The sequence below is a fragment of the Candoia aspera genome, chromosome 9 (genome assembly GCF_035149785.1).
Source record: "Candoia aspera isolate rCanAsp1 chromosome 9, rCanAsp1.hap2, whole genome shotgun sequence".
Taxonomy (NCBI): domain Eukaryota; kingdom Metazoa; phylum Chordata; class Lepidosauria; order Squamata; family Boidae; genus Candoia; species Candoia aspera.
In genome coordinates this window covers 25,360,038-25,502,056 of record NC_086161.1, presented here as the reverse complement: position 1 = coordinate 25,502,056, position 142,019 = coordinate 25,360,038, and the positions used below count along the sequence as shown (strand labels likewise).

The window sequence follows — 142,019 nt, the reverse complement described above, 5'->3', positions numbered from 1 at the left end:
GGGAAAGTCTCCATCTCCCTTAGTTTAGGGATAAAAAGGCCTCAGTGAAGTCTTCCAAAGAGAAAATCCACATGAAAAGCTTGTAACATTAAAAGAGCAGCATGACAAAGACGCTGTGATCCAACAGGTTGATGATGCAAAATGGCCCCGGAGAAGCATCAGCGCAGGGGCTGGCCAGGCAGGGTCTCTGCAGGGTATGGTTCAAAAAGCTTCTGTTGGTCCATCATGGCCACCATCTTGACTTTTCTGACCATGCCCTGCAGTCAGGGTGCCCTGGAGGCTGCCCAGGGACAGGCTGGGGCCAGGGGGCAACCCTGGGAATGTTAAGGCCACCTTGTTTGTGCTCTCACAAAATGGCAGCCATCCGACTCTGGAGGCAACCCCCTGCCCGTTTTCAATTCTGAGAGGATCCAGGAGGACCATGGAGACGTCCCTAGAAATAAAAATGGCACTGACGGCAGATGCTTTGCTTTGAAGGAGGTCGGCTCCCAATTTCCTATGTCTGATTAGACGACCCTAAGGGACACATCAGCAGTTGTGAGGAGATAAATGTCCCCTTGGGTATCCTATCCAAAACTGTGGAAGGGAGGGGGCGTTCAAGGGCCAACAACTTTGCACTTGGCTGGGAAGTGAACTTGAGGCAGGTGCTCTTGTTATAGGATCACAAGTCCTGGGCTGAAGTCTCGCAGGTGCCCTTTGCACCTATGGTGGTTTCTGAACAGTCTTCAAGGGCAGCCCCATGCGTTTCTCATTACAGCAGTCTGAACCAGGGGCTACAGAGTGTGGATAACTGAAGTCAGGTTATTTTTGTCCAGGAAAAAGGGCTGAACTTGTTCCATAAGATGGAATGCAATTCCCTCCACCAAGAACCCAGGCAGCTGAATCCCCCCTCAACAGGTCCTCTGTTTGACCTTCTTCTTGGTTTATTGGTCCTTAAACAGCCCACTGTCTCAGCAGATGGCAGCACCTAGCTTACCTTGAATAGTCTTGAGAGGCTAAGCAGGCCCAGCCCTGGTTTGTTCTCAGATGGGAGGCCACTGTGAAATCCACGGTGTTGGTTAGACAGTGAAGACAAACGCATTGGGCTTTGCCCAGTCCAGTGCTTCACATATACAGTGAGCAGCAGCCCCGCTGCCCGTCCCATGGCCCAACTGCTTCCCATGATTCCCTTGGGTTGGAAAGAAGTGGGGAAGAAGATTAGCACCTTGTGGGACCCGCTGCTTTTAAGGGCTGTGGGAAGAGCAGCGGCTCCCCAGCAAGACCGTTCAGAATCAGCCCTCCCACAGCAGCAGCAGCAGCAGCCCTGAAATACAGCACAGCCACCCCCAGCACAGACCACTTCCCCCCCCCACCCCGTGGTCCCCCAAAGTGGCTCAGATCCCACAGTGTCACCCTCAGCCATCCCTCAGGGTGATCAACGCAGTTCCAGAACCGTCTAGGATTCAGCCAAACCCAACTTACACTGCCTGAGAACGGTAAGAAAAAGGAGAGAAAAAATTGCTCTACAAATTTTAAAGTTGCACCATCTATTTTTTCCCTTCCGATTGGTTACCGTAGTGGCCGAACACCTGATGAGCTCGTTAGCCACGCAGCTGAGGTCCAGCAAGGGCCCTGCTGTGCGTTAGCAGCTTCAGTTCAGCAAAGCCAGTTGTGATTAATACAGGGAGGGGCCAGGGCCTCCCACATCCCAGAGCTCACCACCCAGCATTGGTGAGATGGCTCCACGACGAAATTATAAGCACTAGAATGGAAGAACCAGCCTTACAGTACGTACTCTCTGAAACATGTTTGCAGGAAGGGAATGGCACCTCCACTGGAGGTTGCAGGCAACCTGCTGCCCTCCCCCCAGTCCCTTCCATCTCTTTCCCCTTAAGATGTTGCAGGACAGAGAGACAGACAGACGCTACCTGCTGCAGCTGGTAGCCTTTCCCCATCTGTGCCTTGCCCCGATGATGAATGGCTCTGCTTTGCAATATAGGGCGAGGATGGCCAAGGAAGCCTCTGGTGGGGACTCCCAGCAGCTGCCTCTGCTCCTCCTGGCCCCTCCAGCGGAGGTCCTGGGCGAGATCCTGAGCGAGCAGTTTGGCCCCCTGCCTTTCATGGCGCCTATCACGCGGATGAAGAGGAAGCCATCTGGCTACTACTACCCCACCGAGAACCGAGAGCAGGTCCTGGGTCGGAGGCGGGCAGCTAACGCCAAAGAGCGAGAGAGGGTAAGCAGGCAACGTGCCCCCCCCCCTGCCCTGCCTCGTCTGGGCCACGGTCCCAGGAAGTGGCCCTGGATCAGGCCTCAGGAGAGTTTCCGGTCTCTGCTTGCAACTGGTTGATGGGGTGAGGATTGTCTGGCAGGCAAAAAGCATCTTCAGACTAACCACGTGTGCCAGCCCTCCCCAAGCTGGCTCCCTCCAGAGGTGTTGGGATGACAAGCTGGCTGGCTGAGGAACGCTGGGAATTGCAGTCCCTGCACATCTGGAGGCTCCATGGAGAGAAAAGGCTGAGTTTGAAATCCCAGCTCACGTCCCATGGTAAGAAAAGTACATGCCAGAAGTCCAAGGCCACCTGCAGACGTAGGAGAAGCCGTGCCTGTGATTAGTCCCTGATGCGTTCAAGAGAAGAATCTGTCTGAGGGTTAAATGAGGCTATTTATTAAGGCATGCGATTGTTTAGGTGCACTGCCAAGGTGGCTTTCCCTTACAGGCCCACAGAATATGTTGGCCTTCTGCACTCTCTCTTGCCCAGGTGGGAACGGCAGTCCTAACTGAGCGAGAAGGCACTCAGTGGGAGAGGGCCACGGCCCGATGTTCGTTATTCCTTAGCAGTGATGAAAGGGGGTGCGATGTGGTGGCTCTTCAAAAAGCACCGTAAATGCCCAGATTGTCCACCCTCTGAAAGTTCTTCAGTAAATAATTTTTCCATCATACCTATGAAAACAGGCATTAAACTCATACAAGCTGTGTACAGCTGCCAATTTTTCCCCAAGCTCCAATTCCCAGGGCCCCAGAGGAGAATGCCTGACTCAGAAGCCCTTCTGGTGGCCCAGAGCAGGCTTTCTTAAACTCTGCTCACCCAAGACCCTCTCAGGGGTCCTTGAAATCAAAATTATTTGCCAGATATTGAAGATATTTCCAAAAATTTAAAACCATGACACTCTTCTCGTTTTTTAATTCGTTAAAAGATATAGTGTTTTTTCATGAAAAATATTTATGTTAATGCCTAATGGGTTTAATATTGTTATTTTTACATGATTCAATAAATAAATATTCTCTGAATACATCAATTTTATTAGGTAAATATCAATAAATGTAACCCATACAAACAAAAGCTCTTTTGGGGTCCTCCATAATTTTTAAAAGTGGGAAGGGTCCCAAGAGCAAAAGGTTTAAGAAACACTGGCTTGGAGGATCTCCTAGCTTCTTCCAGTCCTCATGTGATGCTGTAACAGTCGTGAGGATGGGCTTTTTATCATCTCAGGGATGGCGGGAGATGCCAGAAGACACGATGAGCCACCAGCGGGGAAATGGAACCAGACCCACCTGGGGGGCTGGGTCAACCTCGCCTTTTCTGGATGGCTGGGCTTATGCCAGTTCTCCTGAGAAAGGGGCAATAAAACAGTTCTCAGCACTTTCAGAGTGAGTTCTTATCAACAGCTTCAAATGTTGACTCTGGATAGCACTCTGCGATGCGTAAATATTGGAAATGCATCAGTGGCTTATTCTTAGCCTGTAAAAGTTGTATCAGGTTTCAATAGGAGGCTGGCAGCCACTTCTTGCCAGAGATGAAGCACATGAAAGACTGCCAGGGGGTTTCATGTCCTCCTCTGGCAGCTCTTTCAGTCCTGGTCTGGATCATGATAAGCCATGGTTTGTTTAATTGTGGTTTATCTAATAAGATGCAATTGGATGGATTCACACAACCAATTTTTTACTAACTGTTGTGGTGGAGATCATGAAACACCAAACAAACTGCATTTTGGCTTAGCACCATATGCGAACCAATTCATTATCTCCAAAACCTGTTCAGCTGAAGACTGTAATAAGCCACAGTAATGCTTGTGGGAGAGACAGCATGCCGTGTAAAATAAAGAGACTCTCGTTTCTTCAGCCTGATCCAACCCTTTGTTACAAAAGTGGTGGTAGTGAAGAGCCAACATTACATATCATTAAGAATCCTGTAAAACTATGTGTGGCATGTCTGCAAGACTTTTAGCAGTCACTCTTGAATGCTCTGGACTTAATGGAGCATTTTGTAGGAATTCTCCTGCTGCAGAATAATTTCTGCTATCCCAAACAGTTGAGAGAGAGAGAGATTAAATTCAAGCCCCCTTCTAAACTACCGCTCATTATTTCATGTATCTCTTTTAACCAATTGCTGTGTGCGACTTCTCCCTCTCTCCTCATACAGGTACCTACAAGACCTGCAGTCTCTGGAAACAAGACTCTGGTGATGCTAATCACTCACTCCTTTTTTGTCTAAGCAGATCAAGAATCTGAACAGCGGTTTCTCCAAGCTCAAATCTATTGTTCCGCTGATTCCAAAAGACCGGAAGCCCAGTAAGGTGGATATGCTTAAAGCCACAGCTGAATATATTCGCCTGTTGCGCTTGATTCTGGAGGAAACCGGAGGGCTTGAGGTAGGAACGAAACTCCTGCCTTGCTGAGACAAAATGCCGTTCTATGAAGGGAATGTTTGACCCGCACTGGGTGGTTTGCAGGGACCCAACTTTGCTGGACTCCAAATGACAGGGCCACCTGGGCAGAAGGTGCTAAGTCATTTTGGAATTAGCACTGTCACTTTTTCATATAAGCATTTTTAATTTTTTAAGAAGTAGCCAGAAGAGCACTTTATGCTGATTAAAAGCTTTAAAGAAACCTGATTACACAATGGTGTCAAGCAGCAAAATCAGAGTGGACGTGTGCACAAGCAGCCGCTCGCCTTCAGGCCAATCCCCAAGAACAGAGTTATGGGCAGGTGTGCAGCCTCCGGAACACGTGACTTCCCACCCCAAGGCTGGATGCGACTCCTGCGCCATTCCAAACGTTGCCTCCAGATTCTATCAGTTAAGGCAGAAGTTATTTTAACGTAATCGTTAAATTCAGTTTTTGTTTTATGTTTTTATTGTTGCTGTGAGCCACCCAGAATTGTGCTTTAAGATGGGCAGCCATACAAATCCTTTAAATAAATACATTATATACATACCTACTTTCCCATCGTGCTACTTCCCCTTGGGGCAAGCCACTTCACGCAAAGCACAGAAAAGGAGTAAGAAATAGCAAGCAAAGAAGTCAAATGCAAGAGGTAAGAAAAGGAAATAAGGCTAAGTCTAGTGTATACCAGTACCACTCTCCATACCTGTCCGTCCTTGGAAATTGCCTTTTACTTCCACCATATCCAGCTATACATTGCCTTTTGTTCTTTTGACTTCTCACCTCTTTTTGAGGATCCATCTCATCAGTTCCATCCCACTATGATTTTATCCTTTTTGCCTTCCTCTTGACCCATTCACACTTCCTTCAGGTATTTGTTTTGCAATTCAACCCTCATTCAACCTTTGTATGGCCAAATCACCTCAACATACTTTCATGCTGGTCATTAAGCTTTTAGATCAGTCCACAGTCATTCAGCATGTACTCATTCTTCATCTTGCCTCTGCTTCTACACCTCTTACTTCTTAAGAAACCATTCTGACCCCCTTCAACTGACTCTTAGGTTTTTTCCTTACATACTCAACTCCCACTTCTGAATAACAAAAGTATGCATCTTTTTAGATAAGACATTTTTGCTTCTGAAAAATATTTATTCCCCACAGCACATCATTCTATCTTTCTACCAGCAATTATACATCTGAAATGCTCTCCATTTCCCAATGTTCTACCAAGGTACACAAATTCATCTACCTGTTCTAGTTTTTTGCAATTTATGTGTTACCTGCAAAAGTTCAATCCATTTCCCTGTACACACAAATATCTTGCTTTCTGATGCTTCTTCAGAACCCTTACTCCTTGTTGCTTTATAAGATCTAACATTCATTGCTAAACTCTTTGGATTCACAACCAACACATGACATTGCCTGCATTTGGAAATAGATACACATCCAGATCTTCAACCAGCACACTTCTACTATAATCACAAATACACTGAACAACTAAGGGGATGCCACACATACTTGTCTTAATCCCAGCTCAGCTCTGAACAATCCATTTATTCCCATAGATGCTTTACTACATCACATACTGCTTGTAACACATTCATAAATGGACCTTAATTTCATGCCTGTGCAAGTTTTCCATTATTTCAGCTTCTTCACTTTGCCCTGTCAAATGTACAGTCAAATTTCCTTCTCAAATTCATACATTTTCCAATGACCTGTCAAACAGAAAACACCTGGTGTGTAGACCTCTTGCCCTGCATAAAGTTGTGCTGCACTTCCAGATTTTGCTCGTTATGGCCTCTGCACTCTTTTGATAAATCCCTGCAGCTTCTCAGGTGCACCCCACAGTTTTCACTCCTGCTACCCATCCCTTTGGCCAGGGGAACAACACGGGCCATAAGCAAACCGCATCCATACACGAACTTTCCACCAGTTACACCATCTGCGCCTGCAGACTTACTAAATTATAAATTAGGCAAAATGAAGCGATGGAATTCACAAGCGTATCAGACAACAGAAGAAAGGAAGCATTCTTCAAACCGTTCCCTATATTAAAACAAAAATTGTCCCTGTATGTAGCACGCTTGGACAAGGGTTGAGTCTTCCTATAATCAGGCTAGAATAATTTTCTACACAGTAGATGAGGAACTTCAAGACGGTAGAACCCTCATAAATGGGCCACAGGTATCTCCCATCCCTGGCTGGGTGCCTGCAGTGATATGGTTTATTTCCTTTTGCCTTCCTTTACCTCGTGCAAAGCCATAGTGATTGGTGCGATAAACCACAATTAAGCAAGTATGGATTGGTTATGTAACTCACTAAGCCATAGTTTGACTCAGCCAAAATTGTCTGGGTTCACACAGCACACCAAGACATAGATCATGATTTAAAAATCACGTTGGCTGGTGTCGCACAGGGTGTTAAGCTAACACCAGTAAACTGCATCTCAGATTACAGGCTGCACCTGGAATTCTGCTTTCTTCCTCCACCACATTTCGGCTGAACAGCAATAGCCCGCCCCAGACATAGAAGCAGAATTTGGGGTGCACAGCTTTAGATGTCAGGAGTCATTTCTCAAAGGAAACGGCACCCACTTAATCGCTGCCATTTGTTTCTTACATGGAATGTTCAAATGGCATTTCCACACCAAGCCTGAAACGGCAGTTTTGCAGCCTCAGAATTTGTCAGCCTTTCAAGATAGACTAGACTAAGACACCAATGCCACGTAGGTCAGCATTTCTTTTATTATAAAGCAGAATCTTGCAAGTCTGAATGCTCTCACACACACACACACCCATCTTTGTGAGGGCTAGAGAGCGTCTACTCTGAGAAGTTTTCTCACGTTACTTTCTTGTCCTGGGCTCAAGCCCCTCTTCTCTGACCAGTGCCTTGGTAGCTGCTCTTCCTCCTGTCCCTGAAGGCCATACCTTCTGCCCTCTTGTGATGGCCTGCGGGAGTGACCTTGGGATACGGGAGGAAGAGCTGCAGCCTGGAGAGCCATCGTGCAAAAGGTAGCCCCCAGAAGGAGAAAGGGGGCATGGGAAGCATTTCCGAAGGGACCCTCACTGGTTTTCCAGAGAGTAAAAGGAGAGGAGGGGAGAAATACTTTCAGTCTTGCAAGATTCTCTTAATACAACCTTACAATAAAGATAGAGCTAGTAGACCAGGTTGTGCTTCCCGCATGGACTACCTCGCAGGGCTAACACCTCTACAGGACTATACCACCGCTTTCTGCCCCAGCCTTTGCAAACAGCTGCCTGTGAAATTATTCATTTTATTTCTGTTTTAGATTCCCTTCAGGCGTGCAGTGCTTCCTCCTCTCGTTTTCCCCCACCACAGCCACCCCATGAGGCTTGGTGAGCCACTGGCCCAAAGCCACCTGCGGAGCTTCCTTTGCTGAGACGAGGTGGAAAGCTGGGTCTTCCCGGTGCCCGAGGAGCTCTTCCCCAGCATCATGCCAGCCTCTCCCCTCGTGGCCCAGATGTGGCCATTCCGCCGCTGCACCAGCCGAGTGACCATCTTTCCCTTTTCCTAGGGGGAAGGTGCTGTGAACGGTCTGCCTCCGGGGCCAGAGGTGGTGGAAGAGCCCTTAGAGGAGTGCTTGTCAGGACCCGTCCCAGCACAGCGGTCCAGCTGTTACATCAAGACCGAGAACGGCCTGATGGTGTGGGCCAATCAGATGATGGACGCCCCTGTAGGCACGTGGGGGGAAGCCATTCTGCCTGCGTACTTGGGGGTCGTAGAACTTCATAAGAGTGACTAACTGGTAAGGCTCCACTGCTGTTTCATCTCTGGACAGACATGCAAAGAGGAAAATGTGCTTCCTGTCAACAGATCTGTTAAGTAGGGGAGCGTGAGGGCTGCTTAGTTCTGCTCCATTTCTTTTAATGGCGCATTTTAATCTCTGCTCTTGGAGATGGCTTGGCACACCTCATAAGCTGCCAATAGTGCCCTGGAGTTCACATAACTGGTTCTCCTGGTCGAAGCATAAAGACCCTCCAGTGTTACAAACGATGGGTGGTTCCCTCACCCTAGCTAGGTTTGCATGAAAACCCCACCATTTTTTTATGACTCTCAATAGCAGAGGAGGGAGTGATCTTCAGAGGACCTTCACCAAAAATCTCCCTGATGCAAGTATCTGATAATCAAGATAGCTTCTCTCCAGCCTGCATCCCCCTTATACTTATTTAAGATACTCAGTCCAATTAATATTTCCTTCATTCAGGTGGTACAATTACATCTCCTTTAAAAAAGAAGAAAAAAAAGCATGCCCGCACAGGCAATGCAGCCCAGGTCTAGGCTAGGACTGGACGTAGTAGGAAAACAGTGAGAGCGACTGGCTGGCAGCCATTTGACTTTGCACTGGTGCAGCTGTGGAAGGGGGGCATCTAAATCAACCTCCTGTGATAGCCATTTTCCCAGTGGGCACAGGTGGCAGGGGAGAGAGGGCAGCGATGGTATGTCGCTTTTCCTGTCATTCCCATTTACTTCTCTTCGGTTTGTGCATTAAGTCTGTACATATTGGATGGGGGGAGAAGTCAGCAGGCCTGAAACTTAAAAATACTTGTAAGCAAAGTATGAGACATAAGAAGTAAACTTGCAACCAAGCAGTATGTTTTTAAAAAATCAGTTCAAAATAAGAAGGTTATTGAGGTAAAAGTTAGATTGCCAACTCAGTACTGCTTATAGTGTATTTTTTAAAATGAAACCCTAATGATGGAAGAATGTAAGAAGGTCCCTGCGGTGGCATTTAGAGCCAGGCTAGGCTGGTCCAGCCTTCTGCAGCAGACAAGGGCTGCCTGGTGTGTTTAGGAGGCTCCCAAGTCGGGACCAGGAGGCTGCTTCTGCCATTTCCCAGCAACCAGCTGCCGGGGATAAAAGAATGACTCAGGTCAAATCAGTCTATTATCATCATTACAATTGCCAGCATAAAGGAGCAACTTATAGAACCCTGGGGTTGGAAGGGACCTTGGAGATCTTCAACCCTCTGTCCAGGGTAGGAATCTTCAGCCCATCCCTGACAAATGGCTGCCCACCATTTGCTTAAGAACCTCTCCTGATGGAGTTTCTATGGTTTAATAGCTTAATAGCTCTCAAGGTCAGGAAATTTCTCCTTGTTTGGATTTTGGATCTCCCCCTGTAACTTGTCCCACCCTCAGGAACTAGGAGAATAAGTCCACATCCTTTTCCTCAGCAGTCATCCATATCAGTGGCCCCTGAGAGCCTCCCTTTCTGCAACCAGCCACGTGCCTGCAATTCCCCCAGCTCCTGGGAACAGATTCCACGGTTTAACTACATTTGTTGTTGTTTATTCATTTAGTCGCTTCCGACTCTTCGTGACTTCATGGACCAGCCCACGCCAGAGCCTCCTGTCGGTCATCAACACTCCCAGCTCCCCCAGGGATGAGTCCGTCACCTCCAGAATATCATCCATCCATCTTGCCCTTGGTCGGCCCCTCTTCCTCTTGCCCTCCACTCTCCCTAGCATCAGCATCTTCTCCAGGGTGTCCTGTCTTCTCATTCTGTGGCCAAAGTATTTCAGTTTTGCCTTTAATATCATTCCCTCAAGTGAGCAGTCTGGCTTTATTTCCTGGAGGATGGACTGGTTGGATCTTCTGGCAGTTCAAGGCACTCTCAGAATTTTCCTCCAACACCACAGTTCAAAAGCATCGATCTTCCTTCTCTCAGCCTTCCTTATGGTCCAGCTCTCACAGCCATATGTTACTACGGGGAACACCATTGCTTTAACTATGCGGGCCTTTGTTGTCAGTGTGATGTCTCTGCTCTTAACTATTTTATCGAGATTTGTCATTGCTCTTCTCCCAAGGATTAAACGTCTTCTGATTTCCTGACTGCAGTCAGCATCTGCAGTAATCTTCGCACCTAGAAATACAAAGTCTTTCACTGCTTCTACATTTTCTCCCTCTATTTGCCAGTTATCAGTCAAGCTGGTTGCCATAATCTTGGTTTTTTTGAGGTTTAGCTGCAAGCCAGCTTTTGCACTTTCTTCTTTCACCTTCATCATAAGGCTCCTCAGTTCCTCTTCGCTTTCAGCCATCAAAGTGGTATCATCTGCATATCTGAGATTGTTAATGTTTCTTCCCGCGATTTTAACTCCAGCCTTGGATTCCTCAAGCCGAGCATGTCCCGTGATGTGTTCTGCATACAAGTTGAATAGGTAGGGTGAGAGGATACAGCCCTGCCGTACTCCTTTCCCAATCTTAAACCAGTCCATTGTTCCGTGGTCTGTTCTTACTGTTGCTACTTGGTCGTCATACAGATTCTTCAGGAGGCAGACAAGATGACTTGGTATCCCCATACCACTAAGAGCTTGCCACAATTTGTTATGGTCCACACAGTCAAAGGCTTTAGAATAGTCAATAAAACAGAAATAGATGTTTTTCTGAAACTCCCTGGCTTTTTCCATTATCCAGTGGATATTGGCAATTTGGTCCCTAGTTCCTCTGCCTTTTCTAAACCCAGCTTGTACATCTGGCAATTCTCGCTCCATAAATTGCTGAAGTCTACCTTGCAGGATCTTGAGCATTACCTTACTGGCGTGTGAAATGAGTGCCACTGTTCGATAGTTTGAACATTCTTTAGAGTTTCCCTTTTTTGGTATGGGGATATAAGTTGATTTTTTCCAGTCTGATGGCCATTCTTGTGTTTTCCAAATTTGCTGGCATATAGCATGCATTACCTTGACAGCATCATCTTGCAAGATTTTGAACAGTTCAGCTGGGATGCCGTCGTCTCCTGCTGCCTTGTTATTAGCAATGCTTCTTAAGGCCCATTCAACCTCACTCTTCAGGATGTCTGGCTCTAACTCACTGACCACACCATCAAAGCTATCCCCGATATTGTTATCCTTCCTATACAGGTCTTCTGTATATTCTTGCCACCTTTTCTTGATCTCTTCTTCTTCTGTTAGGTCCTTGCCATCTTCGTTTTTGATCATACCCATTTTGGCCTGGAATTTACCTCCGATGGTTCTAATTTTCTGGAAGAGGTCTCTTGTCCTTCCTATTCTATTGTCTTCTTCCACTTCCGTGCATTGCTTGTTTAAAAATAATTCCTTATCTCTTCTGGCTAACCTCTGGAATTTTGCATTTAATTGGGCATATCTCCCCCTATCACTGTTGCCTTTTGCTTTCCTTCTTTCTTGGGCTACTTCTAGTGTCTCAGCAGACAGCCATTTTGCCTTCTTGGTTTTCTCTTTCTTTGGGATGTGTTTTGTTGCCGTCTCCTGAACAATGTTGCGAACTTCTCTCCAGAGTTCTTCCAGGACCCTATCTACTAAGTCCAGTCCCTTAAATCTATTCTTCACCTCCACTGCATATTCCTTAGGAATATTAGTGAGCTCATATCTAGCTGATCTGTGGGTCTTCCCTAATCTCTTTAGTCTGATCCTAAATTGTGCAATAAGAAGTTCGTGATCTGAACTACAGTCAGCTCCAGGTCTTGTTTTTACCGACTGTACAGATGTCCGCCACCTTTGGCTGCAAAGGATGTAGTCAATCTGATTTCGGTGTTGTCCATCTGGTGAAGTCCATGTATAAAGCCGTCTCTTAGGTTGTTGGAAGAGAGTGTTTGTTATGCAGAGTGAGTTGTCTTGGCAAAATTCTATCAGCCTATGTCCCGCTTTGTTTTGTTCTCCCAGGCCATGCTTACCTGTAATTCCAGGAGTCATCTGACTGCCCACCTTAGCATTCCAGTCTCCTGTGATGAAAATAACATCTCTTTTAGGCGTGTTGTCCAGGAGGTGCTGCAGATCCTCATAGAACTGATCTACTTCAGCTTCTTCAGCATCTGTGGTTGGGGCGTATATTTGGATCACTGTGATATTAGATGGCTTGCCCTGAATTTGAATTGAGATCATTCTATCGTTTTTTGGGTTGTATCCAAGCACTGCTTTAGCCACTTTACTATTAATTATGAAGGCTACTCCATTTCTTCTGTGGTCCTCTTGTCCACAGTAGTAGATCTGGTGGTCATTTGATGTGAAGTGGCCCATTCCAGTCCATTTCAGTTCACTGACGCCCAGAATGTCTATCTTTAATCTTGACATCTCACCAATAACCACATCCAATTTGCCCTGGCTCATAGATCTTACATTCCAGGTTCCAATGGTGTGTTGATCCTTCGAACATCGGATTCGCCGTTCACCACCAGCACCGTCGGCCGCTAGCCGTCCTTTCGGCTTTGAGCTAGCTGCGTCATCACGTCTGGGGCTAGTTGAGCTCATCCTCTGTTCCTCCCCAGTAGCATTTTGACCATCTTCCAACCTGGGGCTCTCACCTTCCGATGGTATACCGACATACCTCTGGTTGTACTGATCCATTTAGTTTTCACGGCAAGAATACTGGGGTGGGTTGCCATTACCTTCCCCAGGGATCGCATTTAGTCTGACCTCTCTGTCATGACCTTCCCGTCTTGGGTGGCCCTTCACGGTTTAGCTCATGGCATCATTGAGGTGCTCAAGCTCCAGCACCACGACAAGGTAACGATCCTTTGCTGAAGTTTAACTACACACTGCGGGAAAAAGTGTTTCCCTCTGAATCCCCCTGCGCTCAGGTTCGGTGGATGACCCTGAGATCGCAGATTGTGGGAAAGGGAGGGAACCTTCTTTCTGTCTTTGTTGCCTGTGTCAGGCATGACTTTAAATGCCCGTCTCGTGCCTCCGCTTCTGAGCTGGAGCCCCAACAGGAGAAAGCTTTCCTTCAGGGGGGCTGTTTCAACCCCCCAGTAAGTTTGGTCGCTCCTATTTGCACCATTGCTAGCTCTGTAATACCCTTCTTCAGATGCAGCAAACTGAACCCACGTGTTAGAATAAGGGCATAGTTATGTCTCTCGGCTGCGCTAGGTCCCTCCCATCCCTTCCTAACAATGTCGAGAATTGCATTGCTTGGCGAGGGAAAAAATTCCTCCTTGCCTTGTCGATTCTTTATGGTCTTTTGGCACATTTTAATTTATCCAAGGCTTTTAAAGAACAAGTTTAAACAAATGGCTTTGACAACTTTTGTGTGATTTCTTAATCTGTGCTGCTATTGTTCTACCTTTATAGGTAAAATAAAACAATTTACCTTTACCTTTATTCCATTTTTTTGTTTGTAATTACTGTATATTGTATTTTTTGCTCTGTAGGGCAGTCAGAAAATTTTTGTGATAGCTAGCCATATCCAAAAGAGTAACCCATGTATGTAAATTTTCTTTCAGAGGCCCGTTTATGAATGGACAGAAGATCTTTTCCCCGCCACAGAGCACTTTTGAGTACCCTGCCCTATCCGCTTTATGTTACTTCCTTCATCAGCATTTCTTAGGTTTAAAAGATAATAAAAGAACTATACTAAGTATTCTTGTTTTCCATGTGTAGAATCACTGGAGAAAATTCACTGGGGGTGGAAAAGCCTTCAATTTACAGAAATACCTGTGAGTTCACTCACTCATCAAGAAGTTCATAGTCTTTAAAAATGCCCTACTTCTGCTTTCCTCTTGTGTTTACTGGCTGGTGAAGTTTTTGGGGAGGCAATGAAGTCAGAGGATTTAACCAAACATTTAGCTTCACCAACAAGTCAGGGATGGGGCAGCAAAGCTTACCCCAGTGTAATTTTCTGTCTGGGGGAAGGCGATCACGAGCAATGGGGAAAGGACTCAAGTTCTCCAAAATTCAAGACCCTGTAGTCAACAGCCCTGGGTCAATGGTGGCCTTCCCCAGTTGAGGGGGGATGTGTGACCTTCAACTCCCCATGAACTTTCCCCGTCACCTGAGATGGAGATGCTGGCTGGACCACACCTGTTGGGAAGTGGCTGTGCTCTCCTCTGCTGCTCACTGGGAAGCTTCTTCCATAACTGTGTCCTATGCTCATCTGTACAGTCGGTAAAAACAAGGCCTGGAGCTGACTGTAGTTCAGATCACGAACTTCTTCTTGCACAATTTAGGATCAGACTAAAGAGATTAGGGAAGACCCACAGATCAGCTAGATATGAGCTCACTAATATTCCTAAGGAATATGCAGTGGAGGTGAAGAATAGATTTAAGGGACTGGACTTAGTAGATAGGGTCCCGGAAGAACTCTGGACAGAAGTTGGCAGCATTGTTCAGGAGGCGGCAACAAAATACATCCCAAAGAAAGAGAAAACCAAGAAGGCAAAATGGCTGTCTGCTGAGACACTAGAAGTAGCCCAAGAAAGAAGGAAAGCAAAAGGCAACAGTGATAGGGGGAGATATGCCCAATTAAATGCAAAATTCCAGAGGTTAGCCAGAAGAGATAAGGAATTATTTTTAAACAAGCAATGCGCGGAAGTGGAAGAAGACAATAGAATAGGAAGGACAAGAGACCTCTTCCAGAAAATTAGAAACATTGGAGGTAAATTCCAGGCAAAAATGGGTATGATCAAAAACAAAGATGGCAAGGACCTAACAGAAGAAGAAGAGATCAAGAAAAGGTGGCAAGAATATACAGAAAACCTGTATAGGAAGGATAACAATATCGGGGATAGCTTTGATGGCGTGGTCAGTGAGCTAGAGCCAGACATCCTGAAGAGTGAGGTTGAATGGGCCTTAAGAAGCATTGCTAATAACAAGGCAACAGGAGACGACGGCATCCCAGCTGAACTGTTCAAAATCTTGCAAGATGATGCTGTCAAGGTAATGCATGCTATATGCCAGCAAATTTGGAAAACACAAGAATGGCCATCAGACTGGAAAAAATCAACTTATATCCCCATACCAAAAAAGGGAAACACTAAAGAATGTTCAAACTATCGAACAGTGGCACTCATTTCACATGCCAGTAAGGTAATGCTCACGATCCTGCAAGGTAGACTTCAGCAGTTCATGGAGCGAGAATTGCCAGACGTACAAGCTGGGTTTAGAAAAGGCAGAGGAACTAGAGACCAAATTGCCAATATCCGCTGGATAATGGAAAAAGCCAGGGAGTTTCAGAAAAACATCTATTTCTGTTTTATTGACTATTCTAAAGCCTTTGACTGTGTGGACCATAACAAATTGTGGCAAGTTCTTAGTGGTATGGGGATACCAAGTCATCTTGTATGCCTCCTGAAGAATCTGTATAACGACCAAGTAGCAACAGTAAGAACAGACCACGGAACAACAGACTGGTTTAAGATTGGGAAAGGAGTACGGCAGGGCTGTATACTCTCACCCTACCTATTCAACTTGTATGCAGAACACATCATGCGACAAGCTGGCCTTGAGGAATCCAAGGCTGGAGTTAAAATCTCTGGAAGAAGCATTAACAATCTCAGATATGCAGATGATACCACTTTGATGGCTGAAAGTGAAGAGGAACTGAGGAGCCTTATGATGAAGGTGAAAGAAGAAAGTGCAAAAGCTGGTTTGCAGCTAAACCTCAAAAAAACCAAGATTATGGCAACCAGCTTGATTGATAACTGGCAAATAGAGGGAGAAAATGTAGAAGCAGTGAAAGACTTTGTATTCCTAGGTGCAAAGATTACTGCAGATGCTGACTGCAGTCAGGAAATCAGAAGACGCTTAATCCTTGGGAGAAGAGCAATGACAAATCTCGATAAAATAGTTAAGAGCAGAGACATCACACTGACAACAAAGGCCCGCATAGTTAAAGCAATGGTGTTCCCCGTAGTAACATATGGCTGCGAGAGCTGGACCATAAGGAAGGCTGAGCGAAGGAAGATCGATGCTTTTGAACTGTGGTGTTGGAGGAAAATTCTGAGAGTGCCTTGGACTGCAAGAAGATCAAACCAGTCCATCCTCCAGGAAATAAAGCCAGACTGCTCACTTGAGGGAATGATATTAAAGGCAAAACTGAAATACTTTGGCCACATCATGAGAAGACAGGACACCCTGGAGAAGATGCTGATGCTAGGGAGAGTGGAAGGCAAAAGGAAGAGGGGCCGACCAAGGGCAAGATGGATGGATGATATTCTAGAGGTGACGGACTCGTCCCTGGGGGAGCTGGGGGTGTTGACGACCGACAGGAAGCTCTGGTGTGGGCTGGTCCATGAAGTCACGAAGAGTCGGAAGCGACTAAACGAATAAACAACAACAACAATGCTCATCTGTTAGGATTGAGGGAGCCTCTGGGACCTCCCAGCCCAACTTCAAAAGAAGCTTACCATGAAGAGAGTTCTCTGTCTCCCATCCAAAAAATGGTTTAGAATGATGTATTTGACTTAGGCTGAGACAAAAGACATTGATGGCAAATATGATGATAGGGCTGAAGAACATGAGTTTAGACTTAGTCCTTATTCTTGCTTCAAATGCTACTTCCATTTTTTTTCATTCATTGCCCCCCAAACCATAGAATTAGAGAGTTGGGAGGAGCCATTTAATGCAAGAATCCCACTTGATTTTTCCAGCAGAAAAAATGTCTAGAGAGAGAAGCACTAAAGTTAAGAGTTCAACTTTTATAAGAAAATATTATTGAGACTGTAAAAAGCTATCTGTAATCCAAAAAAGGGTTATGCGACCAGGGGACAGAGAGAGTCAATTATTAGGAAGAACAAGAAAGATTTTTGTTTTTATTCTAAAAGATCATTTGCCAGTCTGCAAACCAGGCAAATTTATCAAGCAGGCTGGCCACTTATGTCCACACAGCAAGGAGAGCTGGTTCTTCTGGGGTGCAGAACAACAAGAGGATGGTTCCTTGAGTGAAAATGTAACTGGACGTTCTTGGGATAGCACATGTTCTAGAAGAACAAAGGCCGACAGAGAGAGGACACAAGAGGAATGGGATTCTGCGAACTGAAAAGCCATCGGATACATGCTTCTGAATGTAAGCAATTCCCTACTGGTTCATACTGAAGATGCCCAAACAGCAAAAGATGTTTGGAACAGGGTCTGCTTGGGCAGAGCAGCGTGACTTCTCAAATACGTTTAATGCTCCAAACATATTACTAGAAATTCAAAGTTGCAAATGAATTATCACTTCATATGGGTTCCTTTCTGGAAATTTTAAACAAGTGGTAATTCAATACATAAAGTTTACCAAAATAGTTAAAATAAGATACCGAAAATAAAGCCACACAAATCTGAAGGAAAAGGTACAGACTTTGTTCAGACAAAGGCCTCTAGTGCCATCTACTGGCCATCTAAGGGGAAATAATAAAAAAGACCTTGGATGTGATTCATTTAGAGCAGTGTTTCTTAAACTGCAGTCCTAGGACCCTCGGAGTCCGTGAAATCAAAAATATTTGCCAGATAAAGAAGATATTTGCAAAAATTTAAAACAATGTCACTTGTCTTTTTATTTGTAAAAAAATAGGGTTTTTCATGAAAATATCTAATGGGTTTAATATTTTTACATGATTCAATAAATATTCTACAAATACATCAGTCTGTATTTTTAATATGGTAAATATTGATAAATATAACCCATACAAACAAAAGCTCTTTTGTGGTCTCCCTAATTTTTAAAAGTGGGAAGGGTCCCGAGAGCAAAAAGTTTAAGAAACACTGATTTAGACTAATGTGAACTTTTAAACATAATGAATTCTTATTTCCTGACATCCACTGATACTTTCAAAATGTGTTTTCACCACCAAAAGAAAAAGGTGAAGATTAGGAAAAGCTAAAAGAATATTGAAAAGTGAACAATAAATTTGGAAGGAAGCCTAAAACTCTGCTCATTGATAATGGAGATGAACATTCAGGAAAGAAAATTGTACAGTTTCTGAAATAATACAGACTGAAATATGGGAAAACAATTCCATATATTTCAGAACAAAATGATGAGACGGAAAGGAAAAATAACTTCACTGCAAATGGCCAGCAGCACCTCAGTACTAGGCTGGCAAAGAAGCAGGAATGGCTGCAATGTACCTGCTAAACAGGCTAAAAAAGATAAAAATACTGTGTCGTTGCAACTGTGGAATGTGATCAAGCCGAAGGCAAAGCACATTAAAGTTTTTGGACCCAAGTCCTAAGCATGTACCCAAAGAGGAAAGGAACAAGTTAAATTGCTGAAGAGAAGAAGGCATCTTTCTAGGGCAGTGTTTCTCAACCTTGGCAACTTTAAGACATGTGGACTTCAACTCCCAGAATCCCCCAGCCTGAAACACTGTTCTAGGGTATGAATTAGGATACAAGAGATGCTGAATTCTTCCTCCTATCACAAAGCCCATAAAGATCAATATTCTGAGGAAGGCAGAGAGCAACTACCAATGAACTGTCAAGGTTGCACATCCTTATTTTATATGGGGAACTTATAATTAACTGTCATGTATTATTGCTTAAATTGTTGTTTTATTCTAGGGCTGTGCTTAGTTACAAGCGGACTACTACCAGGCTCAGAGGTTAGTGGGGAACTTCAGCCCAAGGTAAGATACTCAGGCAGTCCTAAGAAACAGGTGCCACCTAAAAGACTGACACCCTTAGCCAAAGAGGATGAGACACACACAGAGGGGATGGAAGACACCAGAAGGGGAAAGGGGCTACAACCTGCAAGAGAAGATATTAAATCTCTACACAAGAATAACATGTGGACTCTCAAAGAATTACCAAAAGGGAGAAAGTCCATCGGAGGCAAATGTGTCTTCACTACTAGGCAAGATGCAGAATAGGACATCCAGGGTCACAAGGCCAGACTAGTCACCAAGAGATACTTCCAAAATATAACACAGATGGAATCTTTGCACCAGTAGTGAAGCCCAATTTAGTTAGAACACCTCTTCAAGAGAATTTTCATGTTCAACACACAAAGTCCTCTGGACTGTAAATGCCACCACTTGTCAACTAGACCCACGCCCCTCCTGGCTGGTGAAGGCAGCTCGGGAGGTGACGTGGTTGGGTCCAGATGATGATAAATACATCCTTGGGAGAGGGGGTGTTTCCAGCTGCCTTTAAGGAGACACTGGTGCACCCCCTCCTCAAGAAACCGTCGCTGGACCCTACTGTAGTGGACAATTTTTGTCCAGTCTCCCATTTTGGGGGAAGGTGGTTGAAAAAGTGGTGGCATTGCAACTCCAGAGGGTTCTGGAGGAAACGAATTATCTGGACCCTTCTCAGTTGGGTTTCAGGCCTGGATATGGGACAGAAACAGCTTTGGTCACACTTATGGATGATCTCTGGCGGGAGCGGGAGCTACAGCTGGTCCCAAATGCAGCCACACGGGCAACTCTAGGTGCCCCAAGATCAGCTCATGTAACATCTTTGCTGCGCCAGCTGCCAGTTTGTTTCCAGGTCCAATTCATGGTGTTGGTTAACACCTTTAAAACCCTACATGGCATGGTCCAGGTTACCTGAGGGACCACCTCACCCCCCATTACATCAACCCATCCCACCCAGTCAGGCAGAGAGGGCATGTTACAGACCCCATCTGTAAGAGAACTCCATCTGGCAGGGTCCAGGAAGTGGGCCTTCTCTGCAGCTCTGCAGGGAACAGATCATCTGTACAGCATCTTCCAGCAAGATGGATACCCTCTTAACTTTATCAAAAGTGCCTCACCACCCAACCCACTACAACCCAACCAACAGAAGCTATGAAACTACCAACAGACGGTTACAACCACATGGCATCACCGTAGCACATAAACCAACTAAAACTCTTCAAAACATATTAAGTAACCCAAAAGACCCAATAGCCCAAGAAGGAAAACAGGAGTTATTTACAACATACAGTGCAAAGACTGTAACAGGCACGATGTAGGACGGACAGGCAGAAGACTAGCAGAGCGCATCCACCAACACCAACTAGCAGAAGACACAATGAGAACTCCTTAATCTCACAACACATGGACAGACTCAACCATAGTTTCAACGGGGAAACGGCGAGCATCCTAAACCAAGCCAAATCCAGAAACGCCAGAGAACTCCTGGAAGCCTGGCACTCAGGCAAAGCAGCCATCAGCAGACACATGGAGGTAAACAACATTTACCTACCATTCAAAAGAGACAATAGAAAAGCCAAAAGACCAGTACACTCCCTGGCCAGCAATCAACACCCAGATAGGCAAAAATCAACACTAGGATTAACACCAGATGAACCATCAGACAGCACAATACTCCCTAATCAAGGAACTATTAACTGAGGCAATCAACCCAGCAGCAAACAACAGCCCAATGAAGGAACTCCCAAGGAGAGAACAACACCCCCACCAACACAAGCCGGGCAAGCCATGGTATATAAACTGAGAGGAAGGCCCTCTCCCTGTTGGCACTGAAGATGTGGCCTAGCCTGGCAATGAAACATCTGCAAGAAAACAACAAGGCTCAGAGAGCACCAAGGACTCCACAGTTCAACCCTGAGCTACACACATTTGCTTCGATTGGTATTTATTTTTATATTTTAGGCATTATTTATGGTTTTATTGCATTTTAAATCTTTTACCTTTATTATAAACCACCCAGAGTCCCTCTTCTGGGGGGAGATGGACGGTGGCAAAATTTGATTGATTGATTAATTAATTAATTAAAATAAAAATAAAAAAACAGCTTTCTTGGACAGGGCATCATGGAAGCCATATACACGCCAAAGCCACCAGGATTCAAAGAAAGGGTTGTGTGCAAGTGCAAAAGACTATTTACTGGCTCAAACAAGGAGTGAGAGCTTGGAATGAAAAGCTGAAGCAACTGTTGTTTGACAAGGGATTCACACAAGGCAAAGCTGATGCCAGATGCAGGAACAAGGACCCAAGAGAGTGCCTCGGACTGTGAGAAGCCAATGAAATGGAGATGCCAAGGGAGGCAAATTTCTTTCATGACAAAGAAACTCTACCAGGCAACAGCTGTTTTAGGACCGCAGGAGCTCAGCTCTGCACATACCAAGTCAGTAGACCAGACGTCACAGCAACAGGAAGGATATTATGCGGAAAGTGGAATGGACCCTCCACCCCCACCACCTATGGACGGCAGTCAAGTGAGTAGGAAGGGAACTATTTAATAGTTTAATACTTAAAGGGAACTATTTGATAGACTACCACCAGGAGGCAGCGTGTAAGGTCTATCTAAAGCAAGAGAGAGCCAGCTCAGTGCAGTGGTGAAGGCACCAGTCTAGAAACTGGGAGACCGTGAGTTCTAGTCCTGCCTTAGGCATGAAAGCCAGCTGGGTGACTGTGGGCCAGTCACTTTCTCCCAGCCCCAGGAAGGAGGCAATGGCTAGCCACTTCCTTTTTTTAATAAGAAGTTTATTAAGCTTGAAACAAAGATAAAAACTACAAAAAAGCAAAAAAAAAAACCTACAAAAAGAAAAAAACTAAAAGAGAGTGAAACACAAGAAAAAAGAATTTTGAAGATTACATAAAGAAATGACTTCCGACTTTCAACAGCAAGAATATACAGCAATTTCCATAATCAATTCTTTACTCTTTATCAAACCAAGATCACATTATTTCTATAAATCATTCCATTAGCACATTAAAATCACTAAATACAATTGCTCCTTCCCCTTATATTAAAAAAAAGAAATATATAAACCTCTAAATCAACTTCCCTCCCCCCAAAACATTTAATTATTTCCTTCCTACCACTATTCTATATATTTCTGTCCACTATAATAAAAATCAGATTATAAAAACATATAAATTGTCTACTTTTATAATTAATAATACTACAACAATCTTAACCCTATTAAACTTAAAACCAAGCAATTATTATACCTTATAAATCTTAAAAATCAAACCTTAACAGCAATCCAGTAAATCTTAATCCAAATCATTAAATAAAAGTGAAATCATACAAGCCTCAATATCAATCCAATTAAACATTTTAAGTTCTTTACCCCACTTCAAAATATACCAGAACCTTTACATATCTCCTTATTACACACAAGGCATTTTTCATGCAGAAATCAAACAGCCCAACTGCCCCCCTTAGAAACTCAGACTTCTCAGCAAAAAACCTCCCACAGAACACAGCCTCTTCTTTCCCATAACATTCTCTCAGAAAAACAACTCCACTTGTATTTTGCAACTCCGACTGTCCCTCCGACTGGCCCCTTCAGCACCAGAATGTAATCGTCGCCTGGCATTTCAACAAAAGCTTCAATCTCACTGTCAGTAGAAACATCTCTATCTTTGTTAAAATCTTCATCTTCTTCCACAACGTCCTCAGCCAGATGACACATTTTAAAGCTGATGTTTTCTGCAATGTCCTGAATATCTTGCAGAATAGCTTGACCGATATCATAAAAGAACTGTTTAAACTCACAATGGAACTCTGAGAAAGTCTCCTTGAAATCCCCTTGAAATCTTCAGGCAGTAGATTATGGAAATCTTCAGATAAGTAGAAATCTTCAGGCCCTAGATACTTGACTAGCGAGATTAGGAGTTAATGAGTTAATGGAAAATATCCAAATGATATTGACACAAGAGAAAGTATACTGACAACCAGCTCCCAGGGAAAGTGAGAACAGAAAGCTGAATATTCAAAACGGCAGATTCAACGTGTAGGAAAATATCAAATCCTTCAAATTCAATACACAAATAACAGTAGGGAGGCAATTATTTATTCTCAGTTCTCCTTCGTATTTAAATGGGAAAACATTAAAAAACATAAACTTAAAATGATTTTTTTAATTTAATCCATAAATAATGATAAGCACCAAGAGAGTTCACTTCTCCTTGCTGTAGAAAGCCTCTCTTAGGGTACATAAAATTTTTAAAAATATATAAATTGAGTGATTTAGAAATGGGGTGGCTCTACTCAATGTCCTTTAAGGCTACAGTGCAGCTTGGAAACGGTGACGTCCCAGCCTCCCAATGTCTCTTACCAGATCGTCGCAAATGCTGTTTGCGATTCTCTGGCTACGAGGTGCCGTTCTGGAAGACAGATGGGATGATTCCAAGCTTTTTCCTGATTCATGAAAAAGCTCTGGGCTTCAGAGAAAAGCCTGCCCAAGTCCAAAAAACCACCACATTGTCAGTTCTGTCCACAGAGCCCGTGGACACTGCTGTTCAGTCAGCCATGTCCCCCACCAGAAGCCAATGGCTACCCACTTCCAAAAAACCTTGCCAAGAAAACTGCAGGGACTCCTCCAGGCAGTCTTTGAGAATCGGACATGATTGAATGGATTAAAAAAAATCTACAGTAAAAATACCACACAGGATATATACACCATGTAAAAATAGAGAAATTCCCCACTCAACAGGGGGATGGAAGTCATGCAGAACCTCAGTCACGAGGACATGACATTGCATCCCTCTCTCTCTGCCCTGGGGGCTTAAGGGAAGGTGGACCATATATACTGTACCATTCTAAAGACAGACTCTAAACAGGGGTTATTAAATGGTTTGACCCAATCACCCCTTTTCCTGGTCTCAAATGATGTCATCACCTCCACCCACCCACCCACCCCCCGCCCCCCGCAAAAAAGACTGTTGTTTTACACAACTTTCTCAGCAGTGGCAGTCCCAAACTGGAGCCATTACTCACAAATAAGCAATTATGAATTGCTCCATTACCCTCAGGATATGCCCCAATTTCCAGAACTGCTGCTCTAAAAGAAACTGCAGATTTAAAATTAATGCTACCTGGACTTCTGGTGGGGACAATGGCATCCTGATCTGGTTTTTCCCACTGTCTGTGGACTGACTTGTCAGAGTAGCTTTTTCTCTTAGGCTCAGGCAGGCTTTCTTGGAGCCCAGAAGCATTCTCCGGACTAAGGAGAACGCCAGGAATCACCCCATGTGTTCTGAAGACAGCTGGTCACAGCCAGAAGACCACAAAATGGCGTTTCATGATCAACTGGTAAGCGATCAGCTGGGAGGCGGGCCCGTCATCTTCCCAAGCCACTCTGAAGCCAAAATAGACCTTAAAGCTGCCCACCCCATTTCTACAGCACTAAGGTTTTTTCGTTTGAATTTTACCAAAGAGAGGCTTTCTACAACAAAGAAATGCAGACTCTCTTGGTGACTCTCATTATTTTTGAAAATTATTAACTTGGTAATTTGGCTTTTTAAATATAATTTGTTAAATTGAGATTTAAAGAATTTTGGTTTTTTATTGCTTTTTTTATTAAAGTGATTTTTGGGAATATAAAACTTTCTCTTCTTCACTGAATCTGCAGATTGGGGTTCTATTTGCTTTCACTTTCCTGTGGGAATGCTGTTTGTTATTACTTTTTATTTTCCTGATTGGCCACACCAGAGATAGAAAGGTTGGAGAGAATATTCAGTTACAGCGTTAACGACTTTACCTTCCTGAGGCACTAGAGGGCGCCATAATCTATCGTACTGTAAAGAAATATGGAGGAAATTAATTTGATATTCAAAGATCTCTACAATGCTGTTATTCAAGTCTTGGAACATTTCTCAGAATTTCTGGAGTCCAAATTGTCACAAGAATCAAGAGAAACTGATCAGGCTGAAAACTACCTTAAGGGTAAAGTGGTTTCTCCAAAGAAAAAGATGAGAAGTGGTTTAAATACTCAAAGGAAAATTGAGTGGTCAAAAGTTGAAGATAAGAAGACAGTGCTGCCACCACACCATGATCAAGAAAGAGAATTAAACTCTAGAGGCTGGAAGATTTGGGACAAATATTTGGGCTTTTTACAGCAGGTCGTAGAATTTGAAATTGACAAGAAGAAATCTCTGTACATAATACTGAGACCTTCAGCAAAGGATCGTTACCTTGTTGTGGTGCTGGAGCTTGAGCACCTCAATGATGCCATGAGCTAAACCGTGAAGGGCCACCCAAGATGGGAAGGTCATGACAGAGAGGTCAGACTAAATGCGATCCCTGGGGAAGGTAATGGCAACCCACCCCAGTATTCTTGCCGTGAAAACTAAATGGATCAGTACAACCAGAGATATGTCGGTATACCATCGGAAGATGAGACCCCCAGGTCGGAAGATGGTCAAAATGCTACTAGGGAGGAACAGAGGATGAGTTCAACTAGCCCCAGATGTGATGACGCAGCTAGCTCAAAGCCGAAAGGACGGCTAGCGGCCGACGGTGCTGGTGGTGAACGGCGAATCCGATGTTCTAAGGATCAACACACCATCGGAACCTGGAATGTAAGATCTATGAGCCAGGGCAAATTGGATGTGGTTATTGGTGAGATGACAAGATTAAAGATAGACATTCTGGGCGTCAGTGAACTGAAATGGACTGGAATGGGCCACTTCACATCAAATGACCACCAGATCTACTACTGCGGACAAGAGGACCACAGAAGAAATGGAGTAGCCTTCATAATTAATAGTAAAGTGGCTAAAGCAGTGCTTGGATACAACCCAAAAAACGATAGAATGATCTCAATTCGAATTCAGGGCAAGCCATCTAACATCACAGTGATCCAAATATACGCCCCAACCACAAATGCTGAAGAAGCTGAAGTAGAGCAGTTCTATGAGGATCTGCAGCACCTACTGGACAACACGCCTAAAAGAGATGTTATTTTCATCACAGGAGACTGGAATGCTAAGGTGGGCAGTCAAATGACACCTCGAATTACAGGTAAGTATGGCCTGGGAGAACAAAACGAAGCAGGACACAGGCTGATAGAATTTTGCCAAGACAATTCACTCTGCATAACAAACACTCTCTTCCAACAACCTAAGAGACGGCTTTATACATGGACTTCACCAGATGGACAACACCGAAATCAGATTGATTACATCCTTTGCAGCCAAAGGTGGCGGACATCTGTACAGTCGGTAAAAACAAGGCCTGGAGCTGACTGTAGTTCAGATCACGAACTTCTTCTTGCACAATTTAGGATCAGACTAAAGAGATTAGGGAAGACCCACAGATCAGCTAGATATGAGCTCACTAATATTCCTAAGGAATATGCAGTGGAGGTGAAGAATAGATTTAAGGGACTGGACTTAGTAGATAGGGTCCCGGAAGAACTCTGGACAGAAGTTGGCAGCATTGTTCAGGAGGCGGCAACAAAATACATCCCAAAGAAAGAGAAAACCAAGAAGGCAAAATGGCTGTCTGCTGAGACACTAGAAGTAGCCCAAGAAAGAAGGAAAGCAAAAGGCAACAGTGATAGGGGGAGATATGCCCAATTAAATGCAAAATTCCAGAGGTTAGCCAGAAGAGATAAGGAATTATTTTTAAACAAGCAATGCGCGGAAGTGGAAGAAGACAATAGAATAGGAAGGACAAGAGACCTCTTCCAGAAAATTAGAAACATTGGAGGTAAATTCCAGGCAAAAATGGGTATGATCAAAAACAAAGATGGCAAGGACCTAACAGAAGAAGAAGAGATCAAGAAAAGGTGGCAAGAATATACAGAAAACCTGTATAGGAAGGATAACAATATTGGGGATAGCTTTGACGGTGTGGTCGGTGAGCTAGAGCCAGACATCCTGAAGAGTGAGGTTGAGTGGGCCTTAAGAAGCATTGCTAATAACAAGGCAACAGGAGACGACGGCATCCCAGCTGAACTGTTCAAAATCTTGCAAGATGATGCTGTCAAGGTAATGCATGCTATATGCCAGCAAATTTGGAAAACACAAGAATGGCCATCAGACTGGAAAAAATCAACTTATATCCCCATACCAAAAAAGGGAAACACTAAAGAATGTTCAAACTATCGAATAGTGGCACTCATTTCACATGCCAGTAAGGTAATGCTCAAGATCCTGCAAGGTAGACTTCAGCAGTTCATGGAGCGAGAATTGCCAGATGTACAAGCTGGGTTTAGAAAAGGCAGAGGAACTAGAGACCAAATTGCCAATATCCGCTGGATAATGGAAAAAGCCAGGGAGTTTCAGAAAAACATCTATTTCTGTTTTATTGACTATTCTAAAGCCTTTGACTGTGTGGACCATAACAAATTGTGGCAAGTTCTTAGTGGTATGGGGATACCAAGTCATCTTGTATGCCTCCTGAAGAATCTGTATAACGACCAAGTAGCAACAGTAAGAACAGACCACGGAACAACAGACTGGTTTAAGATTGGGAAAGGAGTACGGCAGGGCTGTATACTCTCACCCTACCTATTCAACTTGTATGCAGAACACATCATGCGACAAGCTGGCCTTGAGGAATCCAAGGCTGGAGTTAAAATCTCTGGAAGAAACATTAACAATCTCAGATATGCAGATGATACCACTTTGATGGCTGAAAGCGAAGAGGAACTGAGGAGCCTTATGATGAAGGTGAAAGAAGAAAGTGCAAAAGCTGGTTTGCAGCTAAACCTCAAAAAAACCAAGATTATGGCAACCAGCTTGATTGATAACTGGCAAATAGAGGGAGAAAATGTAGAAGCAGTGAAAAACTTTGTATTCCTAGGTGCAAAGATTACTGCAGATGCTGACTGCAGTCAGGAAATCAGAAGACGCTTAATCCTTGGGAGAAGAGCAATGACAAATCTCGATAAAATAGTTAAGAGCAGAGACATCACACTGACAACAAAGGCCCGCATAGTTAAAGCAATGGTGTTCCCTGTAGTAACATATGGCTGCGAGAGCTGGACCATAAGGAAGGCTGAGCGAAGGAAGATCGATGCTTTTGAACTGTGGTGTTGGAGGAAAATTCTGAGAGTGCCTTGGACTGCAAGAAGATCCAACCAGTCCATCCTCCAGGAAATAAAGCCAGACTGCTCACTTGAGGGAATGATATTAAAGGCAAAACTGAAATACTTTGGCCACATCATGAGAAGACAGGACACCCTGATGCTGATGCTAGGGAGAGTGGAAGGCAAAAGGAAGAGGGGCCGACCAAGGGCAAGATGGATGGATGATATTCTAGAGGTGACGGACTTGTCCCTGGGGGAGCTGGGGGTGTTGACGACCAACAGGAAGCTCTGGCGTGGGCTGGTCCATGAAGTCACGAAGAGTCGGAAGCGACTAAACGAATAAACAACAATACTGAGACATGTAAATGCCCTGGTTTACTTTGAAGTGGGATAATTGTCTAAATGTGTGGATGGTTTCTTAAAGGTTTGGATAAATGGTTATGCTGTTTTGAAAATTCTTACATTTTTGGTAAATGCCTAGGTTATTGTTTAAATGTGGTTATCAGGATGGTTTTTTAAGGGTTTAGATAAATGTTTATGCTGTTTGGATAATTTTTATATTTTTGGTTAATGTCAGTCTAGTTGGCAGATAGCAGCAAATTATAGTGAAGGAGGGTAGTGTCTGTTACTATATTCAGTTCCAAATTATGTTTGAAGGGTTTTATATGTTTTTCTTTAATTGGGTGACTTTGTTTTAGAATGGAAGGTAATAATGAGAATTTAAATGCTTTATAGAACTTATGTTCACTGTAATATGAATTGGAGTAAGAGATTGATATTGATTTATGTATATCTTTGCTATAGAAAGCTGGAAGTCACTTTGTAGTAGTTTGTTTTGTGTTTTTTTCACACCTTTTTAGTTCTGTTTCTTTTTCTTTGTAGGCTTCGTTATTTCAGTCTTTTTAGTTTTTATGTATATTTTGAAAATGCTTTAATAAAGTTTTCTAACAGATAAAATTAATGCTACCTGCAACAATAATCCCAGACTCGCGGGCTACGTGGGCTGAAGATGCAGAGGACAGAAAATAGGCCGATGGGGCCCAATTTTATCAGGGGGGAATTGCCAGCTTGGCTTAGCATAAAGCGGCCAATGGTTGCCTGGTCACCCACAGAAGCAGGGTATGTATCGGCGCTACAAGTTTGCCTAGAGCTAAACTGGCTATGCAAACTAGTGTTGGATTTCAGGACAGATGAGCCAAAGCCCACAGTCACGCATGAAGACCACAGAAGTTGGCGTTTCCAAAGAAGGGAAGGCGACTTCGTGTACAAAGCAGATTGATGCCCAGGGCTGCAAGGTGCAAAACGAGGGGCAGAATGGGCTTGTTGAGCTGCCCCCCGGAAGAGGTGGGATCAGCAGACTCCCTCGTCAAGCCACTGTCAAGAGACCAGTTTACAGACCTGGTGATGGGGCTGGGAAGTGGTCCAGCAGCCACTGAGAAGGGAATGTTGGAATTCAGCTCTGCCGGCCTGGTTTCCCGCGCCTATAAACCGAGGGACCCCTTGCGGCCGCAGAGGAGGAGGGGAGAGTTAGCAGGGAGAGGAGGCCCTCCCTTCCCGCGTGCAAAAGGCTGACCCTGCCTGCCTCGTCCTTCCTCGGGGCAGCCCCCCCCCCGCTGGTCCCTGACCGGCCGGCCCGACGGGCGTTCCCTCCGCCCGGAGGAGGAGCAGACCCCCCTCCCCAACTCTTCGCTCTCCTTCCATCACGGCTTGCGTTCCTTTTCCTCCCTGCAGGCACCACTATCAAATTGTACCCCTCCTCGCTTTAGCATCTCTCTCTCCACACATTCCTCCGGCTCAGTAAAGCTCTCTGCTGCCCAACACCGAATACATCCAACGAAGTGAAGCCCACCACCATTCACTGGCTCCATTTTCAAACTGCTTTTTCTGTTAGGAATTATTTCCTAACTTTCAATCAGAATCATGTGACCCAGACCCATTATGCCGCGTCCTGCCATCTTGCCCTTCCTCTGTGTGACATCTTTCAGTATGTGAAAAGCACAGTCGTACTTCCCACTTCAACCTTCCCCAGGCTAACCGCTCCCATCTCTTTCAACCTCTTTCCTTAGGGCTTCATTTCTAGTCCCCTGATCGACTTCACCGCCTTTCTCTGAACCTGTTCCAATTTCTCAGAATCCTAGAGCGGTATCTTCTCCATCTTATACCTGTGCTTCAATTTTTGTTTCCTAATTTTCGCCTTTCAAAAATTTCGTTCTGTAACTTTCAACCCATTTCTCCAAGAACACTTTGCATTTTATTTGGGTCTTCCCAGGTATCAGCTGGCTCGGTGTCTACAGATTTAATAAGCATTCCCTCCAACCCTTCCTCCAAGGCATTATTAAAAATACCAAAGAGGATGTATTACTAGATCTTGTGACACACCACTTGATACTTCTCCCCAGCTTGATGAGTAACCATCGATGAGCACTCTTGGAATAGTTTTTGAGCCAGTTATGTATTCATTTAATTGACATGCCATTCTGTTAGCTTGCTGATCAGCATCTGATAGGGTACTTTGTCAAATGCTTTTCTGAAGGTAAGATATATTATGTCTCCAGCACTCCCAAAACCTATTAAGGAAGTTAATGGGATGATTAGCTTAGCAAGATTTGTTCTTGACAAATCCATTCCTGACTCTGGCTTCTAATAACTATCACATTGTTTTTAAGGTGCTTAGGTCAATTTCTTTATGATCAGTTTTTTAAAAAGTCCATCTTTAAATCTTTTCAAGGATCAATGTCAAGTTGACTAGTTTGCTATTTTCTGGACCATTAGCTCTGCCACTAGTCATTTGGCATTCCCCAGTTCTCTGGAATTTCTGAAAAAGAGTACTGAAAGTACCTTCCGGTCCTGGGGGCTGAACTCATTTCAAGTAAAGAGGTAAACTCTGCCCATGTTTCTGCCAATCTGAAGGTTCAGTTCTACCTTTACCTCCCCTCCTTCCCAGGGCCCTGATGGAAAATGTTGCTTTCACTCTTTGCTTTCAACCACTCCTGCAAGCCAGAGCACAATGTTCACGATGAACTCAGTGCTCTGAGTGTGTCAATGCCGCAAGTTTCAGGGGCATCCTGGAAATAACAAAGGGGAAAACTTCAAGGAGCTGCCTCTTGCCCATCATGCAGGATTCACTTGGAATCCTTGGAAGGCCCTCGCCCCCAGCAAAGCAATGGAAAGCCACAGAGAAATCCCATACTTAAGTCTCACTGTGGTTGGACAACAACATGCCCACCCTATGGATCAAATGGAAGGAAAAGCAGCATACAATATGCTCAGCCATATATAACTTGTTTTTGGCTTACTGTGATGCACAAATCAGGTCTGGGAATAAAACTATCATTTGTTTTGGGACACCAAAAACATTTTTTGTCATGAGTTTACTGAGCCAAATGGTTTTGGGGACACACATGCCTCTTGTCTGCAATTGCCTGCTTTTTCCTGGTTGGACTGGGCTCTTTCCAAGCAGCAAACTAATCCAAGGCTAGAGCAGGTTTTAAAAAACAAGGAAAAGCACCCCAGAATTGGCCATGAAAAGTCACATTGAGGCCCAACCGCAGCTCCAACTGGAGAACATGGCAAGTCCTGACAGCTGCCCTGGCCCTTGTGCCTGGCTCTGAGGGCCTGCTCAGGCAACACTGGGAGCCCCTTTGCCATGGGTCCCCCACCTCACCATCGCCTCTGTGCTGCCTCCTCCATATCTTTGCATTCCTGCAGGGGGTTGAGTGGATGAGAACAGAGCTGGGGCAGTGAAGACCCTCAGTTGGAGAAGTCCTGTTTGCAACCCAGCCTGGCTTGGAGGCCACACACAGCCTTGGGTTTTGCGCAAATTAGTACAACCCACAGGCCCCATGATTAAAGCTCTCTTCTGCAGCCATGGTTTAACCCACACTTTGCATTCAGAGGCCACCCTGGTCTAGTATGTCAGGCAAACATGCTCACAATGCTTTGCTTTGCTGGCTTGTTCCTGGCTCGTTCAGTAAACCATGGGTTAGTACGATGATCTGTGGACACAGCCTATATCAGGTTCAATTTTTCATAGCTGGAAAAATAATTTTGGCAATTTACATCTGTTTTGCCTGCTGCTGCCCCTCACACCCAGACAAAGTGCTGGTGGGGCCCACTGAAGCATTTTCCTAGCCTGGGGAAGCAAAGTGGGCCGCAGCCAAGCCCACTGATCTCACTGGCATTGCATTGCTCGGTCCAGCCTCAGGCCTTTTTTTTCCAGGGTGGCACAATCTATAGCAAAGTTTCAAACTAGGTTCTGCCAGATTCTGTTGAAAAACTAAGGCAAAAACAAAGACACCCTTGCATAAATTTGCATAAATAAATTATAAGAAGCACAAGTTTAATTTTATTGTTTTTCTATCACTGGAGCTTTGCTTCCCAATCATGGGTTCCAAGACATTTTGTTTTTTTAAATAAGAGGTTCTGCTACCTGAAAAGGTTAGGATATCTATGGTCTGCGGATTCTGTGTGGCCTCAAAATAGCATCATCATCATCATCATCATCATCATTATTTTATCCTGCCTTTTCATAGGTGGTGAACATACCAAATACTCCTGCCTCCTATTTTCCCAACAACAACCCTGTGAAGGGGTTGGGATGAGAGAGGGTAACTGGCCCAAAGTCACCCAGCTGGCTTTCAATATTTTAATATGCCCTGCCAAACCTTATGTGAAACTGTAATGTCTCTTTGTTTTGGTGTGATGTAGCTTGTAGGAATCCAACACAGTTTCTCTGGTTTATGCATGAACCAGGCCCCCATAACCAAATCATAGTTATAACCATGGCTTAGTGAGAACCATGATCCTACCACAGAATTCTGACTTTATCAATTTGATTTATTTATTTTCTATCCCTTTATTATTTTTATAAATAACTCAAGGCGGGGAACATACCTAAGGTTGAGGTTTTCCTACTAACAGATTAAGACTGCTATATGTGCCTAGTCATTTTGGCCGGGTGAAAAGGTTGCAAGTGATTGTCTCCTCTCATGTGCTTCATGCAAAATAGCCTGGGGGGAGGAAACCTGCCCGGACTTGTTCTCACTTCCTTTTTTTTCTCTCTGCCGGCAATGTAGGCAAGCAAGGCTTGCTCCAAAGGGAGCTAAGTCCTTTAAATGTGTTTTGCTTTTGTTTTTGCTTTCTGTAAATAAATTATTTTTATAGAAATGCTTGGTGTGTGATTTTTTTGACCTCTCCTGGGCTAAAGGATTTCCCAGCATCTGCCAACACCTAATACTCCTTCCTCCTCCTATTTTCCCCACAACAGCAACCCTGTGAGGTGAGCTGGGCTGGGAGAGAGGGACTGGCCCAAGGTCACCCAGCCGGCTTTCATGCCTCAGGGGGGACTAGAACTCACCGTCTCCCGGTTTCTAGCTCGTTGCCTTAACCACTACACCAAACTGCATGTCAACTTATTCTCAGCAGAGTACACAAAGCGTGCTCATGATTGTTTGTTTGTTTGTTTGTTGAACTTCTCAACCACCCAACTCATACACAATGACTCTGGGTGGCTTACAACAATAAAAATAACATTTCACTAAAAATACAATGTAATAAACATAAATATATATAAATATAATATACGTATAAAAATACAAATATAAAATATAAATTCAAGATGGCAAATCAAGATTTTATTGTTGGCACCATCATGGTGCCAACCACCTCCATGAATAGCTATCACCCCTCCCACCCCAAGCCAGGTGGCATAACCAGGTTTTAACTCCCTTCCTGAAGGCCAGGAGAGTGGGGGCCTGTCTTACCTCCGGGGGGGTAGTTTATTCCAAAGGGCGGGCACGATGGCAGAGACAGCCCTCCTCCTGGACCCTGCCAATTGGCAACCCCATACGGACAGGGTCCGTAGCATGCCCTCTCTGCCTGACTGGATGGGACGGGTCAATACCACAGGGGTGAGGCGGTCCCTCAGGTAACCTGGCCCCATGCCATGTAGGGCTTTAAAGGTGATAACCAACACCTTGAATTGGACCAGGAAGCAAACTGGCACCCAATGCCGTTATAAATAACTCAAGGTGGTGAACATCCCTTATCCTCCTTCGTCCTCCTCTTTTCCCCACAACAACCCTGTGAGGTGAGTCGGGCTGAGAGAGAGGGACTGGCCCAAGGTCCCCCAGCCAGCTTTCGTGCCTAAGGCAGGACTAGAACTCACCGTCTCCTGGTTTCTAGCCCAGCACCTTAACCACTAGACCAAATTTCTACAGATAGCTCTTTTCATAAATTTTGCCTTGCAATGTAAATAGGGACTTTCCTATCTGACTGGGTTTACGTATGCTGCTAAACCATGGTTTGTTTTAACCACTGTTCACTGAATGAGCTACATTGTCTAAGTTGGCCCAACCTGCTAAGCAAATCCAGTAAGTCACATTATAGCTTAGCCGGATGTGTGAAATCAGGCAGGAGGGTGGCCTCTGTGCCAGGGTTCTGGGTTCTTACCAGGCCAAGAGAACAAGATCCCACCCCCACAAGTCAAGAAGAGGCTGGGCCGGGCCGGGCCGAGCCAGCCATTCAGTACCTGCTTTCTGCCGCCTCCTCACAGAGCTCAGAGGTAAATGACTGTGCAGCTTTCTCTTCTCCAGGAAATGGTTTTCCTGAAGTTCATATGTTTTTTCTATCCTTTTTCTATCCTGCTTTATATATGAAACAATTTCCTTTAATATTAAAATTACTTCCAAAGCAAGTAAACCCCTTATCAATATTTGCCCTTCTTAAATATATTTCTGTTCGGCCCTGAAGCTTCTTTAATGTTTTCTGTGTGGGATTTTCCCCATCCAAGGCCATTGTTGCTTTCCTTACTCCTTTGGGAGAGCTGTCAGTCTACATCATCTTTGCCCCATCATCAAAGAGCTCTTTTCAGCAACAGGAGCCTGAAAAGAAGGGGGGGCTCCTCCCGCTGGCTGGTGCTTTGGCACCGGCCCAGGGGTGCCAACTTCTCCCCCTCACCTGGCTCCTCGGGGAGGCAGAGAATCTGCTGCAGACCAAGAGGAAGAGGGCGGCCATCTGCTGCTGCAGACACCCCCACCAGAGTCTGCTCGAGGAGACCCTTGCCATAAAACAAGGGTCACACTCTGTGCCATGGCGAAAGGCAGCTGGTCTTGGTTTAACCGCATCGTGTGAAGCCTCTCCTAGTTAAACCGCCCTTGTGGCTTTGTGACTGCTCTGCTGGGTTCACATCACAGGCTTCACGAAGGCAGGTATCAACCTGGGCTTCCTGCGGGCAGCGCGCGGGGCGCGGCCTGGCTCTGCTCTGCTGATGCTCAGCATGATGGGGGGACTCAGGAACCGGGTTACGCGTTTTGTGAGAACCGCACCGGCACGCCACACCACCTCAGCTGACTGCGATGCTTTCGGCAAACCGCGACTAAGCCAACCGCGGGCATCGCGCCGGGTGGAAACGCGGTGCTCGCATTTGCGCCTGGCCGGGGGCGGGTTTCCTGCCGCTGGAAACCGGCGCCGCGGCCCGTCTCCGGTGCCGGCAAACGAGCGGGCGCCCCCGGGCCAGCGCCACTCCCCTCGGCCCCAGTAACCCTCCGCGGCGCGGCGTGCCGGGCGGCGAATCCCCCGAGACGGCTCCGGCTCCGAACGCGCCGCCGCCGCCGCCGCCGCCTCCCCGCCCGGGAACCTCCGGCGCGGCGGGGCTTCCTCGCCACCTGGAACCGCCGCCCGAGCAGGTGAGCCTTCCTGCACGGAGGCCCTCCGCCTTCCGGGCTTCCGGGGAGCAGCAGCTGTGGAGCCCGGGGCCGGCGGCCCTCCGGCTGGCTGCCCCGCGGCGTGGCCGGAGCCGCTCCGTTTCCGCGGTCCCGGCGGGTCCCTCGCTCGGCCGCGCGAGCGGGGCTGAGACGGTTGGCCCGCTCCGCCGGGCGGGTGGGCCGGGGCTCGGGGCCGTTGCGCCGCTCTCCCCTGCGGCAGCCCGAGCAGCCGCGGCTGGGCGGCCGCGGCGGGGGCTGGGCTGGGCTGGGCGGGGCTGGGCGGGGGCGCCGCCGCCGCCGCCGCCCGCCTGCTGTTGGGGCCGTCTGCCAAAGGGGGGCGCTGGGCGCCGGGAGGGAGGCGCCCTTTTGTCGTCGCCGGGCTCGCGGGCCGGAGCGCTTCGTTCCCCAGCCCGAGCTGGGTCCAGGTCGCGGCGGCGGCGGCGGCGGCCGGGGGGGCGCGCGGGCCTGGCCGGGCGGGCGGCGGCCTGCTGCCTCGGCGGGGGAGCGGAGGGACCGCCGGCTGAGGCGTGGCGGAGCACCGCTGGACTGCCGGCGCGGGACGGCTGGCCAGGGCTGCGGCGGCGCTGAGCGAGGCGAGGCGGGGGCCGCGCGCAAGATGCTCTGAGGCCGGCCTCTAGGAGGAGCCGGCCTCGGGACCAGCTCGCCGGTGGAACACAGATTTGGCCTCAAGTTCGGCTCGCACCTGTGAACGCGCGCGCACGCATGCCCGCGGCTCCCTCGACCGCCCGCGTTGCAGCAGCATCTTTGCAAATGTGTGGTAGGTTTTCGGGGGGGGGGAGCGTTGTTTGGAACGGGGTGACGGATGCCGGTGCGCCTGCGAGGCATTTGGATGGAAGCGCCTGCGAGGCAGCGGCGCGGGCGCGGCTGCTTTCCTGAGCCGGGAGGAGCGCGCGCGTCCTGCGCCCAGGGCACGGCCCCCACGGACTCTGTTTTGCAAGCGTCGGAAAGCGGCCGCCAGGGCTGCCCCCCCCACGCCCGCCCTGCCCTCGAAAGCGCCGCAAGTCCGGCAAAGACCGCGGACTCCTCTGGCCGCCGCTGCCGGGCGCGCGAGCCCTGGTCTCCCGGCCGCGAACAGAACAGTCCTTCGGCGGAACGTCGGGGGCCCGGAGCTCCGGTGGCGCCGGTCTCTGGGGATTCCTCCGATGTCCCCGTTGGCGGTTCCCGCCCCAGTACTTAGCGGCCGAGCTGGGTCTTTTCTGGGCACTTGAAGTAGTAGCCACGGGTGGGGCTGGCGTTGGAAGCCCCCGGGGCCATCCCAAGATTTATCTATCACCGCCCCCCCATCCCAGGTGTGGGGGGAGCCCCTTGCCCTCTCTTGGGCCCCTTAAGCCACGTCTTTCTTTTGTCTTCCGCCTCTCCCAGCTGCGACCCCCCAAGGGGACTGCCCACATTGGCTGCCCCCTCTTCTCCCTCCTAACCGGCTGTGAATCACCCTCCCTGGGGGGAAATCTGGAGGTGCTCTCAGCAAGAATGTTTTCTCATTCAGCAACTTCTCTTCAGTGCCAGTGAACCCCTGGGCTGTGAGCCCTGCTTGCTGTGCTTAGTGTCAGTGTGGGATGGACACCCTAGGTGATTGCACTGGAAGCTCATCAAGGAGGTAGCATTTGCCCCAAAATTTCTGCCCCCACCCCCACCCTGGATCACTCCAGGATGGGTTTTGTGGCTCGGCGTTTGGCTGACCCCCAGGCTGGCCTGGCAGGCTGCAGTCCCAAGGGCAGCTGCCGAGCTCTGCCTTGCATGATGGCTCACAGCCGCTTCTGGTATCCAGGATGGTGGTGTCACTCTGAACGCGGAAGTCCCCACGGCCTGCATCATAATGGTTTGTGCTCCGCTTTTCCAGCTCCATTGGGAGGCCGTCTGCCTCCCCTGCAGAGCCATCAGCTGCATCCCGTGGCAGAGGAGCCAGTCAAAGTGACGGTGGTCAGGGAAGAACGGATTCTCAACCCATTTCGCTGCGTGAGGCCAAATATGAGCCTGAGGGGAGGCCATATTTCTCCCTCTCCCTCTGACCATTTCAGAATTTTATAAACTCGCCTTCCCCCTCCAAGATTGCAACTTCTCCTGTGAGGAATGTGGGTTCAGATACCCCAATAGTAAGAAATCTCTCTGGAACCAGTTAGGTCTCAGTAAAGTATTTCGTTTATTGAAAGATACAGTACCATCGCCCTCTGCATCTAATGACTCAAGTAATTGTATTTCCCCCTGTCATCTTCTTTTATCAGACCCAAGTCCCTGCCTTCATTTGAAATTGAATATTTACAACTGCCTTCAGTTTTACAACATGGGCTTCAGCAACATTCTTCGCTGCCCGTTGGCAGATAACACTTTAGCCACAGCATTCTGGTGACAACTTGCTGAGTCTGTGAAGTTTCTAATTCTTGCTGGCTCTGTGATGTTTCCAGCTCTCACTCACATCAATCAAGTTTCCCCCCTCCCTCCTTTGCAACCCCTGACAGAGAAAAAGGCCCAGAAGGGGGTTTTATGACTTCTGGGGCCAAACCTCTGACATACCGCCCCCCCCTCCCCGAGAACAAATCTCCCTCCTCATGACGTACTTCTAGAAGAGAAAAGAAAGGTTATATAATGCAAACATGTACAGATAAAATGATAAAATGGTTCTCTCCCTACTTTACTACTTTGGTTTATCAGGGTGCATGTTGTGGAAGGCTCTTGTGAGTTTCTTAGCTCTTACATCCTTACTATTGACCCGTTCTGATTGAGCAGGAGGGAAATGCATCCACCTAATTAGGTATTGTAGCTGACCTCTGTGAATTCTGGAATCAAGTATGGAATGTACTTCCTAGTGTTGTTTTCCTTCTATCATGATTGGGGGGGAGGGTTGGTTCAGAATGCCATTGGTTGGACTCTTTGAAAGGTTTCAGTAGGCTGCAGTGAAACACTGGGTGGATTTGTTTTAAGTTCTTTGGTAGATCCAGTCACACTGTTATAGGATTAATGATTCTCACAATTGGAAATGGTCCAATATACTTAGGCCCCAGTTTCTTTGATGGCTGGGTTGACCTCAGATGCTTCTTGGACACATAGACTTTGTCCCCCACCTTCATTTTCCACTCCGGGTCTCATTTACGATCAGCATATTTTTTGTAATCTTCCCTCGCTTCCTGTAATGCTTTTTGAATGTTATTCCAGCTATCAGATAGTTGTTTGATCCAGCCCTCCATGGACAGTTCCGTAGACGGTTCTGACGGAAGCTCTGGTATAGCTATGAACTCTTGGCCCATGGCAACTTGGAAGGGGGTAAATCCGGTACCCTGACTCACTGCGTTGTTGTACGCCACTTCCGCAGATGGTAGCAAATCGACCCAATTATCTTGTTGGTAATTTACATAGCATCTTAGGTATTGTTCCAGTATCTGGTTCGATCATTCCATCACCCTGTCTATCTGAGGACGGTGGCTGAGGGTAGTGTGCGGTACGCCTTGAAGTGGGTCTGCTTTGAAAATAGATCAGTCACTACCCAAATGACTGTTTTCTTTTTGCTGTCAGGAACTTCTACTATAAAGTCCATTGCTATTTGCTTCCAAGGGCGACTAGGGGTTGCTACCTCTTGGAGTAACCCCTTTGGCTTTCCCCCCATGCATTTTGCTGCAGCACACACAGGGCAGCTAGCAGTGTATGACTCAACATCTTTTCTCACTGTGGGCCACCAAAATTGCCTATGTACTAAGTGCAACATTTTTACAAATCCAAAGTGCCCAGCGGCTTTTGCATCATGACGGCATTCTAGTATTTTCTTTCTAAGGGTTTTGGGCACATAAAGTCTCTCTTCCACCATAAGCTTTGTTGCTCTTTTAACAGTATTTTGTTTCCCACGAGCCATCCATCTGTTTTCAAAGCCTGTTGCATCTGTGTTAGTAAACCCCCCTCAGTCTCTAAAGGGTTACTGAGATGTCTTGTTTGGCTACATGTCATCACACCCATGCAAGCTTGTTTGGAGGGGATGATCGTGTCAATGACTTCCTCCCTTTGGCTGTTATGTTATGGTAGACGGGACAAAGCATCGGCCAGAAAGTTCCTCCCTCCTGGAAGGTACTTTAACGTGAAATTGAATCTCCAAAAGAAATGAGCCCATCTAATTTGTTTTGGGTTCAACTTCCTTGGGGAGTTTAGCGCCACTAGATTTTTATGGTCGGTCCAGACCTCAAATGGGTGGGGTGCCCCTTCTAGTAGGTGGCGCCATGTGGTTAGCACCCATTTCACTGCAAATGCCTCCTTTTCCCACACATGCCACCACCTCTCAGTCTCTGAGAATTTGCGTGACAGATATGCGCAAGGCTGTAACATGCCTTCGTCATCTTTCTGTAGCAAAATGGCGCTGATTGCTACGTCCGAAGCATTGGCTTGTACTGCGAATGGTTGTTGGGGATTGGAGTGTTTTAGTACTGGTTCGGACGTAAATAGCTCTTTCAGGCGTTCAAACGCCTCTTGGCACTCAGTGTTCCAACTCAGCCCAGTCCCCAGTCGTTTTGCTGCTCTCTGGTCAGCTTAGCCTTTAGCAGGTCAGTTAGGGGCAGTGCCACTTCTGCAAAATTGGGTACGAACTGGCAGTAAAAATTAGCGAACCTTAGGAAGCTTTATGTTGATGAAGATTCTCAGTCATCCAGGTGGAATTGTCTGTAGGTTGAGTCATGGCAACTGGGTTTCTTTCTTTTTGGTAGAAACGTTTCGCTGCTTGTCCAAGCAGCTTCTTCATTCAGGGCAAAGGTTGGTGAGGGGACCCCATATATGTCTTCCAGGGTGGCTGCATTATCCCTACACCTGAATGGCTGTTAATTGTGCCATGGAAGTGTGGCTTGTCTTTGGGATGTCTTACTCCTAAATCCTTTGTTCATCCCCAAGGGGTTTGTTAAGAGTGGCCTTCCTGGTGGTCTTAATCTTCCTGGGGACTGATGAAAGAGCAGCATGAAAAATGGGGGACAAGTTGTGTCTGAGGCCTCCACCTCTATTGAGGGAAGGATTTTCCACTTTGGCATGAAATCCTTCAGCAACATTCTTCACTGCCCATTGGCAGATAACACTTTAGCCACAGCATTCTGGTGTCAACTTGCTAAGTCTGTGCAGTTTCTAATTCTTGCTGGCTCTGTGATGTTTCCAGCTCTCACTCACATCAATCAAGTCTCCCCACTCCCTCCTTTACAACCCCTGACAGAGAAAAAGGCCCAGAAGGGGTTTTATGACTTCTGGGGCCAAACCTCTGACATTTCCCCAGCAAGAAGCAGCTTCCGCCTTCCGCTTGCTTATTTCAGTAGCCCTTTCCCTCTGTGCTTCATGGGATGGGCAACCAGAGTTATGCGCGTGCAATACCAAGGGGGCCACATATATTGGGGGATTTGGGGAAGTCTTGACAGTGCAAGTATTCTTCCCCCAACCGGTCTCTTTCATAAACACTGTCACATGCTGGGGAGGATAAGATCTTTCTTCAATGGTCAAAGGTCGTAGATCTGAAGGTGCAATTATTTTGTTGCTGGGTTAACCCTTGCTGCTGGATGGGATGTACCAGGTAGTCCTTGACTTACAACCACAATAGGGACTGGAAAATTTGTCATTAAGCAGTGCAGATGTTAAGCGAGGCATCACATGACCACACCCGATTTTACGACATTTTTTGCAGCAATTGTTAAGTGAATCACCACAGCCGTTAAGTGAATCATGTGGTTAAGTGAATCACACAGTTCCCCATTAAATTTACTTGTCAGAAGCTAGCTGGGAAGGTCACAAATGGTGATCACATGTCCCCAGGATGCTGCACCTGTCATAAATACACGCTGGTTGCCAAGTACCTGAATTTTGATCACGTGGCTGTGGGGACACCACAACAGTTGTAAGCGCAAGGACTGGTCATAAGTCACTTTTTCAGCGCCATCGTAACCTTGGTCAATAAATAAATGGTCATAAGTTGAGGACTACCTGTATCCTTTCTTTGGGGTGGTGGCTTTTTTGTATTCCATGAGGAGGAGAGTGTGTGAAAGGGTTCCCTTGAGACAGACTCTCAGCCCTGCCATCAGCCCTCCAGGGTGCGTGGAAGATGTGGTTTCATCTTGGCTTTTTTCTTGTGCTTGGTTTTGTTTTTTGTCCTGCTTCCATGCCTCTTGATCAGCCGCCCATCAAGAATGAAGTGTGGCATAGATAAAAATAAGAGTGGACTAGACGTGACAAGGGGAGGCCCCACCCAGCAGGATAAAGCTGTTCAAACAGTGAAACTTCAAGTAGAAACCCAAAGAATCTGCGGCTTCCCTGTTCACCCTTACCTGATGGAGCTCAAAAATAATGGAGGCAAACATGCATCAGTGGAGAAAGGAGAAATGGAAAACTCAGATAGCCTGTGGGGTTTTTGAAAGCCCTCCAGAGGGTATCTGTGTTCCTTTTCAGATTATAGACATTCCCATTGTGTGGGCATGTGTCAAAAAAGTCAACATGGCAGTCATGCCTCTGCAACTGAAACTCCACCTGCATGCGATGCATGTAAAAAGAGTAGAGCTTGAAGTACACAGTGCGACCATCGTCATCTTGACTTTAGACACCCTGTTTCAGACTTCCCTTACATGGATGGAAGCTGCCTGTGTTCGTACAACATGCACACCAGGGTTAACTGAACCATGGTCTACTGAATTAACTCAGTTTCCTGAGTTCATCCCGAGCTACAGAATGGCTGCAACCCTGTTCCTAGCACATGGTATGCCAACTCAGCCCACCTCCCAGAGCCAGTGAGAACACCTTTCTCGCTTGGAACCGATGGTGACGGGCTGGCCTTTCCCACTCCAGGCATCTCAGTGCTTCAAGATGGCTTGGCCCTGTTTAAGCTGCAGGAGCTGCTGCTGTCATCACGCTGAACAGTTGAGCAGCCCAGATGAAAACTTCTGAAGGGATTAAGGTGACTTCGGATCTGTCACTAGCAAAGAAGCGCCCCTCTCTAGTTTGCTGGATGCAGGTCAGTCCTCTGCGTGCTTATTTTCTTCAGTGGGCGAGAGGCAAGGCAATAGCTCCTGTTTGTCGAAAGGCTGCGAAGGCTCACCTGATTTTGTTTCAACGTACCTCACACCTGGATGCAAGCGTTAATTCAACTCTGTGAGAAGAACTACCGAGGCACGCCATACTTGAAGGTAGGCAGGGGTTCTGCAGACAGACCTCCTGGTGTGAGGCGTGGGTGGCCTGTTTCCCATCTTTCTACCTCTGGCCTTAGAGCTGGACCATTGGAGCGTGAAACTCTGCTGGAGTTGACTTTGCCGCCGGGCCTTCTTCTCCCTGGCTGGTCACTCCCTGCCCGCAAGGGCCACAAGCATCTTCTCAGCCTCCCTCTTTGTCCTGAACAGTTTCCTTTCCTGTCTTGCCTGCAGAAACAGCTGCGTCGGCCTTTCCCTCCTTCCGTCTCTGTCTCCTCGTCACGTCACACCGAACGAAGGAGTGATACTGTGCAGTCCCCCTAATTGTGCAATATTTCCTCGCTATGATAGGCTTTAGCTCCCGGTGTTCTCTTTGTCTTAGAAAAAGCCATGTCTCTGTTTCCATGGTTATGTTCGACTTTAAATGCTAGTTGATGCAAGGATGCAGCAAACACGCACACAGAGCGGCGGGGAGTCTCTGCCTGCAGCTGCTTTTAAAGCTTGGTTCCTTTTCTTTCTGAGAGAGGCGGCCCCGTGGTCCTTCTGTCGCCCTCGTTCCGCTGAGTCATAGTTACGGCCGTTCCATCGGAGAAGGAGGGGAGCCTGCAGAGACCCCCCTCAGAGTGGGGTCGTTCTGAAAGGAAATCCGATTTCTAACTCAGAATGAACACTGGGGGGACGCCGTTCTGAGAACCTGGATGCTTGGCAGTGCAGGATCGGTGCAGAAGCTGGGTCTGCAGACAAGAGCGGGGCCTCCCCCATTCCCCCGCTTGTTTTTTTAGCTTTGGCGGCTTCGGGGAGGGGAGAGAGCAGCTCCAGAAGAGGGGGCAAGAGCTGGGGCGGGCTTCCCCCTTGGATTCTGCTCCACCTGGGAGAGGAGACTTGGCCGTCCCCCGGAGGAGGGTTTTCTGCAGCGCCGAGGTTCCCGCCTGAGCCAGGCTCAGGACCACGTGGTTGGCAGGGTGAACATCCGACGTCTCCTTTGCTGCATGGATCAGACCTATCTGAGAGGTGGACGTTTGAAACATACTTGTGGGAGGAGGCAGGTTTAAGCGCCAGTTAAATTCGTTTGCCCGTTGGTTTCAGCACTGGGCCTGTCCTAACAGCCAGGAACCACGCTGAGACGAGGAGCAGGTCTCTAGTGCTTTATTACTGCTACATTAGACAGAACATCCTAACAAACTGAAGAAGCGTGGGAAAAACCCAGACAGATGAACCCCAAAAGTCAAGGCGGGTCTGATCTGTGTCTCTTTGAATGGCTGCTCAACTCCTCAGTACTGCGCATGCGTTTTCCCCCCTGGATAGGGGCCCCCTCCTGCTCGCCATCAGTGCTCATGGCAGGGCCTCCTGGAAGAACAAAATGCCCAAGGCAGCGTGGCACTTTGCCCTGTTGGGTAGGAAGTACAGGATTAATGATATTTATAGAATTTTATCTCTCAGCGCAGTACAACAGCTATTTTTCCCCACAGCACCGACCCTGCAAGGTTGAGGGAGAAAAAATTGACCCAAACTCTCCCAGGAAGCTGAGGGACTAAACTTGGGAGCCCCCACCGCCAGCCCTGCACCAAGCTCTCTCAGAAGAAATCAGTTCGCTTTGCTGTGTTTTGCTGGTCTGCTACGTTTGCATCCCACTTTTTGTCTTCAGAAGCACAAGGTGATTTACCCAGCACTGCCCGCTTTTCCCCAGAACAACAACCCTGTGGGGTGAGTTGGGCTGGAGGTATTTAGCCCAACGTCACCCCGGGAGCTGCCATGGCTGAGGGTGGACCGGAACCAGGGTCTCCCTGATGCCAGTCCAGCCCCTTCACCCCCGCGCCACCCAAGCTCCCTAAATTGTGACCTGTGGTCTCAACACGCATCTGGAGAGTGCCAGCTTGGGGGAAGCTGAACTGGCAGTGTGAATGCTGGCGCCTTTCCCAGCAAGTTCAAGACGGCTGTTCTGATCTTCTTCCCGCTTCCCCGTTTTCTCCCCTGGGACTATCCCAATATTATTGGCCTTCCCTGGGCAGCTGCTTCGTGATCCTCACCCATTGTTCTGGGAGGAGACCTGCGTTAGTCTGTTGTGGCAGGAAGATCAGGCGGGGTCTGGGGGCTCTCGGTCTCCTCTGGACCTTTTGCTCACACCAGTATGTGTCTTCCTGACTCCCTCCAAAGCGTAATGGGGTTGGTGCGTGGTGAAGCTGCCCTTGGGTGTGTTAAGCAGGGAGAAAACATTTCTTTAGCGTGGGAACAGCTGAGGACCAACGAAGCCTGGCCCCCATGAGAACCGGGGAGGAGGCAAAGGCAACGTCTTGGGCATCTGGCAGAAAAAGCGGTCAAGGCATACTGGCACCACGGGTCCAGGCCAGCAGGGAAGGGCCAGTAGGGAGAAGGCTGCCGAGCTCTGCTCCCCATTTCTGGGGTCAGCCCCCCCAGCTGCATAGGCTTCCTGGCTTAGCTCTGGGGGACGATTCCCTGGGCATCATCCCTGCATGCATGGGCACTGCCAGGGAGAGGCAGAAATAAGCTGTTTTTGGTTAGAGGCAGCCCTGAGCTGCCCCAGCAGCTATTTCCAGTGGCATGAGGGTTGGGGGGGGGGTTGTTTTGTTTTTTGCAGTGGTGGAGGGAGACCTTTCACATTAAAAAAAATTCTGATTTTGGAAAAATGCTCCGAGCATGGAAGAGATGTGGGCCTGTTAGGGTTGGTAAGGGTGAGTGGAGGCTGGCATTCATTTTTCTTCCTCCCTAGGTTGGTTAGTTATTGTATCATAAGATGCAAATGATGCGCTACAGATATTAGCCTAGTACAGTGGCATTTATAGAATTTAAAACTGAAATTGTTAACACTTGAGCAATTTGGATAACTTAAAAGCTTAAAAGGTCAGGAAAATAAAGGCTAATGTTGGCTGTGAGGCTGGCTTCCTGTGAGAGGATGGGCATGGCCATTTGCCAGCAATGGGAGGCTGTGGGTTGGGTTGCGCTCGTCCAAAGCCTGGACCCCGAACGGGGGCTCCTAACCCTTTTCCCATCACTCCGCCCTGTACTGCAGTCTTAACGTATGTACCTCCCCTAAAACTCCAAACTCCAATGAAAACACAAATAAACCATGAAAAAAAAATACGGTGAAACTTTGGGAAAGGTGGATTTATTAACTAAAAGGTTCTTCACGCCTCCCCTGGACTCTGTCTGCACCTCCCCAAGGGAGGGTCACTTCCATGGCTCCCTGCAAAGAGAGGAACCCCAACCTAGAACCTCACTGCATGAGAGCAGCTCTGGGCGCCTTTCTGCAAGAGAGGGCGCTGCCCTTCACTTCAGGGAGCCTGGTGCCCGCCCCAAAGGATAGACTCCCTCGAGGAACTGGCTCCAAGCCATCACCGAGACGGGATGAGTCTCTTCCTCCACTTTGGGGGAGGGGCCTGTCCTCCTTCCCCGTCGTTCCTCTTGCCTGGCTTCCCACTTCGCAAAACCACCCGCTGAGATACAGGAGAGAACCAGGCGGTGGACTAAGACTGGGGTGACCCTGGTTCAGATCCACCCTTAGCCAGGGATGCTTCTGGGGGGCCTTTGGGCCATGCTGTCTCTCAGCCCAACCCACCTGGCAGGGCTGTCGTGAGGAAAAACGGGATGAGGGAGTGTTGTGTGTGCCACCTTAGTAGTAGTAGTAGTTATTAGTTTTAATGTAGCCATCCACTCCAGTGGACTCCATTTTGAGCTCCTGGAGGAAAGGCAAGACACAATCTAAGAAATACATTTGAAAGTAAGTGAATGGGTGTTTGGTGCAGACAGGCTGTGTCTGGCCTGTTTTCATCAAGGAACATGAGTTGACCGTGTCACCACTGGCACTACAGCGTTGCCAAGGTGAATGGACAAGGAAACTGGCTCTGGCATCCTTGGACCAGAATTCTGCTTTATTGAGATAGGCTGTTGGAAATCGGCCTGGGTTTGCCCTTCCGCCCCTCTTACACCCCAGGGAGTTGTGGGGGGCAGTCTCTGTCTCTTTCTAATGCTTTCCTGCCCCCCTGGGCTTAATGCCTACGTCTCCTGCCCCTGCTGTTGTCCTAACGACTTCCCGATGCCTTCTCTAGCGCCATTTCCATGGTTCTCTGCAAGTGCTCAGGAAATGACAGCAAGAGGACTATAAAACCAGCCCTGTCCCCTCCGTCTGCTCCGGTCAGGAAAAGCCAGAGGGCAGCTGGCTTTGCGCAGGCTCTGGATTCAGCCGCACGGCCCCAAAGTTCAGCTTCCTCGGGGCCATTAGGAGAACAGCGTAATTGTGGTTGGAAATAGGTGGGAAGTTCTCTGGGTCAGACTTTGGAGCCGTTTGTGATTCTATGAGGAGGAAAATTCAGCTCTGCTGGAACCAGGAAAGCTCCATGGCCTCTCCCACCCCTTTCCCAGCATGGAAGGTTCAGCTTGGGCTAAAGCGCCCATCAACCCGTTCCCCGTAATCAAAGCTTACACATTGACTGCTGATCCTAACACTTGGAGTTGGATCCATCCCTCAGTTGGAGAAGGGGGATTTCGACTCTTTAGAAGTTCAGTCTTTTGTGTTTCTACTAAGATCACGTTGGTTCCGCTGTTCTTTTCTTTGCATTTTATTTTTCATTTTGAGTGCTAGATTGAACGCATTGAAAAAGTTATATGGAAAACGGAAATTGCATGTTGGTGCTAGTCAATAAGTGGACTTTCAACTCTGAAAATCCTGTCCTGGAGCTCTTTGGGCATGGCCCCAAAAGTGGACAATTCACATCTTTTATAGAGCCATGGAAAGGCTTTGACAAAACTGCCCATTTGAACATTTCTGTTTGATACTTTCCTTTGCCTTCTCTTTGTCCCTTCTTTTCCCTGAATGGTCAATATAAGAACTGCCTTGTAATGCTGAGAACTTATCATTATTCTCTCTTTGAAAGCAGTCACAATTCTAGAATAACTGGGTTAGGAAGCAAAGAACATTATTTGGAGAATGAGGATTTGCTAGGTATTAAATCTGGGGTGCCCAAGTGCTGGGGAAGAAATGCGGGCCAGCCCTATCTATTGGCATGTCAGGGGCTGGAATTCCAAAAAAAAGGCAGGTCCAGGACAAAGATGACTGAGTAAATGAAATGTATAATTATTTTTAAATGTAATGCATAATTAAATATAATTAAATAATAATATGACTCCCCTTTTTGTCACTTGGAAATTTAAAATTAACTTCTTGAGGTATTTAGAGCCATGCCCAAAGTTATGTTGTGCTAGTATTAAATGCTTACAATTTTATTTAGTTTTTATTGTTTTACTTATTAATTCAGTGGGACACATTCATTAATGTGTTGTGATAAGCAAATTGCTGTACTTTCTTCAACAAGCTGATTTTTTTCCCCCTCAATACTCCTGATAGCCAAATCCCCAAACTAGTCATTTGTATATGATGGTAAACGTAAAGGTAAAGGTTTCCCTCGACGTAAAGTCCAGTCGTGTCCGACTCTAGAGGGCGGTGCTCATCTCCGTTTCTAAGCCTTGGAGCCGGCGTTGTCCGTAGACACTTCCGGGTCATGTGGCCAGCATGACACAGAACGCCGTTACCTTCCCGCCGAAGCGGTACCTATTGATCTACTCACATTGGCATGTTGCTGTGAGCTTCTGATCAGGATGGTACAGCAGGAAATATTTGGGGGGAGAAGCTATTACCTTGTGCTTACCTGTGGAATCACCTCTGCTCTTAAGTCCCACGTATTTTATTGTAAGCTTGTGTGCTGAGACTGTCCCATTTGTTTAATCTTTTTTGTACAGCTGTGAAAATGATAGGTGTATTCTGTAGAATGTTAACTGTTCTAGCGGTGTGACCTTTTCAGTCAACAGTGCCTTGTTTCCTACTCATTCCTTGAGCGCACAGGCTGGTAGGATTGCGTTTGAACTTGCAGGATTCCACCTACCTAGAGCTTTTAAAACTTCCCTGTACATGGCAGAGAATAAATCTGATCTTGGAAGCTCAGGAAGGTTGGCTGTGTTTAGTGTCTGGATGGGAAATCCAGAGCTGCAGGCTGGAAAGGTGAGAAAATGTCCCAGAAGAAAGCAGTGGCCCACCACATCCAAGAAAACAAATGGATGCATCAACTCTGGAGTCAAGGTGAACTTGAAGGAGTCCTTATCTTTTTATCTTTTGACTAGACTAGAATAGACAAATTAGAATTTTACTCTGTGTGGGTAGCTATTTACTGGACTGGCCCTAAAGCTTTAGACAACTTATTAGACTTAAGACTCCTCACTGCTACCATAACTGGAATGTGTCCTTTTGGTTGCTGACCACTGAAGAAAAGATTCCTAGGTTGGGTTCATCCATTGTGCAGTCATAATGTAGTTAATTTGGTCTTGGCTGAGTTTGTTTTATGAACCCGGCTCCTGATAGCTATAAATTATGCTTTATGCTTAGCATGATGCGTGAACCTACCAATTATTGTTTATTCAACAAACTATGTTTAAGCAAGCTGCGTGTCCAGTCCTGGGCTCCTGGGCAAGATCAAGGAGTCAGAAGCTACACAGCCTTCAGTAAGGTGTCTTCAGTGCTAGTCTGGGGTAAATACAGGTAGTCCTTGCTTAACAACTGCCCTGTTTTGTGACTGTTCAAAGTTACAACCGCGCTGAAAATGTTGCAGCGTCCCTGCGGTCACGTGATCAAGATTTGGGTGCTTCGCAACTGGCTCATGTTTATGATGGTTGCAGTGTCCCACGGTCACGTGATCACCATTTACATTCTTCACAGCGGGCTTCTGACAGCGGAGTCAATGGAGAAGCCGGCAGTAATATTGCAAGTCGCGGCCATGTGATGCAGTGACTGCAATAACAACTGCAGTGGGAAGGGATGTCCATTGCAGTCACATTTCACTTAACGACCGCGTTGCTGGTCCCAATTGTGGCCACTAAGCAAGGATTACCTGTACAAAACCTTGGAAGTTGCAAGAGAAAATCCATGAGTTCATTAAGCTGGAGTCTGTTTGAATGCTTTGAAACACACCTGAGCTGCCGTGTATGAGACTACCTGCCAAGAGACCGCCCCCCCATCTCTTGATTGATTAGATCTGCTTTGCCTTCCATTCCCAGCCTTCCCATGTCTCACATCATGACTTAGCACGATGTGCGGATCCTGTCTTGGTGCTTACAGTTTGAGGACCAGTTAATGGAGCTCTTAAATCTGACCTAGGGTGAATTTACTCAATGCATATGGAAGACATTCCAGTTCAGAGGGCAGACCTTGTCCTTGTCTGCCGACCAGCGATTGACCCTGGATGTCGTTGCCGAGGTCTTGTGCCAAACGTTTATTCTGCATTTTTTCAATTTCAGTTTGATGAAGGGAAGTATTCAAAGGAGAAGAAAGTGTTGATTAAATTCTCATTGGTGGGGTGTCATAGCACTTAACGCCAGGGCGCCCCAGCATGGGTGGGGACGGCCCATCTGTCTCTGTCCTGGCCTCTCTCGAATGGCCTGCAGCCTTTGCTAGTTTGCCAGACCTCTGTGAAATCTGAAGGAAGTTTTCTTCCAGAGTTTTCTTGGAATAGGCAACAAGGGAAGACAGGGAGGCTGGAGAGCATGTAATCCAGCAGAACTCAGCACAGTACGCCCGCTTTCTGCCAGTTCACCACAAGCAGAAAATTTCTGAGAAGCCGAAAGAGGGGAATTCTCTTTGGCAGCCCAAGCATCTCACCTTACAGGTGTTCGTAGGGCAGGTAGTGTTGCAGAAACAAAATGCTGTTGACTAAAGTGCTAGTGGTGCAAATGCGCATGGAGAAATATCCAGATGAGATCATGAGTGGTCAAGTTGGACTGAAACATCTTCCGTCTCATGCAAAATTAAGGTGCAGGTGTTTTTTTTAAATACTGGTGTTCAAGCCTTTAGGCAGTTATCAGATGTGTAGAACGTGTTCTCTTGGGAGGACAGTGGATTCATTGGTTCCCTGGGCCCTTTTAATCACTAAATAATTTGAGGCAGGCTGATTCAGGACCCCCATCCAGGTACGTGACAATGCAGAGGCAGTATTGCTTAAAATATCATTGCAGCTCCTAAGTCTTTGCAATGAATGCAGTGCTTTATTTGAAATTTGAATGTTGAGGCACACCTCACTATGGCCTAGCACTGTAAGTGTGGGAAGTGTGGAGGTGCTATACATATTTGACAGCCTTTATTACTGCAGTGGTGGGCTCCAGTTGCTGCTGTGTGTGTCTGTACTGTACAGAAATTAAGTTTAATAAAAATGAACTGTGAGGATTGTCATGGGTCCACAGCTTTGGAGGGATGTGTTTCATAGTATCATAAAATTATGGAGTTAAAGGGGATCACAGCCATCATCTAGTCCAACCCTTTGCAATGTGCAGGAAAATCAGTCAAACCATCCCAGTAGATGACTGTCCAGCCTCTTGGTAAAAACCTCCAGAAGTGGAGAATTACAACCTCTGTAGGTAAATTCTTCCACTGTTATCCAGGTTTTTCCTTATATTTAAATGAAATATAGATAGCTGCAACTTGTACCTCTTATTTCTTATCCTAGTTTCTGTGGCAATTGGAAAAAGTCCCTGAGCATCTTCTCTAGGCCGTGTTTGTATGTGCCTGAACCCTGCTGTTGGGTCTCCCCTCCATCTTCTCTCCTCTGGACTGAACATCCCCAGTTCCTTCAGACTGTCCTCGAAGGGCAGGTCCCCAAGTCCCCGCTTCATCTTCCTCACCTTGTCTAAACCTGTTCAAACCTGCCAGAATCCTTCTGGAAATGTGCTACCCAGAAGCATACAGAGTACTCCAGATGTGGTCTCCCCCGTGCAGAGTAGAGGGGAATAAGGACTTTTTGCATTTTTGATAGAGCGATTCTTCTCACACAGCCCAGAACTGCATTAGCCCTTCTCATGCCGCTGAATCACATTCAGCTTGTTGTCAGGGTCCACACCCAAGTCTTCCCCGGCTGTTGTGCTTCCAAGCCACGAATCCCCCATATCGTACGTGTGCCTGATACTCTTCTGTAATGCCGCACATTTCTCCCTTTGGAAGGAAACCTTGTTTCTCTCAGCCCAGGCTTCCAACCTGCTAGATTAGAATGCAATTTCATTCTGTCATCTTGGGTGTTGGACAGATCTCCCAATTTTGTGTCACCTGCAAATTTGATAAGCAGCCCATCAGTCCTGTAATTCAAGTTGTTAAGAAATTGGTTGAATGATATTGAATAATATATAACATTTGAAACAGTTCAGAGCAAGCAGTTGACTTAGTAACAAGCCTGCTGGGCCATCTCCTCTTGAACAGAGAGGTTTCTTTCTTGTTCCCCTCCAGCAGAGTCAGCCTTTGCTCTGGCGCTCAGAGGAGATGCTTGCCCGGTCCCGCTCCCAGGAAGGCCAGCTCTGTCCTTTTGTCTCCAAAGCCAGGTTTGAAACCTACCCGCCAGTTTAAAGCAACAGAATTAAAGCACAGTTGACTTGGCCCTGCATGGCATTTGGGGAGAAGTTTCAGAATAATGTGTTGGACTGTGTACCATGTGCCTAGTGGACAAGTCAGAAATCTCAGTCGGTGTCAAACAGATTTTATTTCCTCCTGAGCTGCCCTGCTTCCCTTAAAAAGTTGCATTTGTCCTCGCTCTTTAAGTAGTAAATCCAGTCTTGAAAAAGGGTGAATTTGTGTGCTTCCTTTTTCTCATTGAATGCGTCCTTTGCAAACGCCAGCCTTGTATCTGTTTTATGCAGCATTAGAACCAGAAACAAAGATGGTGTTGATGAAAGTGTAATTTCTTGGCAGGCAGTACAATATTTTCATGTGAAAAACTAACAGCTTGGATTTGTGCATGATTGCTCCGCCCCTTCCATTTCTCCTCTGTTGTCCCCGTATTGATCTCCTCCTCCCCTTCCTGCTCAGTCTTTCAGGCCCTGCTAATCTGTTTTGATTAGGTCACAATCTGAAGTGACACCCCCCCTCACTGTTCATGCAGCTGACGTTAAGGGAGGAGTTGCTGCATCCAGGGAAAAGACAGAAATCCTTGGGAAACGGGATTGCACAACTCCTCACTTAACTGGGTTTGTGAAGAACATCCCCAAGTCTCCCCAGTTGGGCTCCTCGAGTGGGATACAACATGTTTAGGCAAAAGCAATGTTCATCCACTCAGAAGTACGTTTCTCTGGATTCAAGGGATGTTATTTTTGTACATTCTAAGTGTGACGTAGAATTGCCCCGTGGAGATACACGTACATAGTTTCTGTACATAGCACCTGTGCTATATGTACAGTTTCTGTACCTATGTACACCTTGGTGGTAGCACCTAACCAACCTTGGCTGATCTGGATGGAATGCTAAGGGAGCAGAACTTACTGGTACATGGATGGGACACCACTGGGAAGTTTCAGACTGAGAAGTACACAGAAATCTGGAAGAAGGCAGCGGCAACCCATTTCCAGATGGTTGCAGGAAAACGATAGTCGTGCTGCAGAGTCACCCAGATATGGCTGGGAGCTGAGCTCATTAGAGAGTGACTTTTAAAATCTGTCTACTGCAAAAGGAGCTGGTTCCCTGACAGGAAAATGTAATATGCATATTTAGGTGTTTGAATTCCGCACGTATTCCAGGTATTCCAAAATAAGTCGGTGCAGTTTGGGATCGGATTCCAAAAAGGAGCTTTGGAGTGCCCAGGGGCACAGACATAGCACCTCTGGGTGTCTCTTTTGGGGAGTAGAGGTCCATATGGCTCCCACCCCAATGATGCTCCAAAAATCCTTGAAAACCTGGCTGTTTTCCCAGGCTTTGGGTGGTTGTGGAGCCCTGTCAGTTTTCTTCGGTGTTTGGGGTTTGTTTTCTTCAGATATGGGTGATTTTTTTCTTTTTATTTCAATGTCCTCTACTTTTGTAAAGTGTAAGCCACCCAGAGGCATTTGGAGCTGGGTGGCCTCTAAATTCAATCAATAAATAAAATCATTATGAGCAGGCCCTGTGGAAAACTGTAAGCAGATTTCAGCAGGGTTCCTGACCAGTTCGGAGCTGGGATTTCTGTCTGGTTCAGCTTCCTTTCAGGGATAAGAAAAGCTGCCTCTCCTGATGCCATCTTCCCTGCAAGCATGAAGGGCCTCCTCGGGAACCTCGCTCACCTTTGCGCCTGGTCTTTCTCCTCACCCGAGTCATCTCCCAGCCTTGCAGAGTGACGAACACCCACGTAAACCAGTCCTCTGACTTTGACCTTGGCCCAAACTCCATTTTTCATCTGTAGATAGAACGGACCCAGCTGAGAGGTTCCTCCGTCGCTCGCTTCTCCAGAGTGTGTGCCAGGAGTAGGCCTTTTCATTACTGCAGATTGAAAGAGAAATGCTTCCCTGTAGCCACAGCTGAGATAACAAGCACAGCTGTGTTGGCAAGCCAAGATAATAAAATGCCCTTTGCTTGAAATGATGATGCTGCACTTGGAACAGGACGTGGTAGAAACAAGACAGACTTTAAATGCTTGTGATAAAGCAGCCAGCCAGCGGGGCATCTGAGATTGGTCAGCCTTTGGCCCTGAAGTCCATTGGATGGCCTGTGGCTGGACATCTGGGACTACAGTCTTCTGGGCTATTTCTCTTTGGGCCAGTTGTGAACTCACTGGGGCAGCACCTTCTCTTCCTTAGTATGGGTGCATCGGTCTTCCAGAAGGTTTCAATTCCTGTGTTTGAAATTGGCCCCCTGAGACACCCCTTCAGTTGCTTTCATGGCAAGACATTTCCAGAGGCACAGTTCTTGGCCTTGCCCATGAGAAATGAAGTTCTCTGTGCCCAGCATTCAAGAACATTTATGGAGTCTTTCCACCAAAGGGGTAGAGCAGGAGAATGAAAAGGTTCAGAAATGAAATTGGAATTCTGTTAAGTATCCCAGTTCCTTATGCTCATTATTTACTTATTAATCCCATGCCTTTCCTCCAGGAGTTCAAGGTGAGAGACCCAAATGTTCTCTCCTCCCTCCCTCCCTGTGAGGTAGACCAGGCTGAGAGGGAGGAACTGGCCAAAAGCCACCCAAGGGTGCTTCCATGGTGGAGGGAGGACTGGAACCTGAGCCCCCCCAATCGTGGTCCGACATGTCCCCCACTACACCAGCGTGCGGCTCTTTTAGCAACTCTGGGCCCTCCTGGCCTGCACCCGACTCCCTTGGAGACCGGCCTCCTTGCCTGTTTTGTAGCATGGGGCCTCCAAATTTGGCCTTGAGAAATCCCCAGAAACAGGATGAGGCTGTTCCACAGAAATGGAAGGGAAGTAGAGGAATAAAAGGCAACCTATTTCATTCGGAAGAGCATTGCAGTGAATGGGGTCTCCAGGAACCATTATTGTCCTCCTGGACAGCTCCTGCCCATGCCAGTGGCATTGACAGATGCATACAAAAACATGTTTGACCCATTCATCATGTCCAGTTCAGATATCTGGGGCACATCACAACAGATATCGTGAGAATGGCATCTATTTAAAAATTACAAGTGCACCTCGGCCTTCACACACTAAAAACCCTTCAGCCAACAAAAGCAGCCAAAATGAAATAAAGCTGCCCTAAAGATACAGCCAGATAAAGGCAGTTCTGGCTTTGTCCTGCACAGTTTTAGCGAAAAGAAGAGCTGTGGATCCTGAGTGTGTGAAGAGGGCTCATCGCCATCCTCCTCTGCGCCTCACTGGTGAAAAGATGCGCAACGTGGCTGCCTCCTTGGGCCACATCCTGCAGCAGCTGCCATGGAGGGCAAGAATAGCTTTGATTAGTTGGGCAGCTTTAGGATCTAGGCCCGCTCTTTTTCTTTTCATTCTAAGTTGTTTAATTTTATGTGCAGTACAATGAAGAAAATAAAAAAGCAAAATACATATAGTCTTAGCTAAATTATCGAGGAACCTTGAATTGCCTAATAGATATTCATTATGCCTTTGTGGCGCATAATCATTTTAAACCAGGTGGATAAAAATAAACTGCACTGTCATAACACTGATGTCTTTTTTTGGTCAGCTTTTCCATTTGAGTGGTTTTCCCACATAATTTCCACCAATATGGAAATACTCAAATCCTTTCCTGTTTTTCAAGAACTTGCCACTACCTGTCTGGCTGCAGCCAACAAAAAAGCTATCGATTATTTATGCTTTAGAGGGCCAAGGCACACTCTTAAAATGGTCTTTTGAAAGGTTGAGCATTTCAAGCTTTTCATGCCTGTTCTCCATAAGTGCTTGCAGGCTCCTTCCAGATCAATGATTGGTTTGGTATTGCAGAGAACGAGAGGAGAAAGATCTCCCAGGAATCTGTGCAGGCACCATCCCTATTTCCCAGGGTAGCGACCAGGCCTTTACATTTTGACACCCCCTCCTCCTCTGCATAACTGGATTTTTGAGCTGCTTTAAAAGAATGGCTGTGATGTCATCACTCTTCCGTGACATCACGTGTGGCCTTCCAGCTGGTCAGGAGAACAAGCTGTGATCCCCACCCCACCCCACCCCACCCCACCCCAGGAAAAGCTTGCCCAACCCTGCCAGAGAGCAGGTTCCTCTTTAAATATATTCTCACAATTTTGGGTCCGCATTGGATGCTCTTCCAAGTTTTCTGCTTCAGCAAAATACAGATTTTTTGCAACAGAGGTAGTTGACTGTAAACATAGCCATACTTGGTGCAGACCTGTTGAAATTAATTGCATTTAATGTAGTTGAAGCCCCTTTGATTTCTGAATTCTGAGTGTGATTATGCCTGGACCCAACCCAATATTTTTCAGAATATGATGTTAATTTAGTCTACAGTTACGATAGATAAAAGACACAATATGTCCTGTCCTCCCCTGTAGCTTTGCTGAAGATATTGGGAACTGTGCAGGAACATGGAGCTGATCCTGCACAGCCTTCCATAAAGGGGGTTGCATGGGAGATGCTCCCTGAGCCAGCATCAGTCCCAGAAACCAAAACATAAGACTAGAGGGAACTCCTTTGTTTCTAAAGACATTCATTATTTTTGCCCAACTTTGTTTTTCAGTATTTCCATAGAGAATTTCTCTAAATTTGGCAATAGTGCATCTGCAATTTTCTTTGAGCAACATTTTATTGCATCCATTTTTCTTTCAGCTGTCGTTGTATATGAACTAAAACTGCAGATTTGGGGTGTGTGGAATTGTGTATATGATCACCTTAATATTCCATTTCAGTCTTTTCTTCTTGTCCTTTACACCAAACATATAAAGCAGTTTTTACAAACTGGCTATCCAAACTCAGAAATCCAACCAGGAAGAAAGCCAGATAGCAAATCTATTTATTCTGTCTTGTAATTATGGGAGGGTAAGTATACTGAACTAAATCTGAAATTAAAAGGACTTTTGCTCTAATTAATTTTTGTAATATTTTAATGACATGAATCCAGTTATTGGGTACCACTTCATCTGCTTATATGAAGGGTAATATAGAAATAAAATAAACACATGACTTACATCTCAGGAAAAATGTGAAAGAGGAAAAATTTTAAAGCATCCCAAAGTACATACTACGTTGGATACAGAGGAAGCAGTGTTACTGCCAACATAATCCTTGTTGTGAATTAAATATAATCTAGTTTTATTTGCTAGCTGTTTATTTGCTGTTGAATCACACACACACGTGTTTTAATTTACCATCAGCTGTTCAGCTCAATTTCCCTCTGAGACCAATTAAAAATGGAGGGTTCTGTTTTCATCAGATGCCATATAATTAAAGGCAACTGCGATGCAGAGGTTGGCATTAGGAGGCAAGAGTCAAGTTTCCAGAAGGCTGAGTTAAACAGCTGAAAGGAGGTGATGGGCATTGGGGCTCCAATTCGCTCTTCCTGAACGAGGCTCGCCTAGAGTGGATCTCCTGCTACTCTATGCCAGCTCCCGTACGTATCTCAACAGGCAGCAAGCCCCACCCTCCCTCGCCCTGATGATGTTACCTAGTTGGGTCGTGAAGCATCTGCATGCAAGCAGCCAAGCTCAGAGAGCCCCAAGGACTCCATGGATCTCCTGCCTCAGATCTTTGGAAGAGTGAATGGTAGAGATTAGAGGACCGACACGTCTCCCTTCCAGAACACAAGCTTTGGGGAGCCAAGAGCTGAGCCCTGCCTTTGAACGTTGTTGCATGGGAAATTGCAGTTTATTTTAAATGCAGGGCCCTGGGTGAGTATCTCCATGGCTTTGTGGGTAGGGGAGGATGGGTTACGTAGCCCTGGTCTAGGAGGTGGAAGCTAAATACTGTTGTGCAGGTAATAGGAGAACCTAGCGCTGAGGGGCTGCAAAAGGTGGAAGAATTCCCATGAAAGTTTCTGCAGTAATAATTGGGCTTGTCTTGAAGATGCTACGAAAGTGGTTTGCTTGTTTGCTGCTGCTGCTGCTGCTGCTGCGTTTTTGTGTTTGCTGTTGTGTATTCCACAGTCCTCTTGCTGCTTTTCCTCCTTTGGCCACTAACCACTAGGCCTCGGCCCCCAGTCCCATTTACTTTAGAGTCCCTGTCCCTCCCCAGTTGGGTTCAGCAACTGTTTATGGCGGTGGGACACCGTTGTGTGGTGGCACAATTGCCAAGTTTCTTGGCAACAATTAAAATAGGAGCTACCTCGAAAAAAAAAGGCACATGAGATCTGAGAAGCTCACATGCCACAACTCTAAAGCATTACTAGATTTGATCATCTTGTTAGGTTTGATACATTTTTTTTTTAAAAAAAGGAGCTATAAAAACAATATTTAATGGGGGGGTTGCCTGGATGCCATTGAGATGCTCTATGAACAGACTTCGCTCTGTGGCCACTCAGCTTGACTTCTGCACCCAAAAGCTTTTCCAATTTTTTTGTCCTCGTTTGACAATGGAAAGTTCCCTGGGCAGCCAAATATTCCACAGTGTCATCAACGCAGCAGGGAGCAAGATTTTGGCTTTATAAGCTCCGGGCAGCACAGATGGAAAAATCCTTATTTGCATTACCCCAAAATTCTGAATCCAGCTAACATTTGTCTTCTTAAAATGGAGATACTGGATCCAACTAGTAAGCTTAGCAACTAACTTAGCTTAGTTACCACCTATGCAAAATTCCTTTCATTTCTTTCATTTTTTTTCCTTTTAAGTCTTTTCTTTTTTTCAGAATTTAGGAAGTCCGAAGGCTGGTAGAAAGGTAGTAGGCAATATGTGGTCTGTTGTGAAGAATAAATGTTTGTTAAAAGCGCTGAACAATTGTATCTAAGAGTGTGCTTCTGTCCATTTTGCTGTATGGAAGTAGGAGCTGGATATGTCAGGAGAAAGATAAAAGGAAGTTGAATGAGTGCCTCACATGCATGTTGCAGAAGAAGAAGAAGAAGAAATAAGGTCAAGAATGAGCAGGTGCTGAATAAGTGTGGGTTGAATACAAAAGTGAGTAGCTACTACAGAAGAAGTACATTGACATAGTTTTGTCATCTAGAGAGAACGAATGAGGACAGAAGTGCAGAACAAATGTTTGAAAGAAGAGCAAAAGGATTGAGAGGAAGGGAAAGACCAAGAAAATCACTGTTGGGAGGAACAGGTGAGATCCTCAAAAAGAGAGCGATGAAAAGGTTAAAAAACGGTAGGCAGTGTGTGAAATAAGGAATGGGCCTGGTTGGAAGTGAGGGTGGTTTGCAAGAACAGAAAGGCATGCAGAGATGGACTGAATTGTGTCACGTAGTTGTAGCTACGTTTCCTTTCCTTATCGCATGTCGTTAATTCATTGGCTTACAATGCCTTCCTCCTTCGCGCTCGGCGTAACACTGCTTATCCAGAAAGGAAATTGCCATAGGAATGTATGTATATGTGCTTTGCTTTCAGAAAGCTTGTAGCCTCCTCTGAATTCAGTTCTGTATAAGGAAACAATGGCTGTCTCTGGGGCGTTATGGGTTGGATTTAGGGACAGTCCTGGGGATGGGGGCTTCAGATATGCTTAGACCTTGTTCACTGGCAGCGGACATTTCAGTAAACCAAGCGCTCAGCAGTGTTGAATTCTGAGGAGACACTTGTTTTATTGAGTTACACTTAATGGAACTTTGAATTGGAAGGTAATGATTAAATTAAGTGGCTTTTTGTGGTACAACGGAGACGTGGGATGAGCATGCACGACTCATGGGCGTTTACTCCCATTAAAGTTACCTCCTTCCAGGGCCTTCAGGGTCTCTCCTTATTTGCACGAAATGAGGAAGGGGCGCCTCCTATCCTAGATTGCCTCTGTTTTCTTTATCAAAGGAAGCATAGCACTGGTGTAGTTTTGGATTGTCTAAAATTATCTTTAGTTGAGTCTTTCCTGCATTTTCAATTTAAAGAGTGAAGTTGGATAATATGTAAAGTATTGGATATAGCAAGGGATTCATCATAGCATTTACGTACTACGTACAGTCTCTAAATTTACAGTTGCTATAGAATTATTTTTTATTTTTTATTTATTTGTAAATTTATTCACCGCCCATCTCCCCCTCACGGGGGGACTCTGGGTGGCTTACAATAATGCCACTAGAGGAAATGCAGGAATAAATACCATAGTGCCCAATATGCACAGGTGATGTTGTGATGTATGTAGCTCCAGTTGAACCCAGAGGTGCAGATGTTGGGCTGAGGGGGATTGTAGTTGAAGAATGCCACCACCCAGACCCTCATCATCCCGTAATCAGCAGCAGTATTTTGTGCATTATGTGGTCTACATCTGATGGGTTGCTGGGTACGGTTTCTCCTTCCCCCCAAGTGTCTCCCCCATTGGACCCAATCTGAGCATCCTCTACAAACTGGGCCTCCGACTGCATCGCCTTCCCCAGCTGGCCTTAACATCTGCTCCATCCCTTCATTTCCTCGCTGTACTATCAGGTTACTTGCTTTTCGTATACCCTACAAATGGCAATCCAATGAAAATTAGTTAACCGACTGTTTTCCTTTCCTTTCCTTCCGTGAACGCCTTTGGTCTCCTTTTAAAGTCATTCGGCTGGTTGCTAATCTCCTGCTGTGGGATAATGGACGAATGACATGGCTGATGAATAAATGGGTAACGGTTTCCATCCCAAACTCTCACGCCAGTTGCTGTCGTGGGGCTTTGGCATTGTGGGAGAGTCAAGGGCCCTTTTCTTTTTCTACACCACGGATTGATTTTTTAAAAAGTTTTGCTTATTAAGCATTTCAGAGGAGTTAGACCTTGAAAAATGAAAGACATATAAAAAGAATAAAGGAATAAGATATCATAGTAGAATAAAAGTACATAAATATGGGATCAAAACATGTGTCATGCAGATGACAGTTTTTCAATATTTTCTTGACTGCTTATAAAATTCAGACATATATGACTTTTTAGAGCAGTGTTTTTCAAACTTGGCAATTTTAAGATACAATCTTAAAATTGCCATGTTTAAAAAAGTGTTTTAGAGTAAGGCCCCAAAGTCACTGTTAAACTTCATTTTTAAAGTATTTCTATATTACTTTTCAAGGGTATCTGGGGGGTCAAAAAAGTCAAGATGGCAGCCCTGCCCCTTTTTAAAATGTGTTGTGCATGCAGGTGCCCTTGCTGCCCTTCTGAAAACCGCCAACCTTAAGCGCCTGCAGCAGTTTTCCCTGTGTTTGGTCTCCTTCCGGTTCTTCCAGGAGGAATGTGGGGACCCCTCATTCATGCCCCTGGAAGAGCAGGAGGAACCCTCTTTCCTGCGTGGTTCTTTCTTTTCAAAGCACACAACCCCCGTGGTGTCTCAGGAGGTGTGGCAATCCCACGTTTCTTCCAATGGACACCTAGTTTAGATCTGAAGAATAGCTTTAGATGTATGAACACCATGAGGGGATCCTCCATCGTATTGTGCCTGCCACAGCAGGGAGCCCCTTTACTCCTGCGTCCCCCCATCAGCACCTCCCATGGTGCCATCCCCACTCAAAGGGAAGCGATTGTAAAGGTGCAAGAGGATCTGCTGAACTCGCATTTGCATTTGCTATAGATAGACAGGTTTTGCTATAGATAAATAGATACTGCTTCGGCGGGAAGGTAACAGCGTTGCGTGACTGTTGTGCTGGCCACATGACCGCGGAAGTGTCTACGGACAAACGCTGGCTCTTCGGCCATGAAACAGAGATGAGCACCACCCCCTAGTGTCGGACACGACTAAATGGGAACCTTTGCCTTTTTTAACTCTTTGCCATGCTGCCGGTCGCCTCTTCCCCGAGGCCAGCTAGCAAGACAGCGCCTGGTGGGATGGCTGTGAGGGAAAGTGGTTTACTCTGGCAGTCCAGGAATGCTGACTTCATTTTTGGAAACTAAAGCAGGGAACAGATGAAACGTTCGCTTGCTTTTTTTTTACTTTTTTCCTTTTCTTTTTCTGCTTGGGAAACAGTAGTGCAGGCATCCAGTTTTAATCCAGAAGGAAGAAGTGCATGTGTGCCTCAGAAAGTCAGAAGGCATCTGGGAGCACCATTTCTGACTCACAAAAGGTTATGCCTTTGAATAAATTTTCTTAGTGGGAAAAGGAGCTCTCAGACGCCTCCTGATTTTTTGCTGCCCTGTACTGGCTCATATCTCCTTCCACAATGCCTGCATGTGCCTCGAGCATCGCAAAGTTCATCTGTGGTATTAACGTGAAGCTAGGATGGGAGTTAATGTGCCTGAGATAATGGGTGCTAGGAGAGGAGCATACATTTTGAATATAAATGATTGATTCAAGGCTAGGAATCCATTCCAGCCCCTGTGATTCGGTAATCTCTCCAGGGAGCAGCTCTTCAATCTACAAGCAGCCGTTCTGCCGCCACCGTCTCTTCTCCACCCAAGGACTCTTTTAAATGCCAGCTCAGTGCGGGGATGAAAAGCCATCCCTGTGCAGAGCGATAGATCAAAAGTTAATTGTGCCTCTGGAGGCATGAAACCCACAGACTTGCTTTATGCTCCAGGCTCTTCAGTTGAGTGGCGACTGCCCCATTTCTCTTCCTGACACATCGGGGTGGTTGGCTCCAGGCTCTGAGGAGGAAAGGTTGGCAAAGGTGCCAGGTATGCCTGTCTAGGGACTGCCAAAGACTTACACAATCAAGGATGTAAACAAGTTTAAAGAATTGGATGCTGAGATAAAATTCTGTATTCCATGAGCCACAATTCCATGTGGCTCAAATCTTTGCCAACATTTGCTTCTGTTCTGAGTCACCAGGAGCTGCCTGGGCCTACGGGGGTGTTTGCTCCCTCAGCAACTTCAGGCTATTGCCCAGGCTCCATGCCGGAAGATGAATCTGGCCCAGCAAGCCACTGCCCTGAGATCAGGGGCATGTGGGCCGATCTGCAGAATGAGAGGGCGGCAGCAGGACCCAGGTTGCCAGGGGCAGAGGAGCAGCGCCATACGGTATAAGCTTCGGAGCTGTCCAGCGTACATTGAGGGGCCCTTCATTTGCAGGAAGTCTGAGCAATCCCTCCCTGGGCCAGAGTTTGATTTTTTTCCTCCTCCAAGAGAACGAAAAATTAAATGATTTTCTAGGCTGTGTGCCCTTTGATTTTTATTGTTTATCATAAGCCTGGTTTGCAAGCCTTTAAAACACCAGAAGAGCCTAGATACGATTTGAACAGGTCAACAGAAGGACATCTGGTTTGTTTCAGTAAAAAAAGTAATTTACCAATTCAAGAAGCCACTTATCCCTCTAAGACCCCCATTTTAACAGAAAAGACAGTACCTGAGAAGAGGGTGGAATCCATTTGCTCCTCTTCCAGGCTCCTACTCCTCTTCCCCTTCCTCTTCCAGAGGTACCACAGCAGCTTTCAGCAGCACCTGTGTCGCTGCAACCAACATGCGCTCTGCCTGCTGGTGGAATCATTCATAGGTTGGCAGTGGTCTCCAACAGCCCCTTGATGGAGACCAAGTCCTACGCCTGTGGTATGTTGCAGCTCTCTGGATGATTGGAAGATTCTTCAGCCCCAACGCTGCCTGCCCAGCAAAAGAGGAAATGAGCTGAAGCACTGCTTTCCTGTAGCCGTAAGGAAGGAAGGTTGGCCAGGGTTCCTCCCTGCAATTTTAATACCTGTCTAGTGAGCTCCAAAGGGGATGGCATTCTGCCCCAACCTTCCATTTATAGGTCATGATCACTGGGAATCTGCTAAATTATCTGCTGCTCTGAAATAGCTCCAGGTGTTTTATCAAGAAGCACATCATCTTCTGCCTCTGTCAAAAGGCATCAGCGGACTGCATCTCAGCTGGGTTTCTCCCCTTATCCATCTGGGTGTTTGTTTTTGCGGCTGGAGGGCTGACTTGGTACTCTTCCAGGAATGCCCAGAAAAGCTTTAAGAAGAATTAAAGAAATCCTCCCAAAATAAAATTATTTTGCAACAAATTAAACTCATACAACAGCAGCTGTCCATGTTAACAGTAAGAGAAATGGAGGTAAAAAATGAATTAGGCAAAACAAAAAAAATTTGAATTTGTAAATAAGCCAGGGTAATGGTTGGCAAAAAAAATGATATTAAAATTACAAGATAGAAACACCATAATAACAGGTAATTTAAAGATGAAAAAAATATTTTATCAGTATTATTCTAAATTATATAAAGGAGAAGTTTCCCTGACAAAGGCTGATGAATACTTAAAGCAACAAAATTTACCAAAGATCACAGAAAAACCAAGTATTAATGCCTGGACCTATAACAATAAGGGAAGTTTGTGAAGCTGTAAAAAAGGTAAAAATAGGGAATGCGCCTGGACCAGATGGTTTACCAGCCTGGTAAAACATTTGAAGATGAATTATTACAACCAATGCAAAAAATGATGAATTCTATTTTACAGACTGGAAACATCTGAAACACAAGCCCGACAAAGATTTGAAAAACGCCAGGGAGATGAGAGGTCAATATATCTGGTGAAAGTCCAGGTCTTTGCAAAAGGCTGCAAGGAGAGTCTTCTGCCCTGGAAGTAGAAGCAGGGGTCCAGATGCCCAGAGATGGTCCTCTCAGGCATCCTGGGCACACGCAGGCCAGCTCGGTTTGCAGTTCATTACAAACGTCTTGCTGGGGGATGCGGGTTGAGCCTCTGTGTCCAACGTCTGTTGCAATCCTTTTATACTCCTGAGACATCTGGCTGTGGGCTGCAGAGGGCCGACTAGCCTGACCTTTGCTAGATGGGCCTGGGGTGATCTGGCAGCTGTTCTGGCTTGCAAAGCTTTTAGTCATGAACTGGCTGGGTCCCTTGTAGAAAGGAGAGCTTTAGGTCTAAGCCTAAGTGAAGCCATAATGTCTTACTGGATCGTAGGAGGAGAGCCCTGTTGGTCTATAGCAGCCAAACATCAGGAGGGGTCTGGTACCACTTTTCAAACTCCTTCGGATTGCTGGCATCTACGGTTTACAAGATGAAGCAGAAGCATTTGTCAAGCAAGGGGTCAAGGTTTCCGGAACAAATACACCGTGCACGCAAGGATCATTTGTCACAGAGGCTGTTCCAGCCCCTGTGTGCTCTCAGGCCTGCAAGCTACCAGTCTGAATTGTGTCTCCTCCTGCTCCTCATATATCAGAGGTACAACCCTTACGATCTGTCCGGGAAAAGAAGCCTTGAGCACAGCCTTCCTCCAGAGACTTTGGGGCTGCCCCTGGTTGGGGAATTCTCAGTACATCTAAAGATGGCCAGCTTGGGGAAGGTTGCCTTGGCATCGTGTTGCCTTTGCATCTTGTTTGCTGAGCGGCAGCAGGATGTTTTCAGAAAAGGCAGAGCAGAGAAGAGGCGTCCGTTCCTAGATGACATTGGGGCGCCTGCTGCTTACAGGTCAGCCAGCCGCCGGATGCTGGGCAGATGGAAAGCGCTGATCTGTCTCTTTAACAGCTTATCTCTCAGTGACTTTATGGCGTTTGCTTGAAATAGCATCCCTTATTTCAGACGGGTCATATCGTGAAATGTTTGGTGCTTTGGGCATTGCAAAAGTGAGGCCTTCATTTCATCCCATTTTTCCCTTCCGGGATTGATAGGCAGTCAGGATCCAAGCAGGTCACATTTGATCGTTCTGGAGTTTCACAGTGCAAAGTCTCTTCACTTGCCCTGCAGTGATAGCTCTAGTCATGTGGTCCACACGGTGTCTTTGTTTTTCTTGCCTGAAGTGCCACTGAGTGTTTCCATGTACAGTAGACCAAGCGAGTATGACGACAGAGCACATACTTGTTTTGAATGGCTGCTGACACAGCCTGTATCATCCTTGGATATTTGCAGCTTGTCTTGCAAACTTTAGGAGAAAAAGCTCACCGACTGCAAAGGGAAAAGGCAGGAGCCATCCAGGACCGGTGGCTTGCAGGATCTACATCTCGACCTCCATAGCCTATCCTTGGTTCACCAGCCAGCACCTCGTGCTAGATAATGGCTCCACACAGAGCACCCCAAGGGCGAAAATCCACCCGCTTCATCTGTGGATGGGCAGAGTCCACCGGGAGCTCCCGCCTGTTCTCGGAAGGGCTTGTGCAAGAAACGTTCCCGTAGGTTTCAGATGGGCGCCAGAATTAGGATTTGTGCGGGCTTAGTTTTGTCACTTGAGTTCACTGCATCAGCAGAAGTGACTCGTGAAGGCAGTGCGCTTTTGTATCAGTAATTCACCCTTGGAGTGTAGGATGAGACTGTGTCAAAAGCCCTCCAGATGTTTTGGCCTCTGACTTCAGTCGTTCTAACTGAGATGATCAGAGGATACGGAAGTCGCAGTTCAAACTACACAGTAGGTGCTAGCTTGGAATCAAAGGGGAGGGACTCCCTCAACCCGACGGCTCCTTTCCTTACTAGTGGATATAACTGCATCAAAGCAAAATGTGGGCATGGAGAAAAAGTCCATTGAGAAACCAATATGTACTTACGACTGGACTGGACTGGACTGGATCTGACTGGATTGGGACATAAAATCGTAGGGCCCTTGAGGCCAGCCGATCCAATCCAACTCCTGTCCAGCACAGGAATCCCAGTTCAAGCATCTCCAGCCTCTGCTTGAACACCTCTCTGGGTCAGTAGCTGCGCTGTCAAGCTGCTCTCACGCTAGACACTTTTTTCTTAACATTCAGTCTTTTTGAAACCAAAATATTTCAGGTCTTGCACTCTGCAGCAAGGACCTTCTTCTGTGTGACATACTTCAGGTATTTCAAGGGCTATCATAACCTCCCCACTCCACCTATCTTCTCTTTTTAAAGCTCTATCTCCTGCATTCCTTCAAATTATCTTCTTCATAGGAGTTAATTTTCAGCTTCCTGATCATCCTCTATGCTGTTCAGTGAACTGTTCTAATTTCAGTCCTTCCCAAATTGGGGGCCCTAGGACTGGACGTTAGGACTTGAGGCAGAGTCTGACCAATGCAGAATAAAGTGGAAAAATGACTTCCTGTAACATGGAAACTATCTTTTGGTTAATACCTTATAACATCATATTCAATGCACTGTCAACTATTATTCCTAGATCTTTTTCACAAATAGCCTTACCAAGCCAGGTACCTCCCATCCTATACATATACATATACATATACATATACATATGCATTTGATTTTTGTTTTTTAAGTGAAGAAGCCAGCCGGGGAATTCTGGGAGTTGAACTCTACACATCTTAAAGTTGCCAGGGTTGGAAAACACTGTTCTAGAACATTGGCTGTCTCATCTAGGTTTGCGTTGTCCAAATCACTAATCAAAATGTTGAAGAGGACACTTAGGACGGAAACTGGTGGCTCGCTCTCCATGCTTCATTTCTGAATATGGTGTTGAGTTAATCCACAGTTGTCATGGCATCCAGCACATAAGCATCTTGTTGATCAGCACTGTTGGAATACTTAGTCATGCTTTGCTGATGTCAAAAATACCTTGCATATACAGTATTCCCACAATCTATTAAGCAGGTTATTGGATCAAAAACATAGATAAGTCACAAGTCAAGATTAGTTCTTGACTTATAATACTTACTTCATTGTTTGCAGCTGGATTTCTTTATGATCTGTTTCAGAATCTTCCCAGGAATTGGTATCAGACTGACCAGTCAGTAGATTCTCCATTTTGAAGATAAGAGCAATGTTTATCCTTTTCTGGTCATCTGGCATTTCACCTGTTCTCCAGGATTTCTCAAGTAAGCTTGATGTGGTGGTTTAAAGGCTTGGTTTGGACGCACAGAAATAGCGAATGACAGTATGTCCAGGATTGCAATTAGTGACATATTTTTGCTAACCCAAATCTTTGGAGCACAAACCTGTGTATGCCTGTAAAGACATTTCAGATCCTTTCCAAATTTCAGAGTCCCCAGGCAAGGAGCCAAACCTATAAAATCCGTTTGTAGCATCTCACTATACTTTAATTTCCTGCCATTTGCAAGGAAGCATTAGTTATTGAACAAGTTTTAATCCAATTTAATTTCAGGGTGTATCTTTAATGTGGAAATGGATGACATTTTATCCGGTGGGGGCTGTGTCCCATCCAGGATGATCTTCTCTGGGACTGTGTGCTGCCAGTTTCACAGCAAGACCCAACACCAGCATCCTTGGCTTATCTCAATAAGCTAGGCAGAGTTGATTAATGCTTGGATGGGAGGCCACCAGGAAATTCAGGAGCTGTAGGCTTGAGTGGGAAGTTATAAAAACACCCAGAACAAGTCACTTTCGTATTGTTGCCCAGAAAACCATGTGGCTATATCCATGACACTGCCAGGAATCAAGGTCTGGCAACACTGTAGGTGGTCTGAAACAAGGGGTGGGTGAGGCCAGGGGCAGTGTGGGTGGGCTTCCATTCTTTTGTGTTCTACACTCTCTTTTTCTTTATGCGCTTTCTTTTCCATTCCTTTTTTCCCCAAAGTCTTGAGATGAAGAGATTTAAAGTGATAGCTTGCAGAGGCCTTTTGAAGTGGCCCTGAGGCTACCAAAAATTAGTCCAGGGCCACGAAATAACCCTGGAGCCCTGGCTGCTTAGCCCTGCTTTAAAAGAAAAAAGTAGATGTGAGCAGCAGGGCCGCAACTAGGGTCTGTGTCACCCGGGGCAAACCTGGATTCCACGCCCGTTTTGGCGCACACCCCTGCTCATATTGGTGCCCCCCCGCACGGCACCCAGGGCACATGGCCCGCTTGCCCCCCCCCAGTTGCAGCCCTGGTGAGCAGGGTTGCTAAGCTGGAAGAGTTAACCCCACAACATTGGGAGCCTGCTCGGTCGTGAAGAGGCAATGCAGCAATTGTTCTGCTGGAGGTTTTGATCGCCGCTGCTCTAGGACTGGGGGGCTGTTTTGGTGTTAGAAGTGTTCTTTCTTCTGAGCCGTTCGGTGGCTGTGAATATCTGCACAGGGGGGTTGTCACCTTGTACAGTCAGGCATTTTAAAAATGCTTCCATTTTGGCAGTGGAAAGATTTTGTTTCAAAAAAATGTGTCCTGTTGAGATTTGTTCCTCTATCTATAGTTTCTCCTTCACTTTTAGAATAGAAGGAATGTTTTTGCACGTGTAGACATATCCAGATGTAAACACAGTTCCTAAATTCTGATATGCCAGCCCTGAGTCTGAGGGAAAAAAGAGTGCAAAACAGTTTTCTAGTTCCCAGCAAATCAAGTTGAGTTGTTGCTCTTGCAGGACAATTCCATTTTTTAGCCGGGAGGAGGTAATTCATCATAAATTAATCAGACTTATCAAAGCCCAGGAAGCCTATTGCTGTTGCAAATAACAGCTTTTTTTTTTCACTGCTAGAAAATGCAGACATTCCTGTCTAGTGACAGGGGAGATCAACAAGTGCTGCCGTGTGAAAATTTCTAGCAGCTTTTCTGGCTCGTTGAAATGTGAAGGGATTTTAAATGGTATAAAATGCTGACATAGATTAACATCCCCCCATGTTACCCAGGAATATGGGCAACCACGGGGCGCCTGGCCTGGCTGTGGCTTGCCCTGAAGCCCTGGGTCAATGTGCCTCCCCCAAAGCCACCCTCCAAGGTGCTGAAGAGTTGGGGGGCCACTCCTCCCTGGGGGGGCGGGGGAGCCTCTTGCAGGCGGCCTGTTTCTCCTGATCCCTGCCTGACATGCAGAGGCCTGCTCCTGTCCCTGCAGACATGTCCCCAAGCTCTCTCCCGCCCTCCCCTCCTGGCTCTCTCAAGGGCAATTCTCAGGGGAGTTCCATGAAACCAGAGGAGCGTCTTGTCCGGGCATCGGCCAGCAGCCAGGGCAGGCGGCACCTCGCCCATCCTCTGGTGTCCAGAAGCTGCTCCTTCCGCGGGGCAGAGCAGCGGCCGAGATCAGGGGCCATCTGGGTCGCTGGGTCCCAATCCTGAATGGGAGCCCCCAGCCTCTGCCTCGCAAACAGTCAGTGCCGGAGCATCTCTCCTGGAGCAGACGGCTCTCCAGACCCTCCTCCGTCTGTCCTCGTGCTCCCGGCAAGGGCCTCCCCTTCTCTGACAAACCTCCCTGGAGTTCATACTTAGAAGAAGGCGAGTTCAGAAAGACTTAAAACAAATCCAAGATGCAGCAGATTATTTGGCGGAAAGGAAGTCTTCCCTAGCTTCCAACTCACTTTGACGCCAGTCTGTATTTTTACCTGGTTGGTACGTCTGGGTAACCAGGCAACAGGACCAGTGCCTCCATCTTTGGAGAGTGGGAGGCAGCAGAAGCAATTTTGTCCCGGAGGGGTAGGGGAATTACCCACTGGGGCCCTGGGTGACGGGGAAAGGGGGAAACGTAGAGTCGGATTTCAAGGCTCCTGAAATAGGCCTCCTGACACCCAGACACCCACCTTTGTACCTTCTGAGTGCGTTGGACTACGTTTTGGCCTGGGGATTATGGGGCACATCTCGAGACTACGGAATGCATGTCATCCAGAGTGTGGGGGGGCAAAGGGGGGAAATGTGTAAAATGTGATTGCTTTCCATGGGCTTTGCAGCTTCATGGGGCACAGGCTCTGGTCCTCTTCCTCTTCCAAGGAGGCCAGCAGATGTTTGGTTCCTGACTTGCCCAACATAAAATAAATGTTTGTGTGGCCCATAGCATTTTTCTGAAACCCTACCTTATGTTAAGTTCGGTTTCCTGGAAAGATTTGTCATCCCAGGAGGCAAACCAGTTAGCAAAATTCTGGACTTGTGGGCAGGATCCTTGCTCAGATTTCAGCTGGAAGTAAAGAGAGGCACAGGGTCTTAGATAACATGGTGTCCGCCTCTCTCCATGGTTAAAATTGCATACTATTAGCTCCACGGAAGAGGAAGACCTGAGTGTGTAATTTACATGAGCCTTTATCTTAGCCTGATGGCATTAGAAAGCTGCAATTGTTTGTGACGCAGCCAGAAAGGGGCTTTGCTTTCTGGAACCCTGGAGGTGTAAAACATCTTTCAAGTGTGCCTGGTTTGATCTTTCGTTACTAATTGCTAAATTTCTGGGGCAGGGGGAGGAATTGGAAAAAAATAAATCCTTTGAAAATGATTTCTCCTGTAAGCAAAGCTGTAATTCAGAAAGAAAGATGTGTTAGGGTTGATGCTGATCTCTCCTGCCACTCAGCACCATCCTGATGTCTCACACCTCCAAATTGGGGAAAGGAATGTAGGGGTTGTTTACATATTGCTTCCCCATAGAAGGGTGTGGAAGATCAGAGGCTGTCAACAGGGAGTGAACAGGCAACAATAGGAAAAAATCAACTGATTTGGGGTTTCCAGGAGTTACTTTTTTTTAAAGCTGCAGCTTGGTTCTTGTTTTGTTTTGCTTCTGATCTTGTGTTCTCTGGCAACTCTGTTCTTGCTATGCTTTGTTGGTCTATGCTTCACATTTGCATTATGCTAGTTGCAAGATGCCCCAGAGCCTGATTTCCCTGGCGTAGAATATAAAGGTCTCTCTTCAGATAATTGGCAAGACTTGCAGGCGCTGGAAACAGGATGCTGCAGCAACCTTCGATCTAAGCAAGCTGAGCTATTTTGGGGGCCTCAGTTGGGAAGGATGAGGTTGAGACTGAGGGGTTCTTGCTGACCTTCAGCATCCAGGGAGCTAAAGTAGGTCTATGCCAAAGTTCCCACCAGACTCCTGTGTGCCCCTCTCACCCATCATACAAGACGTACAGTAGATGTCGAGTGGGATTGTGGATTTGGGGAAGTGGCCGGACACGGGGAGGGGAGAGGGAGGGGGACTGAGAGAGAGAAATGGTACTACTTTGCCCTCCTGCCTCCCCCACAGGGCTCTGAAGACAGAGGAATGGAGCATCCTTACTAGGAGTAGGGAAGATTATCTCTGAGCAGGAATATACTTTTCCCTAAACAAATAAATGCACTCATTTTATTGGAAACGGGTTTTTCCCCAGCTACCAAATCTGTTTATCAATGCACATAGTCTTGCACGCTGGAAATCGTTTTGGCAAATGTTAATACATGAGGCGAAATTGAGGGTTGAGCTGCACACTTGATGTCCTCTGTAGAGGCCCACGTGTTAATAATATGCTTAGATATTAGGCAGTGCAATGAATTTGGCCTTTGTACTTCCTGGCAGCTCCCCAAAGTTGACCGTCATTTCAAAAATGAGTGACGAAACCATCCCCGAGGAGGTCTCCTCTCTCCCTGCCCAAAGTCAGCATTACTTCGACCGATTCTCAGAAGATGACCCCGAGTACCTGCGCATCAGGAACATGGCTGCAGACCTGCGCCAAGACTTCAACCTGATGGAGCAGAAGAAAAGAGTCACCATGATTCTGCAGAGCCCCGTGAGTAGATCCTGCTGGAGAGAGACTGACCACTTATGAGTTGGGGGTGGAGGGTTAAACCCAGGGAGGAGGACTTTGGCCATGGCATTAGTGAGCCTCCCTGATCTTCAGGGAGGGCTGTGTGACCTGCTGCCCCAAAAGTTAGGCTCTGAAGCTCCCTCTTCAGGCTGAATTCCCAGCTAATACCGCCCAGGTCTCTGCCCTGGGTTCAGGCCCCGTGAAGGAGGAAGCAGAACAGATGCTCTCCATTCTGCTGCAGTCCACCCTGAACTATGTTGCTTGGGCCCGTGGGATGCTGTTCCTACAGGGGACTGAGACAGCACATCAGCCCTCAACCAGAAGCTCCCAGATGTGCTCTTTGGGCCAGAGCCACAGCTGGTCTCCAAGGCTGCACTGCAGGCTCCCTTCTCTTGCTTTGGGCTAATGGTTCTGTAGCCCCAGCAAGGACGGTTTTTGTGGGATTGAACAGGACACCAGAGAGGTGAAGGGAAGGGAGGTGGAAATAACTGCTGTTTCTCTTCCTTGGCTCTTCCTTGGCTGGTGCAGCTCTCATGGCTTTGCCCTACTTCCTTGTGGCTTTCTTTCCAGTGATCTGTCACAGGATTCCTGGTGACTGCTGGGAGCTTTTGGGTGCAGACACTGGATAAGATGCCTGGCAGGACCTCCAGCCTTGTTGCGGACCCCACGAACTGACAGTGGGTGTTGTAGAAGAGAGGCACTACAGAGGGTAGAGCAGGACTTGTTGGTAGATCTCCAGAAGGTGTGGAGTAAGTGAGCACGAGATTTTGATTCCAGCTGTTCTTCCAGATGGAAGATTCCTAAAGTTACCAGCCAAAATGCATTTTCCTGCTTGTAAGGTTTTTATGGAGAATAAGACAGAAGTCATGATAGGAAAGTTTGGGAGGAGAGTTCTAGTGGAGAAGGATGTTGATGGGATCCCCCATAAAATTCCTTGCTCAGGGCAAAGTGATTGCACAATAAAGGCCTTGGCTGGAACACACACACCAGATTGTTTAACAGTAACAACAAAAGTGGTATTCCACCATCTTCTGCATCATCAGCCTAACCAAGAAAACTTGGGAGAAAACTGGGAGTGGATTTTGTATGAAAGGACTCTGGACTCAGTTGTGGTCCTAGCGAGAATGTGAGGATCCCTAATTTGCAGTAATTCTTCTGGTCACAGTGTATGACGCATGGGGTGCCCTTAAAAAGAGCATTGTGGCATCTTAAAAAAACATTTTAACAGCTATGCTAGAAGAGGAAGCCACTATCGCAATTCAGCCTAGAGTTGATGGACTTCAAGATCATGTTAAATTGAATTTCAGTGGTTACTGAAGCTCCTTTGTTCAAGAATGGCCACTTCCATATCACAGATGAGCATCTGGGAGATGCTGAAGTGTTCTCCTCCTGATTTTTGAATGTTAACCTGACAAATGCACCTGAACTGTAGCCACCTCTTAGAACCCTGTTTTGGCTGTTTGGAGAGTTAATGCTGTGATGTTTTCAGTCTTTCAGGGAGGAGCTGGAGAGTCTCATCCAAGAGCAGATGAAGAAAGGAAACAACTCCAACATCTGGGCCCTTCAGCAGATTGCAGAGTTCATGGCCAGCACTGCTCCCTCCGTCTTCCCTACTTCGCCCTTGAGTATGTTGGTATCCCATTTAGGGTCTTTGGGTCACTCTGGGGTTTCTGAGCAGATGGTCCTCCGCTGCCACCACCATTCCATTTCTTTCCCTTTCAAGCTTGTCCCCTGAAGTTCTGTAGGGTCAGACTGGCCGAGCTCTGATTTTCCCTCTGTACCATTCCCCACTTGGCCTTCCCTGCCCAACCTCTTTGAGAGTGTGCTCTCCCTTAAGCTTGTGTGGATGCCTATGGCTGGATTGTGCTTCCCAGAGTTTAATTCTGCTAATTCCTGGATTTCATGCCCAGACCTCTCCTGGGTCTCCGGGTTACAGGGGGATCCCACTTTGGGCTGGCACTCCCCCTTGGTGGCTTTCTACCCTTTGAAGGGTTAGGGGTAAGAATTCTCAGCAGATTGTGAGGCGCAGTGAAGACAGGGATGCCATCAGGCAACATGGGTCTCCATTGCAGCAGATTCTGGGCTACAACCCCCTCCCTGGCTTGTGCTGTGAGTGGCAGTCTCTCTGGCTGTGGTTGCCTTCTTTGGTGAGTGCATGCTGCTAATCTGGTTGTGGGGAAGAAGCCGGTCCATTACCAGCATCATCTTAAGTGAATAGAGGAATTCAGAACACGCCGCAATTTCAGTTTAATCATCTTCCAGTATATGCTCTAGTCCTATCTAACAGCGACGTTATTATGCTGAAAAATGACATCAGAATTGAGTATGTCTAGCATCATTTGGCAGGGAGTTCCGTGGTCAAGGAGGTGGAGCAGCCACTGAGAAGCTCCCTTCCTCCCCCTGTTGGTGTCAAGAGGGACCCTGAGAGTGACAGATTAAAATCATGGTCTCTCCTGAAGGTCTTACACTGGGTTAGGCAGGAGATGGTAGTTTTTTTAACAATCTGCTCCCAAGTTATGTGAAGCTTTTTCATCATTGTCAGGATTGTGGCTGGAATGGCTCAGCTTTTAAACGGCTGCAGCAAGCAAGCCCCTTACTGCTTTTGCTTCCTCGGTCAGTAGTCCTGCTGCAACGTTCAGTGTCCTCTGAGTCCCTGCACCCTCCCCAAAGGCAGACCGCATACAGGAGACCACGGTAGTCCAAACTGGATGCTAACCGGTCATGTGTCATCTTGGTCAGATCAGGTCTCTCTAGAAACGGGGGCTGCTGGCAGACTTGTGAATACCTTACAGCGGTGTTTCTTAGCCTTGGCAACTTTAACATGTATTGGCTTCAGCTCCCAAAATACCCAGACCAGCATGCTTTAAGATGTGTAGACTTCAACTCCCAGAATTCCCCAGCCAGCATGCTGGCTGGGGAATTCTGGGGGCTGAAGTCCACACATCTTAAAGTTGCCAAGGTTGAGAAACATTGCCTTACAGTATAAGGAAGCATACTATTTGAAGAATTATATTCAACAAAAAGGAAACATTTCCTTAAATAAGGAAACAAGGAGGAATTTCCTGACAGTGAGAATTATTAAGCAGTGGAACAGCTGGCCTCCCAGAGTTGTGGGTTCCCCATCGCTGGAGGTTTTCAAGAAAAGATTGGACAACTATTTGTCCAAGTTGGTGTGAGGATTCCTGCCTTGGGCAGGGGGTTGGACTAGAAGACCTCCAAGGTCCCTTCCAACCCTATGATTCTATAAAATCACTGAATATGCTCTCTGAACACCCAGAGTTTTGCAAGTATCTGCAAAGGGGTTGCATCTCTGCTGGAAACTGAAGCAGGAACAGGAAGGAAAGAAGTGTGCATTTCTTGAGCAATAGTGGAGTGAACCCATTGAGTTAGTGGTCCAGCCCCAAAGCTTTCCAGCCCTGCCTTGCCATGTTACTCGGTTCTGTCTTTTAGCAACTCCATGCTTGACTTTCTCTTGCAGACCTTTCCACGGTGGCACCTATCAATGACCTCCATGGCACTGACTCTGTGTCCCTGGCCAAAGGGGAGAGGCTCATGCGCTGCAAAGTTGGCAGTGTCTATCGGCTGTTGGACCTTTACGGCTGGGCACAGCTCAGTGGCACCTCAGTCACAGTGAGTCATCCCATCCTCCTCTCTCCTGGCCCAGCCTTATTGAATGCCACCTCTGTTACAGGTTGGAATAAAACTGCATTTCTTTCATTTTTCTTTTAACGAGGAAGCACTTTGGGCTTAAAGCAAGCAACTATCTTTTAGAAGGGCCAATGTGGTGACCTCTTAGGATGCAGAGAAACACAATAGCAAGCAGTGGAATGAACAGATAATTTGTTGGGGATTCTTCATGAGTCATTAGGCATGGCAGAGCAGAGAAAACCTTGTTTGAGCTACAGACCAGCCAATGGCTGAGCTGTTGTTGGCTGCCTATTTGATATTCTTCAGACATGATGCCCAAGGCAGTGGAGAACATCAGAGGAATTAGAGTCTTCTGCCTATCCCAGTCTTCACCAGCCTGTGAAGTCTTGGCCTATAACTCCATCTTCCCAGTTAGCCTGGACAATAGCAGTGCTAGCTGGCATAAAGGAATTTGTAGCCCAATACATCTGGAGGACACTAGGTTGGGGAAGCAGTGTGTTGTTAACAGAGCCAATCCGATGCTCTTGAAAAGCCCACAAGCTTAGCCAAATTCATCTTGCCTCTGCTCTTGGAAAGTAACCAGTTTTCTTGCTTAGTTCCCTAAACATACATACATACATACATACATACATACATGTAGGATGATCTGTGCAACAGAAGACTGATGGGTTGTAATGTATGTCCTTGGGCCAAGGGAAACACAGGCATGGCTACACCACTATAGAGGGCTGGAGATGTGCTTGGTCCTTTGTCCTGGAGACATTTCCTGTATTGGTTGTAGTGGGGCTTAAGCAAAAGTGATTTGAGGAGCCCTTTTCAGATGGTTTCTTCCCTTGATGGGGTATTATTATTATTATTATTATTCAAATTTAATTACCGCCCATCTCCCCCAAAAGAGGGACTCCTTATGGTTGACAACCTTATGGTTGTCAGACATCTTCCATCATGCTTCTTGGGCATTACTTCTGAGAGCAGCCTTTTTAGCAGTTCCATAAGCTGCTTAAGATGGAAGTCTTCCATAGAGTGCTTACTAACTAGTTAATTTCACTTGTCACCAGTTTTTAATTTTAGTTTAATTGCTGTGTTCCATTTTGTCTTATATTTTGGTAATATTATTTTATTTGTTTGTTGGATTTTGAGCTTGCCCAACTCCAAAAAGACTCTGGATAACTTGTAATATTTAAAAGAATACATGATTTAAAAAGGAGCATAACCACCTGGACAAAACCAGATAAATAACCTCCAAAAAATTGCCAGGATCTCCACAAGCACCCTAACTCCAGGCCTGGGAACAGAGCCAGATCTTAAGAGACTTCTGGAACATTTGAAGGCTCAGAGCTGTATGTATCTCTGGGGGGGTGCTGCTCCAGGGGGCAGGTGCTGTGACAAAGAGGACATGCTTCCTTGGACCTGCAAGATGACATTTAACTGAAGGGCCCGGAGTACATCGACTCTACCCAGTCATACTGGAGAGGCAGAAACTATTGGAGACAGGCAGTCCTTCAAATAACCAGGCCTGAAGGTTACTGAAGAGTGATGACCAGCACCTTCAATTGCACCTGGAAGTCAACTGGCAACCAGTGCAATCTTTGAAGCAGCGATGACACATGGCCGTAATGAAAAGCACCCATTACTGTTCAAGCTGCTGCATTTTGAACCAGCTGTGGCTTCTGGATAGTCTTCAAAGGCAGCACCATGTAGAGCATGTTGCAGTAGTCCAGTCATGAGGTGACCAGGTCATGAGTGACTGTCTGAAGGGCCTGTTTGAATAATAATAATAATTACTTCTTTTCTTCTTCCTTGTTTACAATTTTGATTTTGATTTTGTTCACTGTGGACATAATTGATTAATTATGATTAATCAACTGCATGTTTTTATTGGATTGTAAACTGCTTTGAGTCTTCGTTGGTTCTGCAAAATGCAAATTGAATTCCATGGAATAGCCAAGTCCTGGAAGTCCTGGGGATCCGTGGCTCTTGGCCTTGATGGCCGTGGGCCTGTCTCTGAAGGCCATCTGCTGGGAGACTGGTGGGCTTCCTTGGGCAGTTGGTCGGCCACTGGGAGAACAGACTGCTGGATGAGAAGGGCCAGGGGTCCCATCCAGCCAGGCACGGCTTCTGTCCTTAATCAGTCAAAGAATAAGGAGAGAAAGACCTGAAATTTACCCTTCCTTCCTTCTTTTCACAGCTGAGAGTAAGCAAAGAGCAGGAACATTTCCTGGTTTGTCCTGAGGGCCTTTCCTGTCACGAAGTTACAGCATCCAGCTTGGTGAGAATGCAAGACTCCGGGGTCCAGCTCTGTTCCGGCAACCGTCGATCAGAGCTTTGCAGCCAGCTGTGTTTTTTCGCTCACCGCAGTCCATAAGGGCAGCCTTTCCAGAAGGAAACTGCTCCTCATGAGGAACGGGGGCAGGGGGACAAAATCCCCTGTGAGAATTTCACAGGGCCTTCTTGCGGGCCCCTTCCATGCAATTCCACAGACAGGCTGCCCCTGGAAGGCAGCCGCACGGTGGTACAGTGGTGTCATTGCATACAGGGGAATCATTCCACCCGTCCGAGATCTGTTTTGGGTGGCAGACTCATACTTCTTACCCCTGGGGTTCTGTCCTGAACGGATCTCCCCGTACGTGTGCCAGGGAAAAAGAAGAGAAGTGGAGTTCCTCTAGCAAAGGAGCATTTGGGCCAATTCAGGTTTTGCATTTGTGACACAAATTTATTTATTTTATTTTATTTTATCATGTTTACAGCCTACCCCAATCCTGGGACCTGGGAGGGATATAACGAAATCAAAATATAAAGCATAAAATGGGGGAAATAATTAGAATTGCCCACTGAGACAAGGCAGGGCGGCATCTTACCTGAGAAGCCATATCCCACGGAGCCACAAGAAAGGCGCCTAAGGGCACGTTCCTCTGGAGCTGCATCTCTGTGATTGAGAGGGAACAGGCAGAGCCAGGAGAGTGACTCATACAGAGATGCAAGGGGTACCCTCTGCCGGAGGAGAGGAACACTGCTCTGCTGTGCATGGAGACATGCTGGGCACTCCGGAGATTATCGAAAGCAGGCAAGCCCAAAGGAGTGGCACGTGCGCAGACGCCACAGGCTGATTTTTCCTTGAGCTCAAAAAGGGTTTAGAATCCCAGGATCTTCTCCCCACTTTAGGAATCACTGCTCCCCTTCCCCACTGGCTGAAGAAAGCTGCTCTAGAGACGTCACCTTAGCCCGCCAAGGAGAGTGCCCATCTTCTCATCTGATGTTCCACCTGGCTCCCCATCCCCTCTTGCTCCACAGATTAAAGTGAATATCCTGGGGAAGGTGGTGGAGCAAGGCAGCACCAGCTTTCCGGTGGACACCCAAGGATTCGGCCTGCACTCCGCCATCTATGCAGCTCGGCCTGACGTGAGATGCATCATCCACCTGCACACACCAGCCACAACTGCAGTAAGGGGGGGACATCCATCTTTCTGACAGAGCACTGAGACACAGCAGACAGAGCGTCAGGCTGATTTATGGAAAAGGCAGGCAGGCATCTCTGCTCCTTCTCAGAGGTGTTGCAAGAGCAGATTGAGGGACCGAGAGGTCACTCCCCACCCCACTTCCATCCAACCGTGGACTCCTCCAGGTCCTCTGGATGCAACTCTCACAGCTGTTCGATGGGCCACACACTGTATTACGATGTAATGTGTTTTGTTTTGTTTGGGTTGAGTGTGTTGTGATAGTCAGCAAAAGTTAAGCAAACCATGGTTTAATTCAGTGTGTGAGCCTAGACTCTCAGATCATCCCATCACTGGCCTAGAGACTCTTTCCATGGGGTGTCATGGGGGCAACCCAGGGCAGAAGATGTAAATGGGAGCACCTGTAAGGGGAGGTTATACACAAAGCGGTGAACCTGGAGGGGAAACAGACCGGAAACCAGGAGGGAGGGAGGGAGGGAGGGAGAAGGAGACATAAATGGGGCTGACCCTTCATGGGTGGGATGCTGAGGGGAATTGAAGGCAACCTGTTTTTACTTTCCTTCCATGAATAAGTAGCCTTGGCGCTTATGAAAACAGGTGTCCTTCACCCACCCGTGTCTTTAGGACAGTGCTTCTCGGTCAGCTGTCCTCCGGGTATGGAGAGGCTGCAAGTCTGAGTCAGTTTGGTCAATGGCTCTGTTTGAATCTTGTAGGATATTGTGATCTGAAAAAAATGGATGACAGCTTCATTCTAGACCATTTGGGGTGAATCTTCTATTTGAATTGGAAAGGCACGCAGAGGGTGTGAGGGTTTTTATGCATGGCTGAAAGATGAAGACCTTTGCCTGCCTTCCTTCACAGGTCTCTGCAATGAAACAGGGTCTCTTGCCAATTTCCCATGATGCACTGCTGGCAGGTGACATGGTATATTTTGACTTCAATGGTGAAATGGAGGGAGAGGCAGACAGAATTGAGCTGCAGAAATGTCTTGGACCCACCTGCAAGGTTAGGCCTGAGACATGTGGTTTGACTTTTGATGCAGTCTTGGACTTCAACTAAATGTCTGCCCAGACTGGCCCATGGAATTTATACTTCCTTGGATTAGAACTTGAGAGGGGTTCAGAATTGAGAAGAACTCACAGTGTGGATAAAGATTTCATAATCTTTAGCTATTTTTATTGGAACCATTATCTTGCTGTTTCTTTGGGCAGGTTTTAGTGCTCCGGAATCATGGCCTGGTGGCTCTTGGAGATACAGTGGAAGAAGCGTTCTATAAGGTCTTCCATTTGCAGGCCGCTTGTGAAGTCCAGGTGAGCTCCAGAACAACAACAAAAATGCACGTGCCTTTTGCCTTGCTTTGCATCACAGGCAAGGGTCGTTCTGCAGGACTAGACAGAAGAAAACGTTCGTAAGGGGAAATGACGTAATTCCATTAAGAAGGAGATGCCAACAAAAATAGTATTCTTGAACAGATTTTTCCTCCTCTCTCCTCTCTCCTTAGTTAGCAAAAATACTACAGTGACATTATGGTCACACTTCTAACATTGCTTGGGGGGAGAGGGGTGGTAGAAATGTGTAAAACACAGTTTGTGTTTTCCACTTAGTTATGGGAAACATTTTCCTAGGATGCTATTTTTGGTGACTTCCTTGATGGTAACTTGCAGCTCCCCAGAATCACGTTTCCTTGTCCAAGTGTGGACTTTACCTGTATGCCTCTTATCATTCATGACAAAATTGTCCCTCCCTCCCTCCCTCCCTAGAATTGGCCCATAACTCCAAACTATCTCAAATAAGAAATATATGTGACGCTGGTTACAAATTGGTTTAATTAATACTGAGAGCATATCAACTTATCAATAATTTATCATTGTTATAGTTCTTGAATTGGCAGAAAACAATAAAATTTGTTGCCCCCACTGGCAACTCACTTCATGCCATAGGCACATTGCCTGTTAATAGTGCTGTCTTTATGTTGCACAGGATATGTTAAGAGCAGTGATTGGTTTCTTTGCTTCTTTCCCCTCCCACCTAATATCACCACGGGGAGGAAAACATTCACTAATCATTCTCCTTAATATGGACCGGGGAGAAAGCAAATGTTAACAGATTATTAGATTGCGGGTTTAAACTTGCTCTTTAGATGTGCAAGTTGTTTTGCAAGGGTGCCTCTGATGGGAGCTTGACTATCGGCAGATACTCCTATATGGGGCCAGTGCTGTTCTAGAAGAGTATTAAACCCATGCCCTGAAGCCATAGAATTGTGCCATAAAGCAGCAGCAGAGAGAGAGATGATTGTCTTGCCTGACTGTGCAGTCCCTTGCTCTGAATTGTTGCAGTCCTAAGGCAGGCCTGGGAGAGTCAGAGTTGTGAGAATTCTCCAGTTCAAATTCTGTCTCTCATCTGAACTAATCTGGAAAACTCCAAGCCAGTCCACCTTAATTCGCTCAGTCCATGTCCATTTGGAATATTTTAACCTCTGTAGTTATATAGTTAGTACTGCTTTTTTAGAGAAATGCCACCTGGGGAAGGTCTTGTGTTGATACCCATAAATGGGGTGCTGGGAACAGATTGTGGAGCACAGGTCAGAAGGGAGTCGGGTTAGAGGACAGGAACCAGAGCCGAGGTTCTTGGTGGGCCCACAGCTGGGTAAGAGTACTTCACCCTGCACCCCCTTCCAATGAAGCCTGAGCAGGTTTCAGGAAACAGAAAACAGCTCCTTACTTAAATTGCCACCATCACGGTTTTAAAACTGCACTACTAAATATAGTAATTTTGCTATCAAGTTCTAGCAGCATGACCTGGAAGGCTCTGGGAGCTGCAGCTGACCCACCAGTTGCAGTGCCCCCTGCCATCCCCTGCTAGTAACAACTGATAGACTTAAGCAGCCTGGTCCATCTCTTTGCAGACGAGTTTGCTTTTCGTTGCTACATCACACAATAATCCTCAGGATTCTAAAGAATAGGAAAAGGAGTCCAACCGAATCAGAGCTCCTCCTTGAATTAGCCCTCTTGATTAAAGATCCATCACTGGAGTGCCTCCTCTGTGCCTCTCTCCTGCTTCCTGAGCCTTGGAATAGCCTCAGGGGCTTGTTCTGCCCAGGAACCGCACGGAATGGATCCACATGCTGCCACTGCTTCTCTCCCACCTTTGCAAACAGGCACGACTAAAGAAGCTGCAGAGGGAAGGTGCAGTTCTCGGGCTCTGCCTGATGAAAGGGCCATCTTGCAAAGGGGCCGAGACCCCCTGGCATGTTGGCTGCTGGTGGGGACAGGTGTTGAGGAGCGTAAGAGACCTGCCCCTCTTGTTGGTGCAACTGCATCCCACTTGTTAGAGGCTGGAATCCCGGGTCACGCAGGGTCAGAAGCTTCCACTTCCAAGGAGAGCCAAACTCTGGCATTTCTCAGCCGAGGCTTGTGGGGAAGAAGAGAGAGAACTCTCTTGTCTCCCTCCCTCCCCCTCCCTCCCTCCCTCCTTCCTTTCTTCCTTTATGCCTTTGACGACTTAGTAACTAATCCTCTTATCCCAAGAAATCCTTACTAACCCTCTTGTTGACTTAGACTGGGCTGCTCAGAAGCCCTTTCAAAAAAACCCTCCCTGGGGAGTTTGATTTGCTGTGCTAGAATGTAATTGTGGAAATCCATCACCTTAACTCCTCTGTATTTTGCAAGAATATATTTCATTTCCAGGACTATAAAATGTTGCAGAAAGGGGCCTGCTTTTCTTGATGAAAAAGTATTTTAAAGCACGTACGTGACTTGGGGAGGGAGCCCTTACTCTGTTCTGAAAAATGACATCCAGTATTGCCATTGACCAGATGGGTCTTTGAAGCACGACCAGAGCCTGCAAAACACGGCTGGGGATGTCAGGAGTGGCACACAGAAAATGATGCTTTTCCAGATGGCCTTCGACATCGTGCTCCACCTGGGCGCAGAAGGCAGGTCCCAGGAGTCTCAGAGGCCACGTGCCGTTTTCTCCTCTGCTTCTCAAGTTCTCCCTTGTCATCTGCCTGCTCTAGGTCGCCGCCTTGTCTAGTGCTGGTGGACCTGAGCACCTCATCCTCTTGGAGGGGGAGAAACAGAAGCTGCGTGACGCGGGGCTGGTCCGGTGGGCTGGCAGCACCTTTGGCCCTATGCAGAAGAGCCGCCTGGGAGAGCATGAATTTGAAGCACTAATGAGGATGCTGGACAATCTAGTAGGTTTGCGAGCAGAGAAGCTCTCATCGTACATTCCCTGAATTTGTCATAAAATTGGCATTCTTCCCAGTGGTTCTGCACAAATCACTAGTGGGTCTTGGGGGGAAAAGATGCATGCTTGAGCAGGTGAGTTTTGCAATGCTTCTGCTGGCCCATCAGACATGTGCTATTAAAAAAAAAAGAATTGAGTGATTCCAACCTGGCAGAACATCTGAACCAGCATGACCACTGAGGGGGTCACATTAAACACATTCACCAGATCTGCCCACAAAGCAACCTTGGTAGATCAGCACCATGAGCAGTTCAGGGCTCCGTGCTGCCTGCCAGCGTCACTATGATGTTCCCCAGCCCAGCCCAGCCCCAGCCCTTTTTCTTTTTAGTAGTGTTTTAAAAATTGAAAGCATTTTGCAAGGCAAAATAGGCACAGGTAGTCCTCGTGTGGTGACCACAATTGAGAGCAGCAGTTCTGTCATTAAGCGAAGCAGTCACTAAGTAGGAAATCACATGACTGTAACTGCTTTCCTTTTTCCCCACTCCCCCACCTTTTGGAATGCTGGGATAATTAACAAGAAGGGAATTAATGTTTGTATTTACATTCATTGGATAGGAAGGGATTAAAAGAGAGTAAGCAGGCACACAATGGGAAATACACAAAGGTACACACTGGCACTGGCAGCCCTGAGCGTGCTTGACAAACAGCCAGTGTATTCCCCATTGTGTGCCTGCCTACTCTCTTGTAATCCCTTCCTCTCCAATCTCTCCACTCTGCAAGGGGGAAAAAGAAAAACAGCAGGTCAGGCATAGGACATAGGGACGTGGTGGCGCTGCGGGTTAAACCGCTGAGCTGCTGAACTTGCCGGTCGGAAGGTTGGCGGTTCGAATCCGCATGACGGGGTGAGCTCCTGTTGCTAGTCCCAGCTCCTGCAAACCTAGCAGTTCGAAAACATGCAAATGTGAGTAGATTAATAGGCACCGCTTCGGCAGGCAGGTAACAGCGTTCCATTTAGTCATGCCGGCCACATGACCACGGAAGTGTCTACGGACAAACGCCGGCTCTTCGGCTTTGAAACGGAGATGAGCACCACCCCCTAGAGTCGGACACGACCGGACTTAATGTCAAGGGAAACCTTTTTAGGCATAGGACAATGCATAATGACTAATGGCGATCACGTGACTGAGGGACGCTGCAAGGTTGTAAATGTGGCCATTGGTCATAGTTATTTTTTCAGTACCATCATAACTTCGAATGGTCGCTGAATGAGGCAGTCACTAAGTGTTGTTGTTGTTGAGGCAAAATGAACAGAAATGGCGTGCGCGCACAAACATATGTATAGAAATGCAAGCCCAAGAAGGCTTAACGAACAGGAGGTGTTTCAGGACTTTGAGTCCCGTTCCAGGTTCTGGAGTTGGTGTGAGCTCATTCCCAGGCAGGTTTGCAGAAGACAAGAAGCCTCTCTGTGTGAGGGGTGACATGGGGTGTCTTCAAGGAACCCCCTTTCTCCTTCCCAGGGCTACCGGACTGGCTACGCCTACCGTTACCCGTTCGTCCAGGAGAAGACCAAGCACAAGAGCGAGGTGGAGATCCCGGCCACCGTCACTGCCTTTGTCTTTGAAGAGGAGGCGGGCCCCATTGCCACCCTCCGGCAGCATGCCCAGAAGCAGCAGAAAGAAAAGACCCGCTGGCTGAACACCCCCAACACCTACCTGCGTGTGAACGTGGCTGAGGATGGCCAAGGAAGCGCCGGCAGCCAGAGAACGAAAGCCACGGTGAGGTGGCGGCAGAGCCCACTGCCTCAGCAGAGAGCAGGCATCTCCTTGCAGCGGAATGGGGGGCAGTACAAGAACGCCCATCCCGTTGGTTGCCATAGAAATTGGGGGGAGCCAGACTGTTGGTTCATCTGGCAGGGAGACGATCTAGGAGCATCACAATAGTCCAGATTGGGGGAAAAATCTGGGAACGTGGGAATCAGGAAGGCCAGCTCAGGCAAAAAGCCAGCAGGGATGGGAGTGCTTTCAGCATGGCACCAGTTGACTGTGGGGAAGGAGTCGCGGGACTGGGCAAATTCGGGACAGTGGGTCATCTTGACAGCAAGGCACAGGCCTGGGAAAGCTGGGGAAGGTTTAGAAGGAGAATCTTCTGAGACGTGGAGAGGTACCTCCCTCTTGGTCTGGCAGGTCCTTCATGGCTGTCACCGGCCCTAGTTGTTTCAAGAGAAGGAGGCCTTATTCTGAGGGTCCAGAAGCCTCTCAGATGGGGCCCACATCCCTTGCATAATAAACGGCCTTTCCAAGATCGCTGGGTGGCGCCTGGCTTCCAGTCCAGTCCATCCCAGGCAGCTGTAGTATCATAGACAGAGGAGAACCCGAAGAGGGCACACTTGCTTGCCTTCCAGCTGGTGGGCTTCCTAAAGGCTCTTGCTGGGTGCCAGATTAGATCATGTCCCTGGCTGTGATGAAGTTGGCTGAGATCTGTGGTTGGCTGAGATCTGTGACCGAGATGCCTCGGAAGGAAGAGCTAGAACAGAGCAGCCGCTGAAGGTGGTTGGAGAGTGGGGACGTAGGTGAGCTAGACGTCAGGCGCTGGTACAGCGGGTGCAGAGGACCCACACCCCAGGGGCCAGAGAAGTTGAATGGAAGGTCAGAAAGCTGGAAGGCGAGGGACAAGGATGACCCGATAGTTCCTGCCTTGACTAAAACGTACAGACGAAAAGATGGTATTTTCCTACTGCAGTTACTAATGCAGTTGTAGAATCTGCCTTCTCCCCTAAAAATCTCATCACCAAAATGTTTAGCAAAACCTGTGCTTCTGATTAGACATGACCTGATGCCATGATTTCCACCCCGTGCGAGTTGCCTGACCCCATTCGCCAGTACTGAGCATTACTGCCTGGGTGAATAAAGGGCCATTCCAGTGGAGGAGGGAAGCCAGGAGATGTGAGGAGGCCAGAGGAACGGCTCCGTGGTCAAGGTGCCACCTTGCACTCCTTCTCATGGTCTGCAGCCCTCTCCCGGGGAGCGAGGCGGAGTTAGCCATCTAGGGTGGCTCGGTATTACGTGTCTAGCTCTTTTGTAGCGCTAAGGCAAAAGCTGACTCGACTGGCTTGCAGTCTGAGGTCCGGATTTCTGCGTGAATTTCCCACGGTGGCTCCTTTGTCCATCCTCCAGAGAGGTCCCTTCACCCTTCTTCAGACAGCCTTTGTTTTATTTTCATACTTCCTAGTGGATGAAAGCAGATGATGTGGAGAAATCCAGTAGCGGAATGCCAATCCGAATTGAAAACCCAAACCAATTTGTGCCTCTCTATACAGACCCGCAAGAAGTCCTGGAAATGAGGAACAAGGTACATCGAGGTTTGGCTCTCCCAGTTGCTGCCTGAAACGGCACCTCCGTGCGTCTCTGCCGGGGGGGGGGGGCTGGTTTGAGAGCAGCTCCACTCAGGGCTTCCTAAAAAGAGAAGAGGCTTCGTGCAACACGGCAGGTAGATTGCTGGTGTGGGAAGGGTGAGGATTGGGCCCCATCCGGCCACAAAGGCCACTAGGTTACTTCATCCAGTCAGAATTGTGTAGCTGAGCCTACCTCTCAGGGCTGATGTGAATGTAGTGGTTCTGATGGAGAAAGAACAACCTGCTTCTCTGAGCTCCTGAGAAGTAGACCAATGTAACCATAGTCAATTAAGCTAACCCCAGCATTGCCTGGTGAGAGGCAACTTTTACTAAACGTGTCTTAGGGTAGGAAGGCTAAAAATTGGTAGGCTAAACGTGCCCTCCAGTTTTGAAATACGCATCACAGTCAAACGTTTTGCTGTGAGCAAATGCACTTTTGAGCTGGGCTTTATTTTCTGCCCTCTGTGTCATGACCCGTGCCCAGGCATCTGTGAGAGGAGGGAGGGGAGAATCACGTCACACACGTCATAGTGCAAATGACACTAATTATGTCATTTGTGTCACGACTTCGTGCTGCTGATGATGGAGATGACATCATTGGCATGATGGCATTGTGACCCCTGGCTTGTACGGGGTGCCAGGTGTTGCTGGGTGGTTCACGCATTAGAGCAGCCCTTGTTTGCCTTGCAGTGATGGGGGACAGCCATTTTCTCTTCTCTTGTTCTGGGGGTACTCTTCACAGGGGAGACACCCCGCCTCTGTCTTCACCCTTGGAAGGCTGCTGGGCAGGGCTCAACAGAGACTTGTTGATGGTTTGGAGGTGGTCTCTCCAGGGCCATTGGGCAGACCCATGTCCCCCATGCCCCCTTTTCCTCAGAATGGGGGTGCCGAGCGGCACGGAGGAAGGAAAGCAGCAGGCCAGGCCTCTTTCGGCCTGCTGGCAGCATCTGCCTCCATCTTCTCCGCTCTCGAGCCAGGAGCGTGACGGGAGGGCTGTTCCGCTTGGCTTCTCCCGCCCTGAAGGGCCGTCTTTCTCCCTGCAGATCCGAGAACAGAATCGCCAGGAGGTAAAGTCGGCTGGGCCCCAGTCCCAGCTGCTGGCCAGCGTGATTGCAGAGCAGAGCAGAAGCCCGGTAGGCTTCCCGGTGGGCATTGCAGGCTGGGGCTGGCAGCGGGGGCAGCAGGCTTGGCCTGGCAGGGGCCTGGCTTTGAGGCTGTGCCCAAGCCGCTCTCTCGCAGCCCCCCTCCGGCTCCAGACACGGACAGCAGAAACTGTGCACGCCCCAGATGTGCGGCCTGGGAAGGGGTGGAGGCCGCGCTGCATTAACAGGACTTGAATCTTCAGCCTAGGAGGCTCAGCCCTTAGTCTGGGCACGAGGGGGGAGGCTCTGCCACACACACACCTTGTGCCACCCCGGAAGACTCGCAGCCCATCCCCTGCCAGGGCCCACTGCATTCCCAAGGGCCAAGTCGGCGTCTTTCCGATTCTGCTCTGGTTTACCTAAAACCGAGCAGAGAGGAGCTTCCTCTGCAAGGCTGGGACATGGGAGCGCCTGGCTTCCTCCCGCTTTGCTCTTGCTTCACCAGGCCTCCCAGCTTCTGGGCCAGAGTGAACCTTCTGCTGCCCCCTCATTTTGCTAAGGACAGGGATGGCCCCTTTCTCGGGGAACTCCATTTTCATCCTTGTCATTAGAGTCACAAACCCTATTTTTAGAAGGCCACCAGGCCTCATTTGCAGCAGGTGCGAACTCTTGCCTTGCCCAGCCTCTGCGCTGAAGCCAGTCATTACACACACACACACACGCGCACACACACAGAGTGTAAGCTACAATCATGGTTAGCACTATTGGGAAAAGAGCCGCGTTGCAAATATGCCGCTGTGCTGTCTTTCCAGCGCTGCAGCTAGCAGAGGATTTTTAACAACAGAAAAGAATGGCACCTTCGTGGCAGGCGGTCTCAGACTGGGTTGTGTGGAGTGAAAACTGCCACAGGATAGTTACGCCTGATTTCTCTTCCACTGCAGTCTACCGAGAGTCATTTGGCCGATGGAGAGATGAAAGACGAGTCCCACGTGGAGGCCGCTCCTGAGCCTGAGCCCCCCAACCCCTTCAGCCAGCTAACTGACCAGGAACTGGAGGAGTACAAGAAGGAGGTGGAAAGAAAGAAGCTGGGTCTTGACGGTAAATGTCCTGCTGTCATTGCTACTGAGGACTGGAAACTTGAGAAGCCTGAGGGACCGCAATGAATGCAGTAGGGACAATTAAATTCAGCCACCAAGCTCTCCCATCAGCTCAGAGAAACAAGGGAGCTTTTTCAGAGTGTCCAAAAAGTTGGGGGGTAGAAACTCAGGAGAGGCTGCTGTTCCGTTGCTCTCAAGGGATGCCATCTTTGTTTCCAGTCTGAGCTGCACATCTTTCTTCTGTTTTCTGCCATCTCCTCCCAGGTGAAAAGAAGGATGTCGGACCAGGGGAAGAGGTGACATCCCCTGAAGAATCCACAGTCACCCCTACCGAACAGAGCCCCACAAAGCCTGGGTCAAGGACCTCCTCCGGGTCTCCCTCTAAGGCTTCAGAAGGTAAGGTCAGCCTTTGTGGCCAAAGCATCCTCTTGCTGTCTTCGTGCAATCCATTATGATTACTGGAACTCACTGAAACAAGAGGAGGGATGGCCATCGGCTTAGATGGGATTTTAAAAAAATGACAAAGAGACTCATCTCTGGATATTGGTCTGACAGCTAACTGGATATAGGGGACAAGCCACAGAGAACCCCCTTGGAAACAGAATGATGGCTTAAATGGCCCCACTTTTTGTGATTGCCAGCTGGAACCCCTGCCATAACTAATCAATGGAACTCATTGAGAGGGAATCTGGGGTGTCCTTGTGTGTGTCAGAAAAGTCAAAATGGCACCTTCAATCATGAGATTTGTGGCTGCCATCTTGACTTTTTGGACAATTCTCTCTCTCTCTCTCTCTTTGTTATAATAATTTTATTAAAAATTACAAATACAACAAAAAAACTAATACAAACTAAAAAAGAAAAAATGAGGTCCAAAAAAAATAGAAAAAAAATAATATAGTAAAGAAAAAGAAAAGAAATATATAAAGAAGTGACTTCCCTCCTTCATCACAACAAGTATAAACGATTCTGGCTGGGGAATTGTGGGAGTCAAAGTCCGTGCATCTTAAAAGTGGCCAAGTTTGAGAAACACTGCTTTGAAGTGTTCCACGCTCCTGACTCTAAGCTCTGGAGAACAGCTCAACTTAGATGTCTGGCAGAAGCCATGGGGGTGTCACAAACATCATGTGAAATGTCACTTGGCCAGCCTAGGGATGCCCACATTGCTCAGCACAACAGGCCTTCTAGAAGCCTCCCCCAAATGTATGGGGGGAGGGCTGGGTGGCTGGTCCTCCCAATTCTTCAGCAGAAGGAGAAGCCCTTCAGCCTTTCTTGAGGGCACAGCTGGTGGTAAGGCTTCAGCAGAGTTCCCTCAATAGCTTCCCTCAAGGGTTAGTGGGGGGGATCAGTTGCTGGCTGGAGAAGCATTCCACAAATGCAGAACATCCACCCCCACCCCTCTGGATATCTGTCCCTAAAGGAGTGCAAGAGCACCACCCTCCACTCAAAAGAAGTTTGCCAAAACTTCAAAACGTCCTTCAGAAGAAAAACTTAATTCCTTCTTCGGGCTGAATGAGAACCGGCAGTAAAAGATGGAGAATGTTCCTGCTGGTCATTGCTTGTCCAGAGCAAGGCTACGGATCGGGGAAGCCACCGGCATCCGTAGGAACTGGGGAAGCCCAGCCATCCCTCTGCGTTTCCTTGCCTCTTGGGGTTGGGCATGTGACCCTAGGCAGCCCCTGGTCTGGGTGACTCTGTGGCTCCTTCAGGCGGGAGGGGGAGTTGTGTTAGTGTGTGTGTCTCTCTCTCTCCCTGTTTGCCATTGTCTCATTCTGCTGCATTGTGTTTGGCGTGTTTGTCTCCACAACCTCTCCCTTTCTCTTTCCATGTGTTGCTTTCATCCAAGGAGTTCCCTCTGGTTCTGAATACTTGTCACTGTAGTAAGTACGGAGAGGCCACCTTCTCCCTTTCCAGCTACCTCCACGGGAGGGAGGGGGGATGCTCTGTGGTCACCCATCTTTGGGCTGAGCAAGTCCTCTGGTTGCTGGAGCCCTAAAGGCTCTGTGGGAAGATGGATGCACCAGTCCTCGATTGTGGGGGCGTGATGATCCTGGTAGAGACCTGCCTTGGCATGCAGGAAGCTTGCAGAACATTGGGGAGGGGGGAGATGGCCTCAGCCAGCTGTTCTGGAGACCTGCAGCAAGAGGAAGGAGATGGTGCCCAGGTGAACTCACGTAACGTTCCCCAGCCCAGCATCCTCTGCAACTCCTAGAATTTCTGGTTAGCCTGATTGAAGCCCTCAAACATCTGGAGGGCACCAGGTCGAGGAAAACTGATCTAACAGCCCCACCTGGGTGCTCCTCCTGGAAGAACCCGTTACTTGCTTGGTGAACTGCCTGTAATGACAGGTGTTCTTTCCAGATGTTTCTCTTTTCATTTTTTGAAAATGCTTATGCAGTTCCATGACTGATGGAGAAGGAAGCAGCTTCAGGGGCTCCCCAGTTCAAGGCCACCTGGAGCAGCTGCCTAGTCCTGACCTGGACTTCACTGAACCTCAGAGCAAGTTGCAGATCTATTGAGATAGTTTTCTACCTAAACTGAGTGATGGAGAGCCTGGTGTGGATGGGGAGAGGCATTCTCTTCTTATTGTGCAAGCTTCCTGAATGTTCGCAGAGAGTCCATGTGCAGCATTGCTCTGTGGGCCATCGATAATCCATTTAACATGTCTTAATCCTAGGGAGAAACCAGTCGCTGCTGCATAGCTCTGAGGCTTCAAGTTCAGAAGCCCCAGTTAAGATCTTGCATCCGCTGGGACCTGAACGGATGGTTTCCGGCAAAGAGCCTCTCGGCCCCCAGTAGCAGCAGGAGATTCACCTGCTTGTCAGCTGTGCTGATTCAGGGAACATGCAGCAGTGCAAACCCCTAGGAGCACTGGTGAAACCCTGTGCACAGCTTGAGGCCTCAAGAACACCCAGGGGCATCCCCCCGCCCAGAGCTGTGGGCATAGCAAAAAGGGCTGCCAAGTTCTAATGTCTCATGTGACAGAATGAGAAGTTTATGAAACATACGGAAGCTTTCATTGGATTTGATTTAAAACACATCTAGTTGGTGATCTAGGCTCCACCTAGTTCATTGTCCTGTTTTGGAAATGCAGCCCCCCAACAACCCCTCACACCCAAACCCAGCCCTCCATGGGGGGATACGTTGGGAGGTGGAGATTCTCCGGGCAGGAATGCTGAAAATGTCAGCACCCAACTGCCTGCTGGCGGAGAGCGTGAGGAGGACCAAGCAGGATTTCCACAAGGGGCAGGTTCTAAGAAAGAGTTCAGCTTCATCCGCCAGAGGACAGAACCATCAGAAGTATCTGCATTATATGCCTTAATTAATCTTGAACAATAATTAATAAAAAAAAATATTTAAAAAGAAAAAAAAAGAAGTACCTGCAGCCTCAACTCAGGAGATAATGAAATGTGTTCCCGGGATGGAGTGCACCTTGCTGTCCAGAGGCTTTGCCGATCCCTCCGATCGACCCCCGACTCCCCCGCACAGCCACCCTGCCGGTCCGGTGGGCTCTTTTCCCATCGTCAGCTGAGTGGGAGGAGCACTGGGGAGGCCGGTGTTAGCCTGGTCTGGGTTGTATTTCATCCCGTTGCTCGTCCAAACCAGTGGTGCCCGTGGGGGAGTGGGGAGAGTTAAAAGTCACGATGGCAGCCAGGACCCCAGGATCAGAGCCCGGCTCCTTTTTATGTGGGTTTGTGCAGTGCAGGCACCATCTTGATTTTTTTAAAACCCCCCCCCCCTGCTCCAAGCACAGCTTTTTCCATCCCCTTTATCTTCTTAGCTACCCTGAAAGCCTACGAGAGGCCCAGAGTCTCAAGGATCTGACTGGGATCTCCACTCTGCCTTTCGGGCTTGCAATGCTGTATTCTCTCTGTGCAGCTCCATCTCCTTGGAGAAATCCAAGATGCTCGGAGTAAACGCTCAGCTCTCCTTTCTTTTTCCTTTGCAAAGGCGGGAAGAGATCGGGTGGCGCCCAGGTGCCCGCTGATCCTGCCACAGCTGACAAGGCCGAGCCAGAGGTGGTGGTCAACGGGAAAGAGGAGGACCGAACTGTTGAGGAGGACCTCAGCAAAGGGATCAGCCAGCTGACCACCAACACAGACACCACCGAGGGCCCAAAGGACAAAACCGAGTCGGTCACCAGTGGGCCCATGACCCCCGAAGGGTCCCCTTCCAAGTCCCCTTCCAAGAAGAAGAAGAAGTTCCGGGCCCCCTCCTTTCTGAAAAAAAGCAAAAAGAAAGAGAAGGCAGAATCCTGAGGCCTTCCCTTTTCCCACGCACCGCCTCTTCTTCTCTCCTCTTCTCCCCTTCCTCTTCTCGCCTTCTGCTGCTCCCTCCAATCTTGCTGCGACACCACGAGGATAATGGGGAAGACTTCCCCTGGCAACAGCACGTCTTTCAAAAGTACCCCGAAGAGGAACGCGGCCCAGGATGGTGTTCCTCTTGGAGTTGCCTTGTTGAGCCCTCGGGGAAGACGAGAAGCATCTAAGGCATCTTCCCTCTTTCACTAAAGTCTGTGAATCCACAGCTACAGCCACACTGGAGAAAAATATTCTGGCATATTAAGTTCAGCGTGGGAGGGAGAGGGTGTGTGTCACATTACCATTAGCCACTTCTAGCCTGTTGCTCTCTTGCACGAAGGTGTCAAGCCGTGGAGTGCTGTTCCAAGGGCTACTTGAAGGCGCACGGGTGGTCCTGAAGCAGGAGGCGGCCTGCACCCATGGGGGCCTGGGGTGGTTTTTACACTGGTTAAGTGGCCACATCTGCACCGATGAAAATTGCTCTGAACTTCAGAAGCATCATGACATTTTCACCGCAGCACGGCTGCCAGAGAAACCTGAAATGTATTGCGGGGGAATCTGACCAGGGAGCCTTCCAGCACCATCGATCTCCTTTATCTCCAACAGGGTGACCCCAAATGCCTTCAGAGCATCAGGTGTTGTATTGTAAGGCAGCACACGACTGGTGCGTGGTCCCCCAGAGCCACAGATGGCAGAGGATGGTTGCCATTCTGTGGGGTAGTAGGGAGGATGCAATCTTCTGGAGACCTCCCCTGAGCAGTCCCCCTGCAAAGGATGGACAGAAGCAAATCTGTGTGAGTGCATCAGGTGTGAAAAGATCATGCAGTGTGCTCCATGAGTGCTGGGGACACGCCAGTTGGATTTCTGCACCCAAAACGCCTTGAGTTAGTGCCAGTTCTGAGTTATGTAGATCAACCTTCCCAACTTGTCATCTACAGCTGGGATAGATGGGAATTGTGATACAATTAGAAGGTGCCAGATTAGGCAGCAGTTTGTCTCCAAGTCCCTTGCTACGTGGCCCATTTTCAATCTCAGGCACACTGCCGAGTCTCTTCTGACCTGTCACTGAAAGGGAAATGCGAAACCCCTCTCCGGAGAGTGGCCTCGCAGTGGAACAGGAAAACAAATCTCTGAAGTTCACTGCATTGCATCTAGCTCTTACTCCGTATCAGTGACATGAGTGCTGCTATGTCCATCCGGAATATTAAGAGCAAAGAACACATGTGTACGCACACACTTGCACACATGCACACACACTGCCAGTAATAGCTCATGTAATAGCAATGACTACTACTGAAATTGCAATGGATAAAGCTTGTAGAAATAATTTCTCACTGCACTGTTAAGGGATATTGTCATGCGTAAATTATTTACTGAAGTGATGATAAAGTTTGCTGCGATCGTATACTGCTTTAAAGAATATGTACTGTGTGCGGAAATGGCCTTTCACTGCTCCCAATAGAAGTGACGTGGTGTTTTAGCATGACCCGTAAACGCTCGGCTGGGATATAGGGGTGGATCGGGGCTTCCCTTTGTATGTGTCTGGCTTGATGGCACCAGCAGGCGGAGCCAGCCTGGTGTCTGGAGTTGGCAGAAAGATCATCCTTGAAAACTGTTCAAAATCTCAAGTAAAGGCTTCATGTAGCCTTTGTTTCCTTAGCCAGTCTGGAGCAGAGGACTCCAACCTTTTTGCCCCAATAGAGACTTCGGAAGGATCTTGCATGCGCTTTCACAAAATGGTTGTCATGATGGGCATGACCAGTCAGTCGGTGAGCTTTTCTCAACCCTTGCTGATCCCTTAGACTGCTTTCTGTCATCCCAGCCTTCCTCGGTCTTCCCCACCTGCCCAAGCAGGTGGGCTCACTTCCAGACAAAGGCTGGGCTCCAGCCACCCACCATTTTTGTTTCCCTTCTATTTCAAGAGGACAAAGCAGCGTAAAGATCACGCAGGGCCCTGAGCCCATGTTGCAGGAGATCAACCTCCTGCTTTGCTTTGTTTCCTAGTCTAAAAATAAGGTGAGGGAGCGGGCCTGGTAGAGTCATGGGCACACTGGGGACACTCAGTGCTGTGTGCAGATTGCCCTCTTCAGACAGGGACTTTGGGAGTAGTTCCCCATCATTCTTGTTGCAGATCCTAATTGCTTACACACAGACGGACTCTGCAGGAAGGAAACTCAGTGGGGTGAGTGAATGGATGGTGAAATGGAAGGAATGATTCACCTCCCCAGCCCCCCAAAAGCTGTGTGGCTCTCATTTAGATTGCCCCATTGGAAGCAGCTTTTCCATTTTTAAAGAATGAGTTCTTCCCTAGAACCTCCTAAGAATGACACCCCCTCGACTTGCTTGCAGGCCGCTTCTAGCAGAGCTGCTCAGTTGTTTGCGAGTTAGGAACAGCCTGTCTCTGAGAACCGTGCAGTTCCAGAAACAGACCACCCCCTAGAACCGGTTCACGGCAGCACTTGAAATGACATGCTGAAGACAAGGCAGGTGGCCGCCTGCGTTCACGTAGCTTGTTCCAGGGTGCTAAAAAAAAAATTGCAGCTTAGTGTTTTATTGTTAAGGTGGAGATTAACAGCATCATCTGGGAAAGGAAGCCTTGCTCCTTTTGAACAAATTGTGCCAGTCTATTCTTGTAATAAGGAGCTTTAAATGTTTCCCACAACAGCTTCTATTTCTCCAGAGTGGGTGGAAGATGAACAGCCTCCTGCAACATGAAGCAAGTTTTACAGACCATGCTTTATGCCTTGAGATTGGTGTCACCCAAGGATGCTGAATAGCTGAAGATTAAAACTGAGCAAAAGAAAAGGCTGGCAGGTACTTTTGCAGATTTGATCGTCACAGGATCGGGTCACGCCCCTACAGGAGGCTGCCTTTTTTCAAGGAAGGGAACCTCCATACAAAGAGATTTCTCCTGAGTAGCAAATGCTGAAGACAGAAAAGGGGGACCCCATCAGCTCTGTGCCCTCCTTTGAGCATGTCATGATGCATTTGGCTGAGCAATGCTGCGAATGAGTGGGTAGCCCCCTTGAGCCCAGTTCAGCCTGATTTTTTTCTCATGTTCTTATACAATGTTCTTCTACTTACCTAAAATCTTACAAATCGTTGCAGGCATAGGGACAGGAAGTCCTGAGATAAAATACAGGGCAGCTTAGCTCTTGAGATCCCTAAAAGGTAACTAGTTCACCTGAGGCAAGCAAAGATGCTGATGTTACTCCTTTTCTTTCGTATGTGTGCTTGTGCAGACACACATACATGCAAAAAGGTTTAATGCAATTTGGTGGTGAAATAGCCAACCCTCCTCCTGCTTGAACTCAACGTAGGAGCAGATTTTCCTTGTATTTCAAAACTTAATTGGTGCTTTGCGAAGAGCAGCTCATTTCTCTTGTAACAAGGACCAAATTCCCTCTCTCAATAGGAAGTTGAGAAGTTAATAATTCAGAATATGCGAAGTAAGCAACTGGAGATGTTTAGCAAATAAAAAGCTTCTCTGTATTTTGGTGCTTCCACAGACCAGCCAAACCTGTTAAGTAGTTTAATGATATACATGTACAGAGAATCCACTATGGAAGGGGCAGAGATGGCTTTGCACTGCCCACCTCTGTACGCCCCTTATGTTTCAGACCACATTCCTCATGGGCCTGGGTGTTTCTGGCCAGCTCGCCAGTTCTGTAGGTTGAATAACTGCTGCTTGTTCCATTAAGCAGGTTTGGGCACTTGGCTGTGCACACCGAGTATCAAATCCCATTCTTCCACTAAAGGGGAGAGAACGGAGGGCACAAGCTGAGAAATCATTAGTTATTAAGCACATTTTTAAAGCAAGCCCTGCACCCTTCCTTTCTGACTTCCCTGCTTCAATGGCATCTCCAAAGATGAAACAGCTTAGGCAGTGGACACTGAGTGACACACAATCCAGTGGGAAATTTTGAGTGGCTGAACAAATGCCATCAAAGCCCCTGGTTGTACTGCCAAGCAGTCTGGCGAAGAACAACCCTGCCTGAAATGGTGGGGAGGGAATGCCAGGCCAACCTAAATACCGGGGACTCCGATGCTCTTAAAAATGAACCGGGGCTCTGGCACAGCCCTTAGTCTTGTCATTGGGCTTAAACAAAACTGAGTTCACTGAAAACAGAAAAATGGCACAAAAATCAAGCAAGTAAAGTACTTGCTGGATTGTCCCCTGGCACTCAGAGGGGACAAGACTGTTCTTTGGATCTTCTGACTTGGGCTCCACAATCTCTTGGATCAATTCAGGTCTGTGCTTCTTGGCAGCAGCAATCTTTTCATGCTGCCGCTGAGTAAACCGGAGGAATGGGTTTTTTCATCACCTTTATCGTTATTAAGTGATGGTAAAGTGAATGCTGCAAAAATGCAAGGCCTTAAGATGCAGTTCTTTTCTGGATAGCTGCCTGCAACGTTCTCGCAATTGCCCCGGCAACATGGTTGCTGCCTCCTGTGGCTTTGCAGAGGTCAGCGGAGTCGGAGGCAAGGGATGTTGCTGGAGGCCCTGGAGGAAGAAGGGGCGCAGCTGAGAGAGCCCCTTGTCCCTCCAGAGCTCCAAACAAGGGGAGGAGTGGGTGTTGTTGTCAGAATGCTCCCAGCAGCCTTGCAAGCGGTTCCCTGTTTCCAAGGAGGTTTGGGGGACCAGGGCTGCATGGGATCTGGGCCATCTGCCCCCAAGGCCAACGGAGCAGCCAAGCAAGGCTGGGCTAAATAAGGGTAGCTGTGCTGGGAGAGCAGAACTGGCTCCTGAAGGTGGGGGGGTTTTCTCCCCATCTCATTTGGTGGCAGGCTTGTGATGCATGGGCTCTAAGAAACACAGCATAGATAAGCTACAGATTCAAAGGTGGTGGGAAGATTAAAATCTGAGAGATAATCACATGAAGTCTTACTCATAGCCAACTGGAAACTCTCCTCTCTGCTTAAAACAACTCAAAGCCATATGGGATTACAGCTCCGTACCTGGATCTTTCTGTTACTCTTAACAGTTGTGCTCTGTCATTTTGATACAGCTCAGCTTGTGTCTCCCAATCAGTTGGATGTCAGTTCCCAGACATCTGCATAATTTCTCAAAGCAAAAAATCTGGCTAAGTAGTCAACGTTGCCCATAATACCTGAACATTTTAAAAATCCAATTAGGCACCCAAATTGTGTAGCCTTCCTTCCTCAAGCATCGTCTACACTAAATCAGCTTCTGATGGATTATGCCCCCTTTGGAAACAACAAGCAATTAAATGTGTAATTAAATACCAAACCCATCCCCTTTCCCTTTATCGGAGTTGGAAGAGAGGGTGCTTGAGTTAGACCCCTATCCTCACCATGTAATTAAAGGTCAACTCAGCAATTGTTCATTTATAAGTGTGCATCTGTTCCCAGAAGCATTTATTTCATGTGAGCAGGAAGGACTCTGCAAGTGTATAATTCTGAAAGAACCAATTACTGCTGCATTATGCAGCTGGTTGCCGGCATTCCCTCTAATCCAGAAAAGATGGGTGGGGTTTCTCAAGGGAAGCAGGGACAGAAAAGAGTTACGTCTCTTCCAAGGGGGTGGCAGTGGAAGACCTCTTCCATCCAAGCAAGGAATCCAAAGTGAAGAAGTAATGCTTTTCTGCTCTTGTTCGCACTGGAACTTACACTAAGAGCCTCCATCAGTGGCTCGTAGCCTGGGCCTCTTCCATCTTCTGGAGAGAGGCTTTCCAGCCATCAACACCTGTTCTTGCTCCAACGGAACTATCTTGGAGGGCTTGACTGCTGATCTGGAAGTGGGCAAGGCGGGCAGGGGGCACAGGCCACTCGTGAGGGAAGCATGATGACGGGCTATATATGGGTCTTAGCAACACTTGACATACGATTTCCAGAGTGCAAGATACTGTGCCCCAGATCACTCTTCACAGCTGTAAAAAGTGTGATTGTGGAATATACATCGCTTGAGGTAAAGGTGATCATCTCAACAAGGATGTTGAGCGTTTGCAAAAACAGCACACCGTGTGTCTAAAACAAGGAAAAGGCAGTGATAGATTTGCTGAAATTATGATTAACAAAACATCAAACCAGAACTGCTGGTAGATTGATCTGTCTGTAGCAGGCAGTTCCTTCTTCAACCACATTGTTCAGCTCCTTTGGAATTTACCTCAGCTATTAAACAAGCCACAGCATACTGACATGGAGAGCAGGCCGAATCACAGGCTGGTCTCCACTCCTTGGATGTCCATTGAGTTGAGTTCAACCCCTGGCTCCGCTCAAGCGGCCTTTCACAGAGGAGAAAAAGTGGCCCAGAAAGTTACAGGAGTCAGTGGGCAACGCTTTCCAGCTCTGACAGGAGCACCCTGGAAGTCTTTCACCCCCCACCCTGCCCCCAATTGTCAGACAGAAGCAAATGTAATAATAATAATACAGTGTGTGTCAAGTGAGCTGCAAAAAGTTAAATGTCTGTGTCTGACAATCGTTGCTTTAAGTGCTATTTAACGTTGCCCTCTGTAAATAAAGCCCCCATGTTTGGCCTTTGACTGAGATTGTGAAGTCCACCTTTGAAGTTATCAACCAAGCCCTTGTGCAACTCAAGGTTCCTCTCTCGGTCCGTTATTCCACGAAACCATGTATTTTTCTTTCTGTACATTGACACTTCTTGAGAAAATTAGACTGGCAACTTATTTCTTGATGCTTTGTGTTCCCTGGCAACTTCATATCTTCCTTTTTGTACTGTACTTTGTTTCCAAACACTGGAGTATTTGCTATCTTCAAAAGAACTTGGTGAGTTAGCAGCTGAGCCTTCTCAATGGTGCCGCTTTGCCATTCTGCTGCTGCTGCTGCTGCATGTTCTTCCTTACAGGTGACTGTGCACTCTTCTGCTTGACCATGTAATGGTAGTAAAGCAACTGTACTCTTCTGCCAAGGTGGTGGTGGCTGCCCCCAGGCTCCAAAAGTCTAGGCCAAACAAATATTGCTAAATGTCTGAATAAGAGACTTCTTTAAACAGCTTTTCGTCTCATCTGATTGCTCTGAAAAGAAAAAAAAAGCATATACCAATAAACTTTCACCAGAATACTAAATTGTTTTGGACATTTCTGTTTTTCATGAGCCAGCACGAGGTGCTTAACCAGCACAGGCTAAAATATCAGGCCCACAAAAGTGTTTTGAAAGACTACTGGTGGAAATCCCATTCTCCAGGTTATATTTTTCTCAGCAGTAGAACGTCAAGTGGGCTAGATAGTAAGTTAAATTCCACTAGTATATTCCAGCTACAAAATGGATAACTATTGCGGGGCCGGGCGCGGGGTGGGGGGCTTTTAAAAATGCTGAATACTTTGATAACACTCCATTTTAAGGGGATTATGTACTCTTGCTAGAAATGTAGCCTATGAACAAGGCCCTACACCCTGCTGCACCTCTTGGCCATTGTGTTGGCAACACCTTTGATCATTTGGGACCATGGGAGGTGGCAACAGGACCTGAAACCATCCCCAAGTTTAACTCTGGCATTTGCCATGGCAGCTGGATAGGCATCTCCCCAGGAGGTGACTTGGGTGTCTGCTGGAAGCTTTAAACTTCCATTTCCACCAGCTGTGGCTAAGGTGGTCAATGAAAAGGCTGTACAGGAACCAGGCTACAGCCCAAAGAGAGAGAATTCCTAGTGGTATCAAGTTCAAACCATGAAAATCCAGAACAATCCATCTTAGGAAAAGTAATTTGTGGATGCTGGAACTCTCCTCCCAGGACATCCTCTGGGGCTTTGATGGAAAGAGGCAGAAACCGAGAGCCAGTTCAGTACAGCGGTCAAGGTGCTGATCTAGAAAGCAGGAGATGGTGAGTTCTAGGCCTGCCTTAGGCATGAAAGCTGGCTGGGAGACTTGAGGCCAGTCCCTCTTTCTCAGCCTAACCCACCTCACAGGGTTGTTGTGGGGAAAAGAGGAGTATTAGCTGTGTTCACTGCCTTGAGTTATATATACAGTGACCATATTTGCTTGGAAAAAAATTAAAGACAAACCTGAAAAATGGGCAAATCTGAAAGGCTCATAAGGATAAAAAACGTAATTGTTTATAACTGCTTTCCAAAGAAAAATTCAAGAGCAAAACCAAGAAAGACTACAAAAACTCATATTCTAATAAAGAACAGCTTTCTGAAATAAAGGACTGTCCTTTAAAATACAGGGCATATCGCCACTGTAGTTATATATTAAAAAGGCGTGATGATGATGATGATGAAGAATCAGACATCCTCAAACGGTGCCCTCCAGTCACCTAAAACCATAGTTCCCACCGAGCTCAGCCAAAAGCATGCGCGTTGGAAATTAGGGACGAGGAGGTCCCAGCTGGAGGGCTTTGCCTCTGCCCAGTCAAGCCAACGGGCCGCGAGGTTTACTTCAAAGTAAACCCGCCGCTGCTCCCGCCCCGCAAAATCAGACGCGCGGACTAATTCCCTGACCGGAACTTCCGACGCGGAGGCTGTTTCTCCCCGGAGCTGTAAGGGGAGCGGGCCGCCCCACCGGAAGTTCAGGGAAGCAGACGCCGGAAGCGCGTTTCGCCTCGGCCGGGCGCTGGGAAGGAATCGCGATGGGCCGCAGTCGTTCCAGGTCGCCCCCGCGGAGGGGTGAGCCTCGCCGGCAGCCCTATAAAAAGCGGGGCGGTGGGAGGAACAGGTTCCTCTGGGGTGTCCTCCAAGGTCGCCTTCTTGCAGGACTTTGGCTTCTTGGGCTTCTTCCTTCCGCTGAGTGGGAGGGTACCCTTGAGGCCATCTAGTCCACCCTCTGCTTCAGGCAGGGATCCTTATTCAGGCACCCCAGAGGGTGCCTGAACCTCACCACCCCTGAGGAAATCGGATATAATGTCGGAGAGCATTTAGTGGGAATGTGCCTTCCTGTCGCTCATTATGTGCCCTGCCTTTTTTCGCAGTGCAGACCCCTCCTTCGAATGCTTCCATACCCCTCCCCAATTTTTCTCAAGGCCGGTCTGGTTTGGAGAAAATGGAATGCCTCTTTGCTGCTAGGAGGGTGCCTTCCACGTGGCGTTTTGTTTTCATCTGGCACAGCAGAGGCCTTCGAGTTTCCCTCTGTTCCCATTCCCTCACCCTTGCTTTAAGGTGTAAATCAAAATAAATTTGATTGAAATGACTTGAAGATTGGCATTTGCCTGTAATTTCCATATGAAAGTTACTAACTTCTATATAATACTAAAATCAAGTTTTGTTAGTCTTACTATCAAAGGCTGCCTTGCTTTCTTTCCCAGGCTAATCCAGGGTTATGACCAATATCTGTTCTCCAGCATTGTTAAGGTCTACTGCCATAAATTTTTAAAGGAAAGTTGCAGGATATAGAGTGGTTTAAATGACACATCACAATTGATGACAAAATACCTTTTGTGTTCTTCCCTTGAATATGTCTTGCTTACTGTAAAGCAAGACAAATTGGAATTAACTGTATGCTACTGTAAGTTTCATGGAAGAAGAGTAGAATAAAAGCATGGAACTTGGGGGGAAAAGGTATTATTTAGCTTTGGAGCAGCCTGTGAAGCATGGGCGCACAGTCAGGGACCTTTTGCTCAGCTTTAGGCACAGACCATTTTCCTAACTGTCTGCTGAGTTGTTCTGAATGTGGCCTTGGGTGTGCCATTTAAAAGTCAAGTGGGGCCTTTGGCTTGAAAGTGTCGCATGTTCCTGCTGTAAAGACTTTGTTATATTTTATAATTTTTTAATGGTTTAAGAGCATAATCTAGGAAAGATTTGGGGGGAAATGTCTCTGTAGAACCAAATTTGCTTTAGTTGTTACAGTATTTTGGGTGTGATGTGTTAGGAGAAATATCCCTCTTCCCTGATCCAGATGACTTACTACATCTGTTGTTTTGCTCTGTGCAAAAGAACGTCGGCGTTCCAGATCCACCTCCCGTGAAAGAGAGAGGAGGCGACGGGAGCGATCAAGATCTCGGGAGAGAGACAGGAGGAGAAGTCGTTCTCGTTCTCCACATAGACGGCGATCCAGGTGAGGAAGTGACATTGGGTAGTAGCAACTAAGTCTTCGGCTAACGCGTTCCATGAATACCAGGCTGCTTAAATAAGGAGAATAGCCCTGCCCACTTCCAGTGTTCTGGGAAATGATGACGGAGCACAGTTATTTACTTCATCTAATATAAATTTTGAAAAAGAACATCAAAACTATCTTCTAAATAAATGCTTTATCTCTCTAAAGAAACTTTAAGGATTGTGCAGCCCCACTCAGGTTCTCCTACCAGTTAGTTTATTTTTAAAAAGAGAAAAGGACAGAAAGATGGGGAAGTGGCGCCACGTCTTGGCCAGGCAGCTTTTCCGTCCCTTTTTGTTTTTGACTACTCTCTCTTCCATCATCTGCAAGAGTCTCCTTTGTGTTGTTTGAAGAAGATGGTAGAGAAATACTCAAATTAAGGTCTGAGCACCAGTTTAGAGGAAGGTGGTTTTGGAGTAGCCAGAAGTTCCAAGTAGAAAGCTGCATCCTTGGATGTGACTTGTAGCAAGACGCAAGCCTTTTCTGTGTGCAGAATATGCATACGGGGTTATCACACCTGCCTTCAGAGATAATGTCCTGTTACCAGCTCCCAACAATCCTTATTCCCCCTTATCTATGATCACTGTTTTTCTAATATCTGTTCATTTATTAAATTGTAATCTAATTGGAAATTATTGCTTGGTTTCATGGCTAACAATTTACTGTACTCTTAATTATAAGAGTTTTGGTTAATCCTGATAGCATAGCTAACTGATATTTATAATTGCCCACAAATAAACAATATAGGTCTGACAACCAAAACAAAGGGATAGGATAATTTACAAGATGATTATTTTAATATTAATTACAACATGCAAAGTTTAGTTCTACAAGGATGCTCTATTTTTGCTAGTTACTTTTCCATATCATTTTATACAAAGAAATTTATATCGCACTATTTTATATTGCACTATGCTGTCTTATAGTTTACATAGTTTTTGCATTAATTTTTATTTATTTGTTTATTTGTTTGTTTATTTTCTGTCCCGCCTTTATTATTTTTATAAATAACTCAAGGTGGCGAACATACCTAATACTCCTTCCTCCTCCTTTTTTCCCACAACAACAACCCTGTGAGGTGGCTTGGGCTGAGAGAGAGGGACTGGCCCAGCCGGCTTCCACACCTAAGGCCGGACTAGAACTGTCAGTCGCCTTGTTTCTAGCCCAGCACCTTCTCCACTAGACCAAACTGTCTCTTTTTAAATTACTTTTTATATTAATAATAATAATAAATTTTATAAACTACTTATGATTTCTATATAGAGCTTAGTGATACAATTGTAATTCTAATTTTTATGTATTTTGCCTAAGCTTTTAGTCTAGACTGTCAATACTGGAATGATTGTAAATTTTTATACTTCTTATGTTATTCTATGCTGGTCAGTGACTGAAGTAAAGGTTTTGTTTGTTTGCCAGATGCTCCTTGTCTTGCCGGGTGGCAGCGCAGGGCTGATCTTGCCTGGACTCAAAACTAATCAGAGTAGGGCCTGGTTAGGGTGTGGGTGGGAGATCAGAGCCTAGTGTGGCTAGACTGGGAGGTTGAAAAGCGTCCCCAAGGAAGGCACTAGGCAAAGCACTTGCATGTTATTGCCAAGAAAACAACCTGGCTGTGACTGTGTCCTCGCCAGGAATCAAAGCACATGTGTAGCTCTACAGTATAGCAGCGAGTATGTGAACTCACATGGACTAGGCTTGAGCTGAGATCCCTGTTCTGATACTCAGCGGGTGTCTGTGCAACCACCTCTAACCTTCAGTGTAATCTGGCTTTCAGGTTGTGAGGATGAAACAGACCCGATATGTGCTATCTCGGTCCTCCCCAAGAAGGACTGCATTTGTGTGATAGACAGACTGATTGAGCTGCTGTATCTAGCTCCTTTCTTTTTCCTGCCACATCCCTACGTAAAAGGGAAAAAAAAAACAGTGACAGTTGTCTATGAGGATAGAATCCTATTTCTAGCATGCATCTGTTGCATCTGTTTTAACAACCCTTTCCTAGTTATTTGCAAATAATGAAAAAGCTCTTCATTTTGTCTCAACATACAAAGACATCTCATAATTTTCTTTGCTGTTAAAGTGAAACCTGCGCTGGTTTGACATTGTAGATCTCCTCGGCGGCATAGATCTAGTTCTGCTTCTCCTTCCCGGCAGAAAGAAAGACGAGATGATGAGAAGAAGGACAGCAAAGACGTCAAAGGCAAAGAGCGACAAATCACAGGTAATGAAACAGGTGGCACTCCTTGCTCTTGTGATCCTGGTTTCATCTCTCTGCTTTGCACTTCGGAATTGTACGAGGACGGGGATGCCTTTGAGCAATCAGTATTGGACAACTTGGCCATTTTTTGCTTTTAGAGAGGACAGCGCCTGCCTGCTTCTTTATTGGGAGCTAATTCTTAATGTTCTGTACTTAAGCCTTAAAAGCTTTCCACATCATTCTTTATCTTTTGTAAATAAAGCTGTGTTTGTTTCCAATGCATATTCCTCTCTGATTACAATTGTTGTGGGATATTCTACTTTTTGAGCACTTTTCTGAATATTTTGCTCAGAATTGCAGGACTGCATGTATAGGGTAAAAACCATTTGCAGCCTAAACAGGAAATACAGATTAGTAAAATGAGAAACAAAATAGTAGCAGTGTAGCCCAGTGGACCTAGTATAACGACTTCTGAGCTTATGGGGACTCTGTCTGGGGATCAGTTTCCTGAGGAAGAGGAAAACGTGCTTGTGGGGATTAGGCCAACAAATGCTTTTCTAGACCTTGCCCACAGTGCTCTTAAAAGTTAACTCGGAGAATCTGACTGGATGGACCCAGGAAGTGGACAGTGCCTCTTTAAATGAGGACTTATCCCCCATCCTTGAATGAGATGGTGGTGTGACCTTTACAGAGAAGACTCTCCACAGATCCTGAGGTTCAGGCCCAATTGCTAATATCCCTTTCTTGGACGAGGCTGTGGTGATGCTCCTGGAGCTTTCAGGAACATTTGATACCCTTGATCTTAAATATTGCTCAGGTTGGGCATGAGATATTTTGTCTCCCTGCATTGTCCTGTTTTCTTGTGCAGAAGAAGATCTGGAAGGCAAAACAGAAGAAGAAATTGAAATGATGAAAATGATGGGCTTTGGATCATTTGATTCCACAAAGGCAAGCAGATTTTTTTTCTTTATTTTTGAGATGTGTATATAAGCTACTGTACGTCGGCTCTTAAGGCAGCAAGCTTCAAGCAGGATGTGTAAGGATGTCTGCACTGTGATTGAACAGAAGTACAGAAAAGTTATGCAGTGTGGTGAGTGCTGAATCCAACTGTTGAGACATTCTGCTATGCTCTAAAAAAAGAGCAAGCCATTCTTGTTGCAAAGAGCTGGTTATGTGTGTTGTTTGAGCAATACCTCTGAGACACCACAGGTCCGAAAGTCTGATGAATACATTTCCACGTAGTTAAAGGCAGTGCCCCACTCCCTGAAATTAATGTGCAAAGAGCAGGGGGATATGTGCATTTTCCCTAAACACAGAACTACAAGTTCCTTAGTAGGGATCCCTTTTAATGTTGACCAGAAGAGAGCAGCTCCTTTTCTGCAGCTTTTTGTTTTCCCGTAGTTATGAAGCAAAACGAGCCTGCTATGATGAATGTATCTGTTTTGCTTTAGAACTGAGCAGCAACAAAACGTGAGACCCCAAAAGGCTCTCTGAGGTTGTCACTCTGTCACTCCCATGCCCTTGAAGGCCAAAATGAAAGAAATTATTCATCCATGGCCCCCTGACCAAAGGGAGGTACCCCTTCCCTGATTGTAGCGTGCCAGTCAAAAGGTATATTGATGTAGTAATTTTGCAGGGCTGCCTGGATCAGTCTTTCAGGATTTTAAAGCATTCTAAAAGGGGCAGACCATGGAACCGTCCCAGAGAATTTACCTACCGGTGAGAAACCACTGTGAGAGTCTTTGACTATATAGAAATCCCTGGTAGCTATGTCTTTGGGACACTTTCAGGATTTATTACTGCCTGGACAGTGATCACCACGCATTGGCTTAAAACTGTTTGAAGTTATTTGTGGAGAATCTACTCCAGCCCAATTTAAACACATATCTTCTCATATTAGGTGATTAAGAAAAATAAATTCCTCTCTTACAAGGACCTCAAACTTCACCCGTCTTTTACGGATCTGAGCATTCGTGACTGCAAACCTAGCAGGCCAGGGTACTTTAACTGCCCACAAGGAACTCCTGGGTTTGTTAACAATTGGTAAATAACTGATTGAGTGACTGTGTGCTATCCAGTTAGTGTCGACTCTTAAAAGATAGATTGTGTCAGGAGGTTCTGTCCCCCAACCTGGTCCTTCAGTCTTCCAATGGTGCCCCCATCGCCACCGTAACTGAGCCCCTCCCCCTTGCTTGCTGCTGGTCGTCCCCTTCTTCCCTTTCCTTCCACCTTCCCCAGCATCAGAGCCTTCTCCAGAGAGCTCAGTCTTCATGTAATGGGTCCAAAGTAGGATAATCTGAGCCTGGCCATTTGTGCCTCGAGTGAGAACTCTGGGTTGATTTGTTCAATGATCTACTTGTTATTTTCTTGGCTGTCCACGGTTTTCTCAGGAATCTTCTCCAATACCAGAGTTCAAAGTTCATCAATACTTTTCCTATCCTGCTTTTTCAAAGTCTGTGGAAGTGAAAGTGTCACAGGGAATACCATGGCTTGTACGATTCTGACCTTTGTAGGTATAGACACATCACAGCATTGGAATATATACCATAAGCAAATGTGGGTCCTTCTCCATATTTCAAAACCCTGAATAGTGTTCAGACAAGTGGAAATTTATTTCAAGAATGCAACCACAAGTGCATTAAATCAAGGAAAGACCTGGTTGCTAACTATTAAGCATGTAGAGTGAATGCCATGTTCTCATTAGAAGGTCATACAGAATCAAAAACAATATAAATGGCTTTTGGCAATTGAAGCAAGGTAGCCATTAATTTTAGCAGTCAAACTCTTATTCTTGAAATTAGTTTCCCCTTCTTTGAATACTGAACCATCACAGTTAAGAGGACCATATCCCAGCAGCAATGTGAGAGATGCAGTTCCTTAAGCTATATAATAGGAATAACCTCCCCTGCCCCCCTCCAAATAGAGAATGCCGAGTTACTATGGGATGGCCTCCAGACATAGTCTCCAAAGTATCTAAAGCGATCATTTGACACCTGGCAAGGCTCCTGGAGTGGACTTCATCCCTTCTAATTTGATTAAAACTATTCTAAGTGGTGAGCCCCAGTTCTGACCTTTTTTTATACATATTGGTAGCTCAGCTACAATTCCAAATTATTGGGGCCTAACAGTAATTATTTTTTAAAGAAGGGCATGGAAACTAGCCTGTCAATTATTGTCCAATCATGCTTATTCAAGCCTAATCAATAAAACGTAAGCCAGACTCTGTACTGGAACTTGTTAATTGGTTGGACTCTTGAAATACATTGTAACAGACAGACATGCTAGCCTTTGAGCCGGTCATAGTGCTGTGCAGTTGATGACAGAATTGCAGAATGGAAGGTTGGAAGGGCCCTAGACATTATCCAGTCCAACCCCTCCCAACTACCCCATCAGATGAGCATCCAGCCACTGTTTAAACACCTCCGCCTCACCATCTTCCAAGGCAGTGTTCCTCTGTTGAAGAGCTGTTGATATTAGGAAGTTTTTACTTCATTGTAATTTAAACCCATTACAGTATTTCTGGAACAACTCTGAACAATTCTGCTCTGTCTCCAACTGACAGCCCTTCGGATACATATCATCTCCGCACAATCTTCTCTTCACCAAATTAAGTGTCTGCAATGCCTCCAGCCATTCCACATTCATTTTTCGTTGCTGAATGAATCATTCACTGAATAAATATGTCCGGATGCTAAAGTCTCCTTTGTATGCAGCTTTTTTACGCATATGTATAGAATTCAATTTTCCATTTTAAGCAAGCATTCAGTCACATTCTCAAATATTAACTATGGGATAAACCTGAAGCTACTATAATCAGCTGCCCCTTACTTTCGTTTATAAATTTTGTGAGAATAACTATATAAGTGTAAGATGTAACTCAGTAGTTTGTTTGCGGTAATCAGAACCATTAGGAAGGGGGTTAAACAAGGATGTAGCCTCCCTCTACTTCTTAACTAACTCAGTAATTGAGTGTTTAACTAAAATGGAATTTCATCCTCCTAAAATAGTGCATAAATATATAACATTACTGTTAACATACTTATTGCAATAATTGTGAATCACTGATAGAATTAAGAAGGGCACTACACACCTGAATTGTTTTTATTTATTTATTCTGTTGTTGTATGCTACCCAGAGTCACATTGTGTGAGGTGGGCAGCTATATAAATTTGATAAATAAATTTATTCATTACTAATATAATTTCAAAGAAAAATGGAAAAGGAATTATACCAGTACAAATAATGGATTTAAAAGGATACAAAAAATACAGCAAAAAAAAAGCGGGGGGGGGGGAGTATAAGCAATAAAATAGAGGTGGATAACAAATCTTGAATAACCATCAAGTATTATATGGCTGATTTATTCTAATACACCATGAACAACCTACAGCTCTGTAGACATTTCATGCCCAATTTCTAGTCAGGTCATGTGTCCATTAAGCATAAAAATACTTGATTAGCTCAGTTAAGATCAATTGGAGGAGGAATAAAACTAATTATAAACTCTGCATTGATACTGTAAATAACGTGTAGACTATATGCCAGATTAAAATATGAACTCTAGAACCCAAATTTGGGAGGTGGCACAATTCCAAATATAGAATCATAGTACGGAAATGGGTTCCAGATAAGACTGAATTGTACGTCAGGTTAAGTTGAATAACATGAAGTGATTCCTAGAGATCAAGGCGTATTCCCATATTTAATTAACCATTCTTCCATAGAGGGGATCAGAGATCCTTTTTTTTTTTTGATAAAAAGCATATAAAATCCTTGTGGCTGTTATATTCAAGGCCAGTTCAGTGTATTTTGAAGGCATGTATGATTTAGCGAAGTATAATAAAAATATCTCAGGTTGAAACGGGAGTGTGACTTTCAAAATTTGTTCCATTCTGTGATGAATTAATTTCCAATATTGTTCAGCTTTCCATCATGGCCACCACATAGAGAAGAAAGATCCAACCTGTTTGTTGCATTTCCAGCAGTTTGGGGGAAGGAAGTTACTCGCCGTAGTAATCATGACTGGAATAACGTACTAGCAACAAAACCACTTTTACCCGTTCTCTCTAAGCATAATGTTTGAGGTAAACTTAATATTCCTGGCCATTGAAATTCCCACTGTATTAACATTTTGCATCTGTTGGCTCGTGCGGCCTTCAACTTGGTCAGGTCCTAAATCATATTTTGCTAATAGATTATGAATTGTTCCCAGTAAAGGTTCAATATTATGAGTTACAAGATCTTCAGATTCAGTCAACTTCAGTCTCAATATTCCCCCCGTTTTTTCATAATTCTCTTGTTCCTCTGCTGCGCATTTGAAAGTTTTGAAACCAGTTGAGTGTGGAAGAGTACCGTGTAGCTGACGACTTGAGAGATCTTCATTTTGTCTAGTTAATAATATCTTATTGTCTCTCCGTTGAGCAAATTTCTTAGTGATTTTTTTCATCATAAAAATAAACATTCAGTACGGAAGCAAGAGGGGGGAAGTCTGGACTTGCTCTTTTCCTGAATATATCCCAAACATTCAGTAAGTTGCTTAATATTGAATAGTCTCCCCAAAACTGTTCGTTTCTGTGCATATTGATCCAAATATATCTAGGCAGCCTCTGTGGAAGGCTTGCTTCTTCCATTAAGAAGATGGCTCATAAAGAAATATAACCCATTCTGAGATCCGTATTAGGCAGCTGTTACGATAGCATAATTTGAAATTTGGAGCTGCTAGGCCACCTCCCCCTCTTGAATTTTGCAAGTTCTTGGATTTAACCCTTGGCCTTTTGTCAAATCATATGTGATGCATTTCTTGTCTATGCCAGTTGTTTAATGCCTTATTCTCAATAGGAAGAGGAATAATTTGATAAAGAAAACTTAGTCTTAGTAAAATACTGGTTTTGATCACTGCAGAAGACAGTTGGCATTTCTTCCATCTAGAAATATTGGTCATGATATGTTTCCAATTTGGCAAATAATTATTCCTGAATAATTTTTTATTGTAGGGATTGCAAATGAATCTTGAGAACACAACATTTATGGTTTTCTCTAGCAGATTCAAAAAGCTTACCAAGATAGTTATTGAACAGTACATAGAGAAGATGCTGTGCTTTAAATATTAGAGGGTTTCATGCATACTGGGTGGCGATTATGTTACAATCTGCAAAAGAGCGCTCTCTTCCTAGCTGCAATTGAGCTTTTGGTTGTTAGTCCCTAGCTCGTATTTTCTTTAATGCAAAATTTGAACAGGTGTTTTTTGAGAGTCCCACTTCAGAGAGAGACCAGGGCATGGGCGTGGATTAGTATCTTCAGCTCACGGCTACAGGGGGCTTTCTTTCCACATCGCCCTTAACACTTGCTGACAAGTCTGCAGCCAGTTGGAATTGTGAGGTTTGAAGTTATGACCTCGGCAGTAATTTCGTCCAACCACCCACTTGGTGCAGGATTTGTTAAAGCATTTCAGAAGATTGCTGCCTAACCTCTGCTTGAAGACCTTCAAGGAAAGAGAACATACCACATCATGAGGCATCCTGTTCCACTGTGGACAGCTCTTACCACCAGGCATTCGTCTTCGCATCCAGCCTGAATCTACTTCCCTGTACTGTCAGCCCGTTGTTTCTGGTTCTGTCTCTATTCAGCTCATCCCTAGCATGGAATATTTAAATTGCAATAGTCCTTTGAACTGCATATTTCAGAACACAGTTAACCGTTTGCTTCTGGTGCTGGTTGTCACCGTTAAAGCCCTACAGAGCTCAGAACTGAAATTGTTGTCTGTAGGACCACCTTCTCCCGGTGGTGTCTGCCCAACTAGCAAGATAGGAAGGCAAGCTCGCTCTTCTGATCCCTTTTCTTAATGCCTGTCAGCTTCAGGAGCCATGGAGTCCGACTTCTCAGTTGCAGTCTCCCTTCTTTAGAACAGCATACCTCCCAAGACGAGGTTAGCTCCCACCTTCTTGAGTTCTAAGGAAGCCCTTAAAACATGAGTTTCCCACAGACCCTGGGAGGTTGGAACTGCTCTGAGTTGTGGCTTTTGTTTAATGCCTCAATTGTCGGTGGATTCCCGTGCTCTTTTACCATTCTCCCTATCGCTTGCCTGGAAGGGGAAACTGGCAGAGCCCTTATCAGTTTCTCCTGGTTCAAAAAAGGAGGGCCGTAGCACTGCATTCTCGGAACTTGTCTTTAAAAAATGGCCAGCTTTTCACTGTTCCACTTATTTTAAAAAGAATGCCCAGATGCAGCAGGCAAACAAAAAATAGTGAACCTATGAAACAAGCCAGCACTTCCCTGGCCAAGGTCCCTTCAGAAGGGGCAGGTGGCCCAGGACACAGTGGTGCTGGAGGGCAGGAGCTCAGGACTGAAGGGGAGGGAGCCTCCCTGCCTCAGTAGCCAGTTGGAGTGGAGGCATCTGCTGCCAGTGAAACGGAGTGCTCCAAGTGAACCAGGCAGCAGCGCTTGCGTTGGCCCAAGGTAGCAAATACTGGAAGGAGGGTGGAGGTTGCCTTTTTGTCATGCCTTTCTGCCTTTGACAGTTAGTAGCCCATAGTCACGCTGGGCAACTTGATCGTGCATCGTCGTCATCTGTTAAATGTATATGCCACCTGACTTCCAGCAGCTCTGAGTGCTTAGATGCAGACCAGCTCTTGCAGTTACTCTGAATGCCAGCACTGAACTAAGCTGCTTCCCCCCTCCCAATAGTGGCATCTGTTGGGGAGAGTCAGAAAAAGCAGGGTGGCAGGTGCAGGGTCGTGGTGCCAGCTTTAGTTCATGGGCGGGTGATGTCATCTATCCGCAGAAAAGTGAACCAGGCAGCACCACTTGCGGCATGACGCTGCCCGTGCCACCTTGCCAGGTTTGTTTACACACCCCCTGTATGGATGCCGCTGTCTCCGTTTAAGAGGTGTTGGGGGGTCATCTTCCTCTTGCCATTGCTAAACAGGAAATTCTGCCACCCTACATTAAGTCATCTGTCAGATTCAGACTTACTTTTCCTGATCTGGGTGCTTCTGGGGCGTTTCTTTGACTGAGAGGAGTCCCGTGCTGGGCATGCGAAGGTTCCGTGGCAGCAGTGCCTCGTTGCGGGAAGGGTGATCGGGAAGCGAGTCCCCTGAGGCCAGTTGGACCTGCTTCTTCTGGAAGTTTGGCTTTGTGGCAGGGTGGGCAGAGTTCTGAAAAGTAGAAGCATTTAAAAAAGAAACACAAAATGGGACGCGATTTCTTGAAACAAAGCAGTTTAATTACATTATTATTCTGCTTTTCCTCTGGGGCTTATAAGCAAATTCTTCCGCAGTCTCTGGGCGGTCTGCAAACCTGCTCCTGAGTCTGGGAACTGGGAGTCACGTGGACTGAATCGTGTTGGGCTGCCAACAGAGGAAGAAACTGGTGAGAGGAGAAAGTTTTGGGTTCAGGTTTTTCTTTCCCCTCAGCCAAGTGTTGCTATCCTTTCAGTTGTTTGAAAGTGACTGTGCTTTTCTCTGTCTTGCAGGGCAAGAAAGTAGAAGGATCTGTAAATGCTTACGCTGTAAATGTCTCACAGAAACGGAAATACAGGTTGGCACTTACTCCCTTGCACAGGTTGGCCCTTGAGCACAGGAGCTCCCGGACACCCCTAAGTCAGCGCAGAGCTGATGCGCGTGCTCAGCATCGCTTGACTAACGTGCTCCCTCCCTCCCAGCCAACCTACCTTACAGGGCTGTTAGTGTGGGAAGGCTGCCTTGAGTTCCTGAATGAAAGGCTAATAAATTGTACCTGCTAAAATTAATTGAGTTAAGATTAACTTTGTGTGTCTTCCACTGAATCAGATGAAAAAGTCTGTGGAGCTGGCCCAAACACCTCTGCCTACGATAAGACAGGAAACTCCCTTCCCCAAGTCAAAATGTCTAGCATCCCAGGCTGGTCAAGCTGTTTCGGCAGCTAAGTGCAGAAAATCCCCCAAGCTCCTTTATCCTTCCTTTTGTTGATCTGCTTCAATCCGTGGGTCCCTTTTATTTGGTATCTGTGGGTTGCTTTTCTGGCAGACGCATCCACAAGCAGAGGGACAGGTGATAAAAGCTGCATCGTGGTGTAAGCTCTGCTTCTTTAGTAGGTGCATCATAACATCACAGATGGGTGTCCGCAGGGTGTGGTTAAAAAAGTCAAGAGGGTGGCCGCGACGGTGTGATTGAAGCTTCACCTTTATACGTGATATCCATAAACAAACAGGCAGAGCTTTGATCACATCATCATGACGGCTTCTTCCTTCTTTGATCACATCCTGCAAACACACACAAAAAAGGGGCAGCATTTGTGTTGCAACAGCACAACACTTTTTGTCATTTTGATGAAAGTCTTCCATCCAGCAGACACTCCTGTACTGTGGCGGGTGGGATCTGTAACCAAATATCCCAGCATGCAGAGTTTTAACTGCCTCCCGCCCCAGGACACTTTATTCCATTCATGTTTCCCTGTTCTCTGTTTTCCATCCAGGAGTGGTCAGCTTAATACAGCCACCAGCCAGCTTGGAGTCTTTATTTGGTTATTTGGAAGTGGAGTTGTCTCCTTGACCTATTTGAATATTTTTTATGTTTCCTGCAATTTAATATTCCCCCAAACCTACTGGTATATCTGTCTTGTGCACTGTGGTGCTATTTCAGATTCTGCTTAAATCATCTCTTCTGTGTGTGTGTGTGAGAGAGAGAGAGAGAGAAACTTTTTGTGGTTTGGTGGGTTTTTTTTAACTGAAATTAGAACTGTTAAGCATATCAGGCTTAACATACCTATTTTGTTTTTTTCTGCGAATGTTGCCTCTGTTTCTAAAATAAAAATCCATTTTAAAAAATGCATGGCATACTGCTATATGAGCGGTGCCTAGTGAAATTTTAGAAATGTGGGATGGATATTGCGGAACACTTTGCTTACGTTTGTTTCTCTTGTTGCAGGCAGTACATGAACAGAAAAGGTGGATTCAATAGGCCCTTGGATTTTATTGCCTGAGATAAAAAACTCCTTCACTCTAATCCCTTCTGCGTGACTAAGAGGTTCCATCTTCTCACTCAAAAAGGGGGTGGTTTTTGCGGAGAATTCCTTGAAGTTATGTTTCCTAGGCTGAGAGGGTAATTTTTTTTCTCTCGAATGTGTGTTTTGCACAAAACGATTTCTCTGATGTTGCTATTCCACATTTGTAGGTTTCTGCTTTTAAATATTGTCAGTTAAATTAAAAAAGGAAACAGCTTGGTTGCCTTCTTGAGTAAAGTTGAAGTAGACTTGACTTTTTCCTAAAACACAGGATGCAAAATTTGATTGGTAATGCTTTGGTTCCTGAAATATGTTGATGTTTACAGAAATTAAGTTTTACATTGTTGGGTTCTTTTCTAAGTAGCACCTGGAAGACAGACAGTTCTTAGCAGAGCAGTATTTAACACAGACACCTCCTCACTTTTCTCGAGCCTTCAGTTCTTCAGCCAGACTCTGTATTTCAAAGCCTGCATTCTTTGTCTCTGTCCAGCAGAGGGCACTCAAACCACCATGTGATTGACTTAAGAACTCAATTAATTCCCTTGTTTGCCTGCATCATGTCCTTAATTTCTTCCAGTGATTCACTGGCATTGTTTGAAGTATTTGATTTGCATAATTACATCCCTGTGTGTTTAGTGTAGAATTTAAGAATAATGATGGAAATCCAGAAGCAGGACTGACAGATAAAAGGTTTCTAACTTGTGGGGTTGCGGGGGCGGTTTGCAAACCACTATATCTCAAACCAGATAGAAGCTACACAGTAGAATTTCACAGTGCTTGTGCTTTTTAGGTATCTGTGGTGGGTGCTGTTGACAAAGGAGGATGTGGACTGAATTTTTTCTTCAAAGGCCTAACCAAAACCTATCCTCGGTGCTGCAGTGGCAAGCATACCTAATAGGGAGTAATGTTTATTACATTCAATAGGATTTAATTCTGGGTAGAAATAGGGTTTCTTTTTTGTGCTGTTATTGAATAGTATTTGCTTCAGTAATTAATTCAGCTGAGGTATAATCCAGATTAAAATCAGATGCTTAGCTTCCTTTGACCTAGAATGGTAATGGGATTTATTCCACCCACACTCAAGTTCATCTCAGACAAACCTAGAAGCCAACAGATACAAGGGTTATGAACAGACAACAGCCTACGTAAGAAGTTCAGGGTGTTGCTTTGGCTACTGGAATGTGAAGTATTGCTGAAGGTTATTCTGTACAGGTGCTTTTACTTCAATTAAAACCTTGCAGCTTTTCTTCTTACTTTCTGTTATGTCGTAAAAATAAAGCAGACTGGTGAGAATCACATTTTAAAATGGGACGAGCTTGCACACAGAACCACCTGGAGAAAACCTGGGAACCGATATAGCTGGGAGCTCCAGTTGTGCAATTATTTTAGTACCCACGTATAGCACCTATATTTTTAATAAATACAGTAATAACATATGGATGTAAATATGATATACTTTATATCAGCATATTGTTTTTGGGTATTTCATATTGCATTCGCTGCAATGGCAGTCAATTAGTTTGGCTCCCTCCTTTTACGGGGTGGGGTACAGGGGAGCACCGCCTGGCATCCAGGCATCCTCTCCTTCCGGGCTTGCATGCGGTTGCATGCGGTCCTCTGCTAAAATACCAGTGGGCCCGTTTTCACACCAAGCAGGGTAGCGATTTCAGGCTGAAGAGTCCCCAAGAGGCATCCTTGGGGTCGGAGCAACACTTCTGGGCTAATTTAGGACGGTGTGTTTCAAACTTAGCTAGTTTAAGAGGTGCGGACTTCAACTCCCAGAATTCCCCAGCCACATTTGAAATGTGCGGCTGGGGAATTCGGGAAGTTGGAAGTCCTTATTGCGCCAAGTTCCAGGCCAGGCAACCGGCCGCCGCTCAGAAGAAGCGCACGGGCTCCGCCGGCTGGCCGCTCGCAGCGCAGGCGGGAGAGTGAGCAACGCGCATGCTCCACCGCAGGCCCGATATTGACTTCCCTTCTGGTTGGGCGGGCCGGAGAAGAAACGCGTGGCCAGGGGGCGGGGCCAAGCGCTGAAAGCAACACAATAAGGCGGGGCGGGGCGACTGGGGCCGTCGACCAAACCGAAGGCTGAACTGAGTTACCGGGACTGTGCAGGCCTATGAGAGCCGCCTTGAGGCGTTGCTCCGCCAAGGCTGGCCAATGGGACTTCCCTTTCAGGGAAAGCAGGGGGAGACGTCATCCCGGGGCTGGCCCAATCAGGCGCTACGATTGTCGCGGAGAGGCGCCTCTCGGCGACTGAGTCAACAGAGCAAGGCGGGCCAATGCCTGGAGGAGGCCAAATAGTGGGAGGGCGGCCGGACGAGGGGGCGGAGCTGCTTGTGTTTTCTGTTCCGCGAAGGGCCAATCAGAGAAGCGGGGGAGCGGAAGCGGCGCCTGCCGCCCAATCGCGGCCGCGCTGGGCGTGTAGCGGGTTGGGCTGCGGTCGCAGGGGGAGGGCTTGGCTGCGCCGAGTCTGTCAGGCCGAGGTGGGGTAAACACAGACGGGCGCAGGGCGCGGAGGTGGCGGCGGCGGCGGCGCGGAGAAGCGAGCGGAAGAGCCGGCCAGCCCGGCGCGGCGGGGCGCAAAATGGCGGCTGCCGGGCAAGTGTGCGAGAACATCCAGATGTTGCTGGAGGCGGCCGAGTTCCTGGAGCGCCGCGAGCGAGGTAGGCCGCCCCGCGCCCCCGGGAACAAAGCGCCTCTGGCGGGGAGGCCTTCCCCGGAGCCCCCCGCCCGCTCCCACCGCGGAGGGAGGGAGCCGCGCGGCCTGCTTCCCCTCGCCCGCCGCCCCGGGGTCTCGCCCCCCCTCGCGGGTCCGTCCGAGCCGGGCGCGGGGCGCCGAGGGCCTGCGCGCGTCGTGGCTCGGCCGGGGCGCAACGGCGGCGCGGCCCGAGACAAAGGAGACGCGGGCGGGCGAGGGGCGCCTTCCGCGGCCGGTCTCGGCTCCCTCATCCTCGAGGCCTGCCGGTTTTTCTCCCCAGAAGCCGAGCACGGCTACGCCTCCATGTTGCCCTACAGCGCGAAGGAACGAGAGGCCTTAAAACGGAGGAACAAGTCCAAGAAAAGCGGCGGCAGCAGGTAATGGCGAGGGGGCCGGTGAGGATGAGCCTCGCAGGAGCCCGTATGACGTTGTTGGGAGATCCCCCCCCCCTTTTTTCTTACGTATAACTCAAGGCGGCGAACATGCCTAATCCTCCTCCTCCCTCCTCTTTTCCCCGTAACAACAACCCTGTGAGGTGGGTTGGGCTGAGGGAGGAGGACTGGCCCAAAGTCACCCAGCCGGCTTCGTGTCCAGGGCAGGGCTAGAATTCGCAGTCTCCTGGTTTCCAGCCTGGTGCCTTTAACCACCACACCAGACTGGCTCTTATTTGACTCAGTCTTGACTCGCGGTGACTACGTGGACGAGTCCCTGCAGTTTCTAGGCAGCGTTTTTGGAAGTCCCGTAGCGTGCCCCTGCCGCCTCCTTCCTAGGGCTGAGCGGGAGGGATTGCCCGGAGTCACCCAGCTGTCTTCCGTGCCTCAGGCAGAACCAGAAGTTATGGATTCCTGGTTTCTAGCCCAGCACCTTCAGCCACTACACCAAACGTATCATAGTCACCAAGATATCCGTCTTAATTAAAGCTTTAGTTGAAGTCCAGCTTCCATACAGGCGATCGGATGGCTGATGCCTCCCCATTTCGCTTTTGTTTCTTCTTAGTTGTGTATTAACCAGCGTAGCCTGATGAGTTGGCATGTCTGAAAAAATGTATCAAAACATAGCCCGACTTCCTCCTTCCTGTTGATGTTTTCAGTAGGCTATGACGAGATCTCTTTTCAGTCTGTACTTTGTGTTGTACTTCTTGAGACACCATTTCACGAAAAGGTATTCAGTGAGCTTGGACTCACATGTTTGTTAGAAATATCACATAATTATTACATACATCATTTATTATTTATTTTGCTTCCTGGGAGCCAGTTGGTTTTTCAAAGTACTTGAATCTTCCTTGCTGGTGAATTCTGAAAGCATGTTAAAAATGAAATCTACAATTTATTAAGATATTGAAAAAGGAGGATTTACTTTTGGAAAAAAGTATTTGGGATCCTTTTATATTAATGCTGATATCCTAGTATATCTTTGGTCTTTTGCATCCTGTGCCTAGTACTACATGGGTGAATTCTCACAACACATTAAATTCAGATTGACAAAACCCAATTGTTGTGCTCATGTGACATGCCATGCTCAAGCAAATAAAGCATATTAGACTTCACTGCAATACACTTATTCACTCTAGGACAAAGGACAGGGTTTGCATGAGATGCTAAACCCCAAAATACTCAACCAACATTTGGCCTACTTTAGCATTAGCCAAAGTTGCTTTCTAATTTGGTGCTGCTTGGTAGCTCACCAACCATATTTGCCTCCAGAGCTATTCCTACTTTGTCTCTTCTCCAACTAATCAGCCATCTGCTAAGAAGGAAGGAAGCAACTGAGAAACAGTGAACATGCTAAGAAGAGACTTTGACTTCCTCCCACCTAGTCACTCCCAGTGAGATGGCTTTTTTCTACTGTTAGAATCCATGAACGAACAATTAACATGGGTGGGAGGGGGTTTGTGGTCCCACCCATGAGAGACAGGGCTTCTAATAACAAAGGATTGGCCATTCCTATAATAGACCATGTTCAGTTTTCAAAACTCTCATAGCTTGCAAGATTCATTAGGGGCATTTATATCCCGCACTTGTTTTTATTTAAGTGCTCAGAGTAGTTTAAACTGGGCTGCCATGTATGAGCTGCAAAAATCTGGACAATCACTAGATGGCAGCAAAGTGTTAAAGCTTTATTTAACTGTTCACTTCTATCTAGTAAGTGGCTGGATTTTTGTAGTCCAGGTATGATATCTGTGGGCAATATATAGAATCTAAATAATAATACAGTTAATGGTTATAATACAAAGTAACAAAACCTTTTGGCATGAATGACTCCATGCTAATCAGTCTCCTGTGGACTTCCAGAAAAAGACACAGTTTTAAAAGTTTTATTTTTCCTAGATTCCTAAGTTCTCCCTAGATCACGTTCATTTGCTTAGAGTTAACATCTTGAAACAGCTGAAAACCTCTGGAATTCTTTTTTTAGCAGAATAAAATACTGGAATTTGATTCCTCCAAGTCAGTTCAGTGAACTGAGAAGCAAATTTAGCCTTTGCTGAGGGGCTATTGTCTTTTAGAGATCACAAACTAGCAGTTAAAGCTAGTTTCACTGTTTCAGTTACATTTGCGAATCTGAGGACAGGCTTCATTCAGGCTGCCTCTGTTTTGTGACATGGCTAAAGAATAGCAAAGCAAGTTAAAGCTTTGTCTTTAGTCACCCTCTGGGTCAGCTATTAGTGGCCTTGAGATGAGTACGTGATGTTTCCTGTCATTCAGGAAAGGCACGGGAAGTGGAGGGTGAAGTCTCAGGGTGAGCCCTCTTTCTTCTATCTCTCCCCTTATCTCACTCTTTTATTTGAAACATACTTGAGATACCGTTTTTCAAAGAAGTACATCCCTTTTACTTTACCTGTGTGAAGTTATGAGATCATAAGTTGTGAGAGCTGAGGCTGAAATGTGTAGTCCTGATAAAACTAACCATTTAGATTTTTTCTTTAAACTAGTAGGCTGTGTTAATACAAGAGCCTTAACCAGAATAGTTACAAACTTAGTAACTTAATGTAAAGTAAAATACTGTAGTATAAAACTAGGAACAGTTTAGTGGTTTTCAGGTGTTTTGGATATGTGGGAGAAGTCAAATTCCAGCCAGCATGGCCAATGACCAGACAGTATGAAGAAGAGGCTGCTTCTATTCCTCAGGAAACTTAGGAAATTCAGGGACTTGCTCAGATGGCCTTGAGAAAATGTTTTACTACAGAATAGTTATTCAGTCACCATTGCCTATAAGCAGCAGCACAGATGAAATCTTGAGAGGCATTTGGCACAGTGAGATAATTTCTGCAGTATGCTTCAGTGATACGTTAGTAGCATATCTTCATTAATAATAGTAATTAGCAAAAGTGGTTCAAAGAAAAATAGTTTAAATATTCATGAAATGGTTTTTCAATTAATAATAGAATTTTAAGAATAAATGCTGGAAGGCTATGGAGTGGTTCAGTCCTACCATGACAATCTAAGATAATAAGATGGTGCACTTAATTTGTTGTTTGGAATATTGTAAACTCAGAAACTACAAGACTTGCTAAGTTTATCCTTTTTTATATGAATACTAAATCAAGTAATAGGGTATTGCAATTAAATGGGAGGTGTGGTTAATATAGCTGGAGTACCCAATGTGACCCTTAACAGTTGTAAGATTTTGTAGGAGTAATAACAGCCAGTGTGGTATAGTTTTAAGGTGTTGGACTAGCACTGGAGAGACCCTCCATCTCAGTGGATAATTTGGGGGGGGGGTTGCTCTCCCTCAGCCCAACCTACCTTATACAGTGATTCTTGTGGGGAAACGGGGGGAAGGGGGGAGTGCTATCTATACCATCATGATCTCCTGAACAAAAGGCAGGATATAAATGAAATAAATATTAACAGTGGTAGGTTAATAGAATTTATTATGTTTGTCTAGTTTTTATTAATGCATGTTTATTCCATAGCTGCTAACTAATTGGTTCTCTCTTTTCTCTTTAAGATCAACACATAATGAAATGGAGAAGAATAGGTAAGTGTTCAGAAACAGTTTGCATTTTAATCCTAGAAGTGTCTCCCACTTAAATTATAGCATACCGTGTTGAAGCAAATTACAACAATGTAAATCTAGTTTTTCTGGCTGATGATTCCACTGTGTAGAATTGACAAATGTTTATGTTGCTAAATGAAAAAGCCTTAATCCTTTGCAATATTAAATGTCGCTTCTTTTTAAATGTGCTGTTTATTCTTCATATTTTGTCACTAGAAACAGAGGAACCAAACTCTGTCATTCAGCCTTTACTGTGTTGAAAGTGTACAGAGGAGAAAAGAGAAGGAGCTGGTAGCAGTTAATTCCAGCCATGATCTGATGAACTCTGTTCTGTGCTAAAGTGGCATGATGTCAGAATTTCAATCTGTTTCCCAAATGACATAGTGCACCCCACGCCCTAGGAAATAGTTTGTGGCTGTTCCTGCTACTCAGAGAAACTGACACTTTATATATTAAAAGAGTCTGGAGTATGGCTCTTCAGGAAGAGAACCAAGTTTACTAGTAAACCAGCTTAGCATTCTTATATAAAATAGTTCCCGTGTGTTGGTTGGCACAAATACGCATCTAAACTAAAACTTAAGGCTCCCAGTTTGGTGACATTAGTCTCTCACCCGAATGTATTTGCTAAGGATTACTTACATGTTTTTCTTGGATTGCTAGATGAGAATATGAACATTAGAGCAGCTGGGTAGTGGATATTTATTTAACACTTACACAAATACAAACTTGTACAAGTTCCTTAAAGCCAGAATGTAAGATTCATAATGTGCATGTTTACTGGAATATGGCTTTTTCCTGAAGCTGTTCCAAGTCTTTTTATCAAACTCGTTAAACACAGAAGTAGGTTGGTGTAGAAATCAATATCTAATTTAGGATATTGCAGATGATGATGATGAAAATAAAACAACAAAACCTGAGCAGTACAAAGCAATTCAGAATCATAAGGCTCAATAGCTGCTGCTGCTGCTGCTACCCATTGCTGTATGTTGGGCCTAGTATCTTGCATTGGCATGTCTGGAGAATGCGGATGGGGGTTGTGCCTGTGGGCTTCCTGGCTGGGTACTGGGGGAGCAGAATATTAGATAAGGTGGCCTGAGATTTTATCCAATAAAGCTCACAATTCTTGTGGTTATTTTTTTTTTTTTGGAAAGTTTTGTTTATAATCCTTTTCAAATTCATTTTGTTTCTAATACAAAAATAAAATAGGAAGAGGAAATGTTTTACTCTAAATTTGTGTCACAACACTTAAGCTGAGTTAAACCAACTATTATTAGTATTAACTTGTATCTGCAACTTTTAATTATGGGAATCTGAGTGTATTTCATTCTGGACAGTTCACTCTTTCCATTATTGTTGGCATGATTTAGATTTCCAACAAAAAAAAAATACATGGATGGTCCAATTTTATTTTTGAAGAATCTTTTCACTTACAGTTTTCAGGGTTCTGTGAATAAAATTTTCTAATTTAAACATTAAATTACTTCTGCTTGCTCCAAGTTAAACTTGTAGTAAAGTACAAGTTATAAAGCACTTTTTGCAGAAATGGTCTTCATTAAGTATTAGTAAACTACTTCCCCCAACATTTATTGAGTAATTGCATTAAGTAAAGCCCAGTTGTTTAAATAGTAGTATCATGCCCCAATAAAATAACTTCTGAACTTCAATTCCACGTGATGCAGCCTGATCTTGAATTCAGTTCTTCTGTCCAGGACAGAATTAAGCACATGTGTCATTTCCTCCCTTAGAACCAGTGGGAATTGAAAGAGTCTAAGTTATGCTACATTGTGCCTTGTGGATTTATAGCACATCTACAAATGGAAAGGTTCTTTTTTTGTCAACAATGCTTTCAACATACCTAAATTAACAAAGTTTGAGTTTAAGAAACGTCATTGATGTTCTTGAAGTATAATGCCGTCATGAGATGCTCTATTTGTTTCTCATAATTGTTAAAAAGAAACAGTGCCTGTGGGGATTGGTGTCACACGAACAGCATGAAGACAGTATCTATGTCTGCCTTCGTTAGAGCTCTGGATAAAGCAAGGTGTGACATCAGCCTCCTTGCGATGCTTCTTGAAGCTTACTTCAGATTGCTCTGTACTGTGAATAAGCAACATGGCTAATTTAATTAATCATATTTATAGATCATGGAGTTAGAAAGGACTCTCTGGATTACAGGAAGGATTTATAAACATTAAAAGATAATTCAAAACAATGGAGGGCTGAGGTGACTGTTCTAGATCTGAAACTTTGTACTGCAGTTAGTATTTAAGTAAAATAACTTGACATGAAAGAATTTACATTTCTCTCTTGTCATTTAATATTTAGCACTTAAAATTTGTGCATCTCTGGGTAGGATTCTGAATTAGCTCAGGCCCTGTAATAGCTAGCTAAGCTACTTCTAGCTAGCTTTTCTAGAACAGAGGCAAAGCCATTTTGAATGGTAGTCAGGCTACAGAAATGAGATGGTACAGAAAAATGTATGATCTCTGCAGTCTATAGGGTTTCTAGAAAGCATGCTTAAATGCTGAACAACTTTTAACATTCGAAGGATTGATCATATTTAATCTTACCTAACATATTAGCCAGCACTGATTCTCTAGCAGAGATTGTGTTGCTCAATAAATTTAAAAAATTTATTAGTGACAAATATTTCAGCCACTAAGTGTCATTCTGCTGCATCTGGTACTAGCAGAAATTAGATAAATGGGTAATGTTTTATTGACAAGAATGCTAAGCTTTTATCCTGCTGCAGATTAGCTACACTATGCCTGCTGATAGTTGCAATCTGGCTCCCGGCGCATCTCAGTTTTCTTGAAAGCAGCTCTGCCCAGTGATGTCCAGTCTATGAAATGGGCTTAATGTATAGCAGCCATCTCTTGATACCCTCCAGATACATGATGGTCCCATCTCTTCACCTGTGGCTTCCCTTTGTGGACGCCATATATGATTTTTTTCCCTCCCTCTCCTACCCTTTCAATAGATACGATATGATATGATATCTTGTAAGTTTTCACTGGTGTAAATCAGACAGCATGGTATTTCTCTTAGGAGTATATTGTGCTACTATTTTCCTTGAATATTTTATTTATTTATTTATCTATCACGTTTATGTGGGCACCCATCTCACAAAAAGCAACTCTGGGCGGCATACAGCAATCAAATAAAACAAATACATAAAAACAGTCACTATAAAAATAAAAAAGCCATTATTAAAAATGAAAATATTATAAAATAATTAAAATACGAAGTGCCTCGAAGAACATGTAATGCTCTTCTTTCCCACTTTCCTAGCTGTCTACTCTCCAAACTAAAGAAATAGCCACACAGCATAACAATCGTTTTCAGCCCAGTCCCTGGGCTTCTCACTTCTAATATTAAGTAGCGAACCCCTCCTGCTCATAAGGAGTGTCACATGCAGGGACATCCGGTCCCACTTGGCACCAGGTTATTTCATAAAGGAGCATTTTCCCTGCAACTCTTCCCACAGCTCGGGTTAGCTGCTTACATTGATAACTACAGGAGCTGAGCATAAACCGGTAAAAACTGCTTTTCCGTAGACGACATCAACAAACAAATCCTCCACAGAATTTAATTCCACGTAGTTTTGCCAACAGCTGTTCCTTGCAGCAGTTTTGTTTTTCATAAGCTATTTTTTAAAAATCACATTTATCTTAATAAGTTCTGGATAGAATAGAAGGATAGAGTGGACTAGAATAAAGCTTTCGTTCTCCCATGTGTCGGTGAAGGGAGAAAGACGTGAACAAGTAATAGAAATGGTCGTGTCCAAACCAGATGCAGAGGCTGAAGTTCTCATCTTGCTTGTTTGTTCATTGAAGAAAATGTTGCCCGTTTATAAGAGGACCAAGTATCAAAACTGCTGACTGGATCCTGCTCCCAGAATTAAGCTTACATTTCTCCTAGAGACTGTGGCAGCCTGTTTACAGGGAAGGGCGTCACATTTCTACCATATACATCGAAGTGTGATCGCTAGCATAGAAAATAAAACAACCATTCTTTAATCAGTAAGACATAACTTCATGTTAACTTGTAGATTACCTTAAAATTTCTTTTGTATATTACTAACTGTAATATTACATAACCATTGTGTCATAATGCTCATGTAACAAATTTACAAGAATAATGCTTGTTGGCAAAAGGAAATAAAGCTCAAAAGTGATAAACTAGGTTAGCCTTTCTCAACCTTTCGACCCTGGAGGAACCCTTGAAATACTTTTCAGGCCTCGGGGAACCCCTGCACATTCAGGCTCAAATGTAGGCCAGGAGTTACAAAATTATTGTATTTGTTTTTTGTGTAGGCCTGTCTATATGTATTAACTGTGTTCTTAAACTGAAAATAAAGAATGAAACTTACCCCTTTAATGTGAAGTTGCTGGAATTTGAAATAATTTTTTAAATAAATCGTGATCTCCCAGGGAACCCCTAGTGACCTCTCATGGAACCTGAGGGTGCCACGGAACCCTGGTTGAGAAACCCTGGGCTAGAGAGTGCTCAGTTTTCTTCTTGATTTAGTAGCAAAATTGTGGTGATAAACATCAGCATTCAGATTTGAGTATTATTTATTTGAAGAGAAGTAAAGAAAGCTGTTGCTCAAGGGATGAACTCATGGTTCACATGAACAGATCTCATAGTCTTTTGCATCTTTAGTTAAGAAAATATCAGGTAAAACGCAGGAAGAGTCTTGCTTGAGATGTTGGAAAGCTGTGGCTAGTTGAAATAGTTGGAATAGGTTTTTTCCTGGCTGAGGCCAAATTTGTTTTCATTTGATTTCAAATATTTAATAATTGGATTGAAATAGATTAGGAAATAACAATTTGGGAACAACTTTTAAAGGTATTTGTAGAACCACATATCCCTCTGGAGTTTCAGCATCCCTGCATGCTAGATGGACAGTGGGTTGGACAGGAACATCCAGATACTTTATATTAGAGCACCATCCACTGAAAACGTGTACAGATTTTTAGAGAGAAACTCTATCACCTTTAATTGCAGAATTCTAAAACTAAACTTTGGTTTTATTAAACAGATAATCTCAAGAGAGCTGTACTGGTGTGTAGTTACAATTGAAGTAACTTCATTCAAAACTTGGAATGGCATGAAATAATTACAAATCTGTAACTGGCTTTCATGAATGTCTATCCTAGATATGTGTTAATAAAATATGGAAGTACCCATAAAAATCTTTCCAGCGGTATTAATGTACATAATTTTGGTTAACAGGCGCGCTCATCTGCGGTTGTGTCTGGAGAAGCTTAAAGGGCTGGTGCCTCTTGGACCAGAATCCAGTAGACATACTACACTGAGTTTACTAACAAAAGCTAAATTGCACATAAAGGTGAGTTAAAACTGTTGTTATTTATTTATTCGTTTAGTCGCTTCCGACTCTTCGTGACTTCATGGACCAGCCCACGCCAGAGCTTCCTGTCGGTCGTGGCCACCCCCAGCTCCCCCAGGGACGAGTCCATCACCTCTAGAATATCATCCATCCACCTTGCCCTTGGTCGGCCCCTCTTCCTTTTGCCTTCCACTCTCCCTAGCATCAGCATCCTCTCCAGGGTGTCCTGTCTTCTCATTATGTGGCCAAAGTATTTCAGTTTTGCCTTTAATATCGTTCCCTCAAGTGAGCAGTCTGGCTTTATTTCCTGGAGTATGGACTGGTTTGATCTTCTTGCAGTCCAAGGCACTCCCAGAATTTTCCTCCAACACCACAGTTCCAAAGCATCGATCTTCCTTCTCTCAGCCTTCCTTACGGTCCAGCTCTCACAGCCATATGTTACTACTGGGATATAAATACCATTGCTTTAACTATGCGGACCTTTGTTGTCAGTGTGATGTCTCTGCTCTTAACTATTTTATCGAGATTTCTCATTGCTCTCCTCCCAAGGATTAAACGTCTGCTGATTTCCTGGCTGCAGTCAGCGTCTGCAGTAATCTTTGCACCTAGAAATACAAACTAGCATGCTAATAATGGAGAAGAGGTGTTGAAAGCTTCAGAATTGTCCTTTTTTTGAAAAAAGGTGAACAGTAAATACTTACAGCATATCATTTCTGTCAAGAATGGGGGAAAAATAAAATGTTCTGTTTAAGATTTCAGTTAAAATTCATGTCACATTTGATGAACACATTCAGACTTTAAGCCTTGGAGTACATTTTTAAGTAGATGATGACAAGCTGGTGCAAAAGATTCCACCTTAACCTTAGAGAAGGTTTTCAGTATACTTCAGAAAACGTGTGAAAACAAAAATAGAAGGAAACATGGCAAGAGAGGAAGAGATAATTGCTAAGACCAGTCAGCTGCCCTTGAACTCGTTCCGTCGTCCCGAGCTGCTGTTCACTTTCGCACGGAGGGCCTAAGGTGTGGGGACCCAGCATTGCCTGTTTTCTTCCACAGAAACTTGAAGATTATGACAGAAAAGCCGTACACCAAATAGATCAGTTGCAGCGAGAACAGCGGCATCTGAAAAGGCAGCTGGAGAAACTGGGCATTGAGCGTATACGAATGGACAGTATAGGATCAACAGTTTCTTCGGAACGGTCAGATTCAGACAGAGGTGAGGAAGCACTAATCCTTTTCCGTGTTTGCTTTTGTGTGCGTGTGTGCGCTTTCAAGTCCCAACATGAATTGCTGTGTCAAAATGTTCCACTGAATTACCTAACCGACGGTGCTTCCCGTTGCAGAAGAAATTGATGTGGACGTGGAAAGCACAGACTATCTCACAGGGGACCTCGACTGGAGCAGCAGCAGCAGCCCAAGTGATTCAGATGAGAGGGGGAGCTTGCAAAGCGTCTGCAGCGATGAGGGTTACTCGAGTGCCGGCATTAAGAGAATAAAGCTGCAGAACAATCTTAAGGCCTGCCTCAGCCTATAAGGAGCCAGTAGCTTCCCCTCCCTTGCCCCATCCACTGCTGTTTCGTTCCTGGATTTTGCTAGGTAGTATGTTGGACCGCTCCCCAATTCTCTTGCACGTAAACTTCTTGTACCATCAACATTACCAATATCTGCTTTGCCTAAGTCTGAAAACAGTGCATAGGGTTGTGGGTCACAAGTTCCTCTCTGGAGCACACATCTGATGGCATCCACTAGCTTCTCTTTTCTGTCAGTCAGTTCATCTCGGTGAGACTGAACATTCCAACCAGATCTCTGCGCACCCAGAATATTGTTGCAGTCATAGCAACACACGTGTTTTGGGCTGTGCTGCAATTGCTTGATATTCTGGATGAAGCTTTTCACCATGAGGGTAGGAGGGCTGATGGTGATACGTGGTGCTTGGAAACAAGAGCCAGACTAGTCTTCAAGCAGGACCTCTGTAGAAGGAACCCTACTTTTTTGTCATTCGTCATGTAACAGTGGCAGGCAGAAGTTAAAAATGACACAACAGGCTTGAAACAGTCTATGCTTGTTAGGGAATTGTGTAGTGAAGCTTTCCAGTCACTGTTAAAAAAATTATTCTGAAATGTCCCAAATCATTATAGTAATAAAGTAGCCAACCCTGAGGTTGGAAATAGGGTTGAGAAGGGTAACTGAGAGACTAAACTAATTGGCAGAAAAAGAGCCAGCCGAGTAGAATTGTGCTGGAGGCTCTGAACAGGAGTTGGGGGTGGTTTTCTCTTTGAGCTGACTATCCTGGTAGGATGCCTTCAGTCCAGTGCATCTCTGTATTTCCATGTCAGGTGACCAAATACTACGCTTGTGCAATCTTGATTACGTCGTCTTTGCATTGACAGCTGCATGTTCCTTTTGTTGCTAGCAGCAATTCCGGCTGCTGAGTCCTGCTTTTTGTCTCTGGGACAATTCTTTCTACCTCAGAGAGATGAACAAAGCTGATCTCAACCCCTTTAGCACAAATGAATTATGATGCCTCGTTTGTATACTTGGTTCTAGTCCGACCTGTTTCCTTAAAAATTCAGCAATAACCGAGTGACAAAGTTAGCTGTGCTAGCTTTGAATTAATGACTGAGGAGACTGCATCAAAGTAATTCCATGGTGCCCTCTTGGCATTCTAGCACTTCTTTACCTGTTTAAATTATTTGGTAGCCCTCCCAATGTGGCGTGTGTGGTTTTGGATTTTGGACGTTGAAACTTTTTTCTGCCCCCTTTTCACCCTGTCGCTGCACTCCTAACATCTGCAGCATTCTTCATTTAAGCTAAGTAGAACACACGCAAATGTACATAATGTGGTCTATAAATAGTATTTATTCATTTTTATATCAACCTAATGTACTATTCTTATGATTTTGTGCTTTTATAGATGATTAGGAAACTTTGTATGTCAAGGTCTAATGAACTTTCCTTTTCCCCTTCTTTTTGCTTTGAACTGCCCACCTCATCAGCTCCCAGTGACTTTTAACAATGATTCTTTGTATGCAGCTAACTGTCCCCCAGCACTTAAAGGCTATCGGAGAGACAGTCAAGCAACTTCCTGTCACTTCACTCTCAAAGGGCTATGCGGTGTGTTGCACTTCACTATGTATTCCATGTTTGCTTGTATCTACTATACCAGATATCCAAACAAATAATACGAAAATTAAAATGGATTTATTTTAAGAAACTCAGTTTTTGAGATGGGAAGTGGGGCTAGTGGATGGCTAAAGATCTCTAAAGTTAATTACGTGGAGTGTGCTGTCTTGAAACAAAATAAAATAGGAGGAACAAGAGCTGGAATTCTCAGAAGTCCGGCTGACTTGCACTGAATCCTCCTTGCTGGAGACTTCCTTGCATCTTCGTAGGAGCTGGCTTGCATCTAGGAGTCCATGCTGGAAGCCCTTCAGAGACTGAGCGCCCAACCTGCAGTCTTTAAAGAAGTTGAGTAGCTGCACTTTGAATAGGCTTCTTGCCAGAGATCTTTGAGGTTCTCTGTTTGTCAGTGAGTTGCATAAAACTGTCTCTCAAATTCAACTCCATGTTGTCACCTTAGAGTTCAAAGTAGCTTTTGATTTGGAGGGTGATAAAGTAAATTTAAATTACACATTTGTGTATTTTTCTTTAGAAGTAACAAAACTTACTGTGGTTTTTTTATTGTTGTGCCTTTCATGAGTTACTGGGCACAGTTTACTTTAGACCTCTCCTGGCCAGGGGCACTCCCCCTCTAAATAAATGGGAGCAGCAGATATATCCATAGTGGACTTGAGAAAAGAAATTTTGGAGGGTTGCAACCATTCCCTTCTTTAGTAAAGTATTTTGGAGTTTTGTTTTATTGTCCTTATTGTGAACCAGTAATTGATCTTTGCACTGTCTGGATGTGGTCCTTTCAAAATGTGGGTGGTACAAAAAATATTTAACTCCATAAATGATGCACTAATTTCAAAAGCTAAATTAAAGAGATCTGTGGTGTTTCAAAAACAGCTAAATGAATAAATGAATTGTCCTAGAGGCTTCGAGGACCCCTTCCCGCGTCTTGGGGGGGACTGGTCTTGGCAGCTCCCTGCTTCTGTGGCCCCTTGGTCCATCCCGTTGCATGCCAGCCCCACGGCACCCAAACCCCAGCCCAGGCGCTTGGGAGCGTGGTGCAGTGTTGCACCATGTCTTTCAGTAGCAGGGTAGCTGTGGGTGAATCACCACCCCTGTTGCCCTGTCAGGCGAGATGAGCTGAAGTTCCATGCAGTGCCAGGGTGGCATGGAGCAGTCCTGCAAGTGGCAGGGGCCCCGCTGCCCTGATGGCATGTAAACTGGGCCACAGAAGCGTCACATTCTGGTGTGGCCAGCCTTTCTGTCGTATTCACTGATCCACCAGCATTATTATGTAATAAGCTGCAGAGAATTAATTTTGTAGATCGTCAACGGGGAGCTGTTTTTCTGTGTCTCTGTTTACCGCTGGAAGTTGTGTGTGTGTGTTTAAAAGGTCACACTAAACGCTGCAGCACTGAGCAACCTTTCTGCAGACAGTAAATCCAGGGGACACTTGATTGGAAATGGAAATTGAGAATTTGTGCTCTTATTCATCAAAAATAAACATGGCTGTCAGGGTGACAATCTGAAGTATCCCAAAAGTATTGTCTTTACCTGGTGAATCTTTTCCTGAGTGTTGAACACCCAGAAATTTTATTACTGTGTATTTTTTTTAATAAAGCAGAGCTTTCAAGGTGCTGATAGTCACATCTTGTGAACTTTTTTCCAGGGTTTGTGTGAATACCTGTTTTTGATTCAAATTCAAAGCACTTATTTGAAATGTGTAATTAGGTGCCACAAACATGTTCACCTTCTTGCAAGGTTGCAGAGCTCTGGGCATTAGCAGGGTGTGCACTGCCAACTGCCATTTTAGCACTTTGTTCACGCAACGGGGCGCTTCTCTCTTCCCAGGTGCCCATAATCTATCTTGCTTCTCTTCAGAACTAAATGTCTGCAATAGAGTTTACAAACACAGCCAGGAGGAGAGAGCCTTGTGTTCTCTGGGAGGGGTGGAGTGGGGGGGAGGGTGTATTTTTTAAGTGCTCACTGCCTAATTAAATTTTGGCATCTGATATACAGCAATATAACGGGACTCAGAGTCCTCCTTTCTCCCCCTTGGTCACAAATTCAGGTTTTGACACTTACTGTATTGGGACGAATACTGCTTTTTATATCTAGTTAGGCATTTGCTCCCCAATTATCAGTAGAAAGTTGCATCCTTGGAATTTTTTTCCTTTCCTGTTAGCGCAAGTGGCTTTTTTCTGTTATGGTTTTCTGAAATTCATTGTACAGCTATGTGAATCAGTGATGCTTTTGGTTTGAAGGAATAGCTGCCCCAAATTATTGAGCAGAAGAAATTTCTTTTTATGCTACAAAGTGTAATATATCAAGATTATTTTAGCAGACCTCTTTATTTCACCTGTATTGCCTGGTTGAAGGACACTTAAAAGTCTGTTTTTCCTTGGCTGCCATCTGCTTGATGTTTGTTGAAACTAGCTCTTCCCTCCTAAAATACCCTAAAGTTTGACTTGCTTGGGGCGTTTGGCTTTATTTTTATGCTGTTCTTTTTTATTTACCCAGGAATGTGCATCAAATAGGTGCTCTGAACAACACTTGCTGTTTTGAACTTTTGAATTTGGTTTTGGAGTCTTCCAAATTATGACGCAGCCTAAGCAGGGAGCAGCAAAGGGGGAAGGGGGTGAGGATTCAGTTTCCAAATGTAAATACCACATCATTACAAATCTGTGTCAAGACCATATAATGGTGCTTTTTATTACAGTTAGCACATGCATTTTTAGAAACTACATGTTTTAGACAACCTTGCTGTGTATATGTATACTTCTGTATTGTTCAACTGTTAGAAAATAAATTATTTCATTATTAAAATGTGTTCTGGTATGGATGTTTTGTTTGAAAGGAAGATTTTACTCATTTACTTTGAAATTATTCCAGTTATTAAACTCTTTCAGGGTGATCTTTACAATTCGTCTGGAGCAAGTTGCAGGTCACCCAGGGTCTCGCCCTGCACCCGGACCCGATCCTTACAGAGCAGCCCCTGTTCATTGGGGAGCCCACCCCCCCCAATCCCTGCAGGACTCCCTCCCTGGATGGCTCAGGAGAAGCAGGAAAGGGAAACCTGGAGCTGGGTGGAAGCTGCCCGTGTTGAAAAAGTCCTTGTCAGTGAAGCAGTCCAGGGAGCCAAGCCCACGTCTGTGCGGAGGAGGGCTTGCACTGCCGGTGGGGGCAAGGGGAGAGGCTCCGATCCACTCCTCCCTGGGAGAGCCCACGGGAGCACCGCTTGCGCACCTGAGCGAGGGGGTGGGGAAGGTCTGCCTGCTTGGTGGAGGCTCCCCATCTGAGCTGCGAGTTCTGGACACTGAGCGTGCGCTTGAGATCCTTGGGTGTTTTCTTTATGCCCTGCTGGGTTGCCTGATGCATTGAGTAGGAACTGTTGCAGTTTGGAGACCTTCGCTGCTGTTCCTCATTAACAGCCTTGTTTTCCTTGCAGAGCAAGGAGGTGGGTGTGTTTTGCCCATGGGCTGTTTTTGGGGTGCTCTGGTGAGGGTGGTGCGGTGGGTGGTGCCAGGCAGGGATCTGAGGCGCGAATGGGAAGGGTGTAGTTGCAAAGGGAGACGGTGCTTGGATTGCTGCTCCCTTTGAGGTTCAGGGCTCAGGGTACCAAGAATGTGTTAGAAACCAAACCCTTACCTACTTTTTCAAGCAGCAGCTTTTCTTGTTTTTCTTTTATGCCTTTCTGCTTTGTTGTTTTTTTTCTTTTCTAATATTTATAAACAACAAATAGCAATACAGTGGAGACCTTAGTATTAAGCGTAAGATACAAATCTTTCTGTATTTCAAAATAATGTAATGCAGTTTGCAATTGCCTATCAATGCTACAAGGGACGCGGTGGCGCTGCGGGTTAAACCGCTGAGCTGCTGAGCTTTCTGATTGGAAGGTCTGCGGTTCGAATCCGCGTGACGGGGTGAGCTCCCATTGCTAGTCGCAGCTCCTGCCAACCTAGCAGTTCGAAAACATGCAAATGTGAGTAGATCAATAGGTACAGCTTCGGCGGGCAGGTAACAGTGTTCCGTGTAGTCATGCCGGCCACATGACCACAGAAGTGTCTACGGACAAACACCGGCTCTTCGGCTTTGAAACGGAGATGAGCACCACCCCCTAGAGTCGGACACGACTGGACTTAATGTCGAGGGAAACCTAATCAACTCTGTTCTAAATGTGTAATTTGAGCAACCTTATGCTCATTAACATTTCAGAAACCATAGTTAATATTGATATAAACCTCTTTTTTCCTATCTTTAAAGGGTAAGTTATCTAAATCATCATAGTGCTAACTATCTCTAGTTACTACTGTGTAAATACCATTGTACCTGTCCTAACAGCCAGGAACCACGCTGAGACAAGGAATAGATCTCTAATGTTTTATTACTGCTACATTAGACAGAAAATTCTAACAAACTGAAGAAGCGTGGGAAAAACCCAGACAGATAAACCCCAAAAGTCAAGGTGGGTCTGATCTGTGTCTCTTTGAATGGCTGCTCAACTCCTCAATACTACGCATGCGTTTTCCCCCCTGGATAGGGGCCCCCTCCTGCTCGCCATCAGTGCTCATGGCAGTACCCAAATAATAACAATGTTTTACATGCATCTGATAATACAATAAAACAAGATTAAAAAGAAGAAGAATATGTGCCTGGGACTCTGATTTTTGACCCAGTTAGCTTGCTGGGTACTCCCAGAGCCAGCAGTAAGGGAAGTTAACTGGGTTAGTGGCTAACCGGGTCAACTGTTGTGGGAACAGGGCCACAATCAGGTATTTTGTTCCCCAATTATTTCCAAGTTGCATTTTGGAAGCTGTGTGCCGGAACCTGAGTTTGCCTGCTCTAGCAGCTGATGGTCTGTAATGGGAAATAACCCCTGTTGCCCCCAGGACTGGTAGCCCGTGGAGGTAGCCAGCATCCCTCAGGCAACCTTTGCGTTGCATGGAGTTCCAGTGTTTAGGCCAGGAGAAAGCACCATCTCCCTCTCCTCATTCCCTGTTCTCTGTATCTCTGTTACGTTTCCCTTTTTCATTCGTTTTCTAGCTATAAAGCTGCACAAACCATTTTTCCTCATAAGGAACTGCTGGAGCCTTTTAATCATTTGCTCTTTTTTCCTCCTTTTAAGAGAACCTTGTATACGCTTGAAGTGTGGTCACACCATAAATTTGTGTTTAGGTAATTTATTATTTTCTTCTTTATCCCCAGCTTGGAGTGTATATGTGGCTTCTTTAGAACTCCCAGGGGATTTTTTTAAATTAATATTAAGTGTTTTTAAGAAAAAAAAGAAAAAAATACAAAGGCAGAGTAAAGGGCAAAATGAATAGGAAATTTACAAGCAACATAGAATTAGGTTAAAAAATTTCAATATTTCATTGATTACTTCTAAATGAATGTGTTATATTGTTGGAAAACTCCAAATCATTATTAAAATATAAAATATAAATCATTTTCCAAAATTATTGAGCTTTATAACATTGCCACCAAATATGGAAAAATAATCCAAACTGATCATTCCATTATCATCAATTTTGGGAGAATAAACTACCCATTTTAGCAAGCAAGGAACTATAGTTATATATCAGCAGCAAAATATCCCAGCGAATGTAATGCTCCCACTGAAATTCCCATTGCTGCATATCAATTATTGTATCTAAATTCTGCATCCATGGTAATGCAGTCTTTAATTTACTTGGTTTCTGGGTCATATTTCACCAACAGCTTAAAAATACGTACCAGTAAGTGCTCCAAATTTTGATAATAAGGTTTACAAATTCAGTCAAATCTCCAAGTGTTCCTCCTAAATCAGTGAAATTGTTCAACTCGTTGCTGGTCAGTCTCTCCAATTTATAAACAATTGCTCAAATCTTGCTTTTCGTCAGTTTGCTACAATTTGCTACCACTATTCTGATGGCCTTGCTGAAAATACCAGTTCAGTCACTAGAATTTGTCCTTTTTTCTACAGTGAAGACTGATGAAAAGGATGCCTTCTGCTTTTGCACAAGTTTCCTGGCATTATTTGCTAGCCTGCTGATGCTCTCTTGGTCCTGGCAGAACCTTTTCTAATCTGGCAAACCTTCCAGTTGAGCTTTGATTATTAATTCACCCTCCAAGCATGCAGGAGAATAATGATTCCACTGACTTGCCATTTCAGATTGTACCACTATCATCACTGTTCAGAAGTTTCCTTTTTTGTATTCGTTTCAACCAGCCGTAAACTTTAAACATCTTACACCGGACCTGGGCTGATGTTCTGGGGAGTTTCTCTGCTTAGTTCCCTGAACAACCTTTCTACCACGTGGTTGTTTAGAATTGCGAAGTTTTGTTGTGGGCATGCATTTTATCGATTTTTATATGAGAATATGCTGGAGAACCGTATCTTAAACTAGCTGAAGTGTTGTATTGGTGTTACCAAAGTCAGTCTCCCTCATCCCACCCTACTTTACAGTGTTGTCATCTTGCAAATAAATGAGAGATTCCCACACACGATGCCTTGAATTCTCAAGAAAAGGATGAGCTATAAGTGCAGTAAAAGAATAATGCTTTCTTGGTTGTGCCACATTTCCAATCACATTTCTGTCCAGAGATGACCTGATCGCATTATTTTTTCTGCTCTTTGCTCCACTAGAAAATTAGGCATCTTAGGTTTTCTAGCATTAAAGCTGACTTAAGGTTTCCCTGCAGTGCTTCTTTCCATTATTACCCTACCCCACTCCCACCCCACCCAATTTGGGAACGAACATGCTCTGCCTCCTGTAAAAAAAGGCTGGATCGGTCCATCTTGCAAAGAGAAAGCTTGACCTCCTGAACCCAGGTGAGTTGCCCTCTCTGTGTGATGTGAAAGGTCCCCTGGGCAAGCACCGAGTCACGTCTGACCCTTTGGGGGGGACGCCGCTTTTGCGACGTTTCCTTGGCAGACTATAGAGCGGGGTGGTTTGCCGTTGCCTTCCCCAGCCGTCACCTTCCCCAGCAAGCCGGGTGCTCATTTTACCGACCTTGGAAGGACGGAAGGCTGAGTCGACCTGAGCCGGCTGCCCAAGAATCCAGCTTCCACTGGGATCCAACTTGGGTTGTGGGGAGAGTTTCAGTCACAATGCTGCCGCCTACCACTCTGCACCATGTCATAAGCTATGAAGGTCAACGTCTGGGCAAACTTGCCAAACATCTGCCACCTGCAGTGCTCAAAAGCTTTTGAGCATTCAGAAGATTCCAACCAGGCCATGCCTTGGATATCCACAGAAGGAACTGCTTGAAATGTGGCTTTAGCTTGTGATGGATAGGTTTGTCCTGTCTGCTACGATATGGCTAGCAAGTAAGCTGGTGATCTGGGCCAAAAGTTACAACAGAGTCAGCAAACAGTCCAAGGTTCATTCACAGATTGTCGAGCAGGCAGCCAGACCAAAGATAGATACTGATTTTGAAAGCAGAATCCAGAAATCAAGACAAAGATAACACAAGCAGGTTAGGCAGCAGGCAGAATCCAGTTCCAGAGGCAGAGGGAGTCCAAAGTCAACCAAGAGTCAAAGCCAAGGCAGTATTCCAGGTACAATAAAGTCCAGAGCTGGTAGCCAACACTTCTCTGCACTCTTGGTCTGGAAAGGGTTCTGTAGCCTTGGGAACTTCATCCCACTCCCTAGCTGCCAGCTATCAAACCTCTCCGAAGTGGCTACTCTCGAGCAAGCCCATTCTCAGGAGAGCTGTTCTTCAGGCAAGCGCACCATCTCAAAGGCCTCAGAGCAACCAGGTCCAAGTCCTAGACTGCTCTGACTCTGGACTTCCCGTCCAATCATAGGTATTCAGGCCTGCTGGTGGCCAACTTGGATTCAGAGTTTCTTTTGTTCACCTCCACTGCTTCTACCTGCTTCAAGGTTGGCCTGGGCCATGTCTGAGAAAGAGTACTCCAGGCTGATGTTGGTGGGTTTTGACCATGGAGTCATGATACCTTTAGTCAGATTTGTCCAACATACTTAACTTGGTCAGTTAAAGTTGTACTGGCTGCATTTGCATGACCACCTAAGCTTGGGTAGTTTTTTGTAGATTAGTGTATTATGCAATCCTGGTCCATTTGTTTATCATTCAGCAGTGTTGGGTTAGGGTTAATGCCATGGTCAAGAGTGTTGTGGAAACACAGCCAATGTGTTACCAAGGTTTCTTTCATATTCTCACTGGGCCATAATCCAAGATGCCCTCAACTGCTCAGAAAAGCTCCAGCGCGTGGACTGGGAAGACCCAAAGGAGAACAATTGCTCTTTCACTACCACCAGAGTATGGTCAATAACCAGCTTCCACTCCAATTACTTGTTTCTCCATTTGAACTGTCATATTAGCTGGAAAATCCCCAAGAGCTTTCTGGAATCCATTGGGATCCCTTTGCCCACGGGGGATGGACCATCAGTAATTTTCAGCAGGAAGTGCTCTGACTATGATAAGGTAATAGATGTAAGAATTCCTACTACCTACTCCCTGCTCTATCCATCTGCTACAAATGCTGGGTTGATTATATGTTTGGAAGACCTCGTTGTGGTCATGAAATCATCACCCCAAGCATGGTGGTTGTAGAGGATCATTGTTCAGAGATAGTTTATTGTCAAATCCAAGCCCAACTTCATTCTCTCAGGTAGGAGAACCCCTGGCACCATGCCTGGCATAGCCAGAGTCCCCAAAGCAACAAAGGGACCCTTGGGGCTGGTGCTTGATGACGGGGAAAAGTTTTGAGGCCGAGTTCACACAGCATGCTTAGACCAATATTGCAGGAACCTTTTTTCTGCATTTCTATAATACAGTGATTTAAAGACCTTGCATTTGCACAGTAGGCAAAGTCATAAAAAACACCCAAAGTTAAAATTAACCAAACTCAGCATATTCCATGAGCTTAATTTATAGCTAACCTGGTTAAGTGTGTTGTGTGACTCCAGCCATAGAGACAAACATGTCCCCTTTTTTGACTCTCGCCTCTATTCTGATGCTCAACTGGATATCTAGGAGATCATATCTGGGGAAGACTCATTCCCTCCCTCCAGCTCCCCAACCCTGGACTCCACTCACATGCCACATTGCCCTTCTCCCACCCTGAATGAGAGGGAACATCTTGCTCACCAACCTGGCCTTTAACACCAGCAGAGCAGAGAGTCCTAACAAAAACAGTGGAATAGAAATGAATTTGTTTTGATTATCTCATTAAACCATGGTAGTGGAGCATTGCAGACGTAAGTCCCAAATTCAATGGGACACCAGGAATCTGTTCATAGGATGATAGTTTGGGTGTATTTTGATATTCCTGCCCTACAAATCTTCCCCTTTCTTTGTTCCTTTCTTCCTCTTTGTTTGTTTCTTCTGCTTTCTAGATTGTAAGCCCCTTGGGGAAGAAACTTAACAAACCTGTTCTAAGTGTGATGTACACATGGGTGGCACTAGTTAAATAGAATTTGGCCTTACCTACTAGAAAATCTGTTTGAGATGCTTATACAGTGTGGAAAATTAATGTTGGCCACTTGTTTGGTTTGGTGTGCATGGTATTACCTGCAAGTCCCGCTAGGCTGAAGGCGCCAGAAGTGGTCCCCCACCACCAGAGCGCTGCTGCCCATCCCTTAGCTTCCGCCGCCCTCCACTCCAGGCCTCCTGCTCTGTATGCAGGGAAACCTCCCCACAAAGGGAGACACACCCAGGGAACGTTGGTGGGAGTCCACAGGGCGACCAAACGCAGCGGGAGCTGGCTTGCTGCTGGGCGGAAATGCAGTCCAGCCTGCCCAGCCAGTCGACCAAAAGAGACAGGGAGAGTCCTCCCATCATTCATGTATTTGCTTGTTCATTTCCTTGTTTTCATGCATGGGGAGGAAAATGTTTCATGAGACCATCCCAAAAAAGAAGAAGTCAGGGACCGCAAGCCAAGATGCAGCAAAGAGGGGCCGGGGCACACTCAGCACCCCGAGAGAGGAGTCTCTGTTCCATGTAATGCAGCAAGGGAGTGCCTGATGCAACCCAAGATGATCTAGCCTCTGCCCCGCCAAGCCGAATCCTGCTCCAAACGTTACCCTCCTCCGTCCATGTGGCTTCTGAGGCCAAGGGACTAACCTGCCCTTAGAGAGGGAGGGATGTCGTCGTCTTTCAAGACTCTCCCAGAAAGCCTGGGATTCTAATTTACAGTTACAGTATTACATTTAATAATAATTTATTAAATTTATATGCCACCCGACTCCCAGTGACTCTGGGCGGTTATCATCTGGGGATTCTCACACAGACGCCTTTGAGAAGGATAAGCCAGAATGAGGTGTGCCTTCAATGACCATTTGGAGGAAGTGCCTTCTGGGCCCAAAGTCCAGTGAGACCGATTTTGTTTTGGCGCAGCACATGGTGCTCTGCAGGCAGAATCTGGAGATAAAGGCCATCAATCCTGAGTTTTGAATAAAATCCACCCCGACCATTTTTGGCTGCTGAATGGAGGTTACAGCAGGGGCTAAGGAGAAAGCAGAGTTCTGACACTTGGTAGAAAGCAGCTTTGGCCAGTGGGGGTGGGGGGAGAGGAATTCTGATCTTTCTGTTGTGAACACAGGTAGAAGGGGAAACCTCCACGCAGTGTCGGCTTTACGGCCCTCAGCTCGTGCCAGCTCATAACTCATTCCACTCCACAGCTGCAGCCTCTCCTTCCAAGGGTTTTGTTCCAAAGGCAGTGGGGAGGCTTGAATCCTTGCCCAGGATCTTGGATGTTGGCAAGCCAGCCATATTTCCATTGCAGAAGCTGGAGCAAAACATCCCCATCACAAAGAGCCATTTGTGCAGAGCGTTCTCTGTTCCCTTCAGAGTAAGAGGTGGCCTTTTGATCAACGCTTTTCTCCCTGATCCAGGGACACATGCAGGAAGAAGGAGGCTGCCGCAAGCCATGGGGTCACTTTGTTCCTGCCCCAGCCACAGCCGAGGGGTGGGGACCTGGGGCCCTCCTGCATGTCACTGCAGAGATTACGCTGGATTCAGCAAGGAGAAGCTGCAGTTCAGGACGAGGTGGACGGCTGCAGATTCCCCATCCCTGAACATCCAGCATGCAAGACTCAGCCCTGGGTCCCTTTGCTGCTGCCCTCCTGCCAGCCCACCTGTTTGGT

General features: G+C 46.2%; 4 protein-coding genes across 4 annotated transcripts; all 4 read left to right on the top strand.

Annotated features, from left to right (window-relative positions):
• The first annotated feature begins 1,985 nt into the window (after positions 1–1,985).
• On the top strand, positions 1,986–8,411 carry FIGLA (folliculogenesis specific bHLH transcription factor). Its single transcript, XM_063311301.1, has 3 exons — positions 1,986–2,213; positions 4,478–4,630; positions 8,184–8,411. Exons 1-3 carry the CDS (start codon positions 1,986–1,988, stop codon positions 8,409–8,411), a joined length of 609 nt encoding a protein of 202 aa, XP_063167371.1.
• Positions 8,412–36,295: 27,884 nt separating this feature from the next.
• On the top strand, positions 36,296–94,266 carry ADD2 (adducin 2). The gene is made up of 15 exons (XM_063311512.1): positions 36,296–36,537; positions 72,208–72,418; positions 73,926–74,061; positions 75,915–76,066; positions 78,273–78,353; positions 79,376–79,525; positions 80,401–80,544; positions 80,751–80,849; positions 83,555–83,731; positions 85,242–85,499; positions 86,953–87,072; positions 88,159–88,248; positions 89,139–89,295; positions 89,559–89,690; positions 93,243–94,266. Exons 2-15 carry the CDS (start codon positions 72,236–72,238, stop codon positions 93,548–93,550), a joined length of 2,187 nt encoding a protein of 728 aa, XP_063167582.1. The 5' UTR covers positions 36,296–36,537; positions 72,208–72,235; the 3' UTR covers positions 93,551–94,266.
• A 7,812-nt stretch (positions 94,267–102,078) lies between these two features.
• SNRNP27 (small nuclear ribonucleoprotein U4/U6.U5 subunit 27) lies at positions 102,079–117,021 on the top strand. The gene is made up of 6 exons (XM_063310959.1): positions 102,079–102,176; positions 103,440–103,560; positions 105,702–105,814; positions 106,659–106,738; positions 114,261–114,325; positions 115,693–117,021. The coding sequence occupies exons 1-6, from the start codon at positions 102,140–102,142 to the stop codon at positions 115,745–115,747; spliced, it is 471 nt and encodes a 156-aa protein (XP_063167029.1). The 5' UTR covers positions 102,079–102,139; the 3' UTR covers positions 115,748–117,021.
• A 1,266-nt stretch (positions 117,022–118,287) lies between these two features.
• MXD1 (MAX dimerization protein 1) lies at positions 118,288–133,755 on the top strand. Its single transcript, XM_063311523.1, has 6 exons — positions 118,288–118,434; positions 118,750–118,846; positions 122,418–122,447; positions 127,704–127,818; positions 128,875–129,034; positions 129,162–133,755. Exons 1-6 carry the CDS (start codon positions 118,356–118,358, stop codon positions 129,350–129,352), a joined length of 672 nt encoding a protein of 223 aa, XP_063167593.1. The 5' UTR covers positions 118,288–118,355; the 3' UTR covers positions 129,353–133,755.
• The last annotated feature ends 8,264 nt before the right edge of the window (positions 133,756–142,019 follow it).

What these genes read in the sequence shown, in the direction of transcription:
- FIGLA (XM_063311301.1), top strand. Translation starts at nt 1,986, where the DNA reads ATGGCCAAGGAAGCCTCTGGTGGGGACTCCCAGCAGCTGCCTCTGCTC. An exon ending in ACGCCAAAGAGCGAGAGAGG is followed by an intron (nt 2,214 to 4,477) that starts GTAAGCAGGCAA and finishes TTGTCTAAGCAG; the next exon opens with ATCAAGAATCTGAACAGCGG. An exon ending in AGGAAACCGGAGGGCTTGAG is followed by an intron (nt 4,631 to 8,183) that starts GTAGGAACGAAA and finishes CCCTTTTCCTAG; the next exon opens with GGGGAAGGTGCTGTGAACGG.
- ADD2 (XM_063311512.1), top strand. Translation starts at nt 72,236, where the DNA reads ATGAGTGACGAAACCATCCCCGAGGAGGTCTCCTCTCTCCCTGCCCAA. An exon ending in TCCTGGAAATGAGGAACAAG is followed by an intron (nt 87,073 to 88,158) that starts GTACATCGAGGT and finishes TTCTCCCTGCAG; the next exon opens with ATCCGAGAACAGAATCGCCA. An exon ending in TCCCTCTAAGGCTTCAGAAG is followed by an intron (nt 89,691 to 93,242) that starts GTAAGGTCAGCC and finishes TCCTTTGCAAAG; the next exon opens with GCGGGAAGAGATCGGGTGGC.
- SNRNP27 (XM_063310959.1), top strand. Translation starts at nt 102,140, where the DNA reads ATGGGCCGCAGTCGTTCCAGGTCGCCCCCGCGGAGGG. An exon ending in CCACATAGACGGCGATCCAG is followed by an intron (nt 103,561 to 105,701) that starts GTGAGGAAGTGA and finishes TTGACATTGTAG; the next exon opens with ATCTCCTCGGCGGCATAGAT. An exon ending in GATCATTTGATTCCACAAAG is followed by an intron (nt 106,739 to 114,260) that starts GCAAGCAGATTT and finishes TCTGTCTTGCAG; the next exon opens with GGCAAGAAAGTAGAAGGATC.
- MXD1 (XM_063311523.1), top strand. Translation starts at nt 118,356, where the DNA reads ATGGCGGCTGCCGGGCAAGTGTGCGAGAACATCCAGATGTTGCTGGAG. An exon ending in AATGAAATGGAGAAGAATAG is followed by an intron (nt 122,448 to 127,703) that starts GTAAGTGTTCAG and finishes TTTGGTTAACAG; the next exon opens with GCGCGCTCATCTGCGGTTGT. An exon ending in AAGCTAAATTGCACATAAAG is followed by an intron (nt 127,819 to 128,874) that starts GTGAGTTAAAAC and finishes TTTCTTCCACAG; the next exon opens with AAACTTGAAGATTATGACAG.